Raw genomic sequence first — 144,179 nt, 5'->3', positions numbered from 1 at the left:
GAAGTTACTGTTGCGCCAACAATCGAGCTAGGAAGAAATTTTGGAATGTGGAGGCGTTATTAAAGCTAAAACAAATACCAACTGTGCCTTTAACTCATTTTACTGATTTATTGATTTCCTTGGGCTTCCCCTGGGATACAGGTTATTAAAAAATACCTCAAAATAATGTCAATAAAGACAGCACACACAAGAATCCAAACTCAGAATGAGTTATGCCTCCATACTTTAAGTATTACTGTCAGAGATGACAGTTAACAGATGAGATCAGGCCAGACACAATTGTAGCAGTTAATAGCATAATGAAACGAGGCAAACATCTTGTATATAGCATGGTCAAATAATTGATTTATGACTATTACTGTCTGTTTTGCAACCTTCTATTGTCAACTGAAATCGAGAACAGCTTCAGTCTACATTACATTATGAGTCATGAGGCTTTCAAAGGGGTTTGTGTCAACACCTGGTGAAGGGTGGGGTTTTATGGGAAATATCCACAGGTGTGAAGCAAGTGATGTTTCAAGAAGTAGCGATAGTGGTTTACCGTAAATTGGACATTGATATTTCAGTCCTTTCTAATGCTACATGGTATTGATGAGAAGAGTCGGGAGTAAGATACTGGTGAAAGACACAAGACACATTGGAATAAACAGGAAAAAACCCTAATACCTACAAATACATATACCTACTTCTGTCTCTGAATGTCAGTAAATAGAAAGAAATATGTCACGATTTTGTAAAGGAATACAAAAATGGAGAGCTTAAAAACGAGAACTCAAAGACTCCCCTAAGACCCTCTCTTATAACCCATCGTTTATCTCATTTATGGCATCAATAATAAAATAAAAGCTAGCTGATCCATTTAGTGTCTGAAGCAGAAAGATGTGGCGCTGATCATTTCAAGTGGAAATCATCCAGCAAAAAACAGCAGGTGAGCACCTTTACATGCACAGTCAGGTCACTGCCGTTATTCCGATGTTCCACAGAATTCCTGCCTAGCTGTTAACGAATGTTCCACTAATATTCCAGTTTGTACGCAGCAAGAGTTCCATCGGTATCAGCCTTGTTCAACTGTGCAAACACAGCCGCCCCCTTTTAATCATCCAGCCACTTTCTGGAAAAGGATTGCGTTGCAATATTTGCACATATCCAAAATACATTTCACATCCAAGTCTTTCTTAATGTCTAAAATTAGGTGCGTTCCTTCTTAAATGTGGGATTCTTCTTTGGGGCATGCATCTCTCCTCCAGCCTTGCAAACTGTTGGTTCATAATATACAGAGCCAAATGTAAACAAGGAAGAGGCATGTGTAAAGCACATAAAAAGTTTGAATATTTCCTCAGTCTGAATAATCGTGCAATACTATCACACAGTTTTGCATGGATACACGTCCACCTGTGCTATCAGCAGTATGCAAAGGATAGGGAACTTCAAATTACATCTCTGCATTTGCATACAAATGGCCCACTTTGCTGTTTTTGTCATCGGGCAAAGTAGATGAACCACATGATCATGAGGTTGTGGGCTGGGAGTGATGCAGATAAGGAGTGTGCTCTGTTGAGGACAGCAAAGCACATCCAGATGACTGGGAAACAACACTGTTACACAATGTAACCCTGAGAGACGCAGAGCAGCGCAGTTTACACAGGGCTATAATCTAAAATAAGATGACTCTGTGCAGAGCTACAAATTAAACAAAGCCTAAATCTGGATTCCATTATCATGTCTCCCAATGCCTACATTTTTGTAACATTTAAACGGCAAAATAAATATGAACGTTGCCGTATCAAACGAGGCTCTAACCAGTATTTGTTTTTGTGGGAATGCTCGAAGAAATTAAAAGCTAACACGGTAAACACAGGCCTTTCTGCCTAAAATTTGTGAGTGGCACCAAATGTTTTTGGGTGTAGTAATTGCTGGCAGATTTGTAGATGTGTGTTTTAATTAGCCGTGACAGGCTGCTCATGCCATTACAGAAGTTGTTCCCTGTCACACAGGCCCCAGAAATGGAAAAGGAACAGAGATCAGCCGTGAGGACACGGCGCAGCAACTTTGAAAATGCCACAAGGTAATAAGTGAGGCCAAAAACATCGTTCATAAAGTCATTCTTAAAGGTTTGCTTAAAACTATTCCAAGTTCTCAGGAGTAAAGATTTAAAAAAAGTTCATTTGAAAGCAAAAGTTCACCAATGTTTTCTTAAGTTACAATATTTCTTGGTGAGAAGTGACTCTGCACGCTTTCCCGAAACGATCACACATCATTTCCACATTGCCTTTGAAATTATAGATCATAATAGACCTCTGTTGTCTGAACACAAATCTCAAGAGCCCCTTCGCTTGCACACACATTCAACATTAGAGTTATCACTCCCTATAATCCACAAGCACTTTTAGGCCTTGTATCCTCCCACTGAGTCCCCTTGCACCTCATCTAACCCGTGCTAACACAAACCTCCTCTTATGTGGCTTCCCCTTTCCCCCAGCACGGGATCCACATCACTGAGACTGCAGTCGCCATGGAGGGCCTTTTTCCACTTCTGCAGCCACGTTCGGCCAGGATTTATTAGACTCTTCAACCAAAATGTAATTTTCACCCATGTTGGTTTTTTAGAGAGAGGGGAATAGTTTTTTCTTTTCTTTTTTTTTTTTCGAGAGTCATGTCTACTCAGCTGGGTTGGTAGGGCAGCTCGATCCAACACCAATACTCCAAACCCACAGAGACAGCTGAGTGATTTATTGGCCTCCTTTTATTGAGAGGGCAAGAGAGGGAATGAGAGAGAAGCATAAGTAAGAATAACTGTGTAATTGAGCCCGTATGCAATGTTGCACAGTGCAAAGGTAACACAGGTGGAGGCATGTAAATGGGTTTAGGTTTTATGGAGAATTTTTGCTGTCAAACAGGATTTCCTGCAGCTTATCAAAACATGTCCTTATGTAGAGTTATTAGTTAGCTGTTATGCCTACATTAAGCTATAAGATAATATGACTTCATTGTGAATTTCTCTGTAACTTTGTGCTTCTACGTGTACTACTATATATCTGGAAAGAGTAAGTATGATACTGATTGTTCACTTTTGCACCAACCCAAAAAAGTTTTAAAATGTTACCCGTAGACAAACTTTGTAGCCAAATCTTGGCACGTTCCCACACCAGATAATGGTTTCCATGAACAAGGCCGTGGTGTAAGAGACAGATACTCTGAACTCTGTAGAAAAGAACAGCCTCCACCATTGTAGGGTGAGTAAATGTACCTTATAAAACCCAGGAAATTACATGGAATAGAAGTGATGTACCATTCTGTGGTCGCACTCAGGAGACACACAGACTTCAAGGAGACAGCTCACAGAGATCACAGCCAGTGAATCATAACATTTCAAAGAAAGGCAGGACAGACAGATGGAGAAAGAAAAGAAAAAGTAAAGAGATGGAGCGAGATAGACCGGGAGAGACAGAGTGAGTGACAGATAGATAAAGGAAAATTAGGAGGAGAGAGACGGGAGAAATGGGGAGACAGAAGCGAAAGGAAGGTGAGAGGCCCGAGATAAAAATCACACACTGAATCCTTTTGCCAAGACAGATGTCTATAGTGAATAAATAATGAAGGGTAACGGTTTCACAACATCATGTTAGATTGCCAGTTCTAAACTGGGGGCTCTGACTGCTCCTGTCTGTTCTCTGGCTATGACTCAGGTTGCCCTCTGCCCCAGGGGAACCTTTCAGACCCGTAACTTCACATCTCCATGAAAATCAAGCCTGGAGGATAGGCCTGGCAAGCACATGGGGATGTGTGACTCTTGGTGGCTGGGTTACGTGTGTCACACTACTCTGAGAAGTTGTGTCCCTCCCTCATGACTGACCAGGCTAAATATACACCGTTCAGCAAGCACACTTACCGACTGTTTCCTCTCATGGCTAGCATCAATGTGAGTAAGTGGATTCTAAGCAATAGTGAGGACTCTGTAGTTTAGCTTAGATTTAGCATGGCACAACACGTAGCAATGTTGACAAAGACTTAATAATGACTTAATATTTAACCTATAGCAAACAAAGGTAAATGTCACTGGTAACTAACTAGTTGTATGAAATTGGTTTACGGGACTTGGTTGTGTATATATAAAACACTTTGCTTTATACAAACACAACCAAGTCCCGTAAACCACTACCTTTGTTTGCTACAGGTTAAATATTAAGTCATTATTAAGTCTTTGTCAACATTGCTACAAACAGTAACGCCCCATTAAAGCAAATAAAGGTTCTTGTAAAAGACTTTCTAATATTTTTTATGGAACGGCACCCAGAGCCTGATCCAGAGAGGAAAAGCTTTGACATGACATTCCACTTCTGCTGTCAACACTACTTCACCCAAATCACTAGTGTTGTTGTGGGAGCATTTCAGTAACTGTCAATGCACTATGCATCCTTTTACAGTTAAACGAAAGACACTTCTGAGCTCCCTCCACGAAAAGGTTAAAGGGATTTGTAAGCTTAAACACAAACACACTCATAATACAAAAAAAACGTTGAAACACACAATGCCATGCAAACTCCTGCAGACTGTTCTCTGTCCTCTTATTTGTGCAAACTCAATCAAATGATTTTCTGAATTGCAATAAAGCTTTCTTTATTTTGCTTGGCTAGGCATCCATTCCACCCCCCACCCCCCACCCCCCTGCACCACACCACACACACCCCACCACCCACTCCCAGCCCTCCAACCGCACCACAGCAGGATCAGTTTTCCCCCCAGAATCCCACTGAAGCGCTGCCATGTCGGCTGGAGACAATCAGCTGAAATGCTCCTTAGATATTCCTGCTCCTTTTCAAAAGCCCCAAATTCAATTTATGGACACATTTATTACCATGTCTGTCAGTGACTAAAAGGGAGTTTCATAATCAGGAGCACACATCTGATCTGGTCACAGCAGGCTGCCTCGCTTGGCCAATATGCACTCTATTACACGGTCAGAGCCAGCCGATCCACAGAGGAAAAGGAAAACATGAGCAAACAAAAGACTAGGTAGTTAGACATGGGATGGAGGCCCTTAGATGTAGCATTTTAAAAAAGAAAAGGAAAAGGAAAAAAAAGGCTGATCTGATTTAGAAGTGGGGCCGTAGGGAGAAAATCCGTTTACTCAGTGCCGGAGCAGGGGCCTTGACCATGTGATGAGGGATCACACAGCACCCTCCCAAAACTACACAGTATTCCCATCGCACACTCCCTCTTTCTGATGTTATTGAAAACATAAATGGGATGTTTTTGTTGTCTAATGATGTTTCTGTCAGTCTCTAAGTAGCAGAGGGCTTAAAAACCTAAAGGGCGTCTTTGAAAGACTGAACAAGTTTTCTTCATGTTGTGGTCTTGTCTCTTACAGCAATAGTTTCCATTGTTTGTCATATTTTTTCAAAGTTGCCAAAAACTACATGAAATCCACTTTTTAACTCCAATAAAGTAGACAGAGAGTGGCTTGTTAGGGCCAGCTATAACAACATTGAGGCCTGAACGATTTACTATCCCTGCTCTGCTTGTGAAACGTAGATTCTAATGAGTGCTCTGCAGGCAGCACGTCACTCAACCCTGGAACACGGGGGCACGGACTGGACCGAGACCCAGTGATTGAGGGCTTTAGTCTGCCGCGATGTGTGTTTGAGACTCACACACCACAGACCGCAGACTCCAATCAGCGGTTCTTGGTCCAGTGGTTGGACAGAGTGTCAGTGATGTCTGAGAGCCACTGTTCACACAAGCTTCTGTCCGGGCAGGCTGATTACCCCAAGAGAGATGCACACCTCAGACCCGGGGCCATAAATCAATACTCACTCACAAAGGTTCTCCTAAACTCTTGCCAGTTCCCACTGCAGTAAAAACAAGAAAAAAAAGTGGGGTAAGCTCCCCCTAGAGGCCAAAACTAGAGGGTGATTCAGTCGAGGAAACGAAGCGTGTCCTTCATTAGCCGAAAGATCACATTTTACCACAGGAGCAACACGTTTATAGGTGCAGGGGGCTCTGTGAAATCTCAGCGAAAAAGATTCTCTGTTTGCCTTCCAGGGTAATTAGGGAGGCTATCACCTGACACTCACACAGGTAATGTCCTGGACTGGAGCCACAACCAAATTTCATCATGGTCAGCCTGACTTGCAGCACCCTTGGAAAATATGTTCAGAAACTGAAACCGCAATTCCAAAATTGCCTGCTTGTCCCCTGTGTTGGTTTTGGATGAGGTCTCAGGGCTGGAGCTTAGGGGTTCCTGGACCATGTGCCAGGATCCTTAAAAAGTAGAAACTGATATCTCCTTTTTTCCCCCCCCGACACAGCCTGAAATGTTCTGTTATTAAAATTGGAGCAAATCCCGCCGGACTGTTTTACACGTTTACTAGGTGTACGTCAAGGTGAGAGACAACACTAGTGAATTATGGGTTGGATTCAGACCTGGGGAATTGAGACCAGGCTGAAAGAAAGAGAGACAGGGGAGATATTGCTGTGGGTGACAGTTCTGACTGCCAGGATATAAATCCACCCCTCCGCCCCGACCCCCAGCATGTCGCACAGAAACCACAGTGCCCCCTACAGTTAAACCCCCACACATGTCAAACTTTATTGGCCTTAATAGTAAATGCCAGAATGATAAATAAAACAGTATCAAGAGTCCTGCTGTGGGGAGTTTAGTATGAAAGATCAATGAGTGGCTGTCTGCAGGGAGTAGGCTAAAAGCATCCGTGCCATCTGCGGAAGCAGTGGGTTGACATGGCACACTAATCTCTTCTGGTTTGTGTGTTTGGGGTCCAGGACGTCCAACAGGCTCAGTGACAGCTGCGCATAGAAGCAAATCTGAACCATGCTTGCAAACAGAGCAACTGCAAACGGATGACAAACGCTTTGTTTGGGGAAAATATCTAGATTTTTTTTTTTCTCTTCTCTTGCCTGTTTTTAGAGGGATCACAAGTCTGGATGTACTAATGGGAGAAAAAGAGCACCAATTAGGGATGTAGACCACGCTGGCCTCAGTTATTTCCAAACCACTTAAAATGTGTAATAAATGATCAAATGAGACAGCTCCTTTTTAAGTTCACAGTCGGATTTTGTTTTCCTCAAAAGCACATTGGCTCTAATAACAGAGCGGGCCTTTGATTTAGCTCCCAGTAACAGGCAAGTGGGCTGCAGACACAAAACTTTATTCTACTTGTGGTGGTTAATCAGAGAGTTGGAGGCATGTGGGTGGATTTCCCTCTTTAGCTTGGTTTTGGTGTGAGGTCGTTGGGAGCTGGTAGACAGATCACCTTGATTACTGAAGCTGTTCACTTTTTGCATCCCAAGCTGAGGAACTAGTACGTAAAGTAAAGTAAAGTACGGATCACGGATTTGATAATATACAACATTTACTCATCCATCACTGCAGTGGGGTTGTATGCATGTGGTCAGTACAAGTCCTCAGAATCCACTGCTGCTACCGAGGGAGCCTCCTGCAGAAAAGGACAGAAAGCACATGTCCTATGTCAAAATCTGTGTATTAGCATCAAAGGCTCGGTCTACTTCACTATGTCTTTACATTATTTGGTACTTTGATTGAAAAAATCCTTCCCGTGTCAACACTGTTCTGCTCTGATAGTGGTCCAGCCAGCAAAACGTTCTTCCACCACTCCCATTCCCTCAAGAAATCACCATCAGTTCCACTCCCGACTTTCAAATCCTGTGACCGAGTCCTAGAAACTCTTCAGCAACAGAGAGGGACACATGTAGAACGGCCTGCACGGGAGATAAAACGGGGTAAAACAGTGGAAAAGAGGAAAGTACGAAGAATGTACTCTCATAGAAGAAAAAATAAGGTCTCTCACCGTGGCTCTTATCCGATTTATTTTCCCAGAACGAGGACTGGACACAGTGGTTCTAAGCTGGAGGCCAACATGGAGCTCTGGAAGGATCTTAAGCCATGCTTGGCCTTCTTACATGCAAGCCTCAGCATCTGTGTGAATGCAGTTAGTGTGGTCCCTGATCACTCCAACAAGAGATCAATAAACTTTTCTGTTACTGATGACTGTTTTTGCTGTTTTTTTTTGTTCGGATTAGGAGGAAAAAAATGATCTTGATTTGTTTAAATGACACTAAAATGACCGGCGCAGTTTGAAGGCATTTTTGTTGACACCAAGTTTTACATTGTCTTTGTAGTTTGCTTCCTGGCGTGCTTGCTGCAAATCTACTCCCGGTGCAAACTCAAGTGCCGAAGTGCAATAATAACTCCCACACATGCAAAAGCAAGAGTGTGTAGGCCTACACATCAGTGGTTGCAAGCAGTGTACACATGTTTGCAGAGGAGGTGCTGTGTGAATCTGCTCAAAGATCATGCTGAGGCCTTACGGCGTCCTGCAGTCAAACCTGGTCCTTATTGTGTGTTCATGTGATGTAGGAATAATCAGAAAAATTTGTTCCAGACTGACTGAGAAAATTTTGGTATGTCATACCTTCTGCATGCAGGAGCTAAGCAACATACTTTCCATCAAATATAACAGTTTTTACGTTTACGTTTAAAAGTAATTATGGCTAGATTGGTTCTCCTGATCTGTTTCCTTGCCACACATTAACCCTCTGCATTTTGACTTAAGAGTACCTGAACACACCGGAGTCTGATAAACCACTTCTGAGCTCCAGAAATTAGACCATCTGAGCAGCATGTGAATGCAGCATAACACACAAGGTCAGAGCAGGGAAAATTCATTTTCTAATGACGCTTTGAGGCTTTTGGAATCATAGCATGTACTAACAGGTAGGTCACTGACGTTGTTTTTTTAAAAATAACTTTACGACGTCCCAGTGAAATTTCATATATGAAATCCCTCTTAACTCTACTCTCCGCACACCAAACCCCCACTCCTCAGTCATGAGGGGATCCAATCCTGAGGACAAGCACATGGTTCTGCTTTCTGCCATCCACATCAGCTAATTCATGTGTTTCCAAACAGAAGACGTCACCGCCGCAGATCACTTTACAGGGATCACAGGGACATCTGTTAGGAAAATGGAATAACAAAACTGAACCAGGTTTTTACATGTTTGCTGGAATTCAATTAAAATGTGATTAGTGGGAGTATTAGGGGGACAGCTCGGTCCGCCATTGCGCATTTGGTTGCCACTATCCCCTGGCCAGGTCAGGTTACTGAGAGGATTACCCCTAACAGGATGACCTCTGACCTCTGGACAGGTGCCTTGTGGGAAGGATGGGAGAGCGTTCATGTCACCATACCAAGTGGGATTCAGAGGCCTAATGTCAGACAGGGGTTCCCCATGCCATTCCAGAGGACATTCCCACTTTGTAATTGCACATGCATGCGCGCACATACTCCAAATACTCAACAACAACAGATTCTACATACTCGGATCACAATGACCTGGTTCGATTTATCAGCTGCTCAGATTTTCATTTTGATTAAGTCTATCACAGTCTCCGGTTTTTCATTTCAGACTCAAAAACATGCATTTCAGAATAAAAGCTTTTTGCAATGAAGTATGCTGAGATTTACTGCATTTAAAAAAAAAAAAAAACATTCAACTAAATTATGTTTATTTTACACATGCCTACACTAATCTGGAGCAGTTTATAATTTGCCAGTGTGACTGTGAAGGCACATGCACAAATAACACTCTCCTAATCCTGCAAAAAAAAAATAAAAATAGTTCTACTTGTCCCTGCATATTTGTGTTTCCTGCAAAAACAAGTAAGAAGGTAGAGTTTAAAGCTCAAGCTTAACGCAGCAGGTATGGGTGCAAAAAAAATTATTGATTGTAATATTCTCCATCACCAGAACAAAAGGAGCTCTGGTCTTTGCATACTTGTTCATCACACAAATCCATAACACGACCAAATTGATGGTGTAGAAACAGGAGCATTTTAAAAGAAAAAAAAAAGACCCTGAAAACAAAAATCCCCATCTGCTTCCATTCTGTGCTGTTTACCACGGTTTCCCCCACCAGACTAAATAGGCCTGTGTTTGTCTTCACCATGCGCTACACAGCCGCTCCAACCCCAAGACCTCTACTTAGGCAGCATGTGGAATAAACAGCTTTCCTCTGAGGGCCTGATAGTTGAACCGGTGGTGTATTTGTGAGGCGACGGGAGAGGTGAGTGGAGGTCTTATTGGATGAGCTGTTATCACAGTCCCACACAGCCCAGATGCTGGAACTCTCCTTGTTTTTATTATTTATATATTTTTTTCTGTGTCGTCTGTTGCGGCGTTATTGGATGATCGGAGTGGACTACTTTCCATGCCCGGCGGAGCTCACATTACAAAATTATGTAAAGACATAGGGAAAGAAGTAGACACTGTTTTGATCCTAATGCACAAGATTTGGTTGAAGCCTCGAGGTAGGACATACACGGACGTGTTTGCAAACAGCATCAGCACCACCAGCTCTTACTGTAGCTGAGGCCATTTGCTGCGGCGCGTGCACGGCATCTCTAGAAACACACGGAGAGATAGGGGGAGTTGCAGAAATGAAGAAAAACTAAGTCAATCTGTACTTTCCAGTAGTTTGGAAGTGCTTCAGAAGGACAGCAAATACACAGCTGAAAATAAACTGGAGTGAAATTCCCTCATTTAGGGATCATGACCTGTTCTCACAAGTGCATTATCTCTTGAAGAAAGCCTCCGTGCTGCAGAATCAATTAAAAAACCAGACAGAATGGAAGGATTAAAAAACAACTGCGAGTGCACGGCTGATAAGAGTGTTTGAAATCCTCATTTATCAGATAAAATGATTATCCTCCAAAGAAGTTGATGTGGCCATTAAAAACAATGCAGCCAGATTAGGGTTGTCTTTTAAAGTTTACAGTTGAATGCCAAACCTCATCGATTTTTTCGCGGCCGAAGCGCGCACGTTCCTACGCCGAACGAAAACTAACTGAAAAGTGAATATATGCTCAATCGAGTGGAGTTTTCGTTGTCTAACACAATTTGTGTGCATGTGTGACTTCTGTTTTTCCTTTTGTGCCGTGCACTGGTGGCTCAAAGCTGTGCATCATCAAGGAAAACTGGAGAAGATTATTTGAATGAGTGAAAAAAAACCCGCAAAGCAATCATCCATAGCTGCCTTCAAGGAAGTGAAATATCCATTTAATAAGAGGCAGATTATGTTTTAGTCTTTATCAACACAAACAGACACACTCGGGCTCAGCAGAAAATCTATATTCTCTCTACAGTACACAGTTTGATATCCCAGCCATCATGTCCTTTTGAATCCATTAATCACTTACTGACAAGGCAGCGAATGTAACTCCACTCTGAAAGCGACGTCACAGATAAAGTCTCATCAGTCAGACTTTTGCGGGTGCGACAGAAGATCACAGCTGAAAAGCATCACACTTACAAAGCGTCGACGCGTGAGCAGGCTCTGTAATGCGTTGCGGAGATCAACGTGACACATTATTCTTTCATTTCGCCAAAGAATTGTTTCATCACTGTTCGGGGAGAGAATAAAGTCACACTGGATTATTCTCCTCAGTCACACAGCTTCACAGTGACCCTCAGCTTGTAATGGTGGAAAAACAGGCTGACTAATGAGAGTGTGTTTTCCAGTAAAGATGGGGGTTAGCAGGTAGTTAGTAAATGTGAATTCGGACACTGTGATTTCAGTACTGCCTGGTGGACTGGTTGTGTTTACATGGACAGCCTTTCATCAACCAAATTGAATTGTGATCACAAATTTCAACTTAAAGGGGAATTACCGTTTTTTAAAACCTGGACCTTATTTCTGGCATAAAATACGATTGTTTGCTCACCCATATAACTTTGGTGTTATTTGGAGTCATTCGTCAGATATTTAGAGCCGCGTATATTCATATAGTGGGAGTGACTGGGGCACCGAAACGCAGCCTCTAAATAACACATTATCTGCCGCGAAACTCGTTCATTTCACCAATATTTTGTTATGATACACTAGTGCTATTCCCCGTTGAGTCCGGAATTACCTGTTGTCTATTCGTGGACGTGCAGCGGTTTGTTGTTTTTTGGCCAGGTGTTCCTCTCTCTGCCTCCGCATCCTCCTTTCAACGAGCTCCTCGTCCATATACTCTGGGGCAAAACGGTAAGGACGTCCATCATAAACAAAGTCGTCGTCCACAACCTCAGAATCGGAAAAATATTCAGCCATGTTGCAAAAAACCAGCAGTAGCAAATTACAGGTAAACAAGCCGACAGTCCCGGGTGCGCGCAGCGCTCAGAGATGACATCATCCAGGTCAGAGCTTAGTAGGTCAATCTACAGACCCCAGATGATGATAACATTGAACTAACTAGTGTATCATAACAAAATATTGGTGAAATGAAAGATAAAATAATGCGTTATGTAGAGGCTGCGTTTCGGTGCCCCAGTCACTACCACTATATGGATATACGAGCCGCTCCGCTGGATCTAAATATCTTCCAAAATACTCCAAATGACACCAAAGTTATATGGGTGAGTAAACAATCGTATTTTATGCCAGAAATAAGGTCCAGGTTGTAAAAAATGGTAATTCCCCTTTAACTGTTTAAATGGGCGCTAAATAAAATGACCAGGTATGTGCAGTTGCTTGCCCAAAACAACAACAAGAAAATAACTTTTTGGACATGCGTAAAGTGGTTCTGCTCCCTGTGGACCATTGAACCTGCTGGAAATATGTCAAAAGAAGAAGAATACTGCAGAAAATGACCAAGACGGAGAGAAATGACCACATCAAGCATTGTTATGGGGTAATATTTTGAACAGATTATTGAAGGTTTACATCAACCCTCTCAATCAGAATGTAAATTCTAGGCTATTATTCAGATTATTAACGGAACACTAGTGTCCATGCAAATGCAGCAATTATTCTGCTAAACAGAATCACGTTAAGTCCTCTTAAATGTGTCAAAACACAATACAGCTACAGTCATGTGATCATTTGGCTTCATGATGCAAATGTACAACCTGAAATCTCCAGGTAAATTGCTGCAGGGTCCCTATCATGGTAGCTGCTGTAACCAGAAAATAAAACAGTGCTGGTACACCATCACAAGTAGAAAGTCAGATTTTTCAAGTGTCACTTCACACACAAACAAACATATTTTCTTGCTGACCCATTTTTGTGTCATTTTGCACAAGTTTCACTCTTACATATCCAAGTCCATATCCAAGTAAGACATCTTGCACAATCCCAATATCATAAAGACTAAACTGTACTGTCCCCTAAAGTACATCCTCACTACACAATCCTCACTGTCAACACTAATTGGCTATGCTGTTAGCAACAAAAATATGTTTCTCTTTTCAAAAGCAGGTAAAGAACCTGAAACATCAGTTGTATATTACCTCGGAAAAAACTGCCATCTAAGTGTCTGTTCAACACCCATCTGCTACGTGTGCTCTTTAAACACTGTTGGCACGTACACGCAACATCAACACCTGCCTCCTAAACTTGGTGCCCTTGGATGGGCCATCCAAAAAAAAAAAAAAAAACTTGCACGGGCTTGCAGCATCAAGGAGTCGTTTATATCTGCACACGGAGAAAGAAGTAGATTTTGTGATAACAATATCGAAAGAAGAACTCTTTCCAGATTACGGTTTATCTTTTTTTTTCTCCATTTGATTGAATTTTATGTCCCACTGTTTGTCAAATATCCGCAAAGATAAGATAAAACAGTGAAAGAAAATCACTTGCATACACAATAGTCACGGCTCTCTAAGAAAAGACCTTTTCTATTTTCCGTTATGTTTACCAAGGAGTGTTTAATTTCCCCAACATGTACGGTATACACAGCATCCTGCAACAAAATAACTTGTACAACAAGTACTACATTTTTTATAATGGGGGGTGTTGGGATTTTGATCATCTTTTAACGTTCATCTTACTTTACCCACCGTTTGATTCGCCGTTGCATCACTGGCCGTGAGGAGGCTGCTGTGGGCCAGAGAGGTGAGAGGCTGCTTTGTTCTGAGGCAAGGCTGACAGTCTCTTTATCTCCTTCTGTCAGACAGAATACTGTTTGATCTGCAGCTTCTCCAAGTCCTCCATCTCTGGCCAGATGACCTCAGCCCGCTGGAAGAGTCGGTTTTAGCAGTCCCGCCACTTCCAGGTTTACTGAACGCGTGACAGTGCTCGTAAGCGCGCGCACATGTACACAGCAACACGGACACGCGTGTTCTTTGCCTTTGCTTGCGTGCTTTGTGTTCACACACAGGAGCACATCACACCACGGCGTTAGAAGGTGTGATGTATACATACATGCGTTGCAGAGGTACATGCTGCACATACGCCGGCACGCACACACTGCGCTTGAAGTTTGGCCTTGGCCCTTACTCTACAACCAGTTAGTGCTGAAGTGAATATATTTCACTTCGTCTCTCTGTCTCCATCTCCTGCTCTCTTACAGGACGGGTGTCTTTTAGCAGCTCACATCACAGAACCCCCACAAACGGCAATTAAAACGGATGTGCAACACTGCCTCTGAATTGGGAGAGAGAGTAGAGAGAGAAATGAGAGGGGACATGAGCGAGGGAGACAGAAAGAAAGGAAGAAAGAGAAGAAGTGTGCGAGGGAAAATGTACAGCACCACCTCTCCTTCAAAACCAGGACTGATACTGTGTCTATTGATCTTTATTACAATAGCAGCAAGCTGTAAAATGTTTGATGGTTTTGTACAGATCTTAGTCCCCCTCATTCATAATTACTGCTACACATGTAGAACCAAGGGCAACTTCAGAAGGGGCGCCGTTTGAAAAGCTGCTGCCAGACTGTGGGGATGATGGGAAATCTCAGCGGGGCCTCACGGTAGCTCCAAGCCCTAAGGCTATCATTCCTCCTGCCGAACACCTGCAGCAACTTAAGTTTTACAAAGATCAAATTATGGAGCTGATTTTAAATAAGAAATGAGCCCAGCCTCATCCCTTTACCCACAAAGTAACTCGGCTTTGTTTTGATTTCCGACTTTGACATGGTGAGTTTCCGAGTAAAGTCATTTTACAGGAATCCAGCGTCTCGTACGTTGTGCAAAGTGACCTGAACTCTTTCAACTTCAAGAAGGGCATTAGCATTTAATGCTAACAAACGCTGATGCGGGTATGTTCAAACAATATACTGTACACAAGAAGCTGTTCGCTCCCTTTTTTTGTGTCCTTGCATTCAAAATTACATTTGAGGTTTGAGTTGAATCCTACAGCTCTTACCATCTCATAATGTTCTCAGCCTGGAAAAAAAACAAACAGTTTTACTCCCGTCTGAACAAGCAAGCAGCTCAGAGTCTTCACACAACTTTTGCCGCCACGTTGTGTTTTCTCGGACAAAAGTGTGCAGCAGTACACCAGGACCCCCAGGCTGGCTCTGGCTCTCCGCCTCCCCTCTCTGCTCAAAATTTAATGTCTCCTCTGAGTGGGAACAGAGAGTTAGGAGACAACGGGGCCAGGAAACATATAGATATACTTCCCTTCCTTCATTCCAGTGACAATTCCCATTAATGAGAAACAAAAGAAAAGGCGGCTAAATTATAGGAACGTAGAAAGAGTTCGATGAAAGTCCTGAGCAGGTGGAGAGAAGTGAAGCAAAAAGCTGTCCAAGGTCAGCATCCACACAAATAAAATGTATATTGCCGCTATATGAGCATAAGTCTTTGATTGACTGTTTTATCAATGCACAAACTGCACCAAAGAATGGGATATAATTACAGTATGCATGTCCTGAACAGGGGAAAGAGAAAAAGACACCCATGATGAAACATTACCATGATGCAACGGAGGTGGTTCAGAGAGGCAGAGGCGGAAAGAAGAAGCAAGGGACAGGGAGATATAGAAGGGAAACAGTGTCCTGGCGAGATGATTGTTGCTTCCAGCAGTCGAGAGCAGGAAGAACAGTCCTTAGCCTGGCACACCCTGAATAATGCATCACCCTCTCTGTAGCTGGGCAGATATATAAGGGCGAGGGGAGCACTGATTTCTGCCCCCTGGCATTGTTGGAGATATGAATAATGGATAGGTTAAATGCTTGTGTTAGGAATGAATTAGGGTAGGGTCTGTTCCACGGCTTTATTTGTGTAATTATTTGGTTTGGACTCTACAAAGGGAACAAAGACAATGTCATGTTGAGATACAGTGAAGCTGTACGTCCACGGCAGCCCGGTATAACCCCAGGCGAGATTCCGGACGAACCGCAAAATCTCACCCAAAGCTGGAACCTCTGGTGTCGCCACGCTGCCTGCCATTGATTAACATTTAACAACCAGGGAATACTTTGTCACTGAAAAGAAAAGCAAACTTTGAGCTCTTGAAAGCAATACTAGAGAGAGAAAAAAGGGAGGGAGGGAGGGAAAGAGGGGGTTTGGGAGGAAAAAAGAAAAAAAAAGAAAAGATAAAATAAAGAAGCATGATACACACAGTACACAGGAAGCATTTTCACATAGCACGTCATGTATAACTCATGAAGCCCTGACAGAGCAGGCAGCGCACACATGCCCCATCCCCACTGGCTGTTTCCGACTGGCAGACTGCACAAGCCAGGATGAACAAGTTGTTCCGGCCTTTCTCTCCGTCCATCTTTTTTTTTTTTTTTTTTCCAGATTTCTGTCTCTCCCGGCTCTGGCACGGTTCCCCTGGGCCGGGGGCTGTGAGGATGTAAGGAGGCTGCGAGAAGGTAAGCGGCGTGGTCTGCGGCCACGGAGCCGAGCTGGGTCGCCCCGCTGGCTGCGCTGGCGAAGATGGCCCCGCGCTCCGTGCCCACCGCTCCAGAGCAGTGCATTACTGTCGGCCTTGTGTTTAGACAGTCTGACAGATCTCAACCTGCACACCCCGAGAACCCGGGGAATCAGCGCTCCACGCATACATCACCCCCAGCCAACATCTACATCCTCTCTCTCTACTTGTCTGTTTTGTGAAGCTATCTTGGCTTGTGTCTCTTCATCCTTCCCCGCTTGGAATCTCTTTTCTGACTTTTTCCCTCTGTTTCACTCCCTCTCTCGCCTCCCTTTTTTCTCCCCCGGTCCCCCTTCAACTCTGCTCTCTCTTATTCTCTCATGTTTCTCTCTCTGTCTCTCCCTCCCGCTCCTTTTGAGATTCAATAAGAGCCCTGGAGGCAGGAGGGAGAAAACAGGGGGGTGTAAAAACATCTATGGCTTTATTTACAAAGGGTCCAGGTATTGCCCGGCGTTAAATCCGGGGGAAATGATTTATTTTCCGCCCATGTGTGGCACTGATCCCCGAGGCGTAACTCAACAGTGGACCGGCTTCGTGCTTGCAATTTACGGTGGCTGCAGAGGCTCATAAAGGAAGAATGGATTAATCTGGAACACGACATAAACAATATGACTCTGACAGCCCTATTAAAACCTGCGCTACTCAGCATCAATTCTCCTTCGTGCTCGCTCTCTCTCTCGCTCTCACTGACTGTCTCTCTCTGGGTCTCTGCTGCCGGTTAGTGGGAGGCCGACTGGTGGCCCTGGAACACTGACCAGAGCTCACAACCTTGTTATTGTGATTCCCAGAGTATCAGATTCAGAACAGGGGGGTGTTGCGCATCTACATATAGCAACCGGACCTTTTAACTGTTTAGCCTTTGGACATCATCGGGGATATCGGATGTACCGGGTCCAGAGTGGAGGCTCCCACAGTGCTCGTTAGGGCCGGGCTGAGAAGGCTTCCTGTCCCAGCACCGGTGGCCTCTCAGTTTCCATGAGCTGGGCTTTCTTCTGGGAATGCACTCACTTATGGTGGCATGGACCTCCTTTGGATATGTGCACAAATTTGTAGGGAAAACATGTTGTGCATGTGATACATGATATGGATTAGTAGTGGATGCACATGTGCCCACACACACACACACACGCACACACAGACATACATACACAAAGTTGTCAGCTGCTCTCTGACCCCCCTGGAAAGCAGTCACTCAGCATCTTCAGCGACCCCCGATAACTGATGGTAAACACACATACACACACACATTGCGTGTCATTTTGCTAGCTCCATCTCTGTCAGGGACAGGTGTATGCTAAGCCACACAGAAAACGCCCACACAGAGAAAGCATCCATCTAACCACAGAAGCTTTTAACACATTTAAAAACGGCATTTCCAACATAGCAACCTGTCTCAGAGAGACAAGGCAAGTGAGAGAGACGAGCAAAAAAGAGAGAAAAAAAAGTCCCAGAACAAGAGACAGAGTTACTAATTTATGGCCAGCAATGGATGAAAGCTTCAGAAACATCAGGCGGTGAGAGAACAGCCCTGAAATTGAAATCAATAAGTTCATTAGACTGCAGAGCCCGTTCGTGCTGCACCCTCCACTTCCCCTGCAGACAAACACAACAACACATGAAAAAAACAGGGGCGAAACAAGGCTTGACCTATGTCCACTAGCCAAGCATTCCATTTATTTAGCCCTTATCACAGGCCTGATCTGAGGAGGCAGCTACACACTGATAATGCCCCAGGATAATAGCAAGACCAGACAGGGTCTGACCAAAGAATGACAGCTAAAAGAAAAGAGAAAGTGAAATAAGAAAAATGCATTTGGGATATTCTTGACGTTCATTCTCTTTTTTCTTTGTGTACACGCGCACAATGCTGAAATATGAGGGGCTCTTAGGAAACTTTTACAAGGGTTGTTTTTTTCTGCCGCCGCCTCTCTTGTTTGAGCCTGTAATTTAGCGGATCCCCATCAATAAGTGAGAGAATAGCTTTGTGGATGCTTGGCCTGACAGCTAACAAGACCCAGGCCCTATCTGCAACAAACAGACAGAATAACAAACGCCGCTGTCTGCGAGTGCACACTGAACAAACCGTGAATGCAGCTCATCATTCATGCAGTACTGTACTGTCAAGGCTCCTACTGAGCATACTGTAAAGAAATGAGTGTGTGGTACGATACCGGTGCGCGGAAGGAAAAGTTTTTTAACCACCTGGACGACTAGAACAGTGTTGAACAGTAGTAATCTCCAGAGCCCTGCGGAGTAGTAAAGATCAGTGCCGCTGATTTCTTCCTCCACCTGAAAGAGGGCCCATTATTGCTCCAGTCCATATCAGCGAGGCCCTGCAGCTTGTGTCACACCACTTCCTATTCCTGATTTATGGCTACAAGGCTCATGGGTGTTAGCATTCTGCATATCCTCACAGTGACATATGCACACGCACACTTAGGCCCACAGAAAATCAATGAGGCACAAATTGTTCATGACCTGAGCTCAACTTGCTGCACCGGAGGCCAAACCTGTCTTCAAGGGCGTCTTTATCGCAACTCAAAGAAGGCTTTTCACCTGCAGATTAACGCACAAGCCTAAATGGCCTGGCTAGACCAAGACCATATCTCCAGTCACGCTAAATGAAACACAAATGGACTTCTATAAATCTACAAAAGAAAATCTTTTATTCCAATCCCTCTTATCCTTAATACCTATGCAACTCTGTAAAACATTTCCTTCCACATTTATTATTTTTTTTTTTCAGTCAAAGAAACTGCTCACCCTCCATCCGGAAGCTCCAGGAGTCACCATCCCAGGGGGTTTCTGGGAATTCAAAAACACTTCTGCACTTTGGCAAGCTGCTGCTCGCTAAAGAGTTCAACAGAAGCCAAAACATTTGTTACGGACTCATTTCATTTCCTGGTTAGAAATGTCCAACGCAGCCAGGCAAATGCGAGAACACACGTTTACATAGGAAAGCTCAAAGGAAGCCAAGCGTCCAGCTTTTCCCTGAACAGAAACAAGAGCTGCTTTGGAGATTTTGCAGAAAAAAAAAGGAGAGGGGTAGGTTTTAAGAAAATGAGGGATGGGGTAAATGGTCCGTTAGTGAAATTAGAAGGCAAAGGAAAGGCTCGCGGGTTCTATTCTTTTCAGTCGGTGTATCCATCGCTTTGTTGGTGCGGTGGAAATGACAGAATCCGTGCCTGTCTGTTGTGGATCCAAACATACAATGTGAATGTAAAGCATATTTAAACTAATCTTCCACATTGCACCCACATTTCCACTGACAGCCTTGCTTTTCCCAAGATGGCAGAAAGATTTCACATTTTCTGTCCCCGGTCTCTTGGCGTGTGTACGGCTGAGCTTTATTCAGCATTATACTGACTACATAGGAGTGTGTCCAGAGGCGTTTCACAGCTTATCCATATTTAAGGCCTGGAACTCAGTGACAGGGCTTAGCCCGAGGCACATGAACAACTCAGCCATATATATATATATACAGGAGACAGGGCAGTCGAAGAGGCCACTGTTGACCATTTATTTATGAAGTCAAAGCTCGCTGGCAACAAGCTATCCACTCTGAAACAACTTAAAGCGCTTATACCCACGCTGAATATTTCATCTCCGGACCGCTACTCCTTTCGAATCTTTTTCAAGGTAAGAAGTGAGGGGAACAACACAGGGCAGGGAAGAGAAGAGAAAGAAAGAGACGACACTGCAGGTGATGCAAGACCCCGCTCTAACCCAGTCAGAGTAAACAGGTGGGGCTGGAAAAGCAGGAGGAGGAGGAAGAAGAGAAAGGGAGGGAGAGTGGGTGCTGCTTGCAGGCCTCCTCAAGGTCAGAAGAAGGAGAAGCTTAGTATTCTCTCTCTCTGTCTTGTCTTAAGTGTGCACCGGCTCTTTCTGTCGACTCTTCGCCAGCTCACCCATCTCGGAAACGTAACCAGAACCTTTTATGTGGCGAGTTAAAAAAAATAAAAAAGAATGCTTAGGGCAAAAAAAAAAAAAAATACAGGACCTCAGAAAAGAAAATGTTGTTGGGCGTAGATTTGACAACATCCAGGGAATCTTTCTATCTTCTGAAAGGATGACAGAGCCGAGATTCTCCGCTCACTGGAAATGTAAATGCACACATGGCAGGAAGAAAAGGGAGCAGACTCCTTCTCCTTTTCTCTCACTCCACCTCCACCGCCTTCACTTTGCTCTCTTTCATTTTGATCTGTCTATCCACGATGCGTGTGTGTGTGTATGTGTGTGTGTGTGTGAGAGAGAGAGAGAGAGAGAGAGAGAGAGAGAGACAGGGGGAAGAGGCAGCTGGCAGGTGGCTGTGTGCAAAGGTATTGAGGCCTATGAAATATTTACCAAAGCAATAATGACTCCCTGGACAGAGTGAGTGGTGGAAGAAGGCGAGGAGAGGAGAGGAGAGGAGAGGAGAGGAGAGGAGGGGGGTAAGAGCAAGAAATAGGAGAGTGAAGAGTGCCTGTCTTCTTTTTTTTGTCAAAAGCAAGGATGAAAAAAAAAAAGACGAAGGAAGCAGATCTGAGACTTTCAAACTTTTCTTATTCTGCTGAATGAAGGATTAATCCTTTAAGCACAGCTGTTAATAGCTGTGCTTAAAATATCAAAGTGAAGACAACAAATTCAAAATAAAATGCAGTGGCGAAGTTCATTTTTACGACCTAACAGCAGCAATGTACGATCAAAACAATACGTGCTAAACCTGAGTGCAAGGATTCATAGGAAGTGATCATGGGCTAGTTTTTCTGTTAGTTACGTCAACCTTTTTCTCTGGGTATTCTGATGGTGAAGTTTGACTTTATTGGCAGTTTACTTTTTGTTGGATCATCCATAGATGAACCAGCAAAATGGACAAGTATTTGAAAAAAAATAAAAGAAAAAAAAAGGAAACTAAAGAGCCAAAAACATATGTGAACCCACACTCAGGCACAAACACACACATAAACTCTCCTTGTCATGTTACCCTCTCCAAGGCTGTTGAAAAGTGAAACTTCTAGGATGGGTGCCCCCGCGGCGAGTCTTTAATGCACGGGCCTCCTCTTGTTTGCAGAGAGGACTCGGCACCACACTGTGGGCCAGTTTGATCCGGACAGCCAGCAGAGCCTGCTTCAGATGAGACAGGGGAAGGAAACTCTACTGCGGCGCTGCTGTTTTCTCTTCATAGCGCTACCAGGATGCTGGGGTGGCTCAGAACAACAGTGAGCTCCCTAACCCAAGACTCTGGGTTACGGATGGAAGGAAGGACGGCCTCAGCGCTGCAGAGGTAGGGGGCCCGTTTGGATGTGTCTACAATGGGAGTGAGCTGCAGATAGAGAGCAGGGGTTGGGACAAACAAACATGAACCTTTGCACCGTTTGACTCTGTATGATAGCGCCACAGGTGGGAGAAACAGTGTTGGGATGCTCTAAGTAGAAATGCTTTTAAGAATTTTGCGGTGAGAACTAAAAACAGAATTTAACAAAATTAAGTTGAAGAAAAGAAAGTTGTTGCTTAGTAGAAGTGTGTTCCTGCGTCAAATATGCTGAATTCAGCGTAACATAGCAGGTTAGCAGGTTTGGTCCTGTGAAAAATACACCATAAAACATATTTAACGTTCGTATTGTCCTCCTGTCCTCTTGTCCTGCAACGTTTGTCTTCTATTTATAAAACCAAAATGAAAATGTCCCAGCTAACACATTCTTATCCAACTACTTTTCAACTAATTATGACAAATTGGATACTTCTTTGTAGAATTCATGGGCAGTAGCCGACATTTGTTTAAAATTATTGATATAAAGACATACGAAACGGGCCAAATTTCTATTTTCGGATGACTTAGCATCAATGAAACCATTGCCATAGTCCTATAATAATCCTTGCATTAGCATTAACTCTGATCTGCCCTCTGATCAGTCATTTTCCCGCCACCTTCCCGCGGCACACTGACCGAGCAAGGAGCTCCACCGCATGTAAGCACGGAAGATTTATGTCAGAGCGCGAGTATGTGTCCAAAACATGACGCTCCCTGTGTACTCCCCGAAGCGAGAGGCTACACTTCCTGATCAGCAAGCCTGACACACTGGACAGCTGACCTTTGACCTCTCATTTCACCTGAGTCGCAGGGCGACCTCGCAGCCCATTCTCTGGCTCCTGCGGGGTCGCCGAGGTCACAGTTGACACAGCAGTACTGTGTTATGCTGAGCTATGAGAGCCTCCACACATCAGCACCACTCCTTCACTCAGGAAATCAGTGTCAGGCCAAATGGACTCTAAGGATGTGTGTGTGTAAATGTGTGTGTGGAGTTCTTCTTCTTCTATAACAATAATAATAATAATAATAATAATGATGTATGCATCTTCTTAGTCATTGTGTGTACTTGTGTACTGTAGTCTATCGAGCTGATCCTGCCTTCACATGAGCAATTTCTTTCATTCCAAATATTGATAGTTTTCTTCCTTCACACATCTTTATTAACTCAAACTTTCATTTGTCCTTATACAGATATTACAAAAATAAAAGGACTGGGAGGGACGAGGTGGATGTAAAAGATTGAGAGCCTTTTAGAACAAATGCGTCATGGGGGCCCTTCCAAACGAGCCCATCTGTATGATCTGTAATTGATCGGTGTGACAGAGTGTGGTGCGCCGGCGCTCATGGGCCACATCTGACAAACGACTAGACACGACCTTAAGAGCTGACCTACACACGGCTAGGAGAGAGGGGGGAGAAAAAAAACACAAGCACGAACGTACAAGCGAGCCTGGGAGAAAAAATCTATGCAGCTGAAGTGAAACCGCATTTCGTCTGATGAGCGATGTTAAACAACAACTGGACCGGCGGGCAATTACCATGATTGGAGTGCTGCGCCTTGTGAGAGAGAGCGGCGGAGACTGACGGAGTCAGTGGAGAGGATCCCCACCTTTCTCCCACCCGCCGCAGAGGCCCAGCACTCATTAGCATGCATGCTTTTACAGGGCCTGGCCAAACCAGTCAATGCTCTCCACTTTATTTATTAGTAAATAGAGACAGATGGCGATGAGGAGGTGGTATTGACTACCCATAGCCTTTTAAACAGGAATCAATAGCAGAGGTGGAGCACCGAGACGGGGGGCATTAACTCGCTAATACAGCCTTATGAAATGAGCCGGGGCCTGCTCCTAATGCTGGATTGTCTCAGTCTGCATACATATACAGTACAGTGTACACAGAAGAATTATGACTTCACTGGTGACTTACAGGGGCCTGACAGCTGTCAACATATTTATAAGTGGATGCAATACACCATTGATCCCATTGATTAGCTGAGCAGGCATGTTGCAGGTTTTATTTTAGCGACAGGAAAGCATTAGAGCGAAGCACGGCTCTCAAATCAGCACCGACATGTGTCGCGCAGTCGCATGTGACAAGACGAAGGGGGCGGGGGAGTTCAGACCGACTGCACATATCCCGGTGCGGCAGCAGACAGACGCTTGTAAGTTTATCCTGGTAGTGGGCATTGATTGTTGGGGTGTGGACGTGGTAGGTTCAGATAGATAGATAGATAGATAGATAGATAGATAGATAGATAGATAGATAGATAGAGCATGCAGACCTCACATCTAATCTCTAACATGCAGCAGAGGCTCACTGTAGAGCTGCTGTCAGAGGTCATCTCCATCATCTGTATTAATAAGTCTTTATCATCTCTCGGCAATGTCTGCCAGCACGCAGCAGCCACAATCGAACACGGAACAACTCGCCCCCTCCCCGGTAACCCCGCAGCCCCCTGCACAGGGACCGGCTGAGCTGTAGTGAGCCGGCGCCTTAAACCACCCACTGCCGAGGCAATTAAGAGTTTAACCTGGATGCAGCCCGGGGAATCCAGAGAGAGAGAGAGAGAGAGAGGAGAGAGAGAAAGACTCGAGTCAAATAGAGCAAGCCTCTGCAGAAAGAAGAAAGACAGGCATGAGAGAAGAAGAGAAAAGCCGGGTGAGGCAAGTGTGTGGAGGAGAGGAGAAGACAGGAGAAGAGAAGAAGAAGAAGAAGAAGAGAAGGGAGGGAAAGAATGGAAAGTGACAGAACGCATGGAGGAAGAGGGGAGGGAAACACGTCTGAGTACACAGACAGACCGAGGAATGGCAGAGGCTGGCGGAGGCAGACAGAGTGAATCCACAGCACAGTGTACACAGCCCTCTCCTCCATGAGAAGAAGGTCAGCAGCTCTCTCTGAGGACCGCCTTAAATAAAGTCCCCTACCCTGCACTTTTCTGGGCAAACAACCTCCTCTGCTCTTTATTAACTAAATATGAGGGGACTTTGACCGGGGGACAAAAATTCAATATTTTTTTCCCCCCCACCAAATATTTAAACCCAGCAAATAAACAGACAAATAAATAGATCTCCTCTGCCAGGGGAGAGTGGGCCAGCCGGTCCCCTGGATGTAATTTGACGGCCCACTTACTTGGAGGGCCAGAGCCCGGCGCTACTCAGACACTCATTTGAAGAGCTGTCAATCAAGGGGCAGCAGCGTTGGTGTTGGGGATGTGCGTATGTATCTGTGTGTGTGTATGTGTGTGTGTGTGTGTGTGTGTGCTATTGAGCATTTTTGTGTGTGTTCTGGGAGGTGGGGGGTGGGGGGCGGCCATCAATCCACCCTCAAGGTTGGAGCAGATAAGGTGAGCATCTCTCCTGGTGAATACATCACAGCTTCCTGCTCCCCATACTACCTTTTATGTAAATGGCCCCTCTCCTTACATCCCCCCTCTACCCTTTAATAACCTGATATTCACAATTTTGTCTTGTCCGTCTTCCGGAGATATTAAATATGACGGCAGGGTAGACAAAGAAGGCTGAGGCTGATTGTTTAAACTGCTTTATAACTCGACAACAGCTCTCTTTGTTCTACAGCGCTGTCTCCTTCTTAAAATCCTTTTTAAAAAATCAGGGAAGTCTAAGGATTCGTCTCCTCTAGTTCTTTTGTTACGTCCAGTGTCTCAGAAGGAATTAAGTAGCAACATAGGAAATAATGTGATGTTCTTTGTAACGCAGCAGGGAACAGTTACATTGAGGACGTTGAAGAGGATGAATGGTTTGCATGTTTTAACTGTGACCGTCTTTACTCGCTTAAACTGGAGTAAATGTGCTGATCTTCTTCTGCTTTGCTCCTTCATCAGATTCTATTCTGTTACACGCCACAAGTAGCGACAGATCACAAGACCTGACTGACCTCCTCCTCTCCGCTCGTTCCGCTGTCCTGCTAGCATCAGCCTTTTCTCTCTCTCCTTCTGGGCATCAGGGGTGAGGGTGTGAGCTTGAGGTGGGGGTGGAGGGAGGTTAGTAATATCAAAAAGTCCTTTCATCCATTTTAGATGAGATGCAGATGACTCAATTATGCTTGGCCTGACATCAAGACCACTTGGCGGCGGCGCTGCTAACACTGGAAAACGATCCGTTTAATCCCACTGATATGAATGGCAGGGCGCCGCTAACACGGCCCGCAACGGTAAGGGAGCGAGACAGGTACGAGCGGAGAGTGCCACTCTGGAGAAACAGGGCTCGGTAAGTGTGGGGGGATCTTAATATTTGTCACCTTTTGTCTGGTATTCTCAGATATTCGGGCAACATGAACTTAAGCAACGCGCAGGTGGAACTTTTCCAGCACGATAAAGGGGATATAAATTGTGCATTAGCTGACAAGATAAAACTGGCTCTTGTTTGGTGCCCTAAAGCAACCCAGGTGATTTTCTGTTATCTGATCAAATGATACAATGGAACAGGCAGTTCAGCCCATAAAGGACTCTCCGTCTTCTCGCTCTCAGCCTCTCTTGTTTACAGTAGTCACGGTATTTAAATTGATGTGAAAATACTACAAAGGTGACCTTTTAGGAGAGATCCTGTAGTTCGGGTTGTAACTGAAGACGGGAGTGGAAAATCCAACAAGAGGTGTGGAGGGAGATGAAGATGAGACGTGAATGGAAAAAAATGGGTCAGCCACTTCAGACTGGAAATGAGAGAGAGAGAGAGAGAGAGCGAGAGCGAAGTCCTGTAGGATGGATGCTTTTTGGGGCCGCTGGTCACTGGAGCCGAGGCCACGGCAACGACCCACAAACATGCTCCACATTTGATCAGACTGCTGTTTGATCTGCGAGGCGCCGCTCCCTTAAGACCCCCTCTGCACTCTTCAGCCACACACACATAAATGCGCACACGCACGCACACATCATGCCATAGCCTGTGTTCATCTGAGCTCCTCAGCTGCCAAGCTCCTGACAGCCTCAACATCAGCATCCAGACTTCACCATCACTTCACTCTCACTCTAATGCCGAGTGAACTGGGGGCCAGGGAACATGTCAGTGGTGATCAGCCCGCTAAGAGAGAGGACGGAGGGTTTGTAGGATGAGATGCTTCAGATTTCCGCTGCTCCGACGAACCTAAGAGGAGACGAGAGGAAAGGAGAGGAGATTAGGTCAACAGAAAATGTGATAAAAGAATTTGTTTTCTTCTTTTTATTGTTTTTACTCTTGAGCATTTGTTTGATCATCTGAGACATAACTACATGAATGAAACAAAGTAGTGCAGATCCAGAAATATTGATGAATCCAAACGTAAATCAAATCAGAAAAATAAGCCAGAGTGATAGATTTAATCTGGATTGGTAACCAGTTGAGTTTACAGAGAATCTATGCGCTGCCTTGTATTTACAGAGAATCCATGCGCCGCCTTGTATTTCTGCTGATGGGAAACTTCGTCAGTCTGCCTTTTTTATGACCTTTCGTGCAATTAACAGTTGCAAAACATTAGGACTTGTGTTGCTTCACATGTACTCAATCATGTCAGTGTTTTGTCGGCGCTGAGCGGTGTTTGTCTGTCCCGGTGACAAATGAGCATGGCCCGTCCCACTGCTGACAGCCGCCCCAGAGCTGCGATGCTATCTTCAGCTCCTCTGCCTGCTTCTACAATTACCACTGCCTCTCTGGCCCCGGGGCCCCCAACACCAACCTGCACTCTGGAACCTCGGACAGACGCACGCACGCATGCCTGCACGCATGCACTCGCGGACAAATACATTAAACACATGTATTCATTTGTAAAAACTCATGCTCACAGACGTTTTTTTACACATGTACTCAGTCTCGTACATATAGGGAACACAACTTGCACATGCACCGTGCTGCAGTGTCTTTACTGTACCACACTCAGATTCCCTCTGTGATAATAAAATTGTGCTTAACTGACATTGGGGACATATTTTTCACCTTAACAACCCAATAAACCAAATAGATTTGAATTCAAATCCATTTCCTGATTACATTGAACCACACTCAACTCCAGCCTTATAGCCTTATAGCCACACAGTGAAACGTTTGACTGGGATATGACCCCAAACCGATACCTTTCCCCACCACACACCTGGTTATTTTATCTCTCCCCGCGCCTATTGTTGGTTTAATTGAGGGTGGCTTGACTGGTTGGCTGGCGGCTGACCCCGGTCAGAACAATGCATACCTGTGGCTCTCACCAGCGCTGCGTAATTGTCTCTCCAAGTGGGGCCCTTTTTTTTCTTCTTCTTCTTTTTTTTTTTTTTGTCAAGCCAGCCCCCGAGGGGAGAGCGCTCCACGCTCATCCATCACTCAGTCACTCAGCCACTACAGGAAGTAGTTAACATAGGCGACCTCTGGGACAGCAGTTGGGTAAGGGTGTGGAGTCGAGGCTTTTGGAGAGACGTACAGAATATTAGCCGTGGCTTTGTTACGGGGAGCGACACAACTCACTCAATCAATCCATCAATCAGTCTGTCGTGGTAGGTGTTTGCGCTGCTAATCCAGACGGTTCCTTTGAAGTTTAGAGAAAACAGACAAAAAAGCAGCTGGCTACAAAAGAAAACGCTTCCTTGTTGAGCGTAGTGCAGGATATACGTTCATTTTATAGAAGCTCAGAAGGTTTTTTGTATTAACAAGTGTATTAAACATCAGGGATATTGATAAAACTGGCTCTGTAAATTAAATGCAACTAATGTGGCACTTGCAGCGAATTCATATGGAAATAATTACTTATCATTTATTAGGAAATACTTTTGTGACTACTGTGCATGTTCCTGCCAGTGATCTGTTCTACGTGACTGAAAAAGTGATCTTGGCCTTTGCTGTCCTACTTACCTTGAGGAAAAGTGAGACTGTAGGGAGAGGCTTCATCACTGTGAAGGTAAAGAGACGCACGCTTGCACGGGTCGGATAAGTCAGGTCGAAAATATTAGCAACACAAATCAATCAACATTGTTATCCACTGAGAGGTTTTAAAAAATGAGAAGGATGCAGGTCATTGGATAAAACACTGTATTTTTTTTGCTTTTTTTTTTATTTACTGCCATTCCTATTGCTTCAGACAGACAAGCTGTGGCGCAGGGAGCACAGAGTGATTCAAACAAGTCAACGCTACTGCCGATCTACAAACAAATCTCTCTGACAACAACACACAACAAAGGCGCAGCAGAAAGAAGAAGCAAGAAGAACAGCGTTTGGCAACCATTAACATCTTGGAAAAGACTTCAGAAGTAAAAAAAGGAGTGCATTCTGCATTTTTAATAGTAAACAGCGTCTCTACTTCGTCGTGAACTAGATAGAGAAAGAAATCAAACGAGGAGGGCTGCTACACTGCTTTGACGTCGGCCCCCTTTTCCACCCTCTTTAGCAATTTTGAAAGTGGATTTTTGTCAGAAGCGCCGGATCCCTCTCCCGCTCTCCCTCTCTCTCTCTCGGATGGCCCGCAGCATTACAGGGGAACGTGGTGCTCTACACACTTTAAGAGTAATTAAAAGCGATTGAACAGCTGTAATTATGAGAAACGGCGGTTGTGTTCCGGGTCATTCTATCAGTGCTGCCTTTCATCAGAGCAGAGGCAGAGAGGGGTGGGGGGGCCCCCGCTTCTAGTCTCTGTTTCTCCATATGCACATCTTCAAGAACAAACAACTGGCGGGCTGCCTACAGGCTCACGCACGCTATCGCATTCACACACAAGCGCCTCCATGTACAACGTGTGGGAGACGTGCACACGGCGACTGGATGCACTCGCACAAACACGCACGCACACACATCAAATATGGCACAGGCACGCGGTCGCAACATTAACACTTAACTACACATTCTTTATGTTCTTCATTGGGTGACATTCATAACTTTCTTATCGTAATCTTTCTTTGGTCTCTTCTGGCTCATTCCAACACTTCTGAACACAATAAAAAAAGGGGGTTACAATATACACAAGTGAAAAATGCAATACCATGTGAGCAAAGTGAGTTTTCTTACCATTCTATACTGTTTCATAACACTGTGTGACAAGTAGAAAGCATATGTATGTACTGAGCTGTACTGAGAATGAGTCAATCCACTGATAAAAGCATGTCTGGGTTACATGAGATTAAGTAACAGAGTACACTGAAATAATAAATAGTTACACAATGTATGCCGACACTGAAATGCAGGTTCCGCGTAAAGGTTTCGTTAGACCGCTGAGACACTAGTAGCTTGGTGCTAAGCTTTGCTTTGTTAGCATGTTACTGAAGCACTATTCTGGATCTACTGCGGTGGTCCGCTTTCCTTCCAGCCACATCCAAGAAGGGGGTGGCAGAGATTCCGGGGTCAGCTAGTGGGGTAGTGGAGGGCGAAGTGGAAGGGGTGGGTGGGTGAGTGGGATGGAGACGCCCCAATCAAAAAGAAATCTATCTCGGTGGGATCGCAACGGAGGTGTCATCAGTGGTCTTCCCCCTCGATTAATGTGGGGACCATTCAGGAAAGCTGGTGGGGTATTTTCCTTATCGTTCTTTCTCACTTCGTCCACCCTTCTGTCCACCCCTCACATCCTGTTGGGGAAGGAAAAAGAGAGGCGCAGAGGTCATAATGCATCTTTGAGGCCTCTTGTGAAAGTGAATCAGAGATATTAACGGAGACATAACTATAGGACAAAAGGTAATTAAGGCATTTGTCAAGAAGCATACGTCACATAATTCGTTGCTCTGACCATCTAACAGCTTGTAGGGGTATTTTTTTTTTTCTTGGAACCAGTTGAAACATAACCTCATAATAAAATCCAAATGCATAATCAGAATTTGAGTCTGGTAACAGAAGCCTAGGGCCTAGGGTAGCTGTTTGATAGGATATATATGTAAAATACTGTAACTTTGGCAACAAGTGTGCATTCTGCGTATCTGTACATGAACTACAACTATTTTGTGTAGTTGCCAAAGCTGAAAGACTGATAGTAAAACAAATAAGTGGTTGTCGAAAGTCCTTGCAATTTCTCTTATTTCTTCATTTTTAAAGCTCATTTGGGTTCCAACAATGTCCCTAAGTGGCCACTTGAGTTGTTTGTGCCTTTGGCCAACTTTTGAGCGTTTGTTCCTTGGTGTGCACAACATAGGCATTTCTTCTTTGACTGTTCACACATCAGCCTCTAAATGAGGGGTTTATGTATCTGTGTGTATTTCTATAGGACATTATGATACATTGTCCAATGAATCAGAATAGAAGTAATAAATAAACAATAAACATCACATATGAATGTATGCATGCAGCATGACCTATATTAAATATATATACACACATATTTGTATGTGTTTAGTGTGTACATAAGAACACTTCCACACTTCAACATCTTGGGCCCACCTCCAGAGCAGTGACTCCACTCTGTTGATGATGTCAGCCAGATCAAAGGGCAGAGGCATGCCGGGGTCATCCACGCCCCAGAAGGGCCGGTCCACTGGGGCCTCCTCGGGGGGTAATGTCTGGGCCAAACTCGAGTGGCACCTGAGGCGACAGGACACAGGAAACAAACAAACCCATTAACTCCTCCCTCCCATCAAAACCCTGCTGGCAGACACTCGTCAGCATTAGGGCACACGTCTAAGATCACTCGCAAAACTTTCCACCGGTGCTTTTTATTTTTCCGGACGTTGGCGTCGTCAAACTATATTAAGGTCATTTCAGCTACAGCTGCAGCGACACTCAAGGTGATTTAATTACTGTAGACTTTCTAAAACCGCTAGCCTTCAACCAAACCAAACATCCTAAAATTGAATGATCAGGATACTGGACTTTTTGTCCCCAGACGATTCGCCAAAATCAGAGTGTATAGATAGATTTATATACCCACACACTAACAATTTATATTTGTTGATAACAGTAGGACTGTAATAGGTGAAGCTAAACAAAGATCTTTCTATCCGGTTCTTCTGTGATGAATGATGAATGTCCCAGAAATGTCAAGCTGCTTAGTCAAATAAGTGTGTAAGTGTTAACTCATTCCCAAACACACAAACAGTACTGTGTGTTTGACCAGGAGGCAACAGGCTGGTGTTTCCTCTTGTTTTTTACGACTTGTAATAATACGGCACTCAACTAACACCTCCAGGATAGGAGAGAGTAAGATTGTCACTGTGTACAAAAGACTAGAAGACATCCGAGTTTCTTGTTAGAAATGCTTTGAATGATTTAAAGTTTTATTGTTAAGTACATTTTAATGCCAATCGTAGTTGCTTTGGCTTTTGAAATACTTAAAAACTCTAATGTCAGTGAAGCTTATTTGCCTGAATGGAGCCGAGAGGAAAGGAAGAAAGTGACGCCTTTCTCAAGTCATAAATGGTTGCAACAGAATTGAGTCGATGAGAAGCCATGATATCATGTATCATGATTAATGCCCCATTCATCACACACACATGCAGTCACACACAGTGGGATGCTTTCACGAGAACATCATTCTCTGTTGTTGCAATCATGACACAACAGCGAGAAATCCAGCCTCTTCATGTCACTGCGTGATTTTTCTATGATTAATAATCTGGGGTTGGTTGTAATTTCTACAGTGTTGGGAACCCCCGCAGACCTTGGCCACATCTTTTGTCAGACCTGTGTAAATATTTACTGCTGTGACTCTGTGTTGCTCTCGGCTGTCATTGTAAATCTGCCCTCCCTCTGCCTCTTGACAGACGAGAGTGACCCCTGACCCGGAGGTGCACGAGGGAGAGGTAGCGGATGGCATTTGTGTGCTGTGTGCGCAGTGTGTGTATGTGTACACGCTTGTGGACCAAGAAATTTCCTTCTAGAGCCACAAGGCCAGTCATATTCCCCACTCAGTCATTATGCCAGAGTCTGTCCTGTCATATCTCTTTACCCTATCCACACTCACACAAAACCTCAAACAAGCCCCTCTCACACACACACACACATATAAACACACACATGACTGCCACCACCTTGTGGCCAGCGACTGAAGGAGGGGATGGAGAGGGCACAGAGAGCTGAAGAGAAGGACAGGGGGGTCGGTTATGGATGAGATGAGGTGATGTTAAAGTTGTCAGGGGACAGCCGGGGGCTGCCACAATTTGTGGTTATATATTTTCACCGGAGCCACTTAATGTTCGACTGGCTCTCGGCCTAAGTGCTGCATTTTGGTGCGGTTAGCCCTTTAAAGAGCTGCTGCATTATGGTGGTGAGGAGCAGCATTAACATCCACTGTCCAATATATCTTCAGCGCTCTGGATCAGGGCCTGATAATAGCATCTGTTAACATGCACTAAGTACCATTATGTAGCACATCACTTCATAAATAATACGATTAGGCGACCTTGGGGCTTTGCGACGAGCCGTGTGTTTAAATGTTCTCATCATTTATTTAGGGTGAGAATTAAAGGAAGCACCACTTCAGAGGAGGAGGAGGAGGAGGAGGAGGACATGGCTGGCATACATATCTACAGAGTGTGTGAGTGCAAACTGACCCAGACAGCACACACACACACACACACACTGTGTGGTTCTGCTGACATCAGCTTGAGGACACCATAGGCCAAGGGAACCCAGGCTTTTGATTTGGCCTGATTAAGTATTCATGCAGTAGCGCTATGAGAGAAAACACTTGCCTCTTTTCTGCTGCCCTGACTCATAATGAAAGGCTACATACCGTAAAATCCCGACTAGCCGCTTTCCACAGTGCTGCTGCATTTATTTGACAGGGGATCTTGCAACATTAGCTTGCAAATAGAAGGCTCCTGGTATACCAGAGATATAAAAGATATCAAGACTCGAACACTATCAAAGATAATATAGTGTACGTAATTCAGCACACACTTTTACACAATCTACCACTGTTCACAGAGTGCCGTCCCTTGACTGCTAAAATGGAACCAAACAAAAAGTCAATATCAAGCGAGGTGCCTTAAGCTCTCCAGGGCTCTTGCTAGAATTTCTGTGTAAGCCACAGTGGCGTACAAACAAAGCTCACCAAAAGACTTTCCCATGGCAAAACAGTCCACCTTAAAGTTAAGGTCAAAGACAAAGAGGTGTGCATGTGTCTCTCTGTGTGTGTGTGTGTGTGTGTGTGTGGGAGGGGGGTGTTAAAGAGAGAGGGAATGTGTTTGTGAGTCCAGGCTGTTCCAATGGATTAACCCCAGACAGATATGGGCCTAACTATCCCATCTGGCGCTCGGTCAAGAGAGATTGGCAATACAATCACTCATTTCAATTTGCCCTGAAACCTTATAGCCTGGCAGGCCCCTGCTCAAATGGTATGCTAATGTGAAAGGTATCTAGGATTCTATCGCCTCTATTCCACAGAGGCCTTTCCCTCCGCGCAGCACAGTGCACTTGAACTGCGGCTGGGGCGGGAGCTCCAACGGCCCTCGCTGCAATAAGGGCCGGAGCCCCCTTTGCGCTCAAACTAACCACTTTAGCTAAAGTGAGTGTTAATTATGGACAGGCAAAGCAGTCAATAAAAGGTTAATGTAAAAGTCAAAGGATAAATTCCTTTAAGCATTGCATCATTCCACCATCTCCGCGACCAACACACTGCTCGCAGGTCTCCTAATCAATACGTTTTACTGTAATGCGCTCCCCATCGATTTCCTCCCTCCCTGCTCCATGGTCCGGGCTCCATCACTTGGTTAAAAGAAAGGAGAGAGAGAGGGAGAAAGAGGTAGTGGGAAGAGAGAGAGAGAGAGAGAGAGAGAGAGAGAGAGAGGGAGGGAGAAAAACGAGTAAATAAAATGATTAACCTCGGTTTCACTTTGTTGTTTCACTCTTAGACTCTTGCTGAAAGGCTTGTTAGAAGAGTGCAGGGTGGTCCAATATCATCACTGCCATCACCGCCGTCCCAATCATCAGCATCATCAGCCCACTCAATCTCTGGCCGGTGTGCAATTGTGTAGCAGTACACTCAAGCAGGGCCATACATTAAAAGGCCTTCTGCTCTTAACAGGATGGAAATCCGCCTAATAGACAACATCAGTGCTTCCGACTCATGCAATTACACTGATAAATGCACAATTGTGTCAGGCCAAGTGAAAAAGAAGCCAGAGGATGTAGATAGGAGACAACAGTTATTGCATTATTGCTAGAGGAGGTCATTTGTAACCACATGGGACCAGACAGCTTGGGTTGCTTGACTCAGGACGTCATTTTAGGACATGCTAGAAGTCTGTTTTCATTTCAAAAGTTTTAAAAAAGAGAACACTTGTTTGTGATGGCAACTATGCGAATGTTGTGTAATTTATCTTTACTAAAAATGTGTACAAAACAAAAGAACAACATGCTCATGAATAGTTTGCTGAGATTCATCCCCAAAGTATGTGTCATACCCACACACCCAAACCAGACCACAAAATGAAGCTTGTGCAAAGATATAGTGAACATCAATCAATCCACGGTGTCAATTTTGATCTGTGTTATACGCCGGGGCTGATCAAGGGAAGTCAAATACCTCAGATCACCTGCTTCCTCATGCTCTGCCTGACTCTCCAGCAATTCTGTGCAGGTGTGAATTTTTATGGTTTTGGCAGCCTGAGTGCCCGATAGCTGAGAATGCAATCAAACAAGTCATGAAAAAACAGGCATGTGTCTCATAAATCAGCCTGCCCCTGAAGGTAAGGCATGCAATCACGTTCCAGGGAGAGAGAAGAAAGAAAGAAGTATATTGTGCATGTACATTCTGTATATGTGCAATATTGTGAAAGAAATGAGTAATTAAGCACATCTGTCTCTGTATGTCATGCAGGTATTTAATATGTGAAAGCGGAACGTTTATTTACTCAGCTTTCTTCTGCGTTGTGTAAGATATTTGTGGTGTTATGCAGAGGGCAGTGTAACAGAGAGCCATTCAGAACAAGGCTCTACCTGTACGGAGTGAAGTCTTGGATCTCTACCCACACCACCCAGGACTCCAAAGGTCCTGTGAACTCTGAGGGCTGTCTGAACTGTGCATCAAATCCTATTACTCCAATCACTGCCACATTCAGCGTTAAATGTACAGTGGTGTAGAACGTGAGCCAGCCAGCCAGAAAGAAAGAAAGCGTGGGCAGGGCCACGTCTTAACCGTTTCCTCAGGATCAATCAAACGCTATTGTGTCTGCAGACAGCTGCTGACTGTACACTTTGCGAATGTGTGAGGTGGGCAATTGTGGAGAGAAAAAAAAAAAAACAGAGAGGGAGGGGGCATCATCAAATGCATGACATATGTTCCTTTCATTTTGATTCCCTCTAAGGAGCCTTGGCTAATAAAACTAACATCTGATGCACTCCTTTTCCCTTTAATTAATGGTCGTGGAAACCACACAAAAATGCATTAGCAAGAGGGGAGGTGGTTGCCACGTGGTGCTTCCAACACCCCCACCCAACCACCCACCCACGTGCCACCATTGCTGTGGTACTGCTGGGAACAGTGATTCTGCCGGGGAGCATGGGTACCTTTGGATGGAACAGCCCCTTCGTCTGACTCTGTGGGGTCTCCCTCTTGCCAGCCGCAGTCTGGACTACTCATTAAACCACATGAAACAAATAGGGCTCATTATAGGCATCTCCAGCCAGCTGGAAACACACAACCAGGAGTCTGCAACGTGTCTGTGTACTGTTGGTAGTGTTATTTGGAGTCTACGGCAGAAACTGAGAAGTTTCGTTGTACCTGCACCGTTTCTGCCTGCTTCACACCCTAGGCGTTTGATGTGGCCTGGCTGGCTGCCCCGTCTAGAGCAGGGTGAACCAGATGTAACAGAAAAACACACACAAAGCGAGGTAGCCTCTAAACAGCCTTCATAATTGGAAGCAATAAAACACTATTGCAGTCTGGAAGTGCAAAGGAGGCAAGCCCCTGAACTACAGCTACTGCTCTCAAAAACCAGGTGGACGTCCATTAGGTGCTTAACAGCGTAACAAATTACCGAACACCCCGGCCTGCTCCTTCTCCTCCTCGGGCTATGGGATGGAATGTGGCCTAATGTCAACACAGGCGCAAAATTTACGAGCAGACAACTATTGTTCAAATGCAATCAGGTTCCAATAAAAAACAAAAAAGAGGCAGGAAAAGGACAAACAGATAGGCTCCTTCTGGCCGTTTACTCTTCCGACAAGGGGTGGAGAAATGAAGAGATAGATCGCCCCCTAAGGCTCTGGGTCTAAGCAAGTTTGTGTGTCTGTGTCTTACAGAGAGTCAGACAGAGTATAAGTGTGTGTGCACTTGAGAGAGTAATGTGTGAGTGTGTGCTCCAGGCTGCCTGGGGAGGAATGAGCTAGGCTGCGGCTTTTGGCCTACTAGCCACCTGTGCCAGGCTACAGGTTTGCTCCACAGAAGCAGAAGATTTTGAGAAAAACTGAAATAAAAACAAACCAAAAAAAAAAAAGGAGTTTACTCTGAGCCTTGTAAGTAACACCCCAAGGGTAACATTAAACAGGGGCCGCCGCCCCGGTTCAAGTCAGCATCCCAAATAAGCCACACGTGGCCAAATACCAGAGTGAAACATTTTTATAAATACAGGCAAACCTAATTAGAGTTGGTTCTGAGGAGACACACAAAGTTTTTCCTGATGACGCTGTTTATTTATAAAGCCCAGGAGAGAGAATGGAGCAATAAGGGGACTTAGTGGCGAGGGTAAAGAGGTTACGAGCCTGCGAGTGATTGCACTTTTTCACAGCTCGGCGTTGGAAGGCCGTAAATCTGCTGTTAGGGAATCAGGAAGACGGTTAATGTGGCGTTGGGAGCACTAACTCTCAGTTTTCCAGGGCAGTGGCATACCGTTGCTGTGAAAACTTGTTGTGCTGAGAGTGATCTTGTAAAACGATCATTTTTAACCCTTATCCCTCCCCTGTTTCGCGTGCTCCCTCCCCTTCTGGCCAAGTGTTAGTGCCTTGTGGGCATCACCTGAATGGTGCAATAAAGCTGGTGATGGATGAGGCTTGCCTCAACAGCCATACAGCCGAGCCATTGGACGACACCTGACCCCGGTCACGTGATAAGGTCGATCCAACGTAGGCACAATTCCCACCTGTCTTCAGGTGACAATAGGGGGGTCAAGCTAGCCCAGCTAATTATAGTCTATTGTAACATAAATTGCCTAGTTACAAGTCATCTTCGAAGCTCCAGGGTATGTGGTGTTAAGTTCTGAAGCCTCTGTGTAAAGCAAAACTCTGAGACAGAAGCTTTAAACTGTTGCACAACAGATATTGGGTTTCAGAAATGTGTATATTAAACTGCCTGACAAGACGAGGGGAGACAGCGAATTTGCTGTTCCCTTTGAACAAACCATGGGAAGAAACGAGCAACTCTTCAAGAGCAGGAATCATCTTTAAATAAATAAGACGTTTTGTTCAAATTGCACACCTCACTGTTGACACTGCTTGTCATGACGAGATGACATAAAACGCCCAGTGAACCTGTGATAGTAAACATGCCTCACTGAAGCGGTCGTAAATCTCATAGTACATAAATTGGACAGGCCCAGGTGTAGGCTATAATATGACCATCAACAAGACATTCTTGTAAAAACTGACGCTAAACTCTTAATACACATAGTATTTAATACTGCAAATATTAGCATTTATATATTAAATAATTATATCAGCCTGTTAAGTGAGTCTTTTAGCAAGACTTCGGCCATTCAGTCTAATTTTTTTTTGTTAACATTTGAATGGACAAACAAAGGAGTGGCACACAGGAGGAGTTGATGTTCACATTCCCACAGGAGCATCTGCAATAAGTCAACAACAAAAACTGACATTACTCACTGTGTTTACAGTACAGGATGAATTCTGAAACATGTCAGGCTGAGAATACTGACTGACTGACTCACTTTCCCAGATGCCTTTTGTTCCCCCAGTAAACCGCCGAAAGAAAAAGTCCCAAACCGAGCAAAGCATGAGAGGAGACTATAGCATGTGCAGCACATGAGCGTGTGTGTGCGTGCACGTGAACACATGTGTACGTCGTGCGTCCATGCCAGAGGAGCGCTCTCCGCCAGGTGTTTGAACTTCTGCATCACCTGGTACTCCCGCTGCGTGAACACGAGTTTTGTTTCACCCTATTAAGTAAATAGTGTAATTAAAGGGCCTCAGCATTTAAAGCGTTGTGAACAGCCAGCAATTTGTTTGGAAGAGCAGCCAGGCTAGGCCCCGAGGCACTGCACCGAACAGGATGCAAAGGGTTCACACAGTGAGCCAGGGAACACAGTATAATGGCGTGTGTGGGTGTGAGTATGTAAGTACCTGACTATGCAGATGAGCTGGTGCGTGTGTTTTAGGTGTGGGAGCAAATTACTCATTGAAAAATGTTCTAGGTGTTGAAAAAGGAAGTTCTTTGTGGTCTATGTACATAATAGCTTTCTGTTTGTAGTTGTATAACCAAGGACTGTTTTCATAGGACCCATACCTTTGCAATGTTGATAATGATATGAGTTAAGTATAGACATGTCACAGGCTTAGAATGTCAGTCGCAAAGACAACAATAAAACAAAAGCCACAAGCAGAGCTCAGCATAATAAAAACAGAGGGATTACAACTGAAGTGGTAATAGAGATCGACTCCCTTTATTAGTTTCCTCTCAGTGATTTTCCAATCCACATACATCCCCACTCTGCACTACCTATCCCAGTGAGGATGCTTCTTACTAAATTCTCTGCCGTTACAGCTGATCCAGGGTCAGCTGTGGGGAGTAAGAGAGGGATAACCTCTTTCTGAGCCCCACAGAAGCCCAGATGGCTGTGAGGAAGCCGTGATCCAAGAAGTAGCTTACAACTCAATCATTGCGGCCGCATCTCCAAGTCCACAGTTTAACCCCCTCTGATGTCAGCCAAGGTCACAGATGCACACTTGAGAGGCAAAAAGAGCCAGGAGTGAAGTGCTGCCAGAGTCGAAGGAATTAGATCCGGGCTGAGTGGCCCTCATCTGGCTAAGCCTGGTAAGTAGCAAGACTAACAGGCTGAGGCACGGTGGTTTGGGTTTGCAGACACTCACAGACACACACACACACACCGTTGATTCTAAGTTAGCACGCAAATGGACACACACATAAATAAGGAGGTAAACACTCACTGACATAGGCACACACATGCACGGAAGGACTCGGAGGGTTACAGATGGTGTGCCCTGGGCCTGCTGACTGGGGCTCTGATTGAGCTAGTTTTAGATCTAGTGTGGAAGCTGCCACGATGCAGAGGGCTCAGGGGTTGGGGAGGAAGACAAAGAACAGCGGAAGGAGTGCATGAGGGGAAGAGAGGAGAAGGTGGGGTCTAACTCATGTCCCTGCACGGGGGCCTCCTAACATTTTCAGAACGACATCGACATGTCATTGTCCATTTGTCCCCTTGCCCTGTTGCCCATGTGCTACCCCTGTGTCTCCACCTAAAGGCTACACGCAGCACAAACACACACCAACATACAAACAGACACACTGGGAGCCAACGGCCACTACAGCCATAATTCCGGATGACTTCCGCTGTCTCGACTGGCAGGAGACAGGGAGGGTGAGGACAACAAGCTGTGAATACGGGAAGAGACAGAAAATCATTGAGAACCTTGCCTTTATGAATCTTTGATGAGAGAGTGGGGGTTGGAGGGGGCTTTGCCTCTGGTTAAATCAGAGCATAGCGTGTGTGGTGTGTGTGTGTGTGTGTGTGACTGCCAACAGAGGTTGAGATAAACAGGGCCTGGACCAGGCCCAGACAACTGCAAAACCCCGCAGTCGGGAACATTTGTCCCTGCAATTAGTCCCTGTCCTCCCAATTCATGTTGCAGGTAAGTGGTATTGGTGGCTAGCAAAACAGCTACAGCTCAGAGTGCCTTGGAGCACGGCATGAGGTGGAAGGTTGAACTGTGTCAGGAGTTCTTTGTGGGCAAGTCAACAGATTCTTCTATATTTAATTATGCAGCTGGCAGTTCCTCCACAGATTAATCTATCAATCAATCTCTGAACAGGAGGTAGACAGGATTGACACTTCATGAATAAGCATCATACCAGGTTACATGTATTTAACAGTACTTGGCAATAACCCTTAACTAATTATAATTATCACATTAGTTGGAACCAGTTTTCGACATCAGTGCCTTTTCTTCTGTATTTCATGTGAAAGGAAACGCTCCTTTGTTTACCTACCGATGACTCAAATTTCAACAAAAATTTGATTTTAAACTGCATTTTTTGAACATTGCACTTATGAAGTTGTGAAAAACTTCTCTAAAGTACTCTAAAACATGACCATTCAAAACTATTAATATCTTGTCTTCAGTCAAACCTGGCAAGTAGCCCTCTGTTTGGAAAACATTTTGTTTCGTACGGCTGACATTGCTAATAGCCCCCATTTCTCATGCAAGAGAACCAGTTTTATACACATTAACAGGTCTGGCTCTCTGCCATGAAAAATGACACGCAACTATTCGCAAGAAGAAAAAACAAACAGCATGACGAGCTGTACAACACTGCAGTTTTCTGATTAACAATGATAAAGCATGTTGCAGTGTCTTGTAAGGACATACTAGCAATTACAGCGTGGGAAGTTGGATCACACCCACACCCTTGCGGTGTTCCCTTTCGTCACTGTTCATTGTTTTACCGTCACACCTGTTCTGATTTCGGACAGATGAAAAGCAAACGATGACTCAGAGGACGCTGTTTTAATTAAAAATACAAGACTTGTTACAACAACCCTCCCTCACATCTCAGAAACTGCTTTTTAATTGATGTCAAGCAGGTGCCAATTTTCTTCTCAACGTAAGTTAGGTTATGTTACGAAACAAGCAGAGCAGCATACTAGCTTTATCTCATCTGCCACCTGTGACAGCTCAGTATTCAGAGTCCTCCAGGAAGCTCGGCTCATGTTAATGTGTCACCGATGAAGCCCTTTGAAGGCTCGATTCATCCATCTGTCAGCGAGCACTGAGGTGCTGCTGACTGACTTCCGATCACATGAGAGTTCGGCAATGAGGTGAACTGTCTTAAGCTGATCAAGAGTTGCCGTGGCTTCCATCTACATCTGTCAGGTTCCAACTTTACACTTCGCTGCACAGGTTGATCACATAGAGCAAAGTACAGGTGCAATTTCAAGCTGCTGTTTGGACTCATCTACTTTAGGCTTGAATTAACACAGAATTTCTACTTTCTGGGATCCTGAGATGAAGGCGGAGGATTGATTGACAACTAAAGTGCCTTTTCTCACAGCTTGTAGACCTGCCACAGCTGTGAACTCATGGCTTCCTACAGCCTCAGGAGAAGACAATGGAGAAGTATGCCAGGTTTGGGTTGGGTCGTTTATGGGATGAGACTGAGTCTCAGAGTGCCCCCTGATGGTTCATACATGTTTTATGGCTGGGAGTGAAAAATTTTTTGGGATGAGTGGTGCGGCAAGAAAAAGTACAACTACAATGTCACCTGACATCAAATGGAAATGGTGTCCAGCCTTTGTTTGCAGGCAAAGGGAGGTGAAAAGAGCAGTACTTAGCAGAGCAGCTAACCTGTGGTCTTATCTGCTGGACAAATCAATAGCAGTGTCTGAGAGCAGAGCAGCGTATGCTGGGAGGGAGCCAGAGGGGCTACCCCTGGCCTGCTGCCCCCCAGGCCCCTCCTGGGGGGTACCTGCCTGTCTTTTCACTCTCCATCTCTTCTGCTTCAGTGCTCCCATCCTGCAACTACTTGCCCACATTCAGAGACATGCATGCAACAAGCCTACATATCCTCTGAAACAGGCATCTTATACTATAAAATGCAACATGGAATCCGCATTGTCAGAAATGTAACAATGCAAGTGCAGACGCATATAAGGCATAAAAGAGCATATACAAGCAAATTCAAACATGTGCATGTACATACACACACAAGATGCATGTGCACACACTATTTGTCCCCTGATACCCCATAGTACATGGAGCCCAGTATGGCCAGCCTACAAATGGCTTCCCATTGCATTGGTCTGTTACACAAGAGGGCAAAGGAAGCTGTACTTAATGCACAACAAGAACACCCACGCCACCCGCCACCCCCACCTGGCCAAAAGCCCGGGAGAACAGCCCGGCCCTGAGCAAAAGTAAAAGCAGCGCTCGTCTACGGGAAACTGCGAGAACGCAATTCTCTAAAAAGCAGAGACCTTTCTCCTCATCCCTCCTCCACTTGCCTGCTGCCTGCTTACTTTCAATCACAGTTAACATCACAGAACAAGAAGTGGAGGGATGGGAGGAGGCAAAACACAAGCCTGCTGCACAATGCACTTGTCTGGCAGCTGCTTGGTCTGACATTTGAGGCCATAGGGACCTTGTTGAAAGAGCAGATGCTCACTGATGTACAGGCACAGGAACATGGCAACTACACAAGTGGCTGAAGCCGAAAAAAAAAAAAAAAATCTGCACAAACATATGACAGAAAAGAACAAGGGGAAAAGCTGAAGATGGCAAGCTCACGCAGAGATGTGTCTGAGTGTAGAAACATGACCTCAAATACACAGCGGAGTGGACACGGCACACCAAGAAAACAATGCAGTGGATTTAAAATAGTCATCACCCTCACAGCAAAAACACATTAAATAAACATTTGCACTTATATAAGAAATATATACTGTAAATTTAAATAAACGTATGTAGAAAGACATGCCTGTCTATGAAACATGATGAATACACACAATCCCACCATCCCTGTGGATAGGTGGAGAACAAGCTGTCAAAGCCTCCACACACATTAAAATATAAAATACCTACTATCCTACAGTGAAAGCAACTTATATATTGACCTATTTACATAGTGCTTATGTGGATATATCCGATTACCGTTTATACTATATTAATAAGATTCGTTCACTTGAAATAACCGGAAAGGACAGAAGGCAGAGGTCAATGAGGGAAGAAAAAAAGCTAACTTTAAAAGGAAATTGGGAAAAACTAAACAGAAAAATAAAGAGTGACGGAAAGATGAGATGGAAGGAAAACAGATGGAAACAAAAGAGAGAAACACAAGACAGAGAATGCAAAGTGAGAGAGGTATTAAGCAGGCAGCATCGTGGTGCATCTCCGGCACAGAGAAATTAGTTTCCGCAGAGGACCGCAGGCAGCGTTATGGAAATGGGTGGCTGGCAGCTTCTTTGGCTGACTGTAAACAGGATCTTGGTAAGGCATATAGCCTCTGGTGAGGCCCGTGGAGCCTGGCATCATCGCGACGCCGCATTGAGCTGCAATACTCCCACGATCCCTCCTTCTATTTATCTGGTTCCTTTGCTCCAACCTGCCCAAACTCCAGTCGTGAGTAATTTATGAAGTGGGACGGGGGTGGTTGCGGAAGCGATACACGCACATCCTGACACCAAATACATGACATGTTCCACATGTCTTCCCACAAAACTACAAAGAGCTCTTTTGTCTCTACAAAGAAAAAGAAACATTAAGAAGTAGTTTGGGTGCTTGGATCACTGCTGTGAACCCGTTAGTTAACCCTGCAAGCCAGGCTATGAGGTCAAACCAGAATTAAAGTAGCCCTCTGTTCTCATGGTTAGCTTAAGTCCCAATTAAGCCGCTCATTCAAGGAATATGACATTATCTGGCAGCATTGTTTGGTTATCTGGCAGCACTGTCTTCTGGTTATGCCAGGGTACAAACGAGATACACAGCCAAGTGACTAGAAGAAATCCAAGCCAAAAGACTAGCCAGGAGTAAAGGGACCTTGGTCATTAAAAAAGAGCACAATCAGTACACTGAGATTTTTTTTTTCCAATTAGTATGGCAAATTACTTCGATAGTGTTCAATCAAGGGATCCAATAAAATCCACTTTGCAGATTTTCCCACCAAAATTGCACTACCTCACATCTGTCTTTGCATGTGTGTCAGCACTACATGTGCAACATTAAGTGAGTCTACTGGTCCGCCTCTGCACAGTGGCTGACACAGGCCTCTCTATTTCCTCTTCTAAACAGGCGGCACAATTAGGCCTGCATTATATCTGTCATGTTGCAAAAACAAAGTGCGGTGGCGTAATGCGAGGTCTTACACAAAAGTAAACAACTTCATCTCGTGTCTGAAATATGTGTCACTCTGATTGCGCAAAGCTGCCCATCGACACAACCGTGTCGGGTTGAAGGAGCATCTCCTAATTAATGAGGGAGAGAGACCGAGACAGAGTCAAAGGGAGAGAAACTCTCTCTTCCACAGTTCTCCTTCAAACAAACACTTCCTACGGGACCCCATTGTTTGGACTGAGGCATCATGGGTAGCTTTATTTACAGATTTTAATTGCTCTGGTGATCTGTGGGTAAAACACCCTGTTGTAATCACCCCACAATAGAATTGTTACTCTTTCTGACAATTGTAATAAAATGCTCTACAGGGTCTGGGGGAAAACGAGGAAACAGACAAGGGCAGAGAAAAAAGAGACGCACGTGGAGGACAATGTAAAGAAAATAAAACCGGAAATATAGTGAAAAAAAAATAAATTAGGAGAAAATATTTTGGATGCAAATTTTCCTCAGCGAGAGGAACTAATCCGAGCAGGCGGGAAGCAGGGATGAGGATGGGACTGTTGTCCAAGGAAATGATTGCTCTCCCACCTCAAAGTGACAACCATGAGAAGCTCACCGTTCCTGGACCTCCGAAGCGGAACCGCAGAGGAGACATCCGCTGCAACCATCAAGCAACGCACACACACACACACCTACACACACACACACCGACAGATTGGGAACGAGGAGGTAGGTCACCTACAGGAAGAGATTAGTGTCACCAGGCAGAGGTATGAACATGGGACTGTCAACTGCAGCTGTTCCTGATCAGGGAGGAACTGCAACAACTGCTCTCATACTGCTTTCAAAGAGCTCGTAAAACACGGTATGTGACAGAGTGGAGAACAGAGGATTTGCCAAATTGGAAATTAAAAAAATGTGCAGGTAAAACATCCGTTAATTCAAATACATACACCACCAAAATGCTATAGTTCTATAATAACCAGCACCTGACTGGAAATGCTCTATCACACAATACTATTACAGCACAATACTACAGTGTAAGAATTTATTTTCGGCATAAAGGCTTCTGTTATTTTGTTGCCTTTGGTTTAAATTTAAATTTACTGAAGAGTTTAATCTATAAACGTTTTAAATATTGCCAAAACTCTATCAGCTGTATAGACCAATGCTTCAACGTGCATCCGTTTGTACTGAAAAGACACTGACACTCCACTGTGGTCCTTTTTTTTGCAGAGAAGAAAAATAGGAGCTCCTCTCCTCTGTGAAAAAGCCTGCTTTACTTAAGTGAGTGAAAGTCTATTATTATGCCTGCTGATAAAGGTAATACAAACACCCTGTGCATCAAAGGTGCATGAAAAATTAAACAGCCAATCAGCTGGCAATTATTCTCTTTAATCTCCTGGAGGCAGCCAATAGCGATGTGCCTCCGGTGGTGGCGGCCTGGAAGGGATTCGTGCCTTCAGTTCTGCACATTTCTCAATCCCAATGCTTACTTTGCATTATGCTCAGCTCAGGATAAAAGAAAGTACAGGCAAAACTTTCCAAACTGTTTTACTTTTTTTTTTCTTCTTCTTATTTGTGAAAATACACCATCTTGGGTATTGATACTATTAAAGCCAGATAAATCAATTCCCCTTTGCTTCTCTGAGACTATAGATCAGTTAAAGGCATTTCAACTGGACGTGAAGACACAGTGTTTATGTTCCAAATGCACAGATCAATTGCCCATTTAAAGCAACAAGATGTGGCACCGGGTTGTTTAGAGAAGATCATTCTTATTGTATTATCGCCAGAGTTTAAGACTGTTGAGTGTGAGTCGTTGATCTTCACTTGTCAGTGCCCCTATTAAAATGTATTACAAAGCATTGATGGATGAGAACAGTTGCAAATCAGCAGGTATGAAAGACACTTATGACTTGCAGCAGGAAAACAGGAAAGTGAAATAACAGTTTGATGCTATAATTAGAAGGTCACGCTGCATTTGCAAAAGTAAAGGCAACTCTCTCTGCTTAGTCAGCAATTCACCTATCCCACAACATGATAAGAAACAAATTTGACCCAGGAAAAACAACAGGGCTGCTGTGAACCATCTCACTTGCTCTGGTGTCTCTGTGGCTCTAGCTATACCCACCAGTCTGATTCACGTCACTTGTGTCCGCACTATCCTCACAAACATGGACTCCCTCCCCACTCCGATCGATGGGCGTGTGGAGCCGCTCAATGCCAACGATTCTCCCCTGATCTTAATTAGAGAAACACATCAGATACAAACGACATCTCAAATCAATCGACAACCACAGGGTGAGGGGACTCGGGTCAGACACAGAGACAACTTTTAGTTCGTTGGGTTTAAAAAACCCAAACTTGAAAGAAATAGCTCTAAGGCCTCATGTGAAATGTGAGCAGCCTCGTGCTAAGGTTCTCTCTGGGTTGGAAATTAGTCAGAAACTTGCACAACATAATTACAAAACAGAGTTCCTTAATGCACCAATGAAATATAGATGAGGTGGCGTCCCTCCACCTCTATGTTCTTTCCGTCACTCTTCATCTCTATTTTCCACTCCACCTCATCCCTCCTCGATGATAGCATATGGATGGATGGTGGCGCAAAGGCAGAAACGGGCTGACAGGATCCTTAGCCGCATGGCTGAGTGTATAACTAGAGACATTAGTGAACACCTACACCCAAGGAGCCCGTCAAAGACAAGGGTATTTAGCGTGGCGCCGAGGGAAACGCAAACACACACATGCCGCACGCACGCACAAAGAGACACACCTGTGCCAAACGCCACTGCATGTTCATTTTATTGGCACACATGTGCACACTGTCGATGATGTGCTCACATGTGTAAGCACGCATGTTCACCAACGCTGAGATGTTGCACCGCCGCGCGCACACACACCCACACACAACCACACACCACTAAGAGAGTCAATAGTGCTGATTTTCCTTGTCAGCTCCTCGGCAGGCACTGGTTTAAAGAGACATCAATCTGTGATGTCAGCACTTACCTAATGAACCCTCTCAGATCGATGGAAGCACTGCTCTGCTACACAGTCTGCTTCTACTGCCTGGCCTGTTTTTATGTATACTCTGACTCTTTTGGGATAAACGCTGGACCAGGCCACGGCATGTCCAGGTGTGTTCATGTGTGCATGCAGCTGTGCAGACATAGGAAAAAAAATAAATAAAAATGTTTGTATGTGCGTGCATTTCCAAAAAGCAGCGCAAACAGCTAATCAAAGATGCTTGTTAACGTGTTTGTGGGTGAATGTAACTGCAGACCTTTGCAATAGTAGGATTACCGGTAGTTGCAGTTTGCACACTTTGTTCACATTTCAGTTACACTTATATTGCTCATATGTGTGTATTTCTCTGTGTTTGAGGGTATAGATATATTTTAATATGTTTAATGCGTTTAAACAGCATTATTATATTAAGCACAATTACGTTGTGATTGTGCTGTGTCCCTGTCTCTAAGTGCTGATGTTAAATACAAACCTAAATGAGCCCATCAGCACGTAATCAAGTGTTCGTGTTCATATGTGAAGCCTAGAATTTATAAAATAAACAGACTGGCTTGATAAATATGCAATAATTGTCTGCATCTGTCCTTGCATACACATGTGCGCAGAACAGAACAGCACCAGGCCATCTTTGTAGCTATAAACCTGTCCTAATGTGTCTTACTTCTCCCAAAATGCATCAGTTTATAGGCTCACTGGAGACGGCAATGGCTATGGAGGTGGCAGCAGCGTGAGATGCTGTACAATTGGATTAGTTCCATTTCCTTTGATCGCCCTCACCCCGTCCCATCTTGCATGTGACACTTCAAATGCAGGAGCCTTCCTGCGCTACTTAATTGACCAGAATAAACATATTATATTGTGATAAGTGTCGCGATTGTAACAAATTGTACGCCGTGACTGACACAAATCACAGCATTAGCCTTGCCTCTCTTATCGGCGGCCTCCTCGTGCCTTTTCAATAAACAATCTAGTAGACGGGAAAAGAGAGGAAGGCAGAGCAAAGGGAGAGACGAAAGGAGAGAAGGAGGGATTGATGGTGGGCGAGGCGAATGGGAGCGCTGCGGCCATGATCTAACGTTTACCCACTTAACCATTCAAAAAGTCATCTTCCTCCATCAGCGCCTCACTTGGCGCTGCATGAGAAACATTATCTTTCCACAGGAGCTATCATTCACAGATGGCTTCCTCCTTCTCAGCAGCCTGCCACAATGCATTTCCAACAGTGGATATTGTGTATGTGAGGGTGTGTGTGTGTGTCTTTTAGTGTATATATTGTCTGTCTGTTGGTGTGGGCATGTGAATGGAGTAGCAAAGCAAGAGATGAGAATAAAAGCAAGAAAACAAGAGGACGAGGAGGAAAGCTAGGAAAGGATTTTTGCGTGTATTTGTATTTGTGTGTAGCTGCGACTGCACAGGTTTGAAGGAAGAGATGACGAGAACTGCTGGAGGCATGAGGGGGGAGGACGTGAGGGAGGCTGACGTGTTAATCAGTGAATCAGCGTCCATCCACTAATGTCTGCCAGTGTAAATAAGGCCCTCATCTCCTGCCGTCACATACGCTGGCTTTCCAGACCATTAGGCCCGAGCTGGCTGGCTGAGGCGGCCCACCGCTCGCAGGAGACTCATTTACGTGTCTATAGGCATCTGTGGCTGGTGATAGGGAGCCCACGTGAAATTAATGGGACTATGGGTGCTGCCAGCCAGCCAGCCAGCTCTCCTGCGCCCACACACACACACACACCCACTTTACACACTCCAATCACCAGCATGTACGCTTGAATGCATGCACACTTACGTGTGCACGCTCACACACACATGCACACACGCGGGCATGGATCTGCACACATGCAGTGGTTTTTATGCATGCTGGGTAAACTAACCTTTGCAGTAAAGATTTAGCAGCTTTATTAGTTTAGGAAATGGCTGTAATTAAGGATAATTCATAATGGCTGCTTCTCCCCTCTCTGCGGTATTAAAAAGGGGCTGGCCTAATTTAGCCTACTTGCATTTGTGCACCAAGGCAGTAAAATGGTTGGTGTGAGGGGATACATAGGCACAGAAAGCGGTACACCTAGGCGCAGAGAGCAAACAGGAGGCCTCCGAAAGGCTCGAATATACTGCATGGTCAACAGGCCAGAAGAGGGCAATTGCCTAATGGACTTTACACATCCTTATAAAACATTTTACACAGTACAGTTTCCAAAATGCATCATTTATAGGGAAAACACTAGGAATCTGAATGTAAAATAGCAAAGACATGGTAAGGCACCATCTCCAAAATGCAAAACTTTCAGGTTTAAAAACCAAATCATTTTGGAGTGAGGGTTATAAATTGTAACCCACAGAACACAGTGTATACAAAAATACAAAATGAAAAAATAGACAGCAACAGAGGCAGATATTTGGTAATAACAGATGACACCGTACATGACACTACAATCCATGGCAATCCAGAACAATAAAACACTGATGTCCAGTGCCAGAAAGGACAAACGTGAGTCTGAGCATGTCACCGAAACTCAAGAGAGGAAGTATGTATCTGGACTGAGCCCACCTCCCTTTCTCCACCCCCCACAGGAGGTGAGGCACGAAACCAGAGGATAAGGATCAATAAGTCCACAATCCTGCCAGCTCCCCTCCGTCATTACCACTGATGAATAATAGAAGACAGGCCCAGCCTCCTGAAGATTCTTGTTGTTCATGAATGTGCAAACAGAGAGAGACTCATATAAAAACACAAAGAGGCAGAAATATGGTGGGAGTCAGATACAGTTCAATCTGATTCACTGACTTCCTGCAGGTCAAATAATGACTATACTCCAGCACCAGCATCTAACAGGAGAGATACAAGATGCTGGAGCATTTTGTTCAACATGCCCGACTCACACACTCCGCCAAAAAGGAAATCAGTCTCCTAGCTCTCTCAAAATAAGAGAAAATATGAGAGACTGAAAAGAAAACAACAACAAGCCTAGTTGTGTAAGGCAGAAAAATCCCCCACTCTTTGGGAATAACATTGTTTTTTTACAGTGCACCTTTAACCTCTCCGAGCTGTTCGAGGTACAAGCGGTACTGAGGCACTGACCATCAGCTTTAAGTAAAAAAAACAACAACAACAAAAAAAAAAAACTGTAGCCGCTTAAAGATACACCCGATCAATTATGGAGTAGCAACCTGTCCAAAATGTGATTTCCACGCTGTCCGCCGCATCTTTCACACATTATCGATTACCTTCGCTTGTAACATTTTCTGTTAATTCTGTTCACCCACACAAAATCTATACGTGTGCATTTCAAAGCAGGCATCTGAGCAGAGCAAAGGCTGCCTCAGCTCTGCAGGCCAGACAATCACTGTCAATCTACCTAATGACCAAGTGTCTGCTGATGCATGCTAGTGAAGTGGGGAGAGTCCCCGGGTGCAACATGAAGCAGAATGGAGAGCATCCTCTGCTTCTCAAAGTGTTGAAAGGGCATGTAAACCCCCCTACTGGAGCTTTCCCAATGCTTCTCACTTTCCTCTGTAACTTTAGTTAGATCAAAGAGAATGGGGGCCTTAAATAGAAGTAGTACAGATCAACTAGGGTTGGGGTAAGTCACATAAGGATGCAAAGGGAAAGTTGAATGCTAGAGTATTCTGTCAGAGTGCAATTCCTTGGCTAACGAAAGTGTACTTTAACAACGAATGGCGGAAGGAAATCCTCCCCGAAGGCTTAGGTTAGTGAGGAAAGAGCAAAGGATGAGCAGAGAGCAGAAAGTTGCGAGACACAAGGGCCTGATGTTCCTGCTGTAAAACCCTGCCCCCGCTTCATTCCGCCGAGCGCTATCGGAGGAGGCTCTGTCCAGTACATCAGCCCGAGGATGTCGGAGATTGAATCAGACCTGCCGGTTCGCTGGCCGTTTCAGCAGCAAAATAAATGACAAGGCAAGTGCTGGTGGAGGGAGAGCGAGGGCAGCCCAAAGGTGTGACCCCACTGATGAGATGAGAGGCAGTCCAGACCTGCCAGACGCACTATTAGAATCTGAGACAGAGATGGGAGATGGGAGAGGGAGGAAGAGATAGTGGGAGCCCGGTGTCACTTTATCAAATTCTTCCCTGGCACATGGTAACAGAGGTCAGGGGAAGAAAAGCATGGGGGCAGAGTGTAAAGCTGAGTGAAAACACAGTGCCGCTCTAATACCTTTCATAAAGAGAAAAGCCTCCTCATCCGCCAGCCATGATTAAATATAACCTGAGTGCTGAAAAACTAACCCCCACTACCCCTGCCCGGGCCTAAGTTTGTGTGAGTATGTGTGCGTTCGTGTGTACACTCAAGGGGTGAGGAGGGTAAAAGCAATTTGTGGAGAACTTGTTGGGTGAGTGGAGTGTATGTTTTTGTGGCATCGAGGGGAAAAGAGGAGGGAGGAGCAGACGCTTGATGTGCACATCCTGGCCTGCAGCTCTCTGACACCGGCCGGGCAACGGTTAATGTGTTAGACTTCTGGTCGCCTGAAATTAATGCTGTCATCAGCAGCTGGAGTTAAAGTGAGACAACGCAACTTTGTCTGAACAGTGGCCACTGCGGCAACACGTAGCCATAACAGAATAACCATATTAAGGAGTCTCCTGGGTGTGAAATAAGTGGCTGACATGGGGCTCTTTCAGCACTTCTGCAACATTTAAAATGTGAGAACATTCACCGGGTTCACCGAAACAGGGTCCATACGTGTACGACTGAGCATGTGTGCATAAATTTAACTGCAATATGTGAGCAACAGTCTATGGTGAAATATGAGAATGAGTTATATTGTTTGCTAATGATTAATTCAGTGTGGGTGAATTAAATTGGGTATGAATTTATCTTTTCTTTGGAAAGATGATTAGGATTTAAATACTGGGAGTAATGTGGAATACTAGCCCATATGTTACTTTCAATTTCTGTCCAAAAACATCACACATGTATCTTTGACAAAGTCAACGTGTATATCTATTTAAACCTTACGTTTCCCCTAAACGCCCCCCATGACATTTGTGACCCCATCACTGAAAGAAAAACACTCTTGTCTGTGGCCGGTGGATGAGTAATTAGGACATTTCTTCTATGTGCCAAAAGAAGGGCCTGGAAATTCAAAAAATGAGAAGACAACAGCGTTGCGGTTCGGATGTGATGAGCCAATATATTCTATAACCTTATTTTATATATGCCTATGTGGTCCTCAGAGATAGAGAAAAATTGGGCCATCAGTGTCACTCAGAGCCCCAGTGTGGAGCCTTGTTTTCTTGATCTAATAGAAGGTAATGATCCAGAGAGCAGGGCTAGGCTTCCTCAGCTACAGAGCAGGCCTCCGGGGGCTACTCCACCCCTGACAGTGGCAGTGGTCGTGGCAGTGCAATAAGAATAAACACATGCAGGCGGGGAGTCTATTTGGCTGAGAGTGATGGCTAGCTTGTTGCTTATCCCAGCCCAATAAATCTCCATACAGGGCCGCGAGATGAGCGCCGCTTATCTCATCATCCCCACGACTGATGCCTCCGACCGGGTGCCGCCGCTCACACCCTCTGATTTATCACAAACAGGGGAGGGGAGAAGTTCTCCACCGCAGTAAAGCTAAAATAAAGGGAAAGAGTGTGGGAGAGGGATACGGCGGCAGGGTGGGAGAAAATGAAATAAAAGGGGGGAGGAAAAAAAAAAGACATATTGAAAAGCAGAGGGCACAGGCAAATAATGCAGAAATATAGAGAGCAAACAGAAAGGTTTTCAAGGGAAAACATGGAGGCTTTGGCGTGAGGCAACGCAATAAACTAAAAATAAAAACTCCCAAACCTGAGGAGGAGGAGAGGGAAGCGTGGGGGTAAATGTCACCATCTCCATGTCAAGGAGTAGTGGTGAGGGGAATTGCACTTGACGGCTGGATTCTTTGGGATTCAGCAGTTTTTCCAAGGCAAGGAAAACTACAGAGAGGGACACAGGGCTGTTATATTTGAAGGGAACCAAATGCACTCTGTCTCATAACGAAACATGCCCTTTGCTTGACTGACACTTGTAGAAAACACACTGAGCCGTGCTCCCAAGGGCTGCATACTATAAAAAAAAAAAAGACTTGTGTAAAGTGAAGCTGGTTGTTAATTGTGCATCTTACACACTCACTTGCCAGTTCATTAGGTACACTTGTGAAAAAGAATGCATTCTAACACAACAATCCCACACTAAATCTTGTCATCGTGATGGTTATGGTATTCGTTATTAGTTAAAAATAACAGAGGGCTGTTGATTCAACTGTGTTTTCATTTTTGAGGCTGCGGTTTGTCGTACTATTGAACTGCATTGTGTTGCACCAACAAGCTTCTGTTATTTTGACAACCCCATTTTCGTCAGTGGGCTCGGCTAAATAACAGAAACACTTCTGTGTTTAATTAAATCCCGTTTAGCGGCACCACAAACAACATCCTCCAAAATGATCACGCAGCTGAATCATCTGTTTAAACATAAACTGAACACTAGAGCAGTCATGACGGGGGGTTTAGCGCAGGAATGCATTGGTATTCACTAATGTGTCTAATGTTTTGGCAAGTGAGTGTACATTAAATCTACCATACATGCTCCATGAAGCAAAGTTTAGTTTGAGCGTTTGAGTGTTTTTGTACGTGGTGATTTTATTTTACGATATCTCTCCCACAGACGGAGTATTAGTTCTGCAGCCTTTCCGGTATCTTCTCTCAGCTTCCACAAACACGAGTTTCGGTCTGATAAAACTTCGGCACTCGGAGCGACTCTGTGCCCCCATCTGCCCACCAGCTCCCCAATGTGATGAATTGTTTGGCCCAGTAACACCAGCAGATTAACCCAATAAGAAGTTTTTAGCGGTGCGAAAGCCGGGGGCCAGAGGGTGAAAAGAGAGAGCTTGCGTCTGTGGTAGAAGTTGGCAGCGGTGGCAGGGGTGTTGGTTTAGGGTGGGCGGAACAATAAAGAGGAGCATGAGGACCGCAGGATTTCTGTCAGCGCAATTGTCAATCATGGACGGTTGACAGACGGCGAAAGTCAAAGACGGCGAGCCAGAGGGGGCGGCCTCGCGCACTGCTCTATCTCTCATTTCACCTCGCTCGCTCCCTCTCTCTCCATCTTGTGGCCATATGAATTAGTGTGGTGAGAGGAGAGAATGAAGAAGGTGGGAGGGGAGGATGGGGAGTGACGGGAAACAGACGGGTATAATATTCTCATCACTCTTCACTCTGCAGTCGTTGGTGAAGAGCGTGGCCCAGGGCACTCAGCGGCCCAGCCAGCCGCCTCGCAGACCCTGCAAATATTCCTAAACCTCAATTTTTCATATTTCCCTGTATGCATAAGGAGATGAAAAATCATCCGATCATTTGTATTGTCTGACTGAGGTTATACACAAATATTAGTTTATCTACCGTACCTAAGATTGCCTCCCTAAGCAAGACGGATTGGTCTTTTGGAGAGGGCAATATTCCCCGGGAACATATTCAGTCCATCTTTTATGTGCTGCAATTCACAGAGCAGCAGGTATGAGTTCCATCTCCAGACAGGCTCGATAAAGCTAAACACCCGATAGAGACACCGCTTATTACACACAATACGCTTTAATTGCCAGACAATTTTCAGCCGGGTGAAATTTATAGTTTTCAAAACCGATCTCATGCAAAGAGGCTTGACACCTAATATTCATATTCTCCACACATTTACCAAACACTTAGCTAAAATGAATATTAAAGCAAAACAAGCAAAGGAATCAATTTGACTTGAGAGGAAGGGGGTGGAGGGAGGGGGAGAAAGAAAGAAAGAAAAAAAAAAACCTCTTCAAATCACGGCCTCAATTGATTTCCTTTACCTCTTCTGTGAACTACCAAGTCCTCTGTCCTCTGCTCCGAGAAAGTGAGAAAGGGAGAAAGTGAGAGAAATGAGGGGAGGAGGGGTGTGAAGAAGAGTTCTGGGTCAGAAATCACTGGGTGATTATTCACCACTCAGCCATGTGTAAAACTCATTAGACAATGCGTAATGCCCTTAATCAAATCAATGGCACAAGCAACTCCAAACTGATGGCTCCCATCAAAACTTACACAAAGCATGGCAAATTTCTCATTTAATGATAAAAATAAGTGAAGACTGAGGAATTAGCCCGAAAAAGGACCTAATTGTTCTCTGCCTTCGGATCGATACAGTGGTGCGAATGAAGTAAATAAATAAATAAATCAAAAGATAAATAAGAAAAGTAAAGTGTGAGAACAGCGCGCGACTGAACCAGCGTCTGCTTCGATACGAAAGGTGACGAAGACATTTAATTATCAGTGGGGGAACTGCTACGTGAATGGTACAAAAACAATAGTGCAGAATTATTCACTTCGCAAAGTGTAGCACAGGCAAACAGTAGGACCAACTATCTCTCAAGTGGGAAAATACAACTGGGGAAAAAACAAAATACAGTACAGTGCAAAGTGAAGACCAGCAGCTCTTCTCACAGTCTCCTTTTCCTTCTTCTCTCCAGCGAGCTTTGAGTTGGTGACAGACTAGGAAGCGGTTGGGCAGGGGTGCTGTGGGTAATTAGGCGGGTGGAGGTACAGATGTTGAGCTGTGGAGGACCCTTACCGGGACACTGAGAAGCACTGGAGCACAAATAACCCTGCATCTGCCTCTCTCTGCCAGCTCTAAGTACCTTTCTTTGTTAGGGTATGGGTCTTCATTTTTTACTGTTGACAGGCAGTGTTATTTCAGTTATTTGGTGGCATCTGGTTAGGCTGGGTGTGAGAGAAAGGGAGCAAGGGAAAAAAAAAAAACTGCTAACACACACACACACACACACACACACACACACACACACACACACACAGGACGCACTTTAATTAATTGCGGGGAGATTACATGGTCTTCCAACCGTGTAGTTTGTCATCAGAGCCCATTACACACTTCTATTAGATGTTTCTTCACAGTGTCAAGTGTAATTTGAAGGAGAGTCTTGGTGGAGGATCTCTAAGTACAGTGAGAGGCCTAATCGGGGCGACTTAGGTTCATTTCAGCCGAGGCAAAAATAAACTCTGCCACACCTCAATTAGCAGAAAGCAATGTGTAAACAAATATGTCTTATTGGAGCGGTGCCTATTTCATGGCGCGTCACTCACTCATGCTCGTACACGGGGCTGTGGTTGTCTCTAAGCCTGCCGCTGGTCTGCCTCTGTTGCCCTAGTGCCATTGCTCTTCATTTCAGTGGGAGAAGCTTTATTTTCATTGCCAAGCAATGAAGTGTCTTTGTATGACTGCAGAGCACACCACAATCAATCTTACACCAGCGGAGTTAACAGGACAGAAACCAATGCAGCCGTTACTCGGCACAGAACATTACCAGTGTATGGACTCATTATTCATCAGAGGCTCCATTAGACACCGCTCACTACGCTGCCACGCTGGATATGAGACAGACAGACAGCAAGTCAATGCTGCGTCACACACAACACTGCCCACAGAGGCACAACGCTTTAGAAGAATCATGCACAAGATACCATTCTATACACCGCGGCTATACGCTCCCTTTTCATACATTTGTTTGTCTTGTTAAACTGAAAGCACGCGCAATCCTGAGCAAATTTTTCGCAACTCTGCAGCTTTTACAAAGCCTTCCACAGTGCACATTTTTAAAACGCAAGAAGCCACTTTAACGGTACAATTGCTTTACTTGCTATTTTCTTTTAATTAGATGGCAACCATATAATGTGGTTCCTGGTTTTTCTAAAATTCCCCAGAATACTGTCACCATTTTGCAGGCACATTCCCGCATCCCATGCCATGTACCCACAGAGAAATGTGTGTGACAGACTGTGTGCCTTCCTGGGCCGCCACCACAGTTGGTAAAGTAACTAATGACACAGCAGTTAATGGTCAACATTAGGGAAGAAGGAATAATAGACTATAATCCATACATCAGCCTCATAACCCCAGCTCTAATTGGCCACACATACTGTGTAAACTGGGAGAAACGCGCCTGAGTTCAGTGGCAGCGTCACATTCGAGACTTTACAACATCAGACAGCAGTTAAAAGTGGTGAGGAGACAGACAGGGAGTGCTGGCTGCTGAGCGGTACCAAGGTGGCAGCACACAACACATGAGGAGTCCCTTATAAGCCTGTCTGCTTTTTCCCTCCTGCTTGCTGTCACCGCTGTAGCCGTAACCATCCCCTGCCATCACTGGCAGTGGGGCCTGGGACAGCTGCTCACCAGAACAAACCCAACACACACACACACAGCCCAACTACAACTGCAACCAGGCACTGGGACCCCTGGTAATTGGGCTTTTTCACTCCAGCAGCCAACAACAAGCAATGGCACATTCCTGTCTTGCCACAATGGCAGTTAAAAAATGGCATAATAAAAGACAGCACAAACAAACATCCCAGAGGACCTCAGCTGCAACATTCAGATGGTTGCAAACCAGGCGATAAACACCAGCCCGGGAACAGACGACCAGAACATGGTCAGGAAAACAGGAAGCACTCCCGCAAAACAGGAAGTGACACGGGCCCTCTCATGTGCACCCTTGAGCTCAATAACGTGGGGGGAAAGTAAAAAGGAGAGCTAATGAGAACAGCAAAGACATAGGTATGGATGTTTACAAGTGTCTGCCTTCAATTTGAGAGGGAACTGAAATGGAAATTGAGGACAAACAATCAATGCCTCATTATAATCTCACAACATGTATGCAGGCTTGTTTTTATACCCCTGTCAGTTTATTGTGGGAGACTAATTTTGGCTTGTGTTTGTTATGCTGCCGCTATTACAGGCTGATGTGTCCTCATTCTTAATTTCTGTCCCAGTTATTTTTTTTTCCCTTTCTTGTTTATCTTCTGCTCAAATGTTTCCCAATCTACTTTCTTCAGCACTATCCCAAACAGTGGAATAGTTTAGTGGAAGACATACCTCTCTCATGCTTTATCTGCAATATTATCGTTTTTATTTTCATTTTCTTCCCTAGGCAGGGGGAGTGTTGATGTCTGCTAACTCAACTCCTACTCTCAGTCGAACCTGCAATTACTGCCATGTCTATCTCTACCTTAAACATTGCTTAACAAGAAAAATATGCCAATATCCCACAAACGCTTTCATTTGGGCTCCAAAATTAAACAAGCTGCTTGCAGCTATGTTGTAAATTACCCTGAGGAATGTGCAACTGGGTGCAGACACAAAGGGCACATCACTTAGACTCCCTCAATAAGGGAACACTTATAATTTGTAACATTTTAGAGATATTTATTATTTTTTTCAACCTGTTCTTTTGCCCCGTCGGCCCTCTCTGGCCTCGGGGGTTGAGCTCTTATCTGATTAGAGTGTCATGTCAGAGATTTGTCACAAAGCCATAACATACAACTTGTCTTTCCAGAAGAGAAAAGCCACTTTCTTGGCAAGTGAAGACACGGCCACATACAGTCACGGTTGTGCAAAGGAATTCCGCTGTTTAGTGTCTGTCTGTGTTTCAGTGGCACTTTACAATGACCGGTATTAATAGTGCACTGCATACGGTATGAGAATGTGTGCGTGTGATTTGATGTGTTTCTGTTAGGTTTGTTTTAGACTTTTTTAGACTAATTTTAATAACTATAATACATATAAATATATGCAGAAATCTGACAAGTTTAATTAGATGGAACCTTATAAATCATTAAGGTATGAAAAAAGGGTAATCTGAAAATATCTCAAGCGTTATCTGTTATTTATTAAAGTTATTATTTTGTGCAGCAGAGTGAATGAATCATTGCACATATGACACTGAAAATAAAATTCTGACTGTCAACATCGTGACGAAATGTGTGTGTTAAGCCATAAATTCATCTTACAAAGACATAATGTACACGTCATTCCAACGTGTTTCTAACAATTCAAAACTTATATAAATGAACAGTGTGTGCAAGCACACAGCTTGAGTACATAATCTGGCACGTCATACTGAACATCACATTTAGATTATGCAATTAGATTCAGGTTGGCTTGTAACTCGACAACACTACCTGCCAGTTTCATCCTGGATTTGGTGGGTTGGCGATTGTTAATTTTGATTCCTGTGCACTCATGACCACTTGCACCCGAGGGCAGGACTGTGTCCTAAACAGGCCTTGATATCTGGCTCAGTGTCCAGCCCGAGGCTGCTGTCAGCGTATGACGGATCAGACACACCTGATGGCTCTATCTCTACCGAGGATCTCTGAATCCTCATCAGAGCACTTACTGAATCGTGATTAATTCCCTCCAACGCTGCTGACAGACAAGGTGCTTCATCTGTCGCTGTTCGCTTGCCTGGCTGGGCCTCGAGCAACAACAGACAGACGGAGATGGAGCATTAAACAGAAAGAAAAAGAAGGTGTAACGCGTTTTAGCTGCTGGTAAAACAAACAATATTGAGAGCAGGGTACTGTAAAGGAGGCAGAACAAAGAGTGCGAGTGATCTATTGGCAAACCTTTCATTTAACAAAGGGAGTACTGTGAGACCAGCAGAGGAGACTGAGAGAAGGAGGAATGATGGAGCGGTAAAAAAGAATGACAGGAACAGAAGCAGGAGGCCAAAAAAGAAAATGGCAGGCAAGCAACAAAGGGATTACTGGAGAGACATGATAAGACAGGAAGATGTTCGTTATGCGGTAAGCGAGGCAGACAAAGACGATCATCTTCTGACACCTTTACACTTTAATTGACAAAATAAGAAATTAGTGCCGGGTCTTTGTGTTCCCTCCCGAGAAAGACGGGGCAGAAAATGAACAGTCACGGGCAAAAACAAGGGAAAAAAAACACACATCTCATGAGGAAGGCACGTGATGAGATGTTAAAGTCAAAACTTGTATCTCGAGCTGTACGTGTGCCATATAAACAAACTATGTAGCCGTGCCCTCTATTAAGTTTATTATCATCATCACAATTATTATGTGTTATGAAAAAAGACAAGACACAAAATCTGCAACTTCTTCCCTGCCCTCTAAAACAGAACATCGTTTTAAATATTATCAGATAACATATTAGTAGTTAATGGAGGTTAGTGCTTACTAATCGTTTCCAGGTAGTGACCTGCTGGTTGTGCTCGATTAGAAACAGCGAGGTTGAGAGTAGCCGGTATTTTGGGTGGTTGGTCTCCAAGGCTGAAATGGAGTAAGGCCAAATCAATGCTAGCTGCTCTACCCCTGTCATCGCTGATATCATAAGAAAGTGCTAATTAACTTACTGCAACCTCTGGAACAGCTCTGACCAGAGGGCTAATGTAGCCTAATCGCGTGTGGGGCCCAGCGCTTAGTTCCCCAGGACTTTCTGCCTTCTCAGTCAGAGTTAATCGATTGTAAACTGCAGCTGAGGTCACGGCAGCCCACAACTTCCCCTGCTGACCCCTCCACACCCCCGGGCAGGACCTTAATGGAGCCACGCTCCCCAGAAATCAATACTCAAACTGGGCATGGATCACAATATGAGCCCCCTTCTGATGGGATCTGACAAACGAGGGTGAGCTTTGAACGTCTAAATACAAGAAGCAGTTACTAGAATTTATGGGGTTCTCCCTCGAATTTTTTTTCCACCCACCTAAACGACTTTGTAAACCATTCCAGACAAGGATAAACGTACAAACACGAACAGCGAAAAAATGAGATGGCACAACCGCTTACGAAACGAGGAGCTTCCTCCAACTCATGTCTCGATACGACGCGTGCAGGAGAAGACATGTCTGCTACAGGGTGATCTAGTCTGTCGAGACTTTTAAGCCCGCGCGCCGTGTGGGGAACGACCTAAAAGACAACAGCAGCAGCGGCAACAACCAATGAGGCAACCACATTAATTCGTCCTCACCTTGGGAGGACCTGTTTGAGTGGCTGGGTCCCGTTAAGATTAATTCCCGCCTAATACTAATTGGTCCTTCGGCTGGGAGGGCCCTGGGGGAATGGCTCCCTTTGGTCCACTCTCGCTGGGGCTCGCCACCATTGGAGGGGTGCTGATGAGCTGGCGTTTTTATCAGCCGCAGCATTCCGCCAGAGCTCCCCCAGGGCTCGGCACAAGCTATAATTAAGTCTCACACAATCCATAATTGCTGTGTTTACAATTACTGTAGAAGAAGAACACAGAGGCATCGCAAGAAGAAGACAGGCGAGTGTGCACAAGGAAATGGAATTAAAGGGGGGTGGGGGGGGGGATGAAACCGAGAAAAGAACTAGCCTAGCCCTACATTAAAAGGTGAAAAATTCATATTAAAATCTCTTTTTCTACTGCCCCATCTCCTTTCACTTTGCCTTAATAAGCTCTCAGGGCTGTTTGGCAGGGGTAAAGCCCATCACTTATTTATTTTTCCCAGATAGCCCTATTAATTTTCCCCAGGCCTGGAGTGCTCCGGCAGACAGTGATGTGGACTGGATCTGCCGTCCCTCGGGTGCTCCTCGAGGAAGAGCCGTAAATGACCCAAATAAAGGGTACTTTTGAAGGCTGCGGAGAGGCGCCGGCACCATTAAAACTAAATGAAGTGTTTATTAGCCGTGCCGACAGCACTCTAAACACTGCCAGATCAAGGGCAGTTACAGTTAATGTGTCTCTCCAAAGCACTGGCTGTTTGTTTAGCCTCGCCAATGGGCCTGAAAGAACCAAAGGACACACTTTTTTCATGCTATTTTTCATGCATTTCCCTCGCCCAGTCTCTCCCATTCTCACACCTGGTTTTCCCCTCGTCTGCTTTTTTTTCTCTCTCTCTACCTCCTCACCACCGAGCCCCCTTTTCCCGTCTTTCCAGCAGGAGAAAGTCTGTATATTGTGGTTTCCGCTTGGATCTGGGAGCCACACGGTGAGGTTAATATAAGGGAGGTGTGACAGCAGCAAAGCACACTCACACAGGGTAGAATAAAAACAGTACGACGTCGCATGTTTTTTTTGTTTTTTTTTTTGTGGAAAGGGGGCCCGTTACACTCTGTGTACTGACACTGTCTGGCTGGGCAGGAGACTCTCTGATGGGGGACCAAAAGCTGCTTTTAAGGCTCTGATTGCTCCGCATTCTGAAATTCCCCTTAAAAGTTTTCCTTCCCTCTAATTACGTTCTTCGTTTCATTTCAGCTTTTAGACAAACTGCCAGAGAAGCTTTTTGACAAGGAAAAAAAAGAGAGAGAGAGAGAAAGAGAAGCTGGGCTCAATTTCACTTTGTTATTTTTTTATAAGGCTTGAGTTCATAATGAAAAAAATGTGCCGAAATTGGATAAAATGGGGAATAAACTGCCCATTTATCTTCTTTATATTTTCCCCCTAATATGCAGAGTTATTACGAAGATGACATAAAACAGACATTTGCATTTACAGAAACACATTTCATAGAAAATTCTGTACCTGAAATGACTCGGTGGCAGTTTTGATGACGCTTTAAAGTCAGTTGGTGAGTGTTATTTTCTCATTAGCTCATATTTAAAATTTTAATGTGATATTTTTTTTTTCCCCTATATTTTCCTCCACAATAATACCATGCGTGAGTGAGAGTAATGACACTCATTTAGAGCTGAATTAAAAGTTCAAACAATGAAAGCTGAGAAAACTTTCATATACCTCAAAACACATATATTTTTTTTTCCCCTTCCACACGGATCTCTAATTATTTTTCATAACCTCAAGCAGTGTACAGTAATATCACAGCCTGCTGTTCCGACTTGCCCGTCTATGGCTGACACCGTTTAAAGCAACCTCCACCCTTTCTTTCTGCCCCCACTTCTCCTTAACACTTCACTTCTCCTCTTGGAAATGAGCTGGAGACTCTGCAACAGTCGCAAATGAAGTCCTTCCCCAAATTGCAGGGTTTCTGTATGAAGATTGATGTTGGACACAGTACACTTCTGAAGTCAGAGGCTGCAATTACAATCCGGAGTGATTATCCTTGCCCATTAATAGCACCAGATAGCATGTCACAATCAGGGATGTGCATAATTAATCAGTGGTTACTCTTTGCTCCCCCCCACCTCCTCCTCTCTCTCCTCTTACCCCTTTTCCTCTGGGCTATTTTCAATGTAAAACAGGGTTACGGACAATTCCCAGCAGTGCAACTAAACGCACCGCCCAAAGCTTACAAGACGATGTGAGTCCCGCTATTGACAAAACATCACTGACTAGTAATGAACACGGTGAGGGCTCTAACTAAATCTTGATTCCTTCGTTTATCATCCCCGCACGTTATCACGAACACACACCTTCGCAGAGGTCAGTTAACATTAGAAAAAGCACTTTCACTTGAGCTGAGTGTCCGAGAACATATTATTCAGATTTTCTCCTTTTGTTGGTGTTAGTCTAGTCTTTTTAATGAGAACCGTCTGATTTTGTAATCCAGCATCATTTTTCTCACTTTCTTTTTGATGTCAAAATAAAGCCCTTCAGGCAAGGCAAAAGACAGGGGGGAAAAAATCAGCTTCTTCTTATGTATATATATATATATATTTTTTTTTTATCTCCACCTGTCCTGGTCTAACATACTGTTTGTAGATCACTATCAAAGCTTTCCCCCTCTATTTATTTGACCTTCCTCCCCTGAAGAAAACCTCAGGTTGATTCCCCGCACAACAAAACAAGCCCACTGACTTTCAGACTCCCCCCCTCGCCATACACAAGACTTTCTGCTCACCAGTCCTCAGGAGAACCAGGCCTTCCATCAATGCCAAGCCCAAACCGAGCAGCTCCGGCTCAGTCACTGTGATTTATATAAGTTATTATAGCCCATTACAGCAACAAAAACAGGACAAAAACCCACTTCACAACAGAAGCCGGGCCAAACAATGGGACCACAGTGGCGAGCGCTGGCGTATGGGCGGGTGGTGTCCAGCGCACGCCTGAGCCGCCACTCACCGCACATTGTCTTTAATCTAATTCTACACATGGTTTCGTTTCAATCCGAATCAAAAGCTCTCATGTTAACAAACCATAACAGATCTCCCCTAATCCGCCCGGCAACAAAAGATGGATGCAAGAGACACTCCGCCTCTCCATCCCTGAAATCACACCTAATTTGCATACAAAACACTTGCTGGAGGTAAGGGCATATATTAAAGCCATTATTTCGCGTTGTTCTCATTGGAAAAAAAAAGTTTGCATAATTGTGTTTAGCATTATGTGGGATGGAGACTCGGCTATCCAAGAGCAACTTAGCAAATCCTTCCTGTTGCTGCTGGCCATCAATACTCCTGCATTCTCTTGATAATGTGGTAGCAGGCAAATAGGGACATGTCTCTCTCTCTTGCAATAACCAATTTGGAGACACGCTTGCTTCAAAGTCTCGCATGCTGCAATGTTACTATTCATGACCTTCTTAAGAGTGTGTCCTCCATGGAATTCCCATAACGACTGAATAGAACGCATCAGGAAAAACTTGATATGGCACACATTCTCTGGAAACGGAGCATTCAAAATGACTGACAAAGAAAAACACAGCCTACTGCTGTATAAACATCAGCTGAAACTGAAATTACTCAATAAATACACAAATAACCATCAAGTATGAGACGGCTAGTCGGGATGGGCCATGAAGCACGTCTATTAACGGCAACTCACTCCTTCCTACATGACACCATGTACATATTTTGCAAGAGTTAAAAAAAACATTAACAATAACTGGGACATGCACTTCTTCCTCATGCCGAACATGAATGGCAGTCTTGTGACTGACAGCTTGGTGAGCGCATGTGTCCAAGCAGAAGTCTCTTCAGAAAACTATGTGGGGAGATAGGGGATGATGCAAAGACTCCACTCCTGCAATCAGAGGGTGACGGCAGGCCTCAGGAACGTGTGCCGTTTCCAAACCCACAGCCGGGGGAATTAGTCAGTGCTAATGTGGCCACTTTGCAAGATCAAACGACAGAGAGGTTAGTCACGGCCAGCGGGAATGTGTAATAAGCAACCAACGACATGTCAGAGCAGGAGGTCTGATTTGCAAAATCTTCATACTCAAACGCCAACAGTGCTGATGAGAACCTGACTTGTACATCTGTTCGTGACAGCCACCTCAGGCAAAATATGCAAAGGCTAAATCAAAAACGTAATTCATTACATTTATATGATGCTGCTTTTATTTTAACAACCACTCCACCCTACACACACACACACACACACAAGCGGTTCCTTTTATTATTTTTTCAGGTGATATGACGTTCATCTCCACTGAATCTGGGATATACAATAACTCACACAGCCTGACTTGCTGGGCCCTGTTCTGTCCCGGCTGCCTCCAGGGGTTCTTGCCGCACACCTGCGTGTTGTACAGTACGTGAGCTGTCCTGAGCGGCAGCTCTCAGTGTTGTCCCTGCCTCCTGGTGGCTTGGAGCAGCAGCACTGAACATGAAAAAACATAAGCCCTAGCTCTCTTCAAACGCATACATAAAGGCCTTGGTGGATGCTTTTATCATGTTGCACATTAGCCCTGCCCCATTCTTACATGTGAGTGCATTCCCTCAAAGGTGTGCTCATATCGTATGTGTGCAGCCCTGTCATCTGCATAGAAGCGTGCGCACAGACTCTCAAAAAACACATACACATTAGCATGTTGTCATGGGTGTGTGAGCGGCAGCTGGGTGTAAATTGCACACGGGTCTAGCGTAATGAGGACTGATGGCTTATGCCTGCTGTATATTCCAGGAGGGTGTCTTCTGACAGCTTTGGGAGCCGATAAAGTAATAACTAATAATGTGCAGATAGCGGCGCCACTGTGTGACAACTGTGCTGAGAGAGTGTGAGGTTGTGTGTGAGTGAGTGAGAGGGAAAGAAAGAACGAGAAAGAGAGGGAGAGGGAGAGGGAGAGAGAGAGAGAGTTGGTGGGGGGATGAGAGATGGAGGGGGCCTGTGCTATGGGGGCTTCCTTTCAAGTTTCAAACACAACCTCCGGTGATGGTTTCAAACCTAATTCACTACCTCCAATAAACACACAGGCAGAAAGAGAATACATAAACTGTTTAACAATCACTCACTTTGAAAAGAGGGAAAAGAACAGAAGGGGAAAAAAGAGTAGGTATCCATCCGGCATTGCTTTTTTATAATCCGTCAAAACTATAAACAGAAATTGAAATAAGAAGAGCAAAGATAGGTGTGTAAGAGAAGCACCAGGGACAGAGGAGACTGCTCTCTCCCCCTCTCTCTTCCTACAGAAGTGAGTGATCCTGCTCAGGTTCTTACAACATGGAGACTCCTCCATAAATCATAGTCCCCACTGCAAGAAGACTGAGGAGTGTCAGAGTGACAGAAGACTCTCCGTGCACACTGCTCTCCGTCTCTTCTCCATCCTCTTTTCTTACTACGGCTTCGCAGGAGTCATACCCAGCGTCTTACTGACAGGGTCATCTGACTCAGTAGTGTAGAACAGACGACCTGCACACAGAACAAATGCACTGGAGTTGTGTGTATTCTGGATGAGGGGTTGTGAAGAGCCATGGGGTCAGCAGAAGCTGGGACCACAGTCACTATATTGTAGCAAGTAGCTACCATAGCATTCCCTCAAACGCATTCACAATCAGAACCATTTGTGCTGCAAGTAAATGATTGCACACATGCCTCACATGTAATTAGCTGACACCTAACGGACAAAGAAACATCTTAAGATGCACTCTAACAGTGAAGTCATTGACAGGATTGCATACAAAGTGTTTGTAAAAAGCAGAAGGGGCAGTACAATACCTGGGCCCCATTCAGATTAGCAAAATGGCAATTTACCCACAATGCTATTGTTCCAGTTTAAGATCTACGGAGAGAGAAAAGGAGGAGGAAAAAAATCCAAGAGTTTCTGATTCAGAAATCTGAATAGGGGCTTCGGCAAATACTCTTTACAACCACACTGAAGATTCGGGCACACAGCCAGAGCATATGTAACTACAGCTACATTGGTTTTGTCATTTGTAAAATGCTAGAGCTGAAAACAAAATGAGTAAATCACTCATCTATTCTGGCCTCCAACTTAATAGCAGTGTAGATAACAACGTTTAAACAGAGATGCTGCCACTAGCATTTAATTAATTAGAAATGGGCAGTGATGCGCTATACTTGTGGCATTTCAGTCCCTCACTACTTGGACTCACAGTCAGAAAAGTCTCTCTACCCTTACTATGGCTCCTAGCACCGTGCTCAGAATCCAAGAGCTGTCAGGGCAAATTTTGGTCCTGGTGTTAATCTATTTATTTACAGATTTGTGCAGAAGAGCGCAGCTGCACGATCAACTTTGATCACATTCGGTTGTAAAACAGAAGAGTCATGACAGGAGGTGGAGGGAACGACAGACCGAGAGCAAAAAGAAAGGGGAAAAAGAGAGAGCGAAGGAGTGTGGTTATGTTTCAAGAGGTAAACCACAGGTTGGGTCTGGTGTAGCAGGGCTGATCCGTGTTTTCCCTCTGTGTGATTGGGTCTCTCATTAGGAGCCAGGCCCTGAAACCGGAGCCCGGCCTAATGCCTTGCCGTGTTTAGAGAAGCACAGAAACCATTTGGCTATAATAGCAACCTTTTCAAAAACAAACCTCTGAAATGAAAGGAGGCCAGACTTGCAAAAACCGACAGCCGATTATTTTGAAAAGGAGGCCGGGGAGACATGACCATGAAAAATCGTGAACTGCGATTGAAAATAAAGCCAGGCGTGCTGTAGGCACCACCCACTCCCCTCCTGCCATCTTTCCCATTTTCCTTTACACTTCTCCTCTTTCCACGGTTATTCATCTGTGAGTCTGCGTTTCACTCACCTTCAGCCTCACCATGAGATGTGTCAAAGGGTTAACTTACACGCAACAGACCTTCATTCCGCACTGATGCTGTCACAAGATAAGCTGCTCTCTCTGTCACTTATCAGTAATTTACTGCTACTTCTTTTCCCCTTCTTTCTCTCTCTTTCACACAAAATGAGCTTGTTTCGCCTGAAGCCATTAGACTGCCGTGAAAGACAAGCACGTATCCTCAGCTCTCTGACACAAGGTTTACTGACATCAACAAGCGTTACCCAGGAATTTTTCCATATGTACGAACGCAGTAAAGACAAGTAGTTGAGAGCATTGATGTCTTCGTGCCTTAACTTGCACCTATCACGGCAATGAGCGTGAAGCTGTATAGCCTGCGTTTTCGTGTTAATCACCAAGCATGCTTGCTGTGGACATGCCTGTTCCCATGACTAAGGTGATAGCAGAGTCAAGGGGTAACTGGGTTTGGGGTCAGGGGTGCTGGGTGTGGACCCATCCTAAGTTCAGACCTCCTTGCTCCAGGGGACAGGTCATCAAAGAATGAAGGCCACCCTGTTCAGAGCAGCAGCCTGGGCCTCAGGGGTCCCACCAGTGACAGCTCCCATGTCACAGCCAGCCCCGTGGAACACAGGTAATGTACCCTGGGGGCCTGCTGAGAGATAAAAACACACCAGGACACCTGTGTCTGAAGCTGTAATTTGTCTTCTCTCATGTTCAAGGTGTTTTATGAGAGCAAAAGGACAAGGTGAAACAGCGAACAAAACAAGCGAACCAACGTACGCCTTTCCGGAAATCCTCCCTTTCTGTCTTTGCAAGCTGCTTAGAGCTTATTATAAAGTAAGCTTCAACACAAATAGAAAGATGTCTGGCATGCTATTAATCAAACTGAGTGAGGACTTAAATAATTTGAAGAACTTCACTCTGGAGTTTTTTGGGAGGGTAAAGTTAGTTATTGCATCGTCTAGTTTGAATGACTTACAGATCCATCAACTAGTTGGCAACATAAGTAAAAGTCGAAAAGTTTACTGAAAGTACTTTTCCATTGTTGTCTAAGTAAGTGGGTGTGTGCATCTCTATGTTCGGCGCGCACGTGTGTGTGTGTGTGTGTGTGTGCGTATGGCTGGGGGTGACTGGTGATCCCTGCCTCTTCGTGTATATCTTATGCTGGGGTATTAGTGAGGGTCCCTCCCAGAGGCAGTGCCTACACTGGCTCCTCTGAGAAGGCGCTCATCAACGCCCCTGCTTTCAAAGGCAGCTTTAGCCAGTGCCATTCAAAGCAATCAGCCCAGTCAGGGTCTGCCCATCCAGCCCAAATCCCTTCATGGCTATCAGAAGAACTCTGAGCTGGGCCTGCTGGGGGCAAGGCAGGGATGGGGGTGGGATTTGCTCATAAGGGATTGTGAAAAGGCCGTGACACACGCTTATTCATGCCCCAATAACCCCCAACAAAATATATATACTGTTCATGAAATAAATAATTAAAAAGATAGGAGCTAAGAGATACCCTGCTGCAGAAGTAATGGAGCCCGTCTTGAGTATTGCACTTTTGTACAGAGGCGTGTATGCAAACGAGCCCTCATACACACATGCAGCTATCTACCACAGTGGATGACTCTACCGTCTCCATTATTCAGATGCCACAGGACATTGCTTTGGTGTGGGGTAGGCATGGGATGGCACAGGATAAGTGCCAAAGACACTACAGAGAGGCCACTGGAGGTTGTGTCTATATTACAGTTGAAAGATAATCCATCTCATGATAAGCTTGTGGACATGACTGTGAGGCCAGCAGCTTCTCTTTAAGATTCTCATCACTCTGGATTACTTACACATCCAACCATGGTAACCCACTACCCCTGTAACTGACCTGGCTCCTCATTTGCATTGCGACACAATGCACAATCCTATCATAACCTATACTCAGCACTTTGCACACAACTTTGCATGCTTTGTGCACACTATGCTGCTAATGAAACATTTACAATCACCCTAACTCATACAGTCTGCTTATTAGTCGGCACTCCCAAGTGTTTTGCACGGTCTGTAGTGTGTTGTTCGTCTTCGCACCGCCGTCTCGTCTTTGCACTGTTGGCACTGTTTGTCAACACTGTCTGCAGTGCACTGTTCGTACTGTTTGCACTGTTTTGTATTGTCTGCATAAGCTTGCACACGACTACTTTCTGCTCAGACCCTAGTATTGTATTTAGTCCTATGTCTTCATGTAGCTCCATGGTCCTGGAGGAACTTCCCCTCATCTCACTATGGACTGTCCCCGCTACATAAGGTTGAAATGACAATAAAAAACCTCTTTGACCTTTGACCTTATGACTGTCAGTGATTGTCAATTTGCAATCACAGTTACGATACTACTGCTGCTGTATCCATTTAAGACGGAATGCATGCGGACACGCTGCAACCTGACTCATTTACCACTAACGCTGTGTCATCGGATGGATCATTTGCCTGCTTTGGTAAGAACACTTTCGTTCAGGGGTTGTTTATTTGCACCTAACACGTAACACATGTAGACTGGACGCTGCAATTGAAACAAAAATAAGCTACTTACATTTCTTAACTTAATTATAGCATGTCCCACCTGTATAGTAAGTAAATCTCCGAACGTGTTGCTCCTGTAGAATTATTCTATTCAGGCATGCTACAGTAGCTCTGCGGTCTCTACAATAAAGTCTTATCTCCACAGCATCAAGAAGGGAACAACCATTTTAAACCGAGAGAAATTGAAAGCCAAAAAGAAAGTGAGGTAGTTCAATATTTCGAAAAACTAACCACTATAGCCTTTTGTTTCAAGCTACTGTCTTAGATTATACAGTAAACGTAGGCAAAGATCTAAATATGGCCCCAGCTGTGATCTTTTAACAGTATTTATTATTCAGTATTTGATGTGTGTGAAAGAAAACCCTCTATATTTTGCAGTGGACTGGTTTTGGTTAAGTGTGTGTGTGTGTGTGTGTGTATGTAAGGAGGGGGTTCACATGGAATAACATTGGGCAGAATCTACCCATGAGAAACAACAAAAGATGCCTTAGAAGTATGTCAGAGTGCCCTCATATCTCTGCGGTGAGGGCAGCAAGGGTACGGAGTGCTGGGAAGGGTCAGCCAATTTTAGAGGGTGCCTTGTTTTCTATCTCCATCAAAATCCAGCGGTTGTCTTTGGGCAGCTGCAGTGAAATACATAACAAAAGCTCTTCTTGAGAAACGCTGAGCCAATCAAAGCAGGCATCAGGAGCGAGGCGCAGTAAATAGGAGCTAGTTACTCGGAGTTTGAGGTTTTCTCCCACCAAACAAGCTCATTTACTTTTCAGGCTTCAAGGTTTATGACAATTTCCCGTAAAAAGGCAGACCAATTGTTGCCCAAAACAATTGTTTGGGTTCTGGACCCACATCATGATACATTTCAGATATGTCAGAAACACAAACAGATGAGCTTAAACAGACACAGCACAGCTGAGCTTCAGCTATGTAAAAACAGAACCTGAGGGGATTTAACTAAGATGGGTCATTACTGTGCAGATGTGTGAAATTAAGGCATGATTATACGAATGTTTTGCCCAAACTAAATCTTTATTTATTCCATCCCAGATCCCAAGTAAAAGATTAAACGTTTGTCCTTGAATATCATGTTTGTTTCAGAATAAAAGTGCCTTGACACAATAAGCCATGATAAAATGCATCAAACACTAAGACAAATCACTGGCTTTAAATGAGGACTGAAGTTGGAAAATTGATACTGAGTCGTAAAATGATGTGACAGTGTAATGCTATGTTCAGTGCACAGTGAAAGGGGGAGTTAGCTTTCATGTCCGACTGTCGGCACAAGCAAAACATGATGAGTGGGCAATTTTGTCAACAACTCTATCATAATATTTTACTTTGCATACTTCCCCAGTACAGTCACGACGTTATAGATTGTTTTGATAATGAGGGACTTGATGGACTAGCTCAAGTACACTTTCCACAATTTAGCCGCACCTTTCTAAATCTGAGGGTCAAGGATCGCCCTGCATCTGGTAGCACGATACTCCCAGCATAATTAGTAAACTCCTCTGAGCCTTGATAATCTGTGGAGGCTGAGGCCCTGCCATCAGCTTCACTCGGCCACTAAAAGGGAGGGAAGAAGGAGGCGAACCGCTGTGCCACGTACAATCTTGCTGTTATGAATCATAACGCATAAACAGAGCAAAAGAACGAAGGACGTCTTGACCTAAAACAGGATGAGGGACTAGGGAAAGTGCACAGACAGGAAGGAGGTTATTGGCCCAAACTTTGAAAACAACTATCAGCAGAGGAGTCTTTGGACTGAGGAGGGCTCAAAAAACTCACCTACTCAGAGTTGAGAGCACTGGTGCTTTCAAGCCCAGGACAGTGAGGATATTAGGAAGGTTAAGGGCCTATTGAGTGCCAAGCTATCTTGCCCTGGCACTTAATCAAAGGGATTAAAGCTTTGGAAGCCAAGCCCACAGGTTATCCACCAGGAAGCATACCAACTATTTATCAAAAACACCAAAGTTCAAAGCTGCTCAATTTTCCTATATTAGAAGCGTTCTGGTCAGAGCCCCTGGGCCTGTGTCTTAGTAAAATAAATGTTGGTGCTTGCGTGCTTGGAAGGCAAGAGGAGTGGGCAGGTACTTGTACGTCAGACCTAAGTCCATGAGGCTTAATGTAAGTTGGATCAATCACATCCAGACCCCGCCACAGAAAATCTGATCCGACTGTGACTCATATTCACAAGCGTCTCCCACAGACAGAACAGGACGAGACAGTGTATTTGTTACAATTAATCAAAATATGTTAGGATTTTTTTATTTTTTTTTTGTCACTGCAGGATATCATTATCTATTGCCTTGTTGTGTAATTTTGTTTGTAGCAAGAAAGGAAAAAAATCCTAGCGGCACAAGTAGGAACAAGATCAGACAAGAAGTAAGAAGGCCGTAATAGCATGCAGGGCTGTGGCCTAGCTGTTTACACACATGCACAATTCGTAAGGGATCAGCGTGATGTGTTTTGTAAAATTTCCTTTGACATTTATAATTGGGCAAGCATAAGGTCAGTGGTTTGAAGCTTAATGTGAGGAGTTCGAAAGTGAAAGCATGTGACAAATCCCATGACTCCTCAAAAGTTGCCGTGGTCTCTATGAAGTAGTGCGGCCTTCCCAGCGGCCCGGCACAGCTCAACTAGAATCAGGATGGCATGTCCCACAGAATACTAACCAACACAATCGGATTTAGCGGTTATGGGCTCAATTAGGACTGGGGCCTGTCATGTCGAAAACATGCGCCTTCTCAGTAGTCTTAACAAAAACAAGGAAACAAGGAAATAATTTGCTTTGGTGAGTTCATAGAATAGAATCAAACTCATCACGGTGTAGCATGAGCACACGTAATAAACCTTGAACTCTTTGTACCATCACAACAAAACGCCACAGTCCCTTCAGTCTTGTACAGATCTTGGTTTGTCAACAATAAAATCATAACTGCGTCGGTGTCATGAGACACCAAGTATTACATGAATGAGATGAGTCCAAGCTGCAACTTGAAACGGGGAGAATATATAAACATAAGGTCTGTATTTCTTTCAGACTACCGCCAAGGCTAAAGTGCAACAGCCTAACTTAACGTAAAAGAATATTTACACGCTCTAGCCCGTGTAGGCCTCGTTATGATGAAATCAGCCTGGGCGCATATTTAGCATGTTCATTACTAAAGCCTCTGACCTGCCAGGATCCTGGTATGGCTTCAATTGACAGCACCATCTGTCTGACGTTAGCCCCATTGGAAACAGATGGACCTTTAATTGTATTTTGTCCAAATTGCAGAATAGCTACTTGGGAAAGAAGCTAAAATAACATACAAACAACAGCAACTATGATAACAACTGAGTCTGGAATGAAATGAGTACAGTAAGAGATCAAAAACATAAGGCGTACAAATTCAACTCAGCTCTTTGAAAGAGGATGCCCCCCCCGCCTCCTCCGATCCCACTCCACCCCCACAGCATTACTGGCCCAGTATTGATTTACTCTGCAATTTTGTGTTTCTCTCCCCACGCCATCTCCACAATCTCTGTTGAGCAGGAGGTCCGGGCAAATAGATCTCATCTGATTTTTTCCAAAACATGAAAGATTGATACCTTGCTTCTTTTCAGACAAAAGAATAATTGAGGAAGAGTTGAAATTGGTATTTGGAGAAAGAAGCACTGAAACCAAAAGTACATAGGCCTCGGAGTTAGTTTAATAAACCATAATCGGAAAATGTTGCAGAAAGGGCCCTTATGTGATGGAAAATCTAGACCTTGTACGAAATTTTTTTTTTTTTAAAGTCCAACGTTAGATCCTACGTTACATGGACAGTGACACTTCTGGTTAAAACACTGATTAGCGACGACAGCAGAAACAGCTCCCAATATCAGAAAACCATTTCAAAATAATACTTGTTAAATACATTCCCACTAGTTTCAGACACTAAAACAAAAGATGAGATTGTCTTTTTTCCGCCCTTGCCAGCGGCGCAGTGTATCTAAATAGCCTCCCTTTCCTATACCCTGCAATTTTCAGCCACGGACGAAGGGGAAAGAACAGATAAACAGGCTTTTTTTTTTCATATATTTCAGTCCAAATCACATCAAGGTATAAACAGTGAGCCCAGAGCACATCTCCTATTCTTTTTCAAAGTAAGTCCTGCTGTTCCATTTCAAATACCTTGGGGTTACGGGTCATAATGCTGCTTTCCAGCTTCTGAACACGTTTATTCAGGCATCCTACTGTAAATAGGGGGAGATTCAACATCAAATATCTCTATTCCCCATGCTGGCCCTTTCGTCTGTTCCGAGTGGATGTGTGCTTTTGGCTAACAAAGTAATGGTTTCTCCTCTTCCCTTACCAGACTCTGAATACAAAGTGGCAAAATAATTGAGGGAAGTGTTGAATAAAGTCTTTCTGGGTGTCACAATGCATTACGCAAGGCCAGAAACAGGACCAGGTATGAAATGAATCAAGTTGGCAAAATAACCAAAAACTAAAGATAACATAAAGTCAATATACGTCAGGAAATTAGATTAGTGTTATGGCTCAAAGCTCCTTGGCTAGTAAAGGGGTAATAAATGTGTTATAAAGCTCTTACAAGCCCCTGAGGCCATTAAGGGTTGAGCTGCAGAGCTGTTTACGAGATTGTTTATTACAGGCTAGGCTTATCATCATTTACCCCGCAGAGGTGGCTCAAACGAACTCTATAAATAGCTGATTCACTGGTACTACGCCAAAGTAAACAAGGCTGCTATTAGATAAATATGGCGACTATAATATAAAAGGAATATGAATTGTCACAAATGCATCCAGTGGGGACGGGGTGAGGTGAAGAGGAGTAGAGGAGAGCGGGAGAGCAGGGAGGAAAGTAGAGAAGAGGGCAGGGTGACTAGCGGGCTGGCTTCACATTGTCTCGATCCACCACATATGTCCCGTCCACCGCTGAGCTGACAGGTAGGGACACAATGTGTTGACCTGAGGGCCTGTTAGAGACCTGCAAGTGGATAAATATAGAGCAGTGGGAGAGCATAGGTGTCTTAAATGACACATCTAATGATGCTCATCCTGTGCAGTCTATTCCCCGAGTCCGGAAAGCTTACGAGAACTGCTGTGTGCGGGCAAAGCCACAGCTCCAACCGCTCATTCTTTAAAGTAAACACTGATAGTAGCAGAATTGTGTCTTTTATTGTATCTTTCGTGCGCCTCGACCAACACCCTCCATCCTCTTCGGGTAGTCGCATGCACAATATAAACATAAACAGCCCCATGCCTCATTTGGATTTGTAGTGAATGGGAGAGATTCATATTAAGCCTTTGCAGCTGTGTGTGTTCCATTTGCATATGAGAAAACGGTTTCAAAAGGCTTGTCTATAATGCATAAGACCCTTTTAGGCGGTGTTTACTGCAACACTCTATTCCACCCACTGACAATCCATGCACGGGTTTGCATCATTTTGTGAGACATGCCAGTTTTGAATTATTCAGTCACTCATCTCTGCCACAGCACCGCATTTAACAAACACATGCACGTTCACATATAAAAAGACAGACTGGTCTACAAGGACGCTACAACTGCACCTCAGTCAGTCCCTTTGGAGAGGTGGGAATCCTATTACCAAGCCGTCAGAACCTGTCGGACGCCTTCCCTTGCGCGAGGCCCTCTTTGTTGGAGGGGAATACGACGTACACCACCACTCCATTTACAGGTTGCCTTCTCCGTGTACGTTAATGGGCCTTGGGCCTCGAGTGTCATGAGCAGAAGAAAACACAGTTCAATTTCCCCTTCACGAGTGCATAAAACAAGCACCTCCACTGTACCAGCGCCATGCATAATTCACTGCCGGTGATGTGTGTCTTAAACGCTACTGAAATATACATGCCGGCATATGCAAATCTGGCAGCGCGCTCACATGCTGTACTTGCTAAACAGACAACAAGAGAATAGCATGCAACGCAGACAGCCCCTTCTGGACACAGACAGTATGTAGTACAATATGTAACTGCATGCGTGCGTGTTAAGTGTTGGCTGCACATATTACTGTACATCATGAGAAATGTGACTGTTCACTGTACCTTAAAATGTCCCCTAATGCTACTCAGGTATTTAAATGATGTTAAAGTCGGACTTTATCACTTACTGTACATTTCAAATTTGGTCTGACTAGATCAGAGGGGAAACAAATGTGCATTGCGAAATGTCCTTCTTTTAATATGTCTTTAGTGAAATGATGAATGTTGAAAGCAGGTTAAAGCAGGTCTAGTGGTCGAGGAACTGCAGCTACACAGCAGATTAAGAGTTTCACTTTATCCTGAACAAGCATGTGTGTGTGCATGATCTTCGGGAACAAATGTTGATGAGGGAGGAGGAGAGGACAACCTGGTGGTGTCAGATTTTATAAATGAGAGAGGAAATGTCTTTATCCCAGGTTTGGACACCCCCCACTTCTTTCTTTACCAATCCCCCCTGCCCCCCCCCCCCCCCCGCCACCATCCATCAGTGTGTGTGTTGACGTGTATGTGTGCGTGGTTTGGACCAGGCTCTGGCTCAGTCCGATTCCCAGCAGTGTATCTTTAACAGGGCCTTCCCGCCGGGCTGCCAGCCTGTTCCCCCATGACGGGACAACAGCCCAGCTGACGCCCCCAAAGCTCTGCCAACACAACCCACGCCTTCAACCCACAATCTGCTCCCCCGATCCTGATGGAAGGAGGGCGGCGAGTGATTAAAAAAGACCGGAGCAAAGACAATAAGGGGAAAAAAAGAGAGGGGGAAAGAAAGCAGAAGGTGTCCCACACTCAGATGTGACACACAAAGCAGGCACAAAGTGCAGGGCTACGGGGAAGTGTGTGATACTCAAAACATTCATTTTGACAGAAAATTCTTCTGAACACACAACAAAAACAAGAAAATGTGCAGGGAGCCTCCCAAGGTCAAATATGCATGGCTATACTAAACTGAGGAGGGAGAGGAAGGGAGGAATTCTAATCACATTGTACAGACAAAGACTGAGAGCTCCACAAAAGAAATTACAGGTTAGCAGTTTATTATGAAAAAAATCTGAGCAAAACTAAATGACTGTATGTTTTATAACACATAAATGCAACATGAGACCAAAACCCAAGTGAATGTTGAGATGTGTAACTTCTTGAGCTGTGCTAATGCGCTATGGACATAGCATTTTTTCATAGAAGTTCAACCTTTATATAAATGAAATAGCAAAAAAAAAAAGCATTACAACATTTAATTTCTTTGCTAAAAATCACAAAGCTAAAGTTAAGCCAAATGGCAGCCTCAGTCACCGATAAACTGCAATCAAATGATATGCATATAACAGGGACAAATAGAATGAAAGGTGCGGCGTGCATATCCGCCTGCGCCCTCACATATGTACAGTAAATCTGGCCCCCGGCGCTAATGTGCAGCTGCCAAGGCTGTGGTGTCACTGGTGTTCACTGGTGTTGAACAGTGTGTTAACAGGATGTGTAATGTGGTGTGCTGGTCCTGTGCTGCAGCCAGGGCTGGGTGGCAGCAGCACTGTAAGCTACAGTAGGGTGGTTATCATGAAGCAGTTATGTAGCTGCGCTGCTGGGCCAGTCTAATTACAGGAGAACAGCGTGCACCAGTCTGGGCCTCCAAATGGCACCATATGTTTTCCCAGACTAACCGGCTGAATAAATGCCATTTAACCATTCAGGATGCACTCCGCTCTGTGTCTGGGAATCAGTCACTCACACTCATATAAAACCATTCACACCCCCCTAAGCAGCCTACCACCCACCTCTACCATATAAAACTCAGCTGTCTGCGATTTACCCAGCTCACCCCATCACACAGCTTCCTGTCCAGTTTAACCATTTACAAATCCTATTGTAAGTTTGTCCGTGCCTCCAGAACACACGCAGACTTGCATAATGATCTTGGTGATTGTGCCATTACCAGTTTAGTTAACTAAAGGGGTCTGGTTAATCAGAAACAGCGCTGTTTCAGGGTGTAGTCAGGTCCATCCATCTTTTCTTTGAAGACATGTGGTGAGCGACCCATGTAGTGAACATGATCAGTAACCTGGCAGAGGTCACCATTGGTAAGAAATAAAAGCTCAGGAATATGCTTTGTTTTCTTTTGACCTGTTTTTTTTTATTAACTTGTCGGCACTCAAGGGACACATTACTACATCTACTACCAGGGTACTGCAACTCTGTCGTCAAGCTAATAATGGTATTTAGCTAGTGGTTCTCGTTCTTATTTGGATTGGTGGCAAACTAAGATGAGCCCAATCAGAAACGAGTAAAGGAGTTTGCGCACTCAGAGCCTACCTTTCTGGTAAACCGTGAGTACCTGTCTTACACGTGGAGACACTGTTCGGGATCCAATGCATCACATAAATTGGTACCAGTATTGCTTGCAGCGTATCAAACTGGACCACTGTCGTCCTGAAATCAGGAAATCCAGATTTCAAAATCGGGGGTTGTTTCCGTACCTCCTTTGTCATCAGGCAAAGCCCTCTTTACATGTGATACCAGGGTTGGAATGATATAATCACGTCCACTGCTTAACAACTCCATTTTGTCTGTGTGCCCGGTTCTGTTTACAATCCCAGTTTACCAGGTCAGTAACTCCAAAATGGCCTAAAAGAAGAGCTCTTAATTTTATCAGAAGAAAAAAACAAAATATTTCATAAATTTGGAAAAAAATAAACTGGTATATTTCCCCCTTTCTTTCTTATTAAAAAGCCCTATGATGAGTTAGGAACCAGTGGCTTACCATGGGGCAATAATACAATTTGAACATGGCGCATTTCCCCACCAACACTCACTGGCAAAATTGCAATCACAGTGCCACTGATAACAAGAACATAATTCTTTGTGGTTGCAGAAAGCTGAGTACATTTGTATCGTGACCTCTTTTTTTGGAAAAGCTCCCTGTATCATCACGAGATAGACCTATCACACATCATCAGTTTGTTAATGAGAAGAGCCTAGACAGAGGCACTCACAGATGCATATCGGGGGCAGGAAACAAAAAAGACAATGTAAGTAAATATGGACTGTAATTAGTATGACAAGGTTGAAAAAACAGATAACACACCGCAGCAGCCCGAAGGCCTGCACTTTCACACGCGCACACGTACGCCTGCACACGCACGGGACACATGCAGGCAATTGGCTGTGCGCGCGCGCGCACACACACACTGGGAACAAATCAAAGGTTTTAATCAGCTTGCTACAGCACATAATGAGGATCCACTAAGCCCCGGCTATCAGCTGCCATCGGCCACTTAGTTGTGCCTTCAAAGAGCTGATTTTTCACTTCTCCTACAACAAGCTTAACACAGTAGCTAGCGAAAGTGAACACAGTCTGAGCGGGCGCAATAAAAACTGAAAAGTGTAAGCGATGTTTCGGCAAGTGATATATGTGCAGTAAAGCAAAGAAGCAATTATGTGCAAGTGGACAGGACAGTGCAGCCTCTGGGAAAAAATGCGTGGGAGCTGAACGCACCCTATTTGTCACTACTGTGATTTACAACATGGAAATACTAGTTGTCTCTGGTCTTAGTTGGAGATCACATGAAAGTGATATGATATGCCGCACCACAGCCCATAAATTTGACAGTACACGCAATGACCTTAAATACACTGCATAACCTGTCTCACCACGCCACACAACACTAACAGTTTCTGTATCAGATTTGACTCTCGCCTCGAGTTCACACACACCTAGTAACGCAACGCAGAGCGCACCTGGCCCGGCCACACCTGCTGCGGAGCAAAAGGCAATCACATGAATCAGTCAAGTCGGTTACAGCCAGACTGGTCCGCAGAACTGCAGGCAAGCACGAATTCTTACTCAACCATCCAGGTGTGCGAGAGAGAAGCGGCGCGGGGAGATGCACAGAATGTGTGCAGGTGGGCCTCCTGTTGCAGTTTCTGGCCTCCTGGCATGGCTCTGACCTCTGAGAGGAGGAGGACTCACAGCTCCAGCCCTCCAGCTGGAGAACGGATGACCTGAGAACTGCACAAACTCAGAGACTCGTCCTGGTGTCCTTGTCTTCTTCCTGTCTGCCTGCTGCAGTGTTTCCTGATCGGGGGGGGGGGCATGCAGAGCCGGGTCAGCCTGCCTGAAATTATGAGGCTGGATGGATCTGTCCTCCTTCAAATCACTTCTTAAAACATAGTATTTATTGGCTTGATATTTGCTTAAATACACTTTAATAATCATCTTCTGCATTTTTTTGTTTATAATATAAAGAACATACGCTATCTACACTATTACATTACATTTAATGAAAGTTTTGTGCATATGTGTAGAGATATACACATGGTTATTTATTTTTAAGCATTTATATGTGCTTCAGTGAATAATATAATATGCTTTTTAGGGAATATGAATATACAGTGTGTGTATACATGTGTAGGTTTGCCCCAATTAACTGTATACACGCTCATTTCTGCCAGCATCAATCTGTCTAAACTCTATTACTATTAATTACGCTTATGAATAACATTATAAGTCGGTCGGTCAAATTGAAAGCCACATCTATTTCTTGTCTGTCTAAAATAATGCTTAACAAATGTAGGCATTTTTTTTTTTCACTGCGTAACTGTGTAAAATATGATAACAATATACCCCCCAAGCGATGGTCGAACAGAATGTGGCTCAAATAGACGGAGAGGCGCCGTCCCATCTGTGCCAGGGGTTGCCATACATGTCAAACCTAAAGCAAGCTAACTCAAGCCTCTGTTATAACATCCGGTGCAGCCTGCTGTAAAATAAATGATGCTGTTAGCTGCAGTCTCGCAGGTGAAATGTGCTGCTGCTACAATTATTCTAATGCCAGCATGCCAGAATGCCAGTGCTACCAAATGCTGCTGTCAACCCAGGGGTTTAATTAGTTTGGCACGTGTGCCACTTATAATCACCTGCCATTACCAGTTCTGGCTGCATCTGCTTACACGTCTGTCAGGGCCGGGCAGGCTGTGTATGTGTGTATAGGTTGGTGGCTGTGTCGGCTGGCGGGTTCGTCAGTGTATATTTTGGCAACAGAACACAGGCCTCAACAACCAACCTGCAGTCTAGACACAAAGGGTTCGCCGGCTCCAGCTCTCAGCAGTGCCTATGTATTTATATACACATAATTATGGAAAGAAACGGAAAAGGTTCAAACACCTGCGCAACTGCTTTTAAGTGTATATTAAACAGCTTAGTGAAATATTTGTCGACCGCGGCGAGGACAATTTTATTAGCAGTACAGACTTGTCAGTTGTCCATCTGTACAGATGCATTGTGAAAACAGAAGGGAGCAGGGCTTCGTGGTGTCAAACTGCACTGTGAATAGAGCTACACCTCAGGCTGAATACATCACATTGTGATTTCATGAGAACTGGAGGAGGAGGAGGAAGGAGGGGAAAAAACTTCAGGGCGGCTAGTGAATCTCGACCCAAAACAGGAGAAATGGAAGTTAAAAGTGAATCGTTCACTCCCCCTGGCGTAGCAGTGGCTACCTCTAGGGCTGGAGGAGGAGGAGGAGGAGGAGGAGGAGGAGGAGGAGGAAGAGGAGCCCCCTGGCTCTCACAGTCATGTGACCACTGAGCGCAATATCTGAAGGATGGACCCCAGGCTGTATATTTAGCCATTCATGTGTGTCTGCGCATGTACATACATGACTCCATACATTTGTGTGTACTGTATGTGTTTGTGCAGCAGAGCTCATATGCACATTCCCACTGACTCACAGGCTCAGTTCTTCAGATTCACCTAGGCCTGCTGCAGTACAATAGCTCTAACTACCCCTATTATTTCAAGAAAGTTCCCATTTAGCACTAAACCGAGGCTTCGATATTGTGCCGCCTCGAAAACATCTGTTGGGGACTTGTGTGGCTACACTAATTACAAATATCTGCAGTAATCCGCCGCCGATAAGAGAGTCATTACTCCACCAGACATTTATCACTATGGGATTGATGACCCATTTCAGAGGCAGCCTTTGTATGGGGAAGTGAAATCGCTGATATCCCTTTTATCCTACATCACCGCTGAAGCCATCCATTCGTCAGGAGGCAAGCTAGTTAGAATTGTAATTAACAGCTATGGACTTTGGCCCTAATAGAATTTTTGTAGGAAACTGCAGATTGACATAGGAGTTTCACTGTTTCTTCTTTTCTTACTAATTGACACTTTGAGTGGCTGTCTGTCGAGTGCTCTACGCTGTGTCGAGAAAGTGCCACAGCAGCACCCCGCCGTCTTCCAAATGCAGAATTCCTGTACATTTGTAAATATGTAAGCATAGGCATTTTGAGATGTGCATGCACAGGCACATTGCTTCAACGCAATAATCTGTCACAAAAACAAATCTGCAGGTCGGACATTAAATATGCACTTCTCTGCTCAAATACATAAGTTATGGGCTTCCTTGCACTTTTTTTTTTTTTTCATATTCTCAAGCACACTCGCACATCCACCCACCTACACACGCAAAGAGTGGGGCAGCAGATGATCACAGTAGGTAAGGACTAAAGGTCTGGCCACCTGCCGGCCACGTCCCGTCTCTGTAGCGGTAATGAACAGAGACAGCTTGGGGACCGCCCTGCGAGCTTGTCCTCCCTCCTAGTCTCCCTGCTTCGGGGCAGAGCTGGGGGCCCCGGGGTGACAGGGACGCCAGAGATGTTCCACACACTGACAGGCAGGTCTTACCTGGCCAACCTGGTGTACACATTGGCCCGGCGACACACAACGCGGGGATGCACAAAGACGCGTCATCTACATATATGTGGACACTGTAAGTGTTCACATGCGTTCACGTACCTATGCATATGCACAAAATGAAGAACACGCCCACACACACACACACATACATATTCGCCCACCCACACACACAAGCACACACGCTGACCCGGTGTAATTCCTCCAGCACACGGCTACTGACAGGAGCAGCTGCGGCCGCTACGGCAGACAGATGAAATTTTCATAACTATCTCCTCCAACTTCCATCCTCACCTTCAGGATAATTTATGACCTGCCTGCCAGCCTTGAAGAGACAATATGCTTGCTATGAAATGAAGTGTTCCAGCAGTGTAGGTTATAATTAACAGAGAAGGGGAGAAAGATGTGTGCATGTGTGTGTGTGTGGAGTGGGAGGGGTGAAAATGTGAGGGGGTGCCCAGGTGGGGTGCACGGTGCATAGGGTGGGGATAAAGGAAGGTATGGAGCATGTGGTGCACATGCATGTGTAACGTATGTGTGTTGGGTTTAAACGGCACATACATCGCTGCTGTGATAGAGTTTTATGAGGTTTACTGAGGTCTGCACTTCTCACTATTCCCCATCCTGTAAAGTTGGTACAGTTTTAACTAAATGTCGGAGGAGAAGGTTAATTGCTACCAACCAAAAAACAAACAGGATTGAGACGAGATAAACTGTAAGTGGGGTGTTTTTGGTGAGCCAAACCTCCATCGTCCCATAATGCCATGTTCTCGCTGTTTGTTTCACATGCCTGCCACACATCCTCACCCAATCATGCTCTATCAGCTCTCTGGGATGTTGGGTTTGACCAGAAAGAATGTCCTGGTTTTCCCGACTACCAGTAAAACAGGCTAAGCCACCCCCACACCCCTTACCACATTGTTTTTTCCAAACACAAATCTTGTTTCCATATTAAAAAAAAGCAGCTTTTAATGGGCAGCTGTCTCTGCGACAAGTGTGCTTAAATGTTTGTGGGACTTTTAATGACATTTTTAACTCTCTCTTTCTCCCTTTCTGTGCCTCATTCCGTCGCCAGGCTCTTACTCTCAAATGCATAATTATGAAATGGCCGTTTCCATTAAAACTTGTACATAATTTAAAGCACTTACGAGTCAAGTCGAGGATAAGCAGAGACATTTAACAAAGAGAGAGTGATACGGATTCTTGCCAGTTGCAATCCTTGTATTCCCAACCCTAACCACAGAACGAGAGAAAGCATGTATCTCAGCGGCTAATTACTGACTCGCTTGGGAACCAGGCAAGATGGAGGTAAGTGCATATTTACATGGGTAGGACTTGTTTGTACAGTAAGTAGACAGTAAAAAAATAGAATCATCAGTCATCTTGTTCAAAACACATTCCTGCGAGAATAAGACATAACTCCAATGTACTTTCCAGCCTGGGAGCAAACTAGGATGGGAGGATGACTGCTACGGCAACAGCAGCTGTGAGGTTCTGCTGAGGTCAGGACATGTCATGCATAACTGACTGATTGCTTAACAGGGGTGGGTGCATGGGAGAAGAATTTATAATTTACATCCAAGCGCACACATGCACACACCTCACAGACACAGGCCACAGGCGATCTCGGTGCACAAAATGTAACCGGTCCAGGGACCACACAGACATGTTTTTGATAAAGACAGACAAATTAGACGACAGCTTCTCAGGCTAACCACTGCGCTTGCGCTAATTACAGGCTGGCCGGTGATGAAAGAGGCAGATGACATGTCCTTATTTGTTTTCTCCTTCGGTGCCCTGAACCAAGTAAACACAGCAATGTAGATGACAGCGAATGTAGGTGGTACGAAAACGAAAAAGCAGCACAGACAACAGAGACAGAGAGCGTGGTTGTGGGTTGAGCATTCCGCCCGACGCACACACACAGGTGTTTGCCCACCTATGCAGCGAAACAAACCCTTAAGGTAAAGAGAAACAAGGGCAGAGCCAGCGAGACTTTTGGCTTGTAGCTCATGCCAAGGAAAACAGACTGAGCTAGCTCTGTCTGTTCTGCTTGCAAAACACGACCGCTGTTGTGGGGCTTATGAGGAGGCAAACGTGAAGCTGCTGGCTGGGAGATCTGATCTAACCTGTCACCTCGAGTTGCAACTTACATCACACTGCCGTGGTTGACAACATGCCCGGACCGACCCGCATCCCCCCCCCCCCCCCGAAACCAGAACGTTGGTTTATGATGCTAGTCCATACACAATCGCCACCACTGCCAATTAACCTGCGTATTAACAGCTGGATGGCTCCTTTTCTTCACCGTACCCAACAAGCTTTGCTTCCAAAACCCATAAACATAATAAGATAAGATAATCCTTTAATTTAACCCACAAAGAAAGAAAGTCATGCAATAAGACATAGCTTATTAGAGCTGGGTATCGCTACTGATTTCCTGAATTGATTTAATTCTGATCTACAAGGTCCCGATTCAATTCAGTTAAATCTTCCATGTGGCTTTGCTTTTGTCCAGCTCTTCTCTGTCGTCATACTTTTTAAATCTAATCAGCTTTCGAGCCTGACTGAGCTCGCAGAGTTTGAGCTTCTGTCATGTTTTGGATCTCCCTCACAAGTGGACTACTATCATTGGGCAACTAGCCATGCAAAACCAGTCTGGTGAGACTACGATGAGATATCTAATGAGCGGATGCAGGATATGGCATACATTTCATATCCAGGGATTTTCTGAATCACTACTGAAACCTAAAAATTTAAATCCGTTTGAATGAAAATTGATTTTTTTTTAAACCCAGCCCTAACGCCAGTGTTCGAAAATTTCCCTCTCAGTCACTAAAGCAATGACAGATGAACAGATGACGACTTTAGTAACTTGCCTGTGGCCATGACAGTCATCTAATATGGGGTCTCTGTTTTTTAGGAAATACAGAGGTTAGTGGCTACACTAGACAAGCCTGTATTCTGTCTGTCTTAATTGTGGACACGACACTGACAATCTTTCCAACTCCCATCTGGGACAGAGGGACCTCCATTGTCTCCCAACTCCCTCTCCCGCCCCAGTGCAGGAATCAGGGCGGGGTCTGTCAGGGACAACACAAAGGAAATGTCACCACTCCTGGAATGAAGTGCCAGCCGACGAAGGTCTCTCTCCTCCTTTTTCTGTGTCACTATGCATCTCCACAGGGGTGCAACTGGCTACTGACAACACTGGAGGGGTCATCCCCGGCTGGGCACAGCTTCACCCTCGGCTCTCTAGCCCCTGCTGGCCCCCGGTGACCCTTGGTTTTGATGACAGACTGGACCTTTTGTGTAGCGGCGGCCTGTCCAGGTGAGGACAAGCGAGGATGACAATGGCAGGAAACATAAAGCCGATGGAGGCTGGGAGACAGCCCCGCGGGGTCACGGGTCAAACTGGACAGCTGAGTGACGGGTGCAGCTGTGGATGCATGGACCTCCTTCTCTATCCTTTAGCTTCTGCCCGCCATGTCAGCTGATGTTTCCTTTGTCTTGGGATAAAGCCCTCACTAACTCTCAACAAGTAGGAGAAAAGTAATAAACAGTGGCAACAGATGTACCACGCCACAGATTCTGAGCGTACATCTATTACAGTGTCACCCCAACATGGTCAGGCTTTGTCAGTCTTGTCAAAAGGTCATTGAAAAGGAACTATAAAAGGAAATCTGACAAAAATTACAAAAAAAATGTTGCTATTTTAAACTCAGCTCGGAGACAGAGCTGAATGTTCTCTAATTTATGCACAACTTAACAAAAGAAAAAGAAAAGTCAAGAATCATGATGCTTAAGAGTAAGAAGAGCCGCTTGCATACATTTATTGTGTGGTCTAATTGTGTTCAATGCCTCTATGATCTATATACATCCTCTTATGCATTGCTGCAAAATTTGCATGTCCACCCTCGTCACTTGGTAAAAAACAAAAACGGTGCCAACTCTTTTTCGGTAACAAACTTGTTTTCACTTCCCACCTTTGTTTTCTTTTCTCTCTAATCTGAGGAGGACTGTGGCACAAATGAAAAGGCCCATTTTAAACCTAGTAATGTATTACCACCCCAGTGCATCCACACTACGCCGATTCACACATCCTGAGCTGTCCAACTGTTTCCGATGCCAAAAGGTCAATGGCTGCCTACTCTCCTACCGGCCCACACTGAGAGATGGGAGGACTGGGCGCGCCAAGTCAGGCACAAACCCTGCTCTGGGTCATAAACACCTCCGCCTGTCTCCCCTCCTCTGTCCTCCTCCGGAGAGGTGAGTTGGGTTTGCACTCTGTTAATGTTTCACTACAGGCCTGCTCGCTTTTACACTGGCCCACTGGAGAACAGACAAGGGGAATGAAAGAGGGGTAGTAAAGGATAAGAGTGGATAAAAGAGCAGGAAGAAAAAGCCATAGAGAGGGCCAGATGGGCACCTTCACAGTCCATTTATCAAACCCAATGTGGCCCTCCCCTCCCCTCCCTGCTGCTCTCATGTCCTAAACCCCCATGTAATTCTGTAATGATTTTCATTATCATATAATGACCTTACAAAGCCTACAGCAGTTTGCATGGTCAGTACAAAACTCGCAGCTGTTCTCTTCAGTATTTGCTCGCCGGCTGTGACAAAGCTTTTTTTTTTTCTGTTGGTGAGGGCAGTGACCTCTAGGCTTCAGAAGGTCAGCATAAGGTCACCACATCCAGGGGGTTCAAAGGTGACCATAATGTAAGCTTTGAAACTGAAGACAGCAGCAAACGTAGTACAGTAACTATTTTAAGGTGAGAAACAAACTACAGAGGACTGTTCATTTCTCCAGGTTCATACTTTCAGGGTGAATCCTTTGTTACATGTAATTACGTACATGGGAATCATGATCTATGAATTTTTAAAACCTAAAGCCTCCCTGGTGCCACTGGGATGTGCCATTTCCTATCCTAATAGGCCTGTTCCCTGGAGGTTGTGTCTTGCACTTCAATCTGCACTTCCTGTGTGGCATCATGAAACAGCTCTACTGCGGTACAGTCATCCACCCACATAATAATCCATCTATTTCCATGGTACTCACGGGGCATTTACCAAAGGGACGCGGAGGGCAGCATCTATCAAAGAATTCACCCTGTGCATCGGGAAAACCCAGTTACCAGAAAAGCTCATAAGAATAAAAAAGCTCTCATAACTTCGTTGGCTCGGAGTGAATGAATGGACTGCTTCTGCTAGCACGGTGTGCTGAGGCATCACTCACACTGAGTGCCTATAAGTCACTTGTGAAGAACCACTGGTCACCGGGTCCAATTCCTCTTTCTTTCCTTCTTGCTAGAGCTAAAAATGCCCCAGAGGTAGAGAATGGCAGCTAGCAGGCCCACGTTCCAGAGCACAGAGTGCCGCCTTAACTGCTGTTTAAGAAACAAAAGTCAGCGAGAAACTTAATCAATCAGTGCTGGTTGTTTATGTTTACGGGCCTCTAGCAAGAGTCATCAATCATGCTTTTTTCCCCCCCTTTTCCATCCTTTTTGCGAGTATTATGCGCTGAATGGAAACCATGGAAACAAAAGGCGGTGGTATGATAAAAGCTTGCCTGTTGAATATTTTCCGGAAACCTAATTAGGACGCTAAATATAAAAAGGCAGCAAAACGAATAACCAAATTAATTTCAGGAGATCCATTTGGCGAGTGCTTTTATGAAAATAAATGATGGTTTGAATACATCTGACTGAAGAGAGCTACATCCTCTCACTGTGTGTCTTAATCCGTAGCTTATTGTATCTTTAATTCAAAACAATGACTTCACCTCTTAGTTGTACGCACAAAGAAATTCAAAGTTCTCCTTCTTCCCCATAGAACTAGCAGGACAATCCTTGACCCTCATTGAATCTCTTATCAGTACCAGTGCGTCCCACTTAACATTGCACATAGCCATGTGTTTAGTTTTACGCAAATGCTATCTGTTGACAGCCACTTGACAGGATGACCCTGGCTTTCTTGTAAGTGGGGGGCGGTGGAGGTTAGGGATAGACATTAAATGTGTGTTAAGGGAAGAGGAGGTATCAGGAGCAGCTGGAGTTCAAACACATTGTGTGGGATGCTTGCCCTCCACCAAAAACTAATCTAATCAGTCTTTCACTGCTGATAGAGTAAACGTCTGTCTGCCCCGCCGACAAGGACTGAGCATTTCCTGCCCCGGTCTGTGATACTGGTTGTCAGGATCTTAGGGTGGGCTGAGCAAAGTCTGGGGTAAGACATGGTTAGTAGGTGGCAACGTCGCATTGTGGGTGGTGGGGAAACCGCAATTGTGGTGGGGGACGGAGCTGATGTTGGTCCGGGGGTTGGCGAGATGGTTTCTAGCTTTCAGCACGTGCAGCTGGAATGCGCTATCAGAGCAGGCCCTACATCAGAGTTGTGAGGCACTGGGCGTCGACACAGCCAAGCAAGGTGTGTGGAAACAGCCTGTTTACAAGGCTCATCTGGATGGGACACAGCCAAGGGTCAACTAGAGGGGACAACTGAAAACAGAGGGGGGCCGTGGAAAGGAGAGGGCACAACCACAGCGGGAAGTTGACATATATTTCTCAAAAGAAATGATGCTGCTTTCAGGGGATTCCGCCCCTGGCACTCTTGCGTTCTCTAGGCTCTGGATAATGTCTGGTCCAAAGTTTGTGTGTTTGTGTGTGACACTGAGGTCAAATCTGTTGATAAAGACAATAAGCAGTGAAACATATGTGAATGCAGCGCTAGCGTATACATGCATGCCAGTGTTTGTGTGTGTCTGTGTGTGTCCCCGCTGGTGCTGAGGGGGAGAGTGACTGAGAAGATGAACAGCTAAAATAACACGGTGCTGCATGTGTGAGGCCCTTCTTTATCCAAATGAAAGGCTGGTGTTCTAATCCCTGCGCTCCCTGCCCTTATCTGGGAGGAAGGAAGTGGCCGGGCTTATCCAAGACACACGTGTCACTGCGATAGCTGTGATAGCTGTGATAGCTGTGATAGCTGCCAGGCCCAAGGACCACAAACAACCACCAACCACACTGTTGTAATATCAAAGGAATTCACATCAGCTCTTTTAGAAGGAATCATCTAAATCAAAGTCAGACTGACGTGTGATCACAATATGAGCAAAATATGAATAAATTACTTTTTGTAATTGCTATCAATCAACTTATGAATAGCTTTGACTGTGAAGTGAAACTGGCGATGATGCTTAGTAGTAACCTCTGCTTGTGTAGCTAGCCTGGCATAGCGTGTCTGAATGGGATCTCATTGTGGGGAGTTGGAACTGTTTTAGTTATTCAGTCTTGACCATGAATTTTGGATATGGTTTCACTTGAGCAAAACAGGAGTTAGAGCTCCATATTTTATGTTGATGCATATTATGAGTGTCACTTGTTAGCTACGAGCATTCATTAGGTTTCATAAAGTGTATCTCTTGCATTTTCAACCAGTCTAATTATAATAAAAAAATACTGAACAGAATACATAAACGTTTTGGATATGTAGTGAATCTATTTCATTCTGGTGCAAAAAACAGTACAATTTAACATGAAATTTGTGAAACTTTCATTTCCGTGCCATGGTCTTTTCATTTGAAATACTCCTTATTGCCTCTCGCAAGAGACAGAAAGTTACTTTTCGAAGAATAACGAACGAAACAATGCCGGTGGTACACTGTGTTACCTGTCTCTCCATGTCTGTCTTTGCTGGTGTCTGTCTGTCAAGGCAGACAGCAGGATTTCTGCCATCTCCCTCCTTCCCTCCCCTGCTTGGCCTTCCTCCTCCTCCACGGTCGCCAGGAAGAGCATAGTCTGAAAAATAGCAGCGGAAGTGTAAAATGAGTCCATCAAATAGATCTGGAAAGATGTGTAAACCTCAGTAGGACCTGGATCTTTGAGGGAAAAAAAAAAAAAAGCTTCACCCCTGCCATCATTTTCTATAACTTCTTAAAAACAGTGGCTAAAATCACGTTGCTCGGTTAAGCCTCACTTCATCCTAGAATAAGACACGTCCAAACTATTTTGGCTATTCAGTCTATTTAAGAGCATGGAATTGAGTGGAAAAGACTACCTTAAGCTATTCCTGCCATCCTTGAGCTTCTATCCTCAGTTTAGAAATTACACAGCTCTGAGCCAAGACTCAATTATAACATCCCTGGGACGGCAGCATACAGTAAGTCTAGTATAAAGTCAGTTTCACATCAGAGGATGGGCAAATTACACCCAATATTAGAGTGTGAGTCAATTAATCACGTCCTGCACAGCACAGTGTAATGTGTGAGTATCCCCCTGTTGAACATGAATTACAGGCCGGCTTAAAGTGTGACGTGGCACATCAGTGCTAATCGGGGACATCCTAGCAAACCTTCCCCTCCAAGTCTCTGCAGCCTCTAAGCTGGTTGAGAGGGAGTCAAATGAAAAAGGATCTGGCAGCCCAAATTAAATGCAGTGCTGTCAGCCACACTCAAATCCCTCTTTCCCCTCACCGTCTCCCTCTTCTTCTCTACCCTTCACAGACTCTCTCCCTCTCTGAATATCCTTAAATGTCTCCCCCTCCTTCTCCCAGCCTCTGAGAAGTGATGGATCTGTAACTCTGACTGACTCTGACGCCTTGTTAAGAACAGTCTCTTCCTGTCACATCCACCAGTCAAGCGCGTTCATTTCTTCCCATTAACAGTCACTCGCCTCCCCAGTCATCCAGCTTTCTTTTAAAAAAAAAAACTACAATGTAAGGGAGCCTTCATTTCTTCTCCTCTGCCTCTTTTTTAATCCCTTTCTGACAATCCACCTGTCCGTCTTAATTCACGTGGAGATAGGTTTGATTGGCTGTGTGTGTGTTTCCAAAGGAGAGGAGTAATATGCTTACTTCCTCTACACCACACAGGACAGGTGTCAAAACATGTGGCGGCGTGTGACTGATTACACCTGACTCAGAGGAGACACCAAAGATTATGGTGACCAGGAGGAGGCAGGGCCGGCTGTACTCCCTATGGAAACTGTGCCTTTCAGTTTGGATCAAACCCTGTCCTCCTGGGATGAGTGACAGGCTAAGAAAGTGCCAGAAAGTGCATTCAGACTGTATCACCATCTCAGCTGGTAGACATCACATTGCCAGTCTGGCCGTGTAGCACAGTTTCAATGTTTCACGCGGAGCAAGTGATTCGCAGTTGATCTGAAACCCGCTCTAACGCGCATCTGGGCTTGCTCCAACTCTTCCTGAAGCTGACTAGAACAGATAGCAAGAAAGGGGGGGACAAGACTGTCTCACAGAAATAACAAGGCGACCAGTAAAGGCCGCATAATTCGCTAACTGTTACAAGATGTGGGTTTAAAACAAATGTATCTGCAAGGTTTCCGTCCCAACTCAATGATGATGATACATGTCACCAAGACAGACACGAACGCTGCTGGAGTCTGCTTACTTATCCCATTCAACACTTTGGACCGATCTGTTTACTCCTGTGTATATGCAAACGCTTCTTTTTATATATTTGTAGGTGTGCCTCTGATCTTGTCAATGTGTTTTAGCGACCTCTTCACCATATAAGTGTACACATGTGTGTTTACGCGCCAGATTGTGCACACGCAAGATCTTCTGTTTAGAAGACCCTGTGCTGACAGAGGCCTTTGGGTTTAGCCCCAGGCTGATCCCCAGGCCATTTACACACCCCACTGGTTGTTTACTGGTCAAGCCTGGCCTCAGTCAGCCTCAGTCAGTCCAGGGTCCTTTATCTCCTGGCCTGTGTTAGCACTAATCAGCCCCCTCTTTCCTTCTATTTACACCCCGATGACAGTAGCTGTCCTCAGCCTCCACCTCTCTAAGCCTGACGCTGACCACAGATGTCCCCCTGACCCAGGCCACATCCCGAGGTGAATGAGAGGACAAGAACGGCCTGGGTACCCCCATCCCCAGGTCCCAGACCCCAAATTCAACCCTGTCTATTTTACTACAAATAGGTATAAACATTTCCGGGCCTGCTCAGAGGCAAGGTAGGTAAACAAACACGCAGCCAGGCTGAGGTGATATTTTGGTTGGTGGAGAGCTGGAGTGATGATATCGTTCCAAGGGAAGGCTGGCTGGAGGGCAGCCTGGGGCAGCTCACTAACACCTCGAACCAGGACTGTATCTTAACACCAACAAGCATCTGTCTAGTCTATCACATAGCAACATGTCACCCGTTCAACACAGAATAATACAATGGCAAGGCTGTTGCCGCACACAGTGCAATATGATGCACATTACTTAAAACATCAGAATAGCTGTCACTGGTCACGTAATAGCTCACAGACAGGAAGGTTAAGAAAAAAAAAATGCATGCAGAACTGAAAGTTTACACTCCATAAAACACGGCTACTAGCTGACCACCGGAGTGTCTGAGAAACTGTTAACACCCCATGAAATGCCTTAGCTGACTTTAGACCAGGACTTTCAGGGGGACCTGGATCACTCTTAAGCTTGCTGGCACTTTATTATACAGGGAAGGCATTCATGTCTGCAGGCCACCAAAGTTTACAAATCCCCAAACCAACCTCCCTTATTAACTAGTATAATAGACAGTAGTGTTTTTTGGACCAGAATAGACCATACAAGTGATGGACGGTTACCTAAAAAGGAGGGTGGTAAACAAACTCACCGGTAACAACAAACATTTCCAGGTTTTGGCCTGAGGTTGGTGTTAATTTGCCAGTATGGTGCCTCCCTTTCTAAGTGCACCTCTGTCTGTCAGACTGGTAACCTCCATGCCTCCCTCCCTGCCACTAGCATGTGAACAGCCCAGCAACAAGCCAGCAGACCTTTACTGTATTTATTTGCCAACGTGTCTCAGTGTCTGTGTCTACATAGAGGCAGACATAGCCCTAACTAGTAATCCTCTTGTTTTGTGACTGTGACTTGGGATTTGAAGTTTTAGGGATGGTGAGCAACAAGTAACACCTCCACAAAATCTGTTCTATATTAATGGTCATTTCTGTCACGTAAATTGCATCTTCTACGGAGTAATCTGAATTTAAGTAATTTAATTCTAACCATCTGCTAAAATTCAGACTGTGCTAAGGACAGGATTTCCTTTTGACTCAGCAATGACATGGGATTTTAGAAATGAACGTCCTCTTGTGCCAAGTATTGCCATTCCTCTCCCTAACTTGTCTTCCTTTTTCCCACCTACATAGCAACATTAGCAACATGTCTCAAGTTTTAAGGTTCAACTCCTTTCTCCACATCTGCAGACCCTCCGCGGACCTTTGCCAGTTTAAGCTCAGCTGCTCTTGACACCTGATTTTCATAGGCCTTGGGAGTGGGAGTTTGGCAGACTCTCAGCGGTCTGCATCTCCATCTCCCCTCTGATACAAGAAACCAATATCACTTTGACCGCTGGTGGAAAAAGGCATCACGCACCTTGCTCTGGGTAATGGATAGCTTCTGCTCACTGATATAAACAACTGGGGAGCTGTGATCCTGCCAGGGTCTTTTCCAGTCTGGACAAGGGATCTGTGTGTGTTTGCTGCAGGCCACCACTGAGTTACTTTGCACTTGGAGGGGAGGGGAGGGGCGGCAGCTCTCCAACGGTGGAAAAATTATATTAGCCCAGGAAGAAATAAGCCCAGACCACATTCACTTTACTGTGACATCACACTCGAAGTCATAAAAAGTGTGTGTGTGTGTGTGTGTCTGATTTATTTATTTTTTTATTCCCACCGTCTGCCTGCTGTCACATGATTACAGATGGCTCAAAATTGAGGCATATCCGAAATTAAATTTACTCCATTTCCATTACGTAAGATTGGTTGATAATGTGTGCGTGCGTGTGTGTGAGTGTTAAGAATGACGGGTGTCAACACTGATCAGCAGCAACCTTTGGGTTATGAGAGAAAACAGAAAATAAAATCAGAGGAGAAAGTTTTACAGAAATATTTTCTCCGATTTGATTCAAGAGTGTGTGTCTTTTCAAATTATCTGTGCAAATTTGAACAGTTCTCACTGCTGAAACGTACAGAGCGTTGACTCAATGGCGGATTACTTGTTCTCTGTTTACACTCTTTTGCATTTACTCCGAAATATTCATTTTGCCTACTAATGATAATAATACGTACATTGACATATTGTTTGTTAAGGAAACAATGCTTCCAGTTTCTTAGAAGGGCATGGAGGGATCCCTATTTTTATTCCAAGTGTGTTGATGTGTTCCCGCAATCACCGTGGTGACAGAAACCGAGGCCTTTCAGCCAGACTGACCCTTGCAAGGTCGCGGGCACCATCAATTACGTCAGCCAGTAAAATGGTCTTTGCTACACAGAGCAGATTATATGGAGTGTAAAACATTAGAAAAATGTGTCTGAAACATCAGAGCAACATGTTTGAAGTGACAAAGCATTGGGGGGGATAGAGACAGTCCCAAAAAGGGAAGACCCCTGACAAGTGATTTTGTTTGAAGGCATTGTAACACACTCAAGTGGGCAGGGATGCTTTCTATAGCCCCTACGGCAGTCCATCTTCTGGACAGAATACAAGCAGGGTGGAAGGACATATGCTTTGCACAGGGTCAAATGAAGCAGAACTCCCAGGCTTTTGTGGTGCTCCCTTTTGGTGGCGAGAAGAAAAGGCAAATCTGTTGTCAAGTCCCAGTCCAATGGGCCCACAAATATCACATAAAAATTCACCGGCCTGTTTTTTTGCCAGGCTTTTGTCTCGGTCTCATGATAAGGACTGCGGATCCAGTTGGCCTTAATGGCTAAACCACATAGTCTTTAGGCTGAATGAGCTCTCCAGCACGCCGGGACGGCGGCTGAACACACACACTCCTCAGCGGCCTAGCTAGAATGCACAATCCATCCATCACGAGAAAGCTTTGAGAGGCCCTTTGACTAATTCAGGACAATGAAGACGGAGCTGGACAGAGATGTTTGCGATGAGCGCGACACTCAAGCACCTTCTGCTCTGTTGAAACCCCCTTTCTCTCTTTCAGTATATGAAAGCTGAGTCTAGATTCTGGCTAGATAGCAGATTGTGATCAGCACCTCACTCTCCTGCCAGTAAAAAGCTTTTTGCTGACTGGGGCCAAAGCCAGCCTTTCTAAGCCCCGGAGTTAGAGTGTTACACACACACACACACTGCACCATACTTCAGGTCTTCAAAAATGCTAAACCAATAAAAATGGTTTCCATCCATCTAGACAAGCCTGCATAGAGGAATTCTGTTTTAGACGGGGGATATGCCTGCAGGGGCAGAAATGCACCGCTAACAAAGTTTTGATTGACTACAAGAAGTATGAAGAGGAGCGATTCTTCATTTTTTGCATCTGGCAGAAAACGGCGGAGCTGCTGTAGCGAAAATGAACAGGCCGTCTTATATGTCAAGTCAGTGACATCAACTGTGAATTACCTCGAGAGGTACAGTGAAAAAGAATGACTGTATCTTGAGTAATGCAAATTATGATCCACAAGATTAGAGCCCCCAGCCCCAATCAGGTATGGACAGCATCGGCCACCGTTCAAAGACATGCTCGTTCTAAATTGGCCGTCGGTGTGCATAGGTGTCCCCGAGACCCTCCAGAGGACAAGCGGTTACATAAAATGAATGAATGACTGAATAAATGTGTTGTTTACTATCAATTTTGTTTGTGATTTCAGTATAGTTTTCAATTATGGCTGCGCATCTTTTGGTATTTTTAACATTAAAGTTAAAGGTAAATTATTCTCTGTTGCATCATTATAGGTCAAGGCCTACTGAAAATTCAAAACAGACTGTGTTTAATGTGCTGCTTTCCTGTACATGACACTGGAGGCCCTGTTGCCTTAAACAATTCCCCCCACACCACAAAGCCATACAGTAATAGACAATGGCACACACCATGAAGCAGTTACATATAACTGGATTATAGACTCATATACTCTGTAGGAAGCTGTCTACTCCAATCTGGCAAAGAAGTCACAGACATTCTAGTAGCTTTTACATTTAAAGTGAATGTTCAACAAAGGCCCCGCAAATGCGCTTAAAAAACGATGGAGTGCACCGATAGGATTTATTTAAGTAAAGCGAATTAAAAGTGAGTACAGTGCACTTTGTATTGAGCGCCTTATTAATGCAATGAATCAAAAATCTATAGAACACTGTTGTTTGACATCGAATCCCATTTTCTTGACATTCGTGTTTGCTTAGCGGGTGCGTGTTTTGGTTTAATCTTTCAACAAAACAGTCATTAATTAGAAGGCTGTTCGGCAGCCGGCTCATATTGCGAGTGCTGCGCGTCGGACCTTTTGATCAGCATTTGAAAATGGCCCCTTAGGACTTTTCAAACAATCTTGTTCTTTAAAATGTATTACCAAAAAAAAGTCAAGATCAAGTGTGCTATGAATTGACAGTAATGAAAGGAACAAAAGCCACAGAGTGCAATCTAATAAGTGTGCGTTTTCTGATTACTGCTGCGGTGAAATGTAAAGAATTCATTTCGAAACCTTCGACAGCCGGTGTGGATGCGGCGCAGGCTACATTAAAGTCACCTGAGCGTTTCTAAACGCACCAGATTTTTCCGCACATTTACGCAGCGTACTTCCCCTCCCGTTGTGTTAATGTGTGATTGCTCCTCACCCAGGGAGGCTGATGAGAGCGGCTAAAGGGTGTTTATGAGACTGTTAGCCAGGAGAGGATGCCGCCCTGCAGCTCTCGCCCAAATAAAAGAGCCATTTATTACATCCAACATGACCCTCTCATTACACACAAATAGGAATTAATGAGTGCTATATCGGGCGCTCCCAGCAGAGCGAGGCGGGGCCCACTAAAGGACTAGCGTTAATTACACTGTCCTACATCTCACCCATTTAACACCACCCATCAGATCGCTCTATCTACAGGGGAAGGAGAGCGGAGGGGAAGCGTCACGCTACCTGGAAGGATGGCCGCTCTCAGCTTTCATGAATATAGAGGACGGATTGTTGCAAACCAATTGCAAAGAAAAAGTGATTTTTTTTTTTTTTCACACATTGTTTTACCAGAACAAAAACACATCTCAGGTTTGATCTCTGCTGAGTTATCCTCTTCATAGTGTACATGCCTTGTTTTTGAAAGGTGCACAGACAAAAACTTCCCACAATGCTCCCAGGACTTGTACTTCCTCTTGAATGTGCGCACATCCCCTTGTTTACAGCATCAGCTTTTCATTGCTCTGAGATACTTTATCTCGCAAGCTCTGATTCCAACTTAAATCTTTAGCGTTATCTCTCTCTTCTCCAAACCCCTGAAAAGCGCCACAACCTCCTCGCCTCACTCGTTTTTTCCACGTTCCACCTCCATAAGCCCCCTCCACCTCCGCTCCAAGCAAGCGATACAATTATCATCAACGATCTTTGCCCGCATTTCCTCCTTTTCTCTGTGTTTCTCCAAGCAAGTCGTGCAATTTTACAGAGCCCTCCCGTCAGAATCACACCCCTCTCTCCGCTCATTGTTTTCAAAGAAGGCTTTATGTACTTAAAGCCAGATCGCTGCTTCAAACATGATCGCTGCTCCAGTGATTTTGAAGAATTAGCAAGGTACCGAGATATTAAGTGGCTGCTAAAAAAAAAAAAAAAATCTAATTTCCACCACGCTGGTTACCTTGTGTCTAGGCCTGGCATTGAGATGAAAAGACATCACAGTGATAATTGACGTTACATCGGTTTAACCCTGTGGCTTTCGGCCTCACATGTGTGTAGTAACACAAGAAAAGAGAGAGATTTGTTCCAGCCTAAAGAAGGTATGTTCTGTTTTTGTCCCTGATTAAGTTTTAAGTGGTATTTTCTTAGTGCTTACTTTGAGGATCTATAGTCAGGTTGGGCTGTATTCATTTTCATTAATTGGTTTCATTAATTCTTTCGCTATGTGTGGGCGACGTAAAGCCTTGCGAGACTGCGACTGTGATTAGGGGCCGTACCAGCGAACGTGAAGTGAATCTGAGTTGACGTGCGGATAAACAATAATAAGGATCGACCAATAATAATCAACCGGAGGACCCGACGAGGCTCTAGATTCAGATTTAAATGATTTTTTATTAAAGGTGTGTGCACAGAGATCCCGAGTATGAGGCGCTCTATTTTTGTTCGCTCCCGCTTACGGAGCTCAGCACCACCATCGCAATATGCGCATTGCTATTTCTGCACATGAGGAATATTGAACAAGCTCTGGCCGTATATTCAATATTCAATAAGATTTATGTTATTCTAAAACTATATAAAGATTTAATTTAATTTTTTCTTGTTTGCCGCTGGTGACAGGTCAGTGTGTTTTCTTGTGTCTGTGGCAATATCGTTGACTACTACTCATCTGACATGATTACCTGAGAGAGTAAACAATTACACCTGGATCAAAGTCCTGAAATAATTACACGTCAAATGCTGGTTAGTAGTAATGTCTCCAGTCAGCTATAGGAGGGGCGGGCTTTGCTATGAGATGTTCTGAAATCTCTCTTTCATCTTTTTCTACTTTCTCCCCCATCAAGGCACTTTTCGACAAACACACTCCTTCCTCGCATCTCTCTCTCCCTCTCTCCCTCTCTGCTGGTATGACACAGGAAGAAGCTGGGCCCTGCAGCCAACCCCGCCGTCCGCACTGAATGCGATTAAGCTGAGCAGTGATTAATCTGGGCTGCCCCATAATTCCTCTTTACCACTTTAATGGATGTTATCTCCCCTCCTCTGAAGGCTTATCTTGCTGATCGGGGCCAAGGATGAAGACAGGAAGAGGAGGGGGGGGCGGCTACGGGTAGAGGGAGAGAAATCAAACCGAATCCATACAGAGGTAAGTAAATGAATAAGTAAGTAAATAAGCGAGTAAACAAATAAATGCGGGGATTGAGGGAGCTGCTAAGCGGATAAGGCAGATCAGTCTCTGTAAAGTGCTCATTTGTTTTCTAAGAAGACGAGACAAGCCGCCTTCAAAGCCCACTGATACAGTAAAAACACTGTCGGATTCACAATTCACAGACAAACAAAACAAATTATCCAAACTGCTGTCAATAATACTCCCTACCCACGCGTTATAAAGACACCGCACCGTGGCTGACAGTCAGCTGTGTACAAGGACAGAAAAGGCATTGTCTCATTTGCGGTTTCCTCATCGTGACACGCAGTCAATGACGATCCAAGTTCCTCTAATACATTCCAGTTCAGTCATCCAGAGCCCTGAAACAAGTTTGCTCAGGTCATTGTCTAATGCGTGAATGAAAATGCAACAACGATAAAGTTCCGGGAAGATGAGCTACTATATCCTGTTATTGGGAAATAATTACACATATGCAAGCAAACACTTTGCACGAGAGTGTAACACGAGGAATAGTAATCAAAGAAGTGTCGCTGTCCGGTTTGGTTCCCTGACATGCAGAAGAACATGGCAGAAATATGAGCTTTGACAGCAATAGCAGTTGTGACTGGCAGCCACACGTGAGCATCTTTTTTTTTTTTTTTTTTGTGCGTGTTGTGTATTTGAACAAGACACTTTTATTCTAAACATTCAAAAATAACTCTTAATTCTGTGCAGCTTCAAAATACATCCATGAATAAATACTAAAATATTTCAACTGCAGCAAAAGTCGCCATCTCTATGTGTTACTTCCACTGAAAACAAGATTTCCTGCAATAAACTTCCCCTCAGTGAAGACAGTGAAGTTTTCCTAAATAGACGCCGCTGCATATGCAAGTACGTGAGTTTGGCAGCGCGTCTGTCCCAGTGTTTTTGTCCTCCCGTGTCTGCCTTCATGTATAGAAATGCACGCGCCTAGCAAAAGACTGACAGGGTTAAACCTGTTCGAAGCTCTTTTTTTTATTTTTTTCCTTTTCTTTTCGCCCCGCTTCGGCTTACAGCGATGTTGCAGCGAGATTCTGTCATAGACAAACCTCTGTGGGATTCCATTCAATACTAGTGTACATCTTTAGGTACAAAGCTGCGGGCTGCATTGGCTCCAGGTAACATAAACGCTCCCTTCAAGCCACCTCGTATCTGCCCATGAAAATTCTCTAAAGGGGTTTAAGCACTTACGCAGAAACACTATCAGGCGCTGCCGAAAATTCAGCTTACCCTGTTGAATAGGGACTTCAAAGAGAATTGCAAATACCTTTGCACCGCTACTTTTTCTCCCCTCTCTCTCTCTCTCTCTGTGTCTCTTCCTGCTTCTTTTCATTTTATATTTCCAAACACAAGCTGCTGCGTGATGTAAAATGTATTATCAGCCGTATATTTCCTCTTTAAATGAATAATAACAATAATCTCTGAGTAATTTCTTTTTTATACAGCTCCGTCTAAATAGGGCAAAGCAAGCGGACTAATATACAGCTGCGGGTAAACAAGGCCGAGCAATAATGAACGCGTGGATTAGGCCTCTAGTCTATGTTGTGCGATAAGGGAAAACAGCTGCTGCTATCCAGGTACCGGCACACATTGACTGTCAATGAAGGATAAACTACTGTGCAGCTGCACATTTACTTCTTACACTGCGGACACACTGCGCACGCGCACGCACAGACACAAACTCAGGCGTTCACGCCGCATATACGCGCGTAAGAACCGCAAAGAATTGGAATATAATAAATGTATAAGCCTATTTGCGCAGTATAGAGCTTGAAATGCAAAACAATATGATGCATAAACACGGCACGATTTAATGTAAGAGATAATAAATGGCTTCATAATGAGCAATAAAAATGGTCTTTAAACAGTTTACTGCTTAGTTCACACTTATAATTAATCTGGCTTCCATGTGTGCATATAAAGTGGGTATAAAACTCCGCGAGTGAAACGGGAAAAATTACCGCTGGTAAACATCTGATGCAACTCCAGCCTCTAGCTTTAAAGCGCGCCGCCTTTTTCCCTCTCACCTGAAGCAGAGGCTCGCCAAAATAACGCGCCGCAAAAATATTGCTCCCTAAAATTATTTACGGGCAAACGCACAACGCAAACCATAACATTTATAATGTTTTACAAAGCCATCAAATAAGTGGAGAGGGGATTAATTGCCCCGGCCCGACCTTAAAATAATTATTTTGAGCGGTGCAACTCTAAACTCCAATGAAATTGATACACTTTGATAATTAGATTCTTGGCACTGACCCGCTGAAGTCAATAAAGGTTATTAAGGCCAATTGCTGTCTAAACGCATTACGGGCAGAGTAAACTGTCCGTCGGAGGCCCCTGCTACTCCAGCGCCAATATGATAATCCATTCTCCGTCCTGGGGGTTTCTTCCCTAGCGCCTGTGTCTCCACTCTGCCATACAAAACCAGATTGGATTCGCTTAACCTTTCCAGGACTTTGATCAAATGAGCTCACACAGCAATAACATTTACATTGACCCCCCCGAACCCTCCTACCCCCGAACACACACACATATAACCCCTCTCTCTCTCTCTCTTTTTTTTTTTTTCCAACCTCCCCCTCTCTGTGTTTCTGACTCTACAGACTCTCCCTGCAGCTCCTCTCCGACCCCTCCTCGGCACGTTTGCTCAATAACCTAATCAGCTATTGATGGCGACCGGGGCCGGGGCTGTGTATGATTGCTGTGCTACCATCCTCAGCAGCCCAGATTGTTTCCGAAGAGACTGTTATTACGGTGAGGGGGAGAAGATGAATTGGTCACCAAGCACATCTCTGCGCATACTCGGATGCATGCAAAAGCCAGCCTCTATTATAAATCAGAGGAAGTAAATTTTTTGTCACACTGGGAGGAAAAGAAAAAAAAAAGGAGGGAGAGGGAGAGAGAACGCGCGCATGTATACGCGTATACGTGTGTGACCAAACCGTCGGAAAACAGGGACTGACAGGCCGGGTGAACGGAGGAGAGGAAGACATGGCCCTGATACCACTTCCTGTTTTGTACATCTTGAAGTATACAAATGTATTCAACTGAGTGGATCCCATTTATTATGAAAGTAGATTAATTTCCTTGATGTGCGTTGAAAAGATTTCCATCTACAAGGCTCGTTCTCCTGTCAAATGAGGGAGAAAGTGCGAGAAAGAGGCAGAGATGTGGCGAGATAGCGGGAGCGAGAGGGAGAGAACAAGAGAAAGGGAGAACATAAAGAGGGAGAGAGAGAGAGAGAGAGAGAGAGAGAGAAGGGGAGAGGGAGAGGGAGAGAGAGAGAGAGGGAGCGAAGAAGACGGAGTGCATTGAAATCTCTTTGCATCCGGTGGCTTTTGAAGTTGTGAGATGAGCAGCCACAGAAGTCAGGAAAGTGACAAATTAGGGAAAAAGCTGTACTGTGCAAGCGGAGCTGCTAAATCAATTAAAGTCATGCCGAGTGCATACATTAACATCAATGGCTCACACACACACACACACACACACACATACACAGGACAGAGAAAAATATACAGGGAGATGTGCTCATGGGCTCGCTGTCGCTTCTCCCCCACGGTGAAAAGAGGAAAGATAAAAAAAAATAAATAAATAAAAATACCACACCGGTATTTAAAATATTCTGCATAAAGCCAAGACTCTCCGTCTATTGTCACTCAGACGGAAGCTATTCATTGTTGCTAGTTTAAAGAAATGTCACTATTGTGTGATAGCCACGATAGCGGAGTCCCGGGGGAGCGCGAGGCATCGAGCCTGGCGGGTCTAAACGGACTTTCAACACCTTTTATCACAGGGGAAAGTAAAACCTTTGAGTTAACGCTCTTCTCCAACGCCCCCCCCCCTCCCCCCGAAACAACCTTTACCTTACATGCACCAAACCCCAACGCGCACACTCTCCCGTACGCGCGTCGTAGTTTTGCCATACGTTCCCACACAGCCACACCTGAAGCTTATCCAGGCAGCCCCGACTCTTTGTTTCTATCAAGGAGCCGCACGGATTCGCGAGGTACCCGAAAAGAGGCGAGCGAGCAAGTGGACTTGTTTTGTTTCGCTGCTTTACTTATTTATTTATTTATTTATTTATTTATTTATTTATGTATTTTATCAGAATGTCATTCAAATGGAAGGATGAGCATTTGCATGACAACAGGCTGAGGAGCAGAGAGGGAGCCCCAGGGAGAGACAGTATCCATAAACAGGAGCTAGAACCCACCCCTCCTCCACCACCACCACCACCACCACCACCCCACACATATTGCAATATTCTTCATACAGACTAACAAACGCATACATAGCCCGGCGCATCCCGCAACACTGTGTGCTAAATATGACAATAAAGAGAGGAGGGCTGGCTGTTTGTATTGCTATTTTAGCGGGATAAAACAATAGGCTGTTTTATTGCCGCGGCACACTGTGTGAAACAACACAGAGTCATTTTATAAGCCCTATTTAAAGAGACACGTATTTGTTATTTTAAAACACTCGTGGTGATATCAAACTTGACAAAAATAATGCTGTATTAAAATATACTCTGCAGGCAACAGGGAAACGTAAGTAAATAAATGGTAAACAGCATCACACACACAGCAGGTCACCGGTGTGTTTCACCGCATTACACCGCGCTGTCAATTGCCGGCTTCACAATGTAAAATATATGCAATAAAGAAATGCGCAGGAAGGGGAGCGCCCATAATTTAAATAACTCAAAGTAATTTAGAGAAATGAGATTTAATCTAACTGCACGAAAAGGCTCACCGCTTTCAAAAGCTCCAAAAGGAAAATCTATAAGTCACATCTATAAAGTGCTTTTCATCAGCATATCACAGGTCGATGCATGTATGTAAATATTGCTGGCAAGAGCAATAATGTTGTCTTTCATCACAATAGTTAATCATTACCTTGGTGCGCTCACCAGTGTATCATTATTTTTTATTTTTTTTTATTATGCACGGGTTCAATGCGCGTTTGTGCACAAGACATGCTTGCTTTTGTGCGATTTGACACCGTGATTAATTAAATTTTGTGCCAAAGAATTGAATCTGTATAATAAATATGTGTCAGTGTAAGTTGGGATATTAAAAAATATGAAAATGTACGACATGCAGTTTTATTTTGTCACATAAATTATATGTATAAATATAAATATACTTTTTTTTTTTTTTTTTAAATGATCGGCTCTTGTTAGTTTCATTTCTTTCTTTTTTATGAAGAGAATATCTCACATTTTATTCGATGCATTGTATACGGCCTGATGCGAACTTCCCACTGCATGTCAGAAATCCACATTTGGAGACGCAGACACACACACACACACAGACAGACATAAACGCACCCAGTGGACAGGGTTTGCCTGCCCATTACAGAGAGACAGAGACACGGCAAGAGAAAGCGAGAAAGACCTCACATTTCACTGATGCCCTTTTCTAAATACAGGTCCAAATCACACACTTCATCTGGGCCCGGAGGTGGAGCTCTAGATGAGTTTAGCCCCTGTCTGCTAACCCCCACCCACCCACCTACCCACCCACCCTCTGCCAGGCTGTTCGGCTGTGTGAGAGAGAAGGAGAGAGAGACTACGACTAGAGCCGAGCAGCGTCAGGCAGCAGCGGCACTGTTCTCCTCCAGCCCCTGTCTTTATCCCCGCCTGAGCATTAGATGTGATTACTGCTCAGCGCTCGACACTGACAGAGACAGAGAGCTCCCAGAGACAGCAGGAGCGGGTGAGAGACATAAAGAGATAGGCAGTGAGAGAGGGTGAGCTGGGAGAAAAAGAGCAGCACAGCTCTTTCGTTCCCTCTGCTGCTGATACAGCGATACAAGAGTGCCCCCTGCTGATTCTGGTGTCTGGGTGTTAAACACACACGCACACACGCGCGCACACATACATACAATGGACACACGGTGAAATCCAGCTACGAGTGGAAGCTGTGGGGAGAGAGAGAAAGCGAGACCAAGCACGGATCTGTGTGCGTTTGCGTGCTGTATATTGTATCTACAGTGCTGTGCGCGTGTGTGTCTGCAGCAAAAAAAAAAAAAAGACAAACGTACCGAACAGAGCTGTGACTCAGGTGCCTTAATTATGAGTCTGACATTACTAAGTGATTCCTTTACAGTGGTGTCTAACTAATAGCTGTGTGCCCACGCTCCTCTCTAATAAAACTTCTGTCTGAGGCCACGATTAAACGCATGACACATCCTTAATAACGTGGAGCGGCGAGAAGTTAGACGATCCACCGTGTAATTTTTAACACACCCTCCCTTGTGAGGAGCATCATTGGACGGCGGACAACTTATGTAGTTTGGGTAAGAAGCACAAGCAAAGGCATGCTGAGCATTTAGAAAGGTGAAAATGATTATTATTATGTCACAGAAGCTCCTCCTGTTTCTGGGAAATGGTTTGGAACGTTATCAGTATTACTATTATTACTGTAGTTAGCATCCTTATAATAATTATTGTACTTTAAAGACAGACGTTTTAATTTACAATATAGACCCAATATATAAATTTATTTAATATCATGGTAATAGTTCTGGGGGGTTTTTTATACCCTCATTTGAAAATATGTTTGGTATAGTAAACAAAAAAAATCACACATTTATCTGTTTTTAAGAAATATCTGCAAAACAGAAATTAAAAAACTGTTTCATGGAAACAGCCTGTAAATTTAATTGAAAATACATAAAGTCGCGTGACTGACCGCGAGCCGATGCCACACCAAGCTGTCTTACCATGGTCTCCATGAGCCTCCAGTCCTTCTCCAGCTGCTCCATCGGCCTGGTCCACCAGCTGCAGAAGCGGGCGTAACGATGGCCCTGAAACCAGTACTGTCGCAGCCACTCGAACTCCACCTGCACACACACACACACACGCAAAAAAACACACACACACAGGAAAAAAAAGGTTCAGAGAGGCAATTTTTCCCCCGATCTCAGAGAGGGAAAAGAATGTTGGAAGACACACTGGATAAAAATGTTTTCATATGTTACTGTAAGTTATGAGATGATCGTGTGTATATAGGAAGCATTGCAGTTTTTTTTTTTTTTTTTTAGCCCCAGTTGCATTTCAAAGTTGTCTCTCAACTAAAAGGAAAATATCTGGTGCATATGCACTGAAGACCAAAATACATACAAAATAAATATGTTTGTAGATAAAACCAGAAGAGAAACTGCAAAAATAATTTAGAAAACAGCATAGCATTAATCAAGTCTAAGAAATAAATGATATGATAAAGTAAATAAAAACAGAATCAAATTATTTATTTGAAAATTAATTAAAGACTGCATTTAGGCTTAATATTATTTTGGTGCATTTAATGGCTCCGTAATTTATTTATTGAGTCATTTATTTATTTTTGTTTGATTTTTGGCCGTTATAGTCCTCCATAAATATCCAAGCAGGACGGTACTGAACTATATTTTATTAAATTAAATTAAATCAAATATTCAAAAATAGCCATAAATGTCGCTGTGCCCTGTAAGAAATTAAAGATTGTAAAACACAGTAAATATTTGCATATTTTATTCGTCATATAATCCATCATCTAACAGAAACAGTGCACAAAGTGACACATCTTCATTTATAACAATGAAAAGTAGTCCCATCACCAATAATATAAACACTGGCCACCACTGTCAGTACAATCACACCCTAAACTGCTTAACAATTTTGTAAAAACCGCAGACATGCAGACAACGCACACACACGCACCCAGCATTCACACAGTAATATGCATTTGTCTACTGACACACACACCTTCCAGTCAGCACACCTGAAAACTCCGCCCTCTTCCTCCTCTCTTCCTCATTCTCTTCCCTCCTTCCCCTCCTCTCCTGCTCCGTCTGGAGATGACAGTCTCTGCTGCCGAGCCGCTGCGCTCTCCTCCGCTGGGAGTGTTTTTGTTTCCTGCTCTTTTGAAGTGCTGATTTAATCCTCGCAAGGATGCTTCACGTAGCCAGGTGTAGCCTATCTATTTCTAAGTGTGTCTTTCCGCGCGCATGATGGTGTGTTTGTACCTGTGCTCCGCCGTATGAACATCAGTGCGTTTGCGCCCTTGCTGTCTACACAAGTGTGCAAGCGGCTTTGTTAACGTCTGTGCATACAATTGGCACCGTGAGTGTGCATGTCAAAGATTGCCCCGACTGCCGCCAACGTAAACGCGGAACGCTGCGAGATGCCCTCCCCCAAAACGTCCTACAAAGCATCATCCACCCAAAACAATGCGCGCTCCGTTTTATTTTGACGCAGACAATTGTGCGACACAAAACGCAGCCGCGTGCGGTAACATCGCATATCAAATGGGACTCAGAGAGCTATTGTTCCTATTCATAAAACTATTTAGCTTTTTTGTTCTTCTAACACAGCATTAGCCAGTGTGTACAGCGCAGCCTTTTCAGAACGCACAAATACAACAAGGTAAGAGCACAGTAATTCTGCCTAAAAGGTCCCATGAAATGAAAAATGGGATTCCTCTTTTCACCTAATATGTTCCATTTTGGCTTACTCCTTACATCAAGCCCAATTACGCTATGAATTATGTTCATATACAACTGATTTGCCCTGGCTTAGAAGTTCTGGAAAACCAGGACACAAGTTGAGGTTTCTTTTGAGCTTATCATGGCACCCACCCTAAGTGCCTCCCTAGAACTTTATGCTGCAGTGTAAAAACATGAACAAACTGCAAGCCAATATAATTTTGACAGAAAAGTTTGGTCCCTAAAGTACGTAAAATTAAGTTCCTCGTGTAAGTTGTCTACCTTCAACCTTAAAGTGCCAGTAATCTTTAATTTAACCAGCTTAACAAGTGTTCTCCCTACGTATACCTTTCATACTGTATTCACGGGGGGAGCTGTGTCCAATCTAGAACTTGCCGTAATTCACTGTGACTGACCGGTTTTGTGGAGGTGAGAGTGGAGGAAAGGTTTGAATTTCTGTCTCTAGTTCTGTTTCTTCCCCCCTTGGCTTTGAGTGTAGCCGTTTAGATATCCAACATGGTCAGTCAATGGCCTCATGAACTAGCTGTGAAGTAACTTGACCTTCATAACTACACGTTTGCGTCCACGTGATGCCTGTATCCTGCAGCAAAATGCCACATGTGCAAAAGATGCACATCTTTGGAAGGGGCAGCATGGACATGTGACTAGCGGAACATTTTGGAGACAGGTTTATAGATCGAAGTATGAAGTTACAAAACAGCTGCCAAGTGATCACTACCATTTCAAAAGAATCTTCAAAAGAAACGGAAACAAGTGAGAGACTCTTACGCCGGAAAATATTGGGAAAACGGAGTAGGGATAATGTCGATGGCATGTTTTGTCATCTGAGCGATTTCGTCAATCTCCAGACCAGTGAGACAGATTTTCCACAAAATAACACGATGAAGGATTAGTACGTACATTCAGTTGCTTGGTGTGCCCTCCAGAAACACAACTGGTACATGTGAGCAAGTATATGAACAATTATTTATGCAGAGGGCTGTGTAAGCCAGTGCATGGTTAAAGAGCAAGTACATCTGCAGTCAAAGACTACACAAACATTTCTAGCAGTAGCAACATTACCATGGGTTGAAAGCATGGAGGTTATTGTGGTCCCTTCTATGTAATTTGAGGCAAGTTACCCACCTTTAATTACACCCCCAAAAAAAACAAAGTACAAGAACTGTTTACACAAACAACTTGGGTGAGGTCTATCCTGGGTAGAAGCTGTGCACAGAATCATTCTGCCATTTACTTCCAAAAGGCTCTGATCACAGCGGGGATGACATGCAAGGACTGGGGCATGTCAGGGAGAATACACAGCCAGTGGCACTGCTCAGCAGCGTCTCAGTCACTCCATACAACCCACCCTTCAAAGAAATGTCATCCTTTATGGTCCCTTCAACACACTCCAAATCCACTCCCCTTCGATCACTACAGCTCAAACACACAACAAAGCCATAAGAGCCGATATCGGGCGTCCTTTTCTCTCAGTCTGTCCATCCTTCTATCTCTCTGATTGTCTGCCTGTCCTTTAGTGAGAAGAAACCAACCTGTGTCCCCACTTTGAGCTGACATGGCTGCCTGCCACCCGCCGTGCAGGCCAGTGGCAGGCACAAAGCAGGCCATCTGAAGCAACTGAGGAGTGCTGGCTATGTGGCATTTGGAGCCTGGCCACCCAGCTGAGAGTTACCAAGCAGGGAACTCTGACTAAATGCCACCTATCCGGGCAGACAGATCGAAAGTGTGTGTGAAAGAGAGAGTGGTTGTTAGGCCTAGTTTTTCTCTGAGATGGCATGGGGGGGGGGGCGAGAGGGGAGCCAGTGACTCCCCTGCGGCAGTCGCTGTCATCTCTCCAGGTGATGGACACACTAACTACACATTAGCTCCACATTAGTCGACCGGCCGCCCACCATGGCAACTCTGGAGTAAAAGCCAAGTAGCGCCCTTTTTTCCGCATTTAATGAGGCACAATTTTTTTTTTTCCACACCTTCATGGTATTCCCTGAGCGAGTCCAATCAATTTCCGGGCCAGGGCCCCGAGGTGAGAGCTGATGAGAGTGTGATCGATCCCACTCTGCCGTCCTCTGTTTACCTTTCCTGGCCTCCTCACACATCAGCCGGGGTAACTGGTGCCCCCAGCTCTCTGTGAGCAACGAGGCACGCGATTTACACTCATCACACACTTGCCAGGGTGATCATACACAAGCTGGGTTATACTGTACACGCACAGTTTGACGTATATATTTCAATTTCTATCTACATCCATAAAATAGTAATGTTCAAATCTCTTTTCTTTTTCTTTGTCAGACCACTGATGTTGGTAAAAGTGGTCCTCCTAGTGTAGCTGCCGCTGGAAAAGAGCTCCTTCAATATTGATGTATGCAACATCATTACATTCCAGTTAAATAAATTAATTAAATCTTCAAAATAAACCCAACAGGAAACGCTGAAGGCCAAATCACGATTTTGCAAGGCTGAACAAGTGTCACGCATCCGCGCTTAGAACACGTTATCCCTCGTGAATAAATCTTTTATCTGTGCAGCATTCTCAAAACAAACTTACAAAGTACAGAGCGCTTAAACACCCAAATAAATAAACCTGCGCCATGAACAATAAAAATGACTCACACGAATTAAAAAACAATGTTAAAGGGTAATAAAACTGGCGATTGCGGCAGGAACAACAAGTACAAACTACACACCCCCAGTGATCTGCTAGCAAAAGTATGTTCTGAGAAGTGATTTATAAGATTACGATGATATTGCCACAATAAGCCCCACTGTAAAGGTGTTTCAAAGCTAGGCAAAGACCCGAGAGCCTGGGGAGACACATTCTGGCCTGGAAAACAGGACATTGGAAGGTCATACACACTTGCTTCCGCACAGTTTACTTTCTGCCGGGAGCATGTGGGAAAACCTTGTCCCTCCCTTCAATATTTACTGTGGGGGACTAGCATCATTAGAGGGGGTCCCTCAGGGCACTCTGTCATACACCCACCTGGGAAGTGACACAGTGGCTTTAAATGAGACAAGACATTTGCGTCTGGGATTAGCATTTCAAAGCCAAACATGCACACGGGGGCCGTGTGGCGATGCTATGTTAGACTACCCCCGTCACCGAAGACAGAAGGTAAGATTAAAAGGAGACAGTGAGAGGGACCACGCTTAACAAACAGGTGGGAACACCGGTTTTCTACATTTCCGTCTCTGTCTCCCATCAACCTCTCCTTCAGCTAGACATCCCGCCCCATCCCCAATCGCTGACACTCAGATGGCAGACGCTCCACTTCATCATCGTCAGTCCCCGCCCACATCCTCTGGCAAATGTCAACCTCCACGCGCACCCCCCGTTGCACCGCATTGTACAATATCCGTGGAATGTCAGCCAGCGTTAGCTTGCTGTTTAGCACTTTTTAAGGAAAGGCCCATAAGGCACTGCTCAGGTCAGGCTGCCTGCGTGTCTCAGGCTTGTTCTCTCCTCGGTCGTCCATGTCAAACACGACCCGCGCAATATGCACGAAGCAAACGCCGAAGTGGGCCGGCATCATAAATAACCCCACCAACAATACATCATTTAAGTGGGTGTTCTGCTCTCGTGGGCAACTCCAAACAAATGGCCACATCCATCATTGCGAGTGCCAGGTAGGGTAGGCTTGAGCCCCCGAGACAGCCACCCCCCCTTTACTTAAACACTCAGCACTCACATACATACACACACACACACCTGCTCTATTATAAATAGCACCCTGATTTCCTAAATAAACCTGCCTTGCCCTCCTGGTGGGTGCCTATGCTTGGTAATCCTGTGGCGCTATGCAGCAAACTAGCAGGTGTTGCTAGCTCAACTAGCGCAGCAGTTCTCCTGACACAGAAGGCCCTATTGTTTGGCAGTGCTGAATAATTAATATTGTCTACAACCTTTAAACAACCTTACGTCAGACTCATCTGTCATGGCATCCTGCTGAGGGGCCTGGGCACCAGCGCCGGCTAGGATGTGCACTTTGGGCCCAGGGGTGTGAAGGGGGAGAGGTGAAGTGCTATATTAACTGTTGGCCCGCGGCAAGCTAATGCGGGAGGCCGGTGGCTGCGCAGACAGCCCCTCGCGTTCCTCTTTTTCGACCTCACTCCATCCCTCAGTACCCCAGCCAGCATCACTCATACTGTTCTGTATGAAAGGGGGGGTTAAGGAGGGGAGAGGGGCATGACTCCATCTTTAGAAAACATATGGAGAGGCTACTGCCTTACGATCCATCACAGACCAGGACAAATGAGAACAACCCGGATTTCATATTGTCGGCATTTTCTAGAGTGGAAACAACTAGGTAAGTAGAAGGTGGGAAGCTGGCAAGGTTTGACCTGCTAACATGCTACTCCCACTATGGTCTATACATGACATGAGGGAGAGAAAAAGGAATCAAGCCAGGATTAAATAATATTTGCACATGATTCCGCTAATCAATTACTGTAACTATTTTTGTTATGCTGCATGGGACACTTCTAATTACTATTTGTTGGAATGCTGCAGTGATTATTAATTAGATTTTGTGAGTTGTGGACCTTGGATGGCTGAGGCCGTTATTTGGAAGAAAACTAAAATAGTGACAATGTAATCGACGAAACGGCTGTACGTCTGTATGTATGCATAGTAAGCGCACCGGCAAAAATAAATTCAATCCCATTATTAGATACTTATCCGTATTACTCACAGAGAATGCTTTCCTTGTAATACACAACAATTTCTGTCATCTTGTCCAGATAAAATCCTATCATATTTACACATGGTTCTTAGTTGTTTTTTAACCTCCTTGGAGGACCAGATGGACGAGGATTACAGTATCAGGATGATCCAGATAGTTTTAGGGAGGTTGATGGCCCCAGATAAATATATTAAAACTTTCAAAGACTGACACGTTATTGTCTAAAGTCTTTTGGCAAATATTTTGCGGGCCAACCTAACTCATATTGCACTAAATCAGGCATCAGATATATCCAAATGCTGCTTGAAACAGCTTGCTTCATGTTTGGTGGATACGTTTCTACAAATGGACAGTTAACATTTACAGCCAGCTTCAAAGTAAATATGCAAACTATACAGTCATATATGCATGTGAACACACGTCCCCACCTCATTGTGAATCTCCTCACAGTGTTGTAGCGTTGTCGGCAGCAGGCCCAGCAAGCTGTGGGAGCCCGTCTCGGGATCAGTGTGCAGGTTGGACAGGGCCTCTTGGCACCGTGACTGGATGTAGGTCAAGGTCCCACTGGAACACTGGTAGGAATGAGACAGACCAAGTGTTACATGCAGTTACTGACATGTAGGGTTTACCTAAGGACCTAAACCTGTTTACCAAATGAGAGTTACCAGATAGAAAAGGCCTTAACGTTACACAGCATGGTCCTGATTATGCCATCACATACAGTATGGTGTTCAAAATAAAAAAAATAAATAAAAACACAGTGTACATTAGAGCTGGGCAATAAAGCAATTTAATCAATTAATTAGAATTGTGATTTTTTTTTTTATTAAATATTTTTTTTCCTTTAACTTCCACTGCTTTTGATCACACAACATGGCAGTAAGCAGAAAAGAGCTTGTTCTCATATTTTGGAACGGGTTCGGTTTCCTGGCGTCAGACCTCGTACAAACCAAAGTCTGTTGCAAAGCTTTTTTAAAAGCTGTTGCAACTTAAGGCAGCAGGACAACCAATTCATTTCAGCACCTCAAACAGACGCACGCAGCCATGTGCGAGAAATGTTGTGCACAAGACCCGCTAAAAAGCAAACATCATTGCAGTAATCATTTTCGAAATTGTATCCCATATGACAATAAATTGGAGCTAGTCTTAGTTATGAAGCGAGTGTGAACATCAACTGTGTCATTGTAAACATTTTAATTTTCATCATAGGGAAATTAGGCCACTAGATGCTGGGATATTGTTTGGAGCTCACAGAAAAATGAATGAAAAGTCAAAAATTTCATTTTTGTCTACAATGGCAGTGCCTGCCGGTTTGTTTGTAATATATAATTAAAACATATATTTCTATGCTTGTGTTCATTTATACAATGTATTAATCCCAGAAGAGAAAATGAGTTTACCTTTGTTTGTGCGTATTTTGCTGTTAAAACTTAGTTTGAATAATTTGTTTGTCATTTGTAGTCATTTTAAAATTTTAAAAAGGAAAAAAAATTGGCTTTAAATTGCAAAATGAGTTTAGTGTGAAAAAAAAATAAAAAATAAAAAACAGAATAGATCATATTACCCAGCCGTACAGGACTTGAATAATTTTATAGTTGTTTCCTTTTTTTCCATTTATTGTTTTTCTTTTTATCAGATCTGTATGTAAGGGGCATTGGTTTATTTTACTGTCTTATTTATTAAATGGTTTTCATTGACTATAAGAGGACAATATTGCGTTTTTGTTTTTGTTTTTTATCACACAGTGCTGCGCATCGTCTTTTTACAGTGTTTCCATTAAAAACAGCATGGCAGCGGTCCTTACAGACGAGACAGCTGGCACGCTATACAGCATTTTCATAACAGATTCGTAGCCCCGCTGACTTCTCACCTCGGCCACTCTGTGCGTGGAGCTGAAGCGAGCGCTGTCTCCGGCTAGAACACAGTGCTGGTGGGTGCTGTTCAGGTCATCTGGCAAATACAGTGGAGAGGAAACTATCAGAACGTGCCAACGGCATCTCTGAGAATCATCAAAAGAGCACGGAGGAAAAGCAAACGAGAGCCGAAACCAGAAAAGATGAGAGTTTTCATCTCGTACTGATCATCACGCTCACGATCATGCGACTTTTTTTATTTTTTTATTCATTATAACGAAGAAGAGCAGACCCTGAAAAGAAAAGAAGAGATTACAGCGTAAAAGCAGATGAAAAGCACAGAGTGGGGGAACATGACAACTAAATCATCTAGTGCTCTCAGACAGATTGCACTTGGTCCAGCACCCAGTCAAATAGAACGAGGAGCATTGTACTATAATTTTAATTACCAAACAAAACCAGATCGCGCTCAATCTGTCAAGATGGAAGAGCCATACCAACAAACATTTGTCCAATATCACACGAGCTTTACAAAGAGGCCTTACTGCTGTTTCCTGTGTATCCCTCCATGTGTTTCTTTGTGTGTATAGATGTTTCTCAGCTCTGCCATTATTTGCCTCACACCAATAATTAATTTAGCCATGACAGAGCTGTCATTCACAGCACATGTGCATATTTACACCCGCCTTGAGCAAGAGTACACCGGCTAATGCCTGTGATTTGAAAGTCAAACAGCCGAATGATTTGGGAGGAAGATATTATTGTTTGGCGGGGGGGGGGGGGGGGGGGGAGAGAGAAAAAAAAAGATGGCGACAAACAAAACAACTTGCCGGTGTTTTCTTCACCCTGATGAGATTGTGAAGGATTAGGTCTCTGGGCAGAATTACTCTGCGTCTTTAAAACTGTTTATATCCAATAACAAATTATCTCCATCAATCTGCTCTTTTCTTGGCGCGTCTGATGCGTCAGTGGGATCAGGAGGGAGTAGCGGCAAACTCGATAACTGTAATAAATATTTATCTTTCTTTCAACCCCTGTGCCTGCTGCCACTTGTCCTCCTTTTCCAGGAAGCAGGCTTTTAAATATATTGGGTCAACTCTTTTCTCCAGTCCCCCTGTGCATTGGGAGCTGGAAATCTGATTATTGAACAGGCCCGGTGTCAAGACTTGCATTGTTCTTTTTTAACCACCGAAATTCCATTTGGGTGGAAATGATGGTGATTCAATTTGCCTCCAGCAGCTCAGACATTAGCAGTTCAAAAGGACCAGCCACCATCAAATGGTGCTGAAAATGCATTAGGGTGTCTGTGGTTATACACCATCGTAGTTTCCTTTTAATACCACAAAACTACTTATCATATGGTGTATGTCACTAAAGCACTGGCACAATATATATTTAACACTTTGTTTAGCGATCGCTGCTCCGTCTGTGTGTGCTCGAGATGGAAGGGTGGGGGCGCATCCCCTCAATAAGCGAAGCACCGCAATTCTTTGCACGCGGGAGAATGTGTATTTTAAGCGCATGCGAGTTGTGCAAATTTATAGGTGTGTGCATATGTTATGTGCATTGTGCCAAGTATTTAATTCAGGTAGGCCGACAAAGCGACAGACGGCCGAGGACCGCGCAGAGCCGCTATCGTTGCGGAGCAGTTGGCCTCTCAAGGGCGTACTCGCCAAGTGGAGCATAAATCCCCACTGATCCGCGACAGTCAAGTCCCATTAGAATGGTCTGCACAACAGCCCATCACTCTATTATCATGGCTGGCCTGAAACTGACTGTTCTATTGTAAATCTTATCCAGCTAAAGGAGGTCGGCTTCAAGCCCTGTCAAGCTGAATATTAGGTACAGGCATCGCTGCTCTCAGATGAAAACATAGCATCTTCAAAGAGTCAACGTCGGGAATTCATTAAAACCTTCCTGTTCTTTACTTGTTAGGGGCCCATTTGAAAAACTACTCGAGCCACTCTAACAATATGTATTTAAAGTAGACAGGTGAGATAAGGTAAGATAAGATATATGGCATCTTATCCTATAAGATGTGTTCACTCTGTTACAAAGGCTCTATCTGCTTTGGTCAGTGTTCTAATGTTTTATGCGTTTCACTTGCATTTTTTTTTAGCATTTATGCTCACATATATGCAAACAGTAAATTTATATGTAAAGGCCAATACATACTAGAATGAACGTTGTATACACTAGAAGTACTTACCAGGTGTTTACGGTAAGTACTGTCATAAAGTTGATGTGATTTTTTGGGGCTTACACACTAAATTTCATTTTTTTTTCACACCGTACACCGATCAGGCACAACATTATGACCACCTTTCTAATACTGTGTAGGTCTCTCTCTTTGGGTCCTATGGGTTGAGGCCAGATGCCTCTGTGGGTCAGGCCTGCTCCAGTTTCCGTTTCCAACAGAACACTGCATTGTCACAAGATTGTCAATGTTGTTTACTTCTCATGTCAGTGGTTTTAATGTTTCGGCATGATCGGCATATGTGCATATTTGTTCCTGAAGGGATAAAAAATAGCAATCTTTTAATCACAAGAAAGCCTCTTTAATCACTAGGTCAAATACCTTTTTATCGCATGTGTAGTAGGGGTGGGAATCAGCAGGGGCCCCTCAACACTTAAGTCACGCTACAACATGTGATTCTACACTATTTCGTACATTTTGCGATATAATGAGTATTCCAGGATATCGTGACATATTGCCTTTTTGTCAACTGCAAATGATGTTTATGATCTATTAAGATAAGATATTGTTTTTGTAAACCAGACAGACAGACCAATGACACACAAACACAACCCTGTCTTAAATGTTTGTAATACAGTCCAGTGGTGCAAATGCAGAATCTACTGGACTGAAAAAGCATTTGGTTTTATTATTCTACTACTAAAAAGTTCAATTTTCTATTTGCAATTTATATATATATATATATATATATATATATATATATATATAAAGACTGATACTACAATACTACACAGTATCAGTTTTATCCCGACCCATAATATTAAGACCAGATGCGATAATACAGCAACCGAGGGAATAAAGAATTTGGCTAACTTGACTTACCATATAAGGTTGAATATAAAACAAAAAGGCTGCATTTTGATATGTAATATTCAGCTAAATAAACAACTGTAATGGTGTACAATGACATGCATATTATATGAATACAGTGTTAAAATTAACTCTATATTAATCTATATCGGTTATAATATTATTTTGTCCATCTCTAGTTACAAGTGATAGAGTAAGTAAGAAAGAAGGCGTGCAGTTATCCACCAAGCAAATGAAGGTAGGCCCAACACATATTTTTACTTTATGTCTATCTTCTATACTAATGAAAGAAGAGTGCCTTTATAAAATAATAAATCCTCCATCCCTTCAACCAGGGGTCCTAACTTCTTGTACATCCGAACACAAGCTTCTGCTATGATGTGGATAAATGTCCTCGCGCTCAGAAAATACGAGAGAGCTTGGAAGGGCCCATGGGACCCAAGAGAGGAGGGTGGAGGTGTCTGCCGCAGCCAAAAGCATTAAGGCATGATTTACACCCCTGTGGCTTGTGTCTCTTCTCCCCATAGAGACATAGTCAGCAATGGGTCACAGGACTTCAAAAAATAACATTTGGTTTTCCTAACCTCTCTAATGCACACAATTTCATGGAACCTTAAAGCTGTGTGTTCGGGCCAAGTAACCTCTCTCTCTTTTCTCTCTGTCTCTCTCTCTCTCTCACACACACACAGACTCATACACATACACACACGAGGCTAAGCTCCATTTCTCCAGCAGAGAGAATAAGAAGAAGAGGAAGATGGAGCATGAAAGTGAGAGTGAAGTGCATCCTGCCTGCATGGGTCATTTGGGACAAAGTACCAGAAACACTAAAAACACAGGGTAATGAAAGTGCTCCTTCTTCCAAAGTCAGACGTGGTGGTGCTGGTGGTGAGTGCGGCCTTTCGCGCGCATGTGTGCATTTCTGTGCGTGTGTTTGTGGAGAAACTTTAGTACCTCTCATGTAATAGCAGTCTCCAGACCTCCAGTGGCAGTGCCAGGCCAGGTGTGTGGATGTCCCAGGCTACCTTGAGCCCAATCCTCCAGCATGCCTTCTCGCCGCTGCCTCCCTCACTGCTCTCACCTGTCAGTCATACACAGCCCAGCTCACTGTAACATTTGCATTTTTTACATTTATATTCACATTTCGGGCTTGGGGTTGGCAGTTCCACCTAGTGTGACTCGAACTGAGCGTAAAACTAAAACACGCTTAAACTTACAACATCAATTTTTTTGTAGCAATGCATGTGTGTCATTACAATACGATAATAAGTATTTAAAATATATATATATTAATTTGATCCACTGATTGATTCAATTAAATAAAGTAAAGGATTAACAGGTTAAAAAGTGAAGCGTGCAATGATTAAATCAATGCCACCCAAACAAAGGATGTAAGCTGTAAGCCTTTGTCTCCAGTAAGAATCACTTAGCAGCCGAGCAAAGATGATATGTGTTGCTGTGGTTATATTGGCTGTTAGCACAGGATCTTTATGCTCATCATTATGCTGTGCAAGAGGAAATAGTTGGATAAAAGCCCCTGATGTTGTTTAGTGAGTGAGTGAGAGTGTGTTATTGAACAGTATGTATCCTATGATATTCCTGTTTCTGGACCCATTCACTGTAACCGCCTCCCCTGTTCTTCTCCCTCCTTCCATTCTTACATGGCGCACTAAGAAAACAAGATTTGGCTTGGCTGGCCAACACCCTTCAGCAAAATCAATACTAAAGTCTTTCTGGGCCTCTCTGCCCCACAGCTGCCTTTTCCTTTGCTCAGCACGGATAAATAGTAACTTAATTTCCAGCCATTGTGCTCTGAGAGCCAGCTAATGACAGCACTCCCCAAGGCCTCGGGAATGGTGGAAGATCATCCTCCGTGCCGGAAAACACTCAGTCCTGGCAGATTCCTTTGGATCAGCGCAGCTGGGAAAAACACAACCCTACACTTCTGCAGTCAAAGCAAAAAAAGAAAAAAAGAAAAAGAAAGAAAAACAACAACGTAAAGCTGTAAAAGACATAAGGTGTCATGCAAATCTCTAATGTTGTCTAACGTGCTGTACTGTGCGTTGTAAATGTGCTATTCTCTAAAGGAGAAGCAGTCCACAAGGTAACAATTTCACTAGCCTGGTCCTGAGAGTCTTCAGAGCCAACCACGGGAACACGGCTCTGTTGAACTCTGATCAGACTTTCCTCTCTGAAGCACGGAGCCGTGGGGTCACTCAGAAAGAGAAGAGACATAGCTGCTAAGCACGGCGAGGTGTTACGCTGCAGTGTTTGATGCCTGCGCTCACGGGGTCAGAGTTGAAATGGCCTAGAACAAATCATTTAAGCAGACCTCTGGAGCAGGTGTTCCTGGTTAAGGAACGGCAATGAAGAAAGCCCAGCTGGAAAGTGTGCTGGGATGTCGGAGCAGTTGGCACTGCACCTGTGTGATACTGTAAAAATACCGTCTCAAACCCAGATTCAGACCGTGCAGAGCTCCCACCTTCCTGTATTTTTTGCTACAGCTGCACACAAAGCTCCGTCCACAACTGTTTCGTTCTCATTCCAGCATTTGGAGGGTGCAAGGCACGGTCTAGTTAGTGGCTGCATGAAGGGGCATTGGGTTTTTACTTTAACAATCACTAACTTGATTTTATGTTAAGGGCTTAAACTGTAATGAACAATCAGGCGCTTCCTCATGGATTAGGGTTAAAATAAATTAAAATAAAATTATGGATTCTTCATTGTATTGTATTGTATGCAAAATTTTAAACATTAAGACATAAATATCAAAGGAGCCCTTCAAAGATATGTACTAGATTTCTAAGTAAAACGATTTTGCTGCGATACTGTCTTTAATAGTTTCTTTTGCACATGCTCCAGTAAGCTCTTTTACCGCTGGGATTCTCCATCAACTCAATCAGCAAATACCATCAGCTTTTGAAAGAGTGTTCATTCCATAATTAGGAGACATCGTATCATCAGTACAGTAGAGTCGAGGAACACTTACCGAAGCGGGGCTCATTATTCCGTATCAGATAATTGCACATCGATCATTTCTTGGGGAAATGATTTAGATGAGATGTGGTGTGTGTGATAAGGCCTGTTTGTCAGACTACGCCATCGAGTGCGTGTTAAGAGCTCTGATCCAAATGTCTGTGATCTCCCAACGCATGGTCGGTGATAAGGCTGTCAGCAACAAACTGGTGATGACATTTGATAATGCCCTGACACTATCACTGAGATGGATCTGATGGTTGCCGCGCCAGAGGCCATGTCTGCAGCTGCTACAGCGCTGCTGTAGGGCCATAATACACAAGGTTAGCTACATCTGATCCACCGTAAAGCAACTGAGATAAGTTGGTGGAATGGATGTTGAAGGGAAAGAGGAAAAAGAATCTTAATTTCAGAATCTTAATGCAAAAGATTAGCATCACATACTTAAATTAAAGTGTTATTATAAAAGCTTCTGAAGCGATAAATCAATCTTTCTTCAACTATAGTTATATCCACTGCGCCGTTTTAGCTTCGGCCCTTACCTTTGTCGTCCTGACAGCTATAGCTGTAAACAGCCACTGGCGAGTGAGTGACCAGGTTCTCATCGTGGTGCCACCCTACCGCCATTTTCCCCATGCCAAAGTATGGCTCCTCTTTGAGCTGGCTCATTGCTGCCGGGTCCATGTAGTTGAGTAAGGTGACATTGAACTTGACTGGACCGGTGCATACCTGTGGAGGACTGGGCTGGGAACAGCCCTGCCCACTTGTGTGTTCTTCTTTGTCTGGATTGTGGGAATCTGACAGGCTGTGCTTTAGTTGAGCCACGTGTTTCTCCTGGGCCCCTAGTCCCACAGGTTCAGTTTCCGTGTCACTGATGGCTTTGGTTGTCCAGGTGGGGCATTTTCCTTCACTGTGGGCTGAGCCTGCTGCAGAACTGGTCTCACTTGGTTTGACCTGGAAGGACTCTCCCTCCTCGCTGCTTTGTTTGAACTCAGTCTCCCACTCCCCTTCTTGCCTTGACCCGGAGCAGCCTTCTTCACTGTGTTTGGACTCAATGTCCCACTCCTCGCTGTGTTTGGACTCTGTGTCCCCCTCCTCGCTTTGTCGGGACTCTGAGTCCCCTCCTTCACTATTCTTGGAGTCTTCACTGTGCTTAGACTCTGTGTCCCCCTCTTCGCCTTGTTTGGCTTCCGCCTCTACCTTCGTACACTGTGTTAGCCTGTCTCCTTCCTTCAGCTGAGACACGTCAGAGCAGAAGAAGGTGTTAAGCTCCCACAATGCCCTGCAAGCAGCTCTCAAATCAGGGTCACAACAGTTTTGTCCTTTGACCTCAGCGTCCTCACTGTGCCAGGGAATGGCAAAGAGCCGCGTGTCCAGGTAACGATAGGTGTGGCCCGGCTCACCCAGCAGAGCCCGTGACACGGCAGTGAACACATCTCGGTCACGGACGCGGACCAAGTCCCTCAGGAGGCAGCCCTTCCGTCTGAGGGTGAGCAGAGCTGCCTGCACCCGGCCATGGAGCTCAGCGGGAAGTGAGCATGATCTCCTCAGCACCAGCCCAGAGTAGCTGGAGTCCCACTAAGGAATACAGTTCATTGTTATCATAAGTTCATGAATGTGACATTAACACAAAACAGAACTCCACCCAAATTATAATTATTAGAAATGTGATATTTCAAGTCTGTTCATTTGAAGAAAAATATTACAAGGTACAGAGCAGGAACAACAGCAGAACAGACAATGGACTTTTGTAGGGCCTATAAATTAGAGGCCTATACACTGATCAGGCATAACATTATGACCAATTGCCTAATATTGTGTAGGTCTGCCTTGTGCCTCCAAAACAGTCGTGACTCATCAAAGAATGGACATGGGCCTTCTGAGAGTGTCCTGTGGTGTCTGGGAACAGAATGTTGTTAGTGGGGGTATTTGGGTCCTATGGGTTGAGGGGAGGAGCCTGGTTCAGGCTTGTTCCAGTCCATCCCACAGATACTCGATCAGTTTGGGGTTTAGGGAATTTGGAGGCCAGGTCAACACCTGGTGCTGTTATTCATCTTTTTCTGAGTTGTTCCTAGACCGTGTGACTGTGTCAGGCTGCATCCCGCTGGGGATGGCTGCTGCCATCAAGGAGTGTCATTACTATGGGGTGAGGGTGCCTGGTCTGGTCTAGATGGGTGGTACATATCTAAGTAACATCCATATGAATACCAGGTCCAAAACCTTCCCAGCAGAACATTGTATTGTCACAAGATGATCAGTGTTATTCACTTCTCCTGTCAGTTGTTTTAATGCTGTGGTGTATATCATTCTTAAAACAGGGCTGACTGACCAGTTGCTGAAAGCCCCGATTTGAAGGTCCCAGAAAGGGAATCTTCTGGTCTCCCAATTCCTGCAGTAACCTCCGCCTCTGTGAACACAACACAAAATGAATAAATAAAGCACACAAAATAGACTGATAAGCAGATGAATGAACACACAGCACATTGCCATTTTGTTTTTTACATAATTTGATAGTGATGAATGAGGGAATAATTACATGATGAAGTCAAGGAAGCTATATAAAACCAAGGCAAGAAATATCCTGATTAGAAGAACAAGCTAAAAACAAATGCTAAATGAATCCCCAAGGCTTTGCAGGTCATTTCAATGAATGGCTTTTAACACATAACGCTTTCAGAACAGACTGAGGTGTCACAGGAAACTGTGTCATTTTCATTGACGTCTCACATTTTTTATGATTTTGTGAAAGCTGCCGGTGGGTTCCTCATAACCCCCGTAAAAGATGCCCTGTGCCATACAGAGCTCCTCCAATAAAACCGTCAGCCTGGAGGACGGATCAAAGTACCTTTCACTGGGCCACATTCCATTCTGACCTGTAAATCCAATGGCAACCGGTATAAAAACTACGTGTCCAAATAAATTTGTTTCCCCACCCTGCCTCCTATTCTCCTCCCATATGCGCTCGTGTGACGGCATGTGCACACGTTCGGAATCATTCGTTCCCCACAGGTGCACACACACACACACACAGTCTCTGCATGGTGCCTCCGCTGCAGGAAGGTGAAATGTCACCGACACGCCACTGTCTTTTTATATCTTTAAAAGTTTTGGATGAAAGGCTTGCGCAAAAACAACCAAGCAGTTGTAATAGTTTATATATTTCGGAGACATTTACAACGCGAGTCTCACGTTTCTGGCGCACTAATAATGCCAAAGACCTCATGTGTCACGCTGCAGGGAATATGGGAACCGGCTGCCAAAATACGTCCTGACTTTTAGAGTGAAATAAAACGGCCTGTTCACAGCATAAGAGCACAGGTACAAAAAGATGTGTGTCCTGACTCGTAAGGGGCGGTAGATCAAAATATAAAAAAAAAAAGGGCAAGCGGTGAAAGAATGTGCATTAAAGACAGGAGGGAGGAAAACAGACCCCAATAATGGAGGTGGAAGAAATGGGAGGGCAGCTGATCTGAGGCGTTTTGGTGAATTTTACCTTCAGGGCTGAATCTTTACCTTAGGCTAAACAACACAACACCTGCTGAAAGTTTTCTTAAAGGATGCGCATGAGTGTACAGGCCTTCCAAGTTATTCTGGAACAAACAAAAACAGACTTGCAGACAGTTGGAATCTAAAAAACAAAACAACATGCACTATTCATGGCCAGACTGCATTCAAAGGCTGTTGGAAGAAATTGACAACCTGACACACATTCGTTGGTGTCAAATTCTAACTCATGACAGAAGCTGAAGATATCAAGGTGAGGCTCTGGGCTAGTGCTGGTGTGTGTTTATGTCTGTGTGCTGTGGTATGGATCCATATTTTGGCATCCGTCTACTTTATATGTGCGCACGTGTGCACGTAACTAATATTATTACAGTTATTCATAGCACACAAACCACCACCGCGTACACAAAGGTAGCTCCCGCGCACACGCACACACACACACACATACATGCCCTTTTTTGAAAAACGCACAGCCGGGGTAGCGAGCATGATGCCTCGGCCCCAATCGCACACAACCAGGGCTGTCACACATGTGTCAAATGCATCAAGCCGCTCAGAAATTCCACAGAAAAAACGAAAGACAAGAAGTTACCGGAGCCCTTCTGAAGCAGATGGACTCTCGCAGTATCAGAGAACCGCTGTGTCTGTCTCCCTGTCTCTGTGTCTGCACCTGATTCTAGGAGGAAAAAAAATCACGAGGTCTGCGTTTCCACTCAGACCCAAGAAACGAGATTACCAATTCCATAATAACACGGATGCTTCACGGTAGCCGTGCCAACCGTCTGCGTTGAGTGATATATCTGATGCTTTTTTTTCCCTTTTTTTTTTAATCTCTCTCTTCCTTGATGGGATTATTCCCTCAGCTGGACTGTTTATCACAGAAAAACATATTTGGTAGAATAGAACTCAATTGGTTTGCTTTGATCTTGGCCTATAAGAGATATCAAACTGTGTACCATATATTTATTAATTTCATTTATTTCCCATCTGTGACACTTCAACGGACACTTTCTTCAAAGCGATCTTCACAGAGTAGATTAGTGTCCAGTGCTTAGCATCCATAGCTCAAAATAGCCAGATAGCGCCACTGCTGCGGGGATAAAAACACCTCCAGCCTTGACTTGTGTCTGCCCCGCAAGGTCCACCACAAAGTACTGTAAATGAAGGAAGGACGTGAATTCCAGTGGACTTGTCTAGATTTGGCTGATGCATCGTGAACTGCAGATAAAAGCGGCAGTGTTTAGTAAGCTGTGTCAGTAAAGCACGGTTTATACCTCTGCGTCAACTTGACGGCGTAGCCACGGCTTCAGCCCAGGCCCTACACAGACCCTAATGTCATAGCCTGGCATGCAACCTCCCCAGAACTGTAACGGCGACACAGCTGTGATCGGTCCGCTTGGTAGTATCGTATTTAGGCTTTAGTATTTCCGGGTGCTTCTCCATCTCTGCAATTTTCAACTGATATTTCTGGTTAAATAAAGATGGAGGTTCGGAGATACAAATGCTTGTATAATTCATCTTCGGCGAAATTTAGGCAAACGTTTGAGTTGCCATTGTTGAAAGAGAAGCAGGAAGTAGGAACAAAAATTAACCCGACTGGCAAAAAAAGACACCCCACCGTCTAGTGTTTGGGTGACGTTTTTACAGAGCGTGCCAGACTGACGAGCACACAAATATAAATAGCTCGCACCGGCATAGGCTACGTGCGTAGTTTGCACAGTCTACATCCAGCAGTACTTTAAATGAGCCTTAAGGTTTCCCCAATGTAAACAGAGTTCTCGTGCTCTTCCATGTTGGCTGATGTCTATATTTTTTCCTTATGCTTACATGTATACCACAGCGGCAACAGGGACACCATATTTTCTCCAAGACCTCCAGCCCAGAGAAGGCAGCAGTTCTGGACAGGCCGCAGACACGCAAAAAAAACTTGGACCTTTCGCAACCCCTGGGGATGACGTTATGAGAGATAGCTGTGTAATAGAGCGCTGTGTTTAAACAGCAAACCATTGGTACTTGTCAGACACCCATTTCAGAACTGGTCCCCTTTCTGCAGAAGTGATGGTGAATCAACAGTTTTGACAAGTCGGCTGTAAAATGTCAGATTCGACCAAACAGACGACCCGTGTACATCAAAGGCGTTTCCGCCCCGGTCCATTTGGCACCGGATTGGAGAATGTAGGGAGCTTGTGTGAAGTGACACAGGGTGGAGAGAAGGGCAGGGTGTGCCCACTCCACTAGAACATTTGTGTTTGCGTGTGTGATGCATAGGAAACCTGTAGGAGCCTTGATTTCAGGCTTTGAACTAAGAAAGGCAGAAAACCCGATGCCCTTTGGCCAATGGTAGTCAAGTTGGCACAACAAAGGTGTGAACAGATCAAGGTCTACCTCATCTTCAGGAAAAAATACTGACTAGACTTGTGGTGAGATAACACACCACATAGGTGCCATCACACATATGCAATACAATAATTTTCAAGGTGATGCGCAGACACATGCATGACCACACATTCACAGAAAGGTTCCACTTTTGTTGCAGGGCTTCTAGCTGCGGTTTCTTCTCGTAGACGTTATCACTCGTGCTGCCTTTTTTGAGACGGCGCATTTTAAAATACGCCCAAACTGCCAAATACACCCACTAAAAAAACAGAAGCTTCTATCGTTACAACGTCAGAAAGGACCTCTTTCAATTATTTTCACAGATTACACTTCGTCATTTCATGCATGTCCCCCAAAAAAACAAACCATTTCTCGCTTGACTTTTTGTTTACAGCTGCTTGTGGCATTCATTTATTTTATGAACACCAGCCAGGAGCTTGTCGACTCATCGTGATGACTAACTGGCCAGACTGGTAAATGGCTAACTGGAATGTGTGGGAGCTGACCTCAGAGCAGCAGCATCGCTAATGTGTAACCCCTCGTCTCCATACTCCTGCTCAGGACCGGCCTATGAATATGAATTGGGACTGTGAAAGACAGAGGTCAGTCAGGAGGCTGTTGCCAGAAACATTTTTAAAAAAAAAAACAAAAAAAAAAACAACAACAACTGGCTTTCAGCTACTTTCTTGTTCATATGTAAATTTTGCTGGATAATTTGTATAATGCTGAGATGCGTTTACAGATTCCACTCGACATACGCTCGCAGATCATGTTTTATGCAAGGCAGTCCGTGCAGACTCATGCAAAATGTTGTGTAATATAACCTTCACCCAAAGAGGCATATATCATAGATACTGTACATGTTTGGGCCGTGGTGAATTCATCTTTTGTGTTTGGGTTAAAGAAAAAGCCGTGCCCCAAAATCCTTTAAAGCGCCGAATGTTTTCACATATCAGTGAAGTGACCATTCTGCGCATATCGACAGACATGTTCGGCATGTGTTCGGCAGCGGTGCAGAGGTGGGGTAAGTGATGACAAATTGCAGACAGGCCGGCTCTGGCCCGTTAATTGTTGTTGGAGGCTGAAGGCTGTGTTGTTCATTTCACCTGGCGACAGGTCGGCGGGGGACGCCATCATTAATATTAGAACATTTCCATCCATCTACCTGAACAAGGGGCCAGTCATTTAAAAGGCTGGCGCTGGGCAGACCTTTCACGCCCTGTTTATAACACCGATCTAGGCACATTACCAGAGCTGCGGGGGGGGCGCTGCCAGTCATTAATTAGACGCGCACGCGTACACGCACAATGTGAGCACCTTCATCGGACTGCGCCTTCATAACACGCGCGAGATGCGGTACACTAACACACACCCAGTGTAACAATTTAACATCAAAAAGTCTTTGTGAGCCGTGTGTGCACTTTCTCTCACCTTACCTAAAGCCACTCTACCAGTTATCTCGCAGTGCATGTAATTCTGCCAGGTGAAGAGTATGTGTGTGCAGGAAAGAAGAAAAAAAAAAAAGTATCGGACTTCATCCGTTTTTTTGAACTCTCCCACTCTTCATCTCTCTCACTGCACCTGACAAGCTTACAGAAAGACCAAGGTTTCCAGATCAATCATTCAAAAGTATTTACAAATGCACAAAGCCAGACTCGAGACAGGTTGGCACATGGCCACTCTGTTTAAGTGCTTTTCAATGTGTCTGTGGTGTCAACATCTATTTCACACTTATCTACACCTCAAAGGGGGAAAAAAAGATGTTCCTGTGACCTTTAGCAAGTGTCAAATCTGGAGAGAAGAAGTGAGGGAAAGAAGAGGAAGAGACGAGGGGGATTTAAGAGATCTGTCGATGCATGCCTTACATAACCTTTTTATTTATCCGGGAGAGATTGACTGAGCACGCTCTTTATAAGAAACATACCGTTTGCTTCACACACACACGCACACGAGTTCACACAGAGGAGATGCTCGGAACATGTAAAGATTTCCTCTGGACGAGAAAAAGTTTTACTATTCTTCCACTGGAAGCAAAAAAAATCCTGTTCAAGGGCATCTTATACCGTCACCTGGATTCAAACTAGCAACCTTGCCGTGACGGGAGACAGTGTCTCATGCCTATGAACTCTCGGCTAACACCACTAAAAAGCAAGGACCGGTTGCCATTTTGCCTTAATTGTTAGTTTGCGGGCCGGCCATAATGTTTCCATTAAGATTATGTCGATCGAGAAAAGCTTTTTAGTTTTCACCTTCAAATTACAACATGCTTTCATGAGGTCAGCTGTTTTCCATGTGGAATGGCCCGTTTTAATGCAGACGCGGTCCCTTGGTATTCAGGCCGGGTCCAGTTCAGTCAGGGGAAAGAGTGAGAAAATGAAGAGGGGAGAGGGATGGAGGGAGGAAAGAGAAGAGGGGAAGGAGAGCGTTGATTGAAAGACTGTGATTAGCAGTTTTCAGCGGGGCACCAGGGCCACTGAGTTGTTCTAACGGGGTTGTCGCGTCTCGAGGTGCAGTCAAGGAGAAGTCAGTGCTTTAGAAAGCTCCCTCGATTTCCCCATTTACCCCTCCCTCCCTCTTTCGCTCTCACCATCCAGCCACACTTTTCCTGCCCCTCCAAAAAATCAATATGGCTGTGCAAAGTGCAGCTTGGCCCACGGGGAGGGCTGGCTAGCTGTAGGGGTCTGGATGCACGGCTTACAGTGAGGACAAGAAGCGTCCTCCAGGCCTGTCCCACAGGCAGTGTCAAGGACAGACCTAAGGAGCAGCGGGTTGGGACCACAAGATTGCCCTTCCACACTGCATCTCACCTTCTTTCTGTCTCTCTCTCTCTCTCTCTCTCTGATTCTCTGCAGCCATGGCGGGGCTGGCTCAGCGAGGCAGAAGAGATCAATAATCAGGTGGAGCGTTTAAAATCCCCGGCTCAGGAGGCTGGAGCCACGCTCCTCAGAGCCCAGTAGACCAACACATCGCTCAGGGCGGAGCAGCTGGATGGCCAGATGAGTGGGTGTACGCTGGTCGCACCTGGTCATTGAAAGGTTTGTGATTTGTGACAGTAAACAATTCAATAGCACTTAGCGATACAGTGTCTGAGGGGTGTAGAGCCAGACTCTTCACAAGCACTGCCATTGTCTCAACATGTCACAGATCAGTGGAATTCGGACAGGTCAGGCAGCTATACAGACCAACACACCTTTGACTCTCAAGGCAGCACCGGTATTACTACAGCTACGCGCCAGCTAGACAGAGAATAAAGCAGCAAAAAAAAAAAGCTTCAAAAAATAAAAACCGGCATGTAGTATCATTGTCAACAGCAGTGTTCCTCATTTCCATACAGTAGGCTTGACGAAGAAGCCCGTACATGATGTGGATGAAGCGTGCAAGGAGGATTTCAGCCCTGCCGCGTGTCTCCGCGTGTGAGTGACTGATCACAGTGGAAGTGGCTTGTGTCTCTAATCCAGTACCACTGTTAGTCAGTGCAAAGACCCGGCTCTGTGTACTGCAGCACGGGCTGATCAAACCCATCCTGTGACAAGCAACCTCTTCAAATGACGATGATTTCCCAGCTCTGTGTCCTTTTCGGCTCCATATTAGATCATCTCCTGACACCGCCAAGGCTGGTACTTCATCTGGGATAAAGATGATGTGCAATCCAACCAGAGGGGCTGGGAGTCAAGGGTAAACGAGAGGCTAAAAAGACCGGGGTGCTGTGCCTGATTGGCAGACAGCTGTGACAATTATCATGGCGGTATATTAGAACCGTATGCTAAACATAGGATTTGATAGAGTATGTTGCTTGCCAAAAACATATCAAGGATATTTTACCCAGCTGCATGTCACGTGCACACGCTACACATACTGTAAAGCAACCCATTTAAGAGGGAAAAAATATCACATCATACAACACATCAAAAATAAAAACCATCCTGTCTGCTTCAATTTTTCCAAGAACTGGTCTGTCTGTCAGCTTTTCCACTATAACAATATCATGTTTTTCCTAAGAGGACTGGGATAACCTCTTGAATCATCTCTTGACCTATTTGTTAAAATACATTTTTGCGTAAGGTATTATTAACTAGGTAGAGAAGAGGCCCCGGTTTAAATCCTGACAATCACCTAAGCCACTAGAAAAAAAAAAAAACATATGGCTCAAAACAGATGTGGACTGTACATCTAGGACAGGTCTAATTGTATCTCATGTAGTTTTTGACCCAAATAAACTGGCATTATGATGTGACCTCAGATTAATACAGAATTATGGAGTGCATATCATTTGTGGCTGTTTACACGACAGTCAAGTCTGTCATCCTGGAAACCTGGCGCATATACAGTAAGTTTGCTATAATGGCATTAGCCAAATCCTGAAGTATAGCAGACGGCACTTGTCTTGCTTGAGAGGCCACCACTCATTTCTTTATTTATTTTTCTTTCACTCATTTCCGAACAAAGGAAAATATTCTACCAGGAATTGAATAGCTTAATCCTCTTTTCACTCTTCCCAGTAGCCTGAATGGTGACAGATTAACATCCTGGAGGTTTACAGACCCAGCCATTTGAAAATGTAATTGCTGATGCCACACTGCATGCATGTGTTTAAGTTAAGGGTTAATATTAAAGCTTAAAATACAACAGCCTGCAACCGAGTCAGGAGGGATGTGGGCAGCTTGGGCCGGACCCAAGTCGGTGAAGCTTTGTCACGTATGTATGAAGGAGCCGCAAGCTGTCCCAAAGCCTCACTGGGTGCTACAGTTACTGTTCACTTCTGCTAATTATTACAGCCAATCAGAGGGGTTAACGGGGCGGAGCCTGGCCAGACCATGTTCCGGGGCATTTAACAGCTGGCTGGAACGGAGGTGAATGCATTACACACTGCCCTCATCCAATAAAAATAAAACACCCTGACATCTGAAGTGTACTTAGCAAGGAGGGGAGAGAGGAAGCGAGGGAGGCAAGGAAGAGGGGTGGTGGACAGAAGGGGAGAGAGCATCTGATAACATGATGTCCAAGTGCCACCTAGTGACAAGTCTCCAGCTTCTCTGATCGTTCAGGTTCAGGAGCATCGGGGTGAACGGACGAAGCAACGGAGGGCAATACCAGTTCTTTCAAAGCACATCCTAAACCGAAAAATATCAACGTATTGGAAAATGCAAAATGTAAAAAGTATATTTTAATTACTTTTTTTTTTTTTTCCCGATCCCAAACCTGATCAAGAAAACACTCCACCAGCCTTCTCCGGATGACCCTGCTGTTTGTACAGTTGGGGGAGCAGGCCTGTAACACTGCCCTGGTAGGCCCGTGGCCCTGAGAGCTCGGCCCCCTCCCCTCATTAGCCCAGGTATAAATCACACTCTGCTGGTGCCCAGAGGTGAGAGGGATGAGAGTGGAGGTGAGCTTGAAATAATGCTTATGTCACGGCAGGTCAGCCCTCCATTATAGCCGTTTCAAAAACTATTAATCTTGCTTGTAGTCAGTGGCCTAGAAATAATTACTTCATCTAACCCATGTAATACAGCATGACCAGCAGTCGAGCCTGGTCAATTTGAGGCTGGGGAGGCAGGATAGAGGAGGTGGTGGTGGTGGTGGTGGTGGGGGTTGTGGAGAGAGAAAGAGAGAGATCAAGAGAGGGGATGAAGGGAAAGAGGGCAGAGCCACAAATTACCAGCCCCTGTCTCCTGCTACTGGGTGACTGATGTCCTGCTCACTTTAGCCGTGGCCTTTTACACTCTCAACGCTGATTTAGACAGATACAGCACACGCACACTCTGAAAGGCAGATCTTGTACTAGCATGCGTGCAGCATGTATGCACATTAATACATGATTAAATGGGAAAACACAAATTACATTATTTTAAGCATGGGTTCAAAACCTTTTCAAAAATGAGATTTGAAGCAGTCAAGAGATAATAGAGAATTTGTTTTAATTAGCATGCAGAACTCTACACAATAAAATCCAATGGCTAACCGCTATAAGACACCGCATAAAATTCATCATGTTTTTTTTTTATATATTCAAATATTTCACATCTAAAAGACATAAATGAGTTGTGCCACCTGCTATCCTGCCTGAGTCAACATTGCATGTAATTGTGTCATTTTAAAAGGGAGCAACAAAAAACGTACCTGGAAATTATATATGTTAAGTTATGCTGCCAAAATGTAAAAAATATCTTTTTTAGTTGCATGCCAGAAGCAATTTTGAAAGCCGTGATATTACACACAGGAATTCACACCTTTGCATATGTTTTTGATTTTGCGAGCTTGCACATCCCGCCCCCCCACTGATGTTCAGCAGTGGCTCTTCAACTGCAGGTACGATCACCTGTCTCCAAGGCGGAGGACTAATCCACCTCCCCAGCATCGTGGCAGATATAAACACAGCAAAGATGGGTTCGTGGAGAAACCCACACTGAGTGTAAACAGATGAGCTAGCGCAAATTCAGCCTCCATGAACGTCACAGGAAGTATGTATGGAGTGACATAAATAAATGCAGCCCTCCAGTGGCTGTCACAGCTGGCATTGCAGGTGCAAATTTAATTAGTCAAGGTGAAGTCTCCCTTGTTGTCTGAGAAAGGGGGGTCCTCGCCATGCACAACTGTAAACATGCGCTATATCCTAATCAGGTGTCACTGCGGCGTTTGATCAGCCCGCGAAAACTTGTCACGAATCCCCAGCAGAGAGTGGGCCGACGAGGAGAACAAAGGAAAAGAGCTGTCATAAAAGAACAGGGTGTTGGTGGTGATGGCAGTGGCGGTGGATGAAGAGAGTTTGCCCATTAGCAGTCTCTGTCGCCTAGCTCTCTCCCACTCCCCTTAACGTCTCTCCTCCTCTAGTTTTTCCTTTCTTTTTTTCCACGTGGCTACCTCTAGCATACACCTTACTGCCTCCCGCCGCAGCTTCATGCCTGAAAATCTCAAGCGCGGCTGTCATGCTCACACTTCACAACCGCCAACAAAGCTTCCAGAAGACAAACCCCAAAGAAGTACGCTACTTTTGTTTACCTACCGAAGAACCACACGTGTACAGAGATACAAGCCGTGCTCGTTTTGTTTTTATCAAGCATCATTCTGAGTACTCGGGTCCTCCCGAAAAAGCCTGAGGAACTAGAGGCAGTCATACCGCTCTCCTCCCGCCCAGCGCCTCCGGGCTGCATCGAGGCATACGCCATTAGATACTGTTTACCTTTCAGTGTGGATGATATTGAATACATTAGCCGATTGAACCTCGTCAGAAACACAGGCGAGTGACAAGGCCCAATCGTCTTTGCGACTACCATGGTAACTGAGATTACAGGCTAACAAAGAGCAGACAGGGGGAAAAAATATTTAAAACCCGAATAGTGATACATAAATTAATTAAAGGACAAAAAAACAAGTGGAGAATTAAAGTTGGAACATCTGTCAACGACTTAGCTTCCCAACGTAATACCAGTGTTAGAACATTTATACCCTTGAAGTTAATGATCCCCTCTTTAATTGACAGTCAAGGAAAACTGGCTGCGGCAGCATCCTGCCGAGACACCGATAAGAGGCTCCCTTTCCCCCCCTCCCAAAAAAAAAAAAAAAAACAGTTTAAAGAACCTTGGCACTAATCCCTATTGTCATCCCAGTGCAGCAGAAGGACTTACAAACACAGATAACTCCACTGAAGCTGTCTATTTCTCGGGAGTTATGGGGACAGCCGAGCCGCTGCGCGCCTCAAATCAGTCACTCAGATTAGCCCAATCCCTCTGTGCTGTCAGTCAAGAGAGACACTAGCTTGTCACTACATTTACATGAGTCCATCTCATACGTGACAATGCCCCCTATATGTGACAATGACTGCAACGAAGGGGTCCACTCGCTCACAGATAGCGGGTGTACAGTATAGGCAGACGGGCTGTTGTTGGATTAAGCTCACGGCGTGCGCAGTGCTCATGTCTTCAGTGACACTCCAACAACAAGTTTAAGGAGTCTTAACCATTTGGGTTTATTTCCACAGTGGGGAGAATGTGGGAGATGTATGTCAGATGAAACACACACACATACACCTACAATGACAGTTAACCGAGCACATGCACACACACACGAACGGGGATAGACTTCAAAAAACTTGGAAGTACAGAATGATTGTCTTCCCCAAAGTTGGTTTTGAGAATGACTTTAATCCACCTACTTCACTTAACACAACGAAGCTCAAAGAACAAAGCCGGAAAACAGCACAACACTAAGTACGAGCTGTAGAAAACACAAGAATCAGCCTCCATCTTGAATAAACACAGTAATGATGGAGGTTAAAAGGCCCACCCTAAAAGAAATCTCCAGAAACTAGATAAGACACAAACTTTGTGAGCTTCAAATTAATAGGGGATTAGTTCCGGCAGTGTATGAGTTTGTACTTTTAAATAAATGTGTGGTATGTCAAGGCACCTGAGAGCTCACAGTGTGCTGACTACTGTTTATGCTTCTGTGGCTCACTCCACTTCAGACAGTCCTGAAACAAATGACAGTGGATGCCCTCTACATAACAGGGCCAGGGCAAGCATGACACAGGGGTTGACAAGTGAACCCTCAAACTCCCTAACCCTTACCCCTGCCATGGCACACACACTCACACACATACACACACACAAACAGCCCTGAAAACAGCCCTGACATGCCCGCTTGGCAGCCCTTCCTAACCCTTCCTTGTGTTTTTTCTCTTTCCATCTCACTGGAGACAACCCTCAATTCAGGTCCATTTTAGCCAGCCAAGTGGATGTGACCCGCTGCCCCCAAGTCAGGCTCATCTGAATAAACAGAGTTGAAGAAAGAGGCATAGGAGGGAAAATCTGCCTACATTATGATAGGAAGAGAGAGGATGGGACTCAGCCAAGGGGCTCCATTCTTTATGCACGTTTGATCAAGTGCTTGACAGCGCCGGTGGATGGAATTACGGACTGTTGAACAAAAAGTTGTGGTGTGGGTGCATGCGTGTGTGGAAATGAGAGTGTGTGTGTGTGTGAGCAGTTCGGTCCGGACAGCTGGATTTCCGAGGCCTGACAGTCTTAGGCTTGTGACAAGCCGGCCGCACCACACCACCACCACATACAAAGCGCAAGCCGCCTACTTGCCTTCGCAGTCCATCACTCAGGACGGCCGAGGGAAGTGCCGTGAGAAGAGGTCAGACGTGGAGGAAAGAGGGAGGGAGGAGTGAGGAGGATGAGGAGCCAGAAGAAGGAGGGAGGGCTGGTCAGGGGTTAAGTGTAGAGAAGACAGCGATGAAAGGCAACTGTCATGCACCAGTGCTCGCCTAGGAGCACCTGTCTCGAGAAGAACATGCAAAGTGTGCCGGTCACGTCCTGACAATACCCCCGCTTTTTCTACACACACACTCACACATACGAGCTCTCAGGAAAGGGCTGACGCTCCACCACTGGAAAGGCATTGCCTGTCTGACAGCATGCCAGTCAAGCTGTCGTTGGCTCCCTCGCATATGCAAGGAAAAGTTAGACTGATGAAGAAAAAACACACGGGGGTTCAGAGAAAGAATCACTGAGACATGAACAGACCACCTGAAGGGAGCAGACACTTCTCAAAGACTTGATGCAGAGTAAATGCTGGAACGAGCAATAGGGGAAAAAAAAAAAAAACTCCATGAAAGCAAATCCCAGTTAACCAGGACAACTTCTCTAGACTGGAGGTTTGTGTGGTTACTAAAGTCTAGGTGGATGCGTACAACAATCAAAGCACCAACAATCAGTTGTTAAAGACAGTTTAAGTATGTGTTAAGAAAGCTATGGGTATGTTTTACTTCTCCAGTGTTTGAAGAGATTCTCAATTACCTGGGTAATGGTATACCTCAGCATTTCACCAAAGCAACTGGACTTGCTTCGGTTTCTTGATCTTTCATCTTTCATTCAAAAGGGTGGTGCAAAAATGTGACAAACACAGATTTGTACCTCAGAGAGTCTAAACATAGCATGCTAAGAACCTACAAAGAACCCGGGTCCCACTACGATCTGGTCTTTGTATACCTTGGTTACCACAGGGTTAGGGTTAGTCCTGCCCTCACAATTGCATCTGTACCACCAACGTTACGCTACAGCTGTTAATATTAAATTTATGCGCCCCTATAAATTAAGTTATTCTTAATAGGGGCAACTTCTCCGGTGTGCCAAACTCTTCCTATTAAGTAACACATTAACAAACTACAACAAAACATAATCTTTATTTTTAGAAGAAGAAAATACCCAAAGTATTTTGTTTATGGTGGTTAGCCGAGGAGTTTTCCTCCAGCTGGCTAGGTTAAAATCTGGCTTTGGCTAAAAGAGGCACTTCCTATGACTACAAAGGAAAGAGCCAAATGCCAGGTATTTTAACACACTTTCATTGCTCACATTTATGGAAAAGAACTTATGATGTACAAATTAACAGTTACTATTTACAGCACCTTGTGAACCTGGACTCCTGCAGCTTTCGTGAACGAAGGGCTTTGGACTCACCATTGAAACCAGATGTGGTGCAGCACTCTAGCAGTAGGCAGTTATACTTTATTGGAAAGGTGAGTCATTACAAAGGAAAATAAATTCACAAATAAACAGCATGAAGACTGCTCTGTCCTATGCAGGTGGCTTTGCCTTGTGAAATTGTTTTTATTGGCCTAGCTAAAATTAGCAACTACCAGGGCACCTAGAGTGTATTCTGGGTAGCATTGATTATTACTGACATTTTTTTCTTTGCAGGCTTAGACTAAAGTTTTTATGTAATGCAATATTACCTTTGTGTTAGTTACTCTTTCAATACCCACAGTGCTTATTTAAGATTTTTATCATTACCACCTACAACTAGATAATGAAGATAATGTGCAGAGATATGGACCACCATTCAAAGAAGCACACAAATCCAACTTACACCCATCAGCTTACACCAAACCCAACACACATTTCACATTAACACACACACATACCCACCACCACCACCACTACCACCAGAATGCCAAACAAACTGAAATGGAAAATAACGACTCGCTTGGATCATAGCCTCGAGTGGCTAATGAACCCCCAGGAGGCTCTAGCCTCTGTGTATGAGGTGAGAGGGTCATTCCCATGTTTATTCAGCACCACTCCAATGAGCCACCACCATCTATTGATTGAACTGATTATTCTGTGTCTCTCTTGTGACGGGACACATGCATGACAGATGAACCCCACTTGGGCAGGTCACACTCGGTGTAATCTCATTGAGTCTGACGGCTGATCTGGTCAGCCAGTTTGCATGAGCCACGTTGCGGCCTTGTTTGCGAATACGTTGACATCTGTGGCTAATGCCTCAACACTAATACGAGGTGCTCGGTAGGGGCTGTCAGACACATGAGCTGTCAAGGGCTGTTTGGACAATCCTTGTGACAGCTTCCATAGGAGAAAGCTGTCCGGCTAGTAAATGCTAAATATGGCAAACATGTCAAGTATTTCTACCTAAAGAGGTAGTTTAAAACAGGAAATCAAAATAAGTCTGACCGCATGTGCCTCACACAATATACAGTAGTAGTCGAGTAACCAGTTATAGGTGAATAGATGGCAGCAGGTGGTTGAAGGACACCTCTGCAGATGGCTATGGATGTCAAGGAACAACATGCAGTGTTTTTCCCCATTGTTCTTGAGTAGCTAACCCAACCCTTACATCAGTGTGTAATCAAAAGAGAAGCATCTCATGCACAATACACAACAACTTGGTAGATAACTTGGTAGAAACTCTATCTTGAATGTCACTTTCCCAACCTTCATTTTCCAACAGTGACAATCATAAAATTAGACCATACCATTGATCCCACTAAATACAATAATTTAGTTGATGTCAGAGTTTCTTGAACAAAAAAAAATGTTGTAAATGCATCTGATATTTGATTAGTTTGCCTCTTATATAAATTTGACATCCTTGCAACAGTTAGTGTGTTGGCTGAATTAATTTCCTGAGAGGTTTGACCGGCCAAACCGATGTGTAAAAAATCTCAATCCAAATATATGAGCAGACATCAAACAGGCAAGACAAGGTAAAGATATGTAGAAGAAAAGCTCAGCAGCAGACTAATCAGTCCCCTCCAATGCTTAGGCGGTCGATCAATGAAAGACCTGGGGCCTTGGGCCTGCACTATATTACACACCAAAACTTCATATTCATTCATTGATTTTACTTTTCAGAATAGTATATCACTGAACTCCAATGGGAGCAAAATATGGAGGCCGGGGCTGAGGTCAACTCTCACATGGACGCTTGGACGGATGTTTGCACAATATTGATGGCACACGCAGAAAGAAATGACTAAATATCTGGATCAATAACTAGTTTCCCTAGCTACGACAGGTTGTTCCAGATGGAAATATATAAATACTACTTTATGGCTACTGGATGACACTAACGAACCATGCTAAATACGCCCCTAAAGGTAAAGTCTTTGATTAGCTAGGGCCAGAGGTGACATGAGGGGTCTGCCAATGCTAGGATGCCACGCTTCCAATGGCCTCAGGATGCTAATGCACACAGGGGCCCAGTAAAGGGGCCAAAGATATGACAGGTCACAAGCCCTGGGCAAAGAGCAATGACCCTCCTATTCATTTGTAATGATGATGGGCTCGGGCTACACCATTCTCGGTCATGTTCAAATAATGCATAACATGAATAATTTAAAAAAGCCTTTCCAAAGTTTTCTATACTAATCAGAACTGGAACAGGTCAGTTCCTGGGCTTCAAGAAACAAAAGCGAATGAGTTAAATATGTAGAGCATTCTGCTGCTGATGGAAGAAGGGCTGTTCTTATTTACAGCACAACACAATTACTGAGAACAACACCCAACCTCACAGCTTCCCCTGCTCCATCGTGGCCAATGGGGCCATAAAGAGGGAGGAACCACATCATTGCCTGCTCCTTAATTAAATGAAAGCTGTTAGGTTCATTTGCCTCCTCTTTTTTTAACACATTGAACTAACCAGCCCACCGTTGAAGACCTCCCAGACGCCATCCCTGCATGGCCCTAAATCATGATTGTGTGAACGGCCCAGTGGGTCCCTGCTGGACACGCAGCAGCCGCCCAGCGGCAAGGCCACTGCAGGGCATGAGGTGGACCGACACCTAGCCAGCGATAAGTAATTCTGTAGAGGATTAGCAGCATGATAGCCTGATCAATACTGTGTGCTCAAGCCATTAGCAATGCAGCGAGGAAATGACCCCCTCTGGTAATAAAGCAGGGCATCTGGGTTCTCCTTCATTTGCCAGCTCCATTAGTGTAATGGTATCATTATCTGCCACAGCCGTATTTTTCTGAGCCCTGGCTTTTCCACAGCTCAACCGGCGGGGGTCTGATGAAGCTGTGAGAGCCCCCATGCTGAGCGTTCCCCTTTCTACCATTCTACACATAGCCTAGGTGTAAATCTAGCTCTGCTGGAGCTTACCTTTGGTATCAATACCCATGTTTTATGTCGGCACCTAACACTATTTCTCCATTATTGGCTCATTAATAGAGCAAGCAGCATGTTGCTTGGGTTTAGAGAAAGAAAAAGATGGCCGGCACAGCGCAAAGCTGCTGAATGTGCTGAATCTGACACCCCCTCTTGCTAAAACACCAGGCTTGACATGACAGGACGTCGGCATTAGTTGCCATAAATCGTTTCCTTTACACTAATTCACCAGCTAACATTTTGTGGGGGAGAATTGATTAACCATGTCTGGATGTGTGGCCACATAATCAGCTTTTACCTCGCTAGTTGTTAATTTAACAGAACCACCAAGGGAAACACAAACCATTTTAATGAGTGTTTAGAAATTAAATACCCTAAACAGCTTGCACTAGGTGCCACAACCAGAGCAAACCAATGAGGCTGATCTAAGCAATGGGCTGGGCCGAGCCGGGGACCTCGCAACATCTGGTGACCCTGTGTGATCATTACTTAGCCTGCCGCTCACACACTCACACGCTCGCACACACTTCCTGTCTCAATGCAACACTTCATACTTGTCATCACTGTCCAACTGGCGAACTTTCATCAAAGACAGCATTAGAACATCGGGTTAAGGGACTTGCTTTCACACTTTCCAAAGCATGAGTGGAAATTCACCCTGCGATGACAGTACTGATGAAATATTATGAAAGGTTTCTGGTTAATTTGTGAATGTTACAACGGGGCTACTTGAGAACCCAAAGTACAAATGTACAAAATCACAACAACGTAAACATTTAGTGTGTCAGTGTCCCCTGGATCAATCCTCTAAATCAATAATTATTTAAACTCTGAACTGAAATAAATAAGAACTGGTGTGACTAGTGTGTGTTCTATTTCAAAAGTATATACTTATACACATATGAGAGAGCGAGAGAGAGAGATCGGGAGAGATCGAGAGAAAGAGAGACTATGGCTTCCCACCTGTCTATGTTTTACCGACTAGTAGAGGGCTTTTCTGAGGAGGTTGTGTATTCATACGGCACTAATCGGTTAGGGCTTGCATTCCATAACTCAGAATGACACTGCACCCATCACAGCGCATCTCTCAATTTGTGCAGCACTGCAAACACACTCGCTTGCTGGATAAACCAACCAAGGTATTCGTTAACACAAGAACTGTATTATTACACAACCGCTGATATTATGAAAACTGTGCAAAATGCATTCTGCTCCTTTGCTGGCTGGCTCCTCGTCAGTCATACAGTAATTTTGTGATTTCAATTCCTCTCACTCATCCTTTCACTTATCTAAAGAGAAAGGAAGCTTAGCCATTAGGTCTGTGCAGTGCTGCTTGGCTGCCTGAGGGCCAGCTGGAATGAGTTCTCTCTCTGAGCCGCTCATCTGGCCGCCATGGCTGCTTTCATAAACAGGAGGAACCACGTCCTACATAGTTTCGCTGCTGTCTAACATGATCCAAACACATGTGCCACGGCAGACGGCGTCCAAGTTGGGAGATAAGAAGAGAAATGGAGCGAGACGCAGACAGACAGACACTGACGAAAGACGACTAGGGGTGAAAGAGCCCGGGATGCCTTGGGCACAGCAGAGTTGCTTCCTTCCTCTCCTCGAGTATCTCCACAAACTGCGAAGTTACGGTTGCACAGCAAGCCCGATTAAGTCCAGATCAGCTCAAGCCGCAGCTCAACGCGTCAACACACACAACAGTTGGTCCTCACGGGTTATAAACAGACCCATCTCTGTTCAGATTATGTGAAATCATTACAGTCTCATTACTTACCAGGTTCTATAGCAGGCACATCAGCACATGGTATTATTTAAGAACATCAATGCCAACTTTAGCTAATACGTAATCATTCCTACTGTAGGCCTGAGCACAAATCATTATATAGTGTATCTGTAGTGCAGCCTGAAGCAGCTGTAGACTGCTGGCCTGGCAGCTGGCCAAATCCCTGACAATACACACTAACTTTACTATTTATTTTTACAGTGAGCTTGCACTGAGCTACATCGTTACCGTTACACAATTATAACAATTGAGCCATTGTCCCATTCTTCATATCTGCAAAGCATCCCAAAATAAATCTTCAAATCAGTCATTTGTTTATTTATTTGGTCAATTAAATGTTATTAGCTAACGCTGAAAACAGATGTGACTATTTTCTGACAAATCTGCCGTCTGCTCTTATTCATATCGTTTTTCCACTTGTTATGGGACGTTGCCAAGATGTTTTTCTGCAACCTACATCTTCTTATCGGCAGTGTATTCGGGTGATAAAACACCATTTTAGTGTAACTGTAATCCTTCATTGAGGCAGACTGGGGGGAAAAAATGGAAAACACAATAAAGGAAACAAGGCAAGGTGAGGTATGCGCTGACATTCGCTGCTTTCTAGCCTTCAAAATGCAGCCAGCGCCATCACACAAGGAGCATTAGATATTCAACGAGCGACAGCGCTTAGAAATATGCCAGACCTAACGGAGAAAAACGCTATCAATACCTTTCTTCTCTTCTCCCCCTCACTGTCACCCGATCTTTTCATGTTCCTGGAGTTGTGTTTACACTGCCTCGCTCTCATTACGGGCGACGTTGGTTGTTGTAGTGCGCGGATAAACGGCACCTCAAGCTATTTCCGTGTTAGAGACAGGTGGTGTGAATGCCGCCGCTGACATACTTTTATTGAAAGCCCAGCTGTCAAGATTTTCCCAATAAAATGTTCTTTCAAGAGGGCGGTTTTGAAGTACACGCTAAAAGCCAAGCAATGTGGACTACAAATCCCAGAGAGAACGCGTGCTCGCGGCGGAAGCAGATTCGGCATGCTCGAGACGTTGCACTGCGCAGGTGCGGCGCAGGTACAGAGCTACGCACAGCAGATAGACCGGTCAGCATTGATTTAAATTAGTGATTTAACTTTTACAGGCCTTAAAATGGCTGTTAGTTTGAAAAAAAAATAAATAAAAAAATAAAAAATGTGAGTCAGATATGATAAAGGAGAAGCATGTATAACACTCTATTATTATTATTATTATTATTATTATTATTATTATTATTATTATTATTGTTATTATTATTTACCTTTAATAGTAGTTGCACAGAAAAGTTTAAAGATGCACTACTCTTCGCAGTGAATAAACCATATGTTTTCCCCGTTTTGTAAATCAAAAACAGTGGCACTTTCATCTCAGACTTTGTGTAAAAATAGCAATCACGCTTTGAACATGCTCCAGTTCAA

At 44.5% G+C, this 144,179-nt stretch overlaps 1 protein-coding gene across 1 annotated transcript; it reads right to left on the bottom strand.

The window, feature by feature from the left end:
- Nucleotides 1–28,868: 28,868 nt before the first annotated feature.
- fto (FTO alpha-ketoglutarate dependent dioxygenase) lies at nucleotides 28,869–143,600 on the bottom strand. Its single transcript, XM_084541973.1, is given in 12 exon segments — nucleotides 28,869–30,493; nucleotides 31,296–31,436; nucleotides 66,049–66,192; nucleotides 91,463–91,590; nucleotides 107,321–107,440; nucleotides 114,192–114,335; nucleotides 115,634–115,713; nucleotides 119,638–119,662; nucleotides 119,664–119,764; nucleotides 122,202–123,237; nucleotides 123,989–124,066; nucleotides 143,448–143,600. Coding segments are annotated over 12 exon segments (2,082 nt in total). The 5' UTR covers nucleotides 143,526–143,600; the 3' UTR covers nucleotides 28,869–30,486.
- Between the last annotated feature and the right edge of the window lie 579 nt (nucleotides 143,601–144,179).

Source organism: Chelon labrosus, assembly GCF_963514085.1.
Source record: "Chelon labrosus genome assembly, chromosome: 3".
Lineage (NCBI taxonomy): Eukaryota > Metazoa > Chordata > Actinopteri > Mugiliformes > Mugilidae > Chelon > Chelon labrosus.
This window is presented reverse-complemented; position numbering and strand designations above follow the sequence as displayed.